The 144179-nt window shown below is 39.1% G+C and overlaps 3 protein-coding genes across 5 annotated transcripts; all 3 read right to left on the bottom strand.

Annotated features, from left to right (window-relative positions):
• Nucleotides 1-41476: 41476 nt before the first annotated feature.
• slc6a5 (solute carrier family 6 member 5) lies at nucleotides 41477-61333 on the bottom strand (the record flags this gene model as incomplete). Of its 2 annotated transcripts, none has more annotated exons than XM_083900391.1 (15): nucleotides 41477-41632; nucleotides 43666-43833; nucleotides 46360-46460; nucleotides 48294-48393; nucleotides 49456-49587; nucleotides 52111-52223; nucleotides 52378-52502; nucleotides 53423-53526; nucleotides 53608-53742; nucleotides 55422-55554; nucleotides 56769-56919; nucleotides 58512-58685; nucleotides 58796-58927; nucleotides 59338-59488; nucleotides 60812-61333. In XM_083900391.1, the coding sequence occupies 15 exons, from the start codon at nucleotides 61331-61333 to the stop codon at nucleotides 41477-41479; spliced, it is 2397 nt and encodes a 798-aa protein (XP_083756517.1). The 2 variants fall into 2 exon arrangements, with proteins under 2 accessions (XP_083756517.1, XP_083756518.1); XM_083900392.1 differs by having other exon boundaries at nucleotides 60815-61333.
• A 5024-nt stretch (nucleotides 61334-66357) lies between these two features.
• On the bottom strand, nucleotides 66358-124536 carry prmt3 (protein arginine methyltransferase 3). Its single transcript, XM_083900973.1, has 16 exons — nucleotides 124487-124536; nucleotides 124147-124276; nucleotides 122820-122902; nucleotides 122675-122724; nucleotides 121491-121596; nucleotides 120571-120736; nucleotides 119943-120084; nucleotides 117838-117903; nucleotides 114266-114387; nucleotides 110884-110983; nucleotides 101070-101148; nucleotides 94360-94547; nucleotides 90991-91077; nucleotides 80497-80547; nucleotides 79307-79394; nucleotides 66358-66496 (listed from the first exon to the last, which is right to left on the bottom strand). The coding sequence occupies exons 1-16, from the start codon at nucleotides 124506-124508 to the stop codon at nucleotides 66387-66389; spliced, it is 1590 nt and encodes a 529-aa protein (XP_083757099.1). The 5' UTR covers nucleotides 124509-124536; the 3' UTR covers nucleotides 66358-66386.
• Nucleotides 124537-126073: 1537 nt separating this feature from the next.
• htatip2 (HIV-1 Tat interactive protein 2) lies at nucleotides 126074-130836 on the bottom strand. 2 transcript variants are annotated; one of them, XM_083900845.1, is made up of 7 exons: nucleotides 130704-130836; nucleotides 129340-129529; nucleotides 129136-129243; nucleotides 127854-127991; nucleotides 127097-127158; nucleotides 126516-126735; nucleotides 126074-126151 (listed from the first exon to the last, which is right to left on the bottom strand). In XM_083900845.1, exons 1-6 carry the CDS (start codon nucleotides 130817-130819, stop codon nucleotides 126519-126521), a joined length of 831 nt encoding a protein of 276 aa, XP_083756971.1. In that variant the 5' UTR covers nucleotides 130820-130836; the 3' UTR covers nucleotides 126074-126151; nucleotides 126516-126518. The 2 variants fall into 2 exon arrangements, with proteins under 2 accessions (XP_083756971.1, XP_083756970.1); XM_083900844.1 differs by having other exon boundaries at nucleotides 129136-129529.
• Nucleotides 130837-144179: the final 13343 nt, after the last annotated feature.

The following is a 144179-nucleotide window of genomic DNA, read 5'->3' as shown; positions in this document are numbered from 1 at the left end:
TAGAAGGTTTGAGTTGGTTAGAAGGAATACAGCTGAATGTTATCCTTGAAAATTGTACCCTCTTTCTTCTCTGTTGTGGCTGAGCTGCCTTGGCAGAGGTCTGCGCTCTCCGAGTGCTTTTCTAGTTCTAAAAATGTGCCCACAAACCAGAGCTTGAAGAGTATGTATGGTGATGTTATTTAAAGATCCGTTTAACTGAATTAATGTATTGCAAGGTTTATGGGGTTTGGCATGGATTCAGCTGTCCGTGTTCATATTCATGTCACTCCATTAATCAGCAACCAAGTGTAACACTCTGGTCCCATTTTCTCTACAAAATGGAGCTGAAACAATATTTTCAGTCCGACTGTATGTAAGTGAATTAACAAAACATTAAAAGGCAATCTGTCACTCACAATATTATGTGTTCTTGCACTTATGTATAATTCAGAACACGTTCACTTGCATTGGTAGAAAAACACAGTTCAAGATCCCAAGTGTTCAAATCAATGTGTACAGAAACTTCAGACGAGCTGAAGTCCAGCCTTTGTTTTTACTCTGAATGTCCGCGCTGTTGCCATGCTGTTGCTAGGCTGCGACCGCAGAGTTGTAACCCACACTGTCAGAGGTCATTTGAGTTGCTGAAAGTTGACGAGACCAATCGATAGCAACTGCTGCCTTTCTGTTGTCCAAGTCTCTCTAAAGGCACAGTGTGTGGTGTCAGGTTGAACAAAAAAATATATATTGCCATTTTCTCAAGTAAAAAAACAGAAGAGAAACTGATGAGATGCCGGAAGCAGAAGTAATGTTGATTAAATACAGTGACATAGTACCAATTTACATATTTTCACCTATTTACTTCACCACACGGAGTGGGAGTATTGTTTTAGTGGCTCTGTGTGTCTGTTTGTTGGTGCTTCCGCACTTGCACTTGCACAATATGACCAACAGAGGTCGACAGAGGCTTGTTGCGTGAATGGGGTGAAGTCTGCCATCTCTGATTGCCTTGTTTTTACAAGTCTTGCAATACATAGGAATCATATAACACAACCTTCTTAAAAGGTGTGTTGCTCGGGCCCTGATGTAGTGCAGTGGTAATTTTGGTGCAATAAGACACCAATTTTGGAATAAACAGATTAATAGCATTCTGTAGTAAGAACTGAGACTCTTCCAAGTGAAAAATGTATATATCTTGATTAACAGAATGGAGGACATCACTTCCTACATTGGCCCGATACGCAACAGGCATCATTAAACACTGTAATGCAGTAGTTTCCTATTTTCTTTTTAGTTACACAGCATGCTGAGAAACCGGTTTAAACTGTTTAAGTGTATCTCACATTAATGCCCAAAAAAAAACATTCACCTTTTCTTTGCATTATTGTACCTGCAGAGAAAGTTTTAAATTAAAAGTGAATGGGATAATAGGCCAAATCTCTATTCAGGGTTCTGCAGACTGAATTAAGCTTCATCACACACTTAATAAAGACAGACAAGGCAAATGCAAATAGGAACACTGCTTTTGATTGCTCAAAAATTGTAATGTAATATATTGAACTTACGTCTGTTATGTGTAAAATCATTTGCTGTTATTTAAGGTTGTAGCTTGTGACTTCAAATAAACTTTTATGTAAGAATTAAGTATGATTATCACATGAGCTGTTGGCATCTTTTTTACTTTTTCATGGAGCAAATTCCATCTCTCATCCATCTCCTCCGTCTGAATAAGACAAAAATACTTCAGCATTCTCTGTGACAGCACCAACTTTCTGAACATGCACTTAGAATAGAGGGCGCTCTTAACATTCATAAATGTGCAGTCACGGTGGACAATCCATCATCATGAGGCGCATACTGTACATAGCTCAGTGGGCACAGCAGTCTCTTTCCATCTCAGCTGTTGACATTCAAACAAAGCGCTGAATCCTCCGCTCCTCTGCAGGATCCCAATGAAAAACAACAACAAATGAATCACAGCCAACGGCAGCCCACTTTGCTCCCTTCACAGCATATAAAATGTCAATGCGCACAGCAATCCCTTCAAGTGATGGATGGGTTTAAGTCACTGCTGTGTTCAGAACACAGAGCTTTGACTCCACCTCACACTCGCTACACACTTTACACGTTTTATTGTAAATGTGGCATACATGTTTCACAATTTAAAGGACGACCAGCGGCAAAGGTGATATCAGTGCAGCATGGTAGCCAACACTAACCGATAACTCTCGATAAAATAATATATTTTTACAGTACACATCCACAATGCTCTATGCAAATACCTTTTCCCTGTTTTCAATGTGCTATTAAACTTCATTTTTTTTGTAAAAGGGTAATTTTGTGCTCATTGATTACACTGGTCAACAGCAAATGTATTGTTTGATTTTTTTGTTTAGCTGATTTAGGATCATTTTGATGTGCTGAATCCAAAAATCACTCATTTTGCTCAATCAGGTCAACTTTCTGAACAAAGCTACATATTTGTTTTTTTTAACGTTTTTGTTTACATGTACGGGTATTTTCACGTCATTTATATTTCTTGCAATAAACAAATTCTGACGATTTTGCATGTGGCAACTAATGACCAATTGTTTTTTTTATATATATTACAAGTGAATGAAATGGCTTTGACTAGAAGATCTTGCAAAAATAAATCTGACTCATTCTGCAACATCTGCAGTGAATACACCACTGTTCCTAACAGGAATCTAGTCACAAATTTCATAAAGCATGCTTACCGTGCTTATTTTGGTATTACACTTGGTGACCAGGATAAAGCTTGGGCTGAATGTAATCAATTTAGTCAGAAGATTGGCTTTTTCTAAATCAAATTAGCATAAAAACCTGACCTGACTGAGAATAATGGATGTCATTTTTGGATTCAGCGGTGCAACATTTACAACTTACAATTTATTTATGTAATCAAATCAAGAATTTCATAATTTTCTGTTTCTGTATATTGTGTGTGATTTTATGATCACTGTGAACTTCTAAACTCTGAGTGCTCCCGACAACAATGTGACAAAGCTACACTAAAATTAATAAACAGTGAAAACTACATTTTTATTTTTGCTGATCAGTTAAAAATCAAACAGACGACTTATGAGATTTCAAAGATTTGAAGACTGTGTTTCACCTAAATCCAATCTGAATTTCATTATTGCCTTGTTAAGGATATTCAAGTCGATAACAGTTTAACTCTTAAGGGCAGATGGCAACAAGCTATGGGAAGATAAAAAGATAGACCACACCTCCACCTTTCTGTCACTTTCCCTCAAAATTGCTTTGTTAGACTCACTGCAGGGTGGTGTCAAGTATTTTCCTTGTTATTCAGTGAAGTTTTATGCTTTACTGTGACCCATGGAAACTGTTTATTGCTCTCAAAAGGCTGTGGTGGCTTTTGTGGCAGGATACTTCAGTAAACGTAATCTTCGTGAAAGTTTGCAAGAACTTCTTGTGAAGAGTGAAGTTTGTGATGAATTTGAAAGAAATTGGAAATTAGGCCTTTGGTGGAAAAAACATGCTTTCTTCTTTACAGTTGAAAGTTAGAGATCATAATAATGCATCTGATAGGCTGCTTTCTCCCGATTCAGGAGTGTGACTTTCACTGTGGAGGAGAAAGAATAACAGGCTGGGGACATGAAAAATTTAACTGAGACGTTTGCGTTTGTTTCTAATCCCCAGGATTCCAAATTAAGTACAGAAACACTGTGAAAATCTGTGGAACAGCAGTTAAACGCTGGAAAGTCTCTGCGCAAAAGCGAAACTTGGCTGCGTGTGGCACAGATTATGAACTCCGCGACATTCACTTCACACCAGAGAACATTCTCTCTCTTTGAGCAGTTAACTAAAGACATCAGATCATCTGATGCATCTGTTATTCCCGTAATTACAGCGTTAAAGCATCTTCTTTCACAAAGATTAAGACCACGGAGTGAAAACGATGAAAAGTGCGCTCTGCTCTTCAGAGTCTGTCACGTTTTACTCAGATCACCTTCACTTCATCGCGACTGTACTCCATCCTTGTCATAAAGATCATTATTTTTATGTGGGGATAAAACACGTAGAGAAATGATCCAGTCTGCTTTAGATATGAAATGAGCGCTTGGAGACGCAGAGGAGCGACGAACTGCGCAGGAGAGGGAGAAGAGAACAGCGCATGGGCGGTGCGCAGAAATAAAAGGGCCGTTTGTCTGCACCAGATGAGGCAGATGAGGGGGCACTACCACTTTTATATTTATGTTGCTTTATCTTACCTTTAAATGAGTAACAAAGTATTAGAGTAAAACATTGTTGCGTCGAGATGCATCGATAATCTGTTTAGAATCGAATCGTTGACCTCTGAATCGTAATCGAATCGAATCGTGAGGTGCCAAGAGATTCCCACCCCTACTTAAAATCATTAATTCACTATTTGAACAAAAGAGTCTCCGCTTTATTTGAGTTCAAGTTCAAAAAGTGTGTAAAATACGTCGAGGAAAGTGTCTAACAAGGTATTTTCACTGCTTTCCTTCCTCTTCCTTTCTCTTTATTACATTAACATGTTAGTACCTAATTTGTAAAAGCACTTGAATGACTGTTGCATTCAAACCATTGTCATATGATACAATGCTGATTTCCTTCCCGCTCCACACGATTTAAGTTCATTGTACTGCTCAAAAAACCGAGTCATTCAGCAGTTTGATGAGATAAATACCTGAACACACAAATGCTCCCTCAGTCAGCTCTGAGATTTTCAGCATACAAATAATGAATTGTATGTATTGGAGTATCTGTCCAAACTGAGGCAGAATAATATCAACAGCAACAGAAACCAATTCTAGAAAAAAATGGGTTGTTTCTCATAACCTTCCAAAAATGACCCATGGAGAATGTTCTGATTTTCATCCACCTGTCATGATGTCACCCATAAGAATCTGAACTCCCGTTTCCAAGCCTAGGACTATTATACTCCTCACAAAATCAACACCAAGAAGACACTGATGTCGTGATTGAGACCATTATCCTCAGAAAAATGTTCTGATGTTGGGAAGTAGGCTCATTTTTGAAACACATATTTTTGCATCCAGGAAAATAGAGGACTATGTCCATTTTTTATGATCTACAATCAAGACTGATATCTTACCTGACACCATCATCGTTAAACTGATAGTACAGGTTTTTTGAAGTGTGATTTCATGATGTACTGGCTCAGTGCCACTGTTGTCCAGGACCAGCCTGAGACATGAACATTTTCCCTCTCTAAACATGGCTGCCAGCATGGAGACTAGGGAAAAAAATCTTAAGCAGCATAACAAAAGACAGCAGGAAATTAGAACATATGGTGGGGCAACAAGGGCATCACCAAGCGTACTGTAGGAAATTAAAAGAAAGAAGAAAAAACACACACGCACACACACAGAAGCTTTTGAAAGTGTGCGAAACTCATTTGCACAAAACAAGCACCATCTGCAGATGGGTCACTGTCTTGTATTCCCCAGAGCTCTTGTAGCCTGGAATGAATGGTGACCTGAGTTGACTTTTGCACATTGAAAGTCTGCAGCATTGGTTCTTAGATACACATGATGCTGTGGGAACTTCCCTTTTTGAGAAATGCGGCAACAACATTTAAGAGGCAGTGGAGCCGATAGCTCAGCGTTGGAGGCGAGACCTCCACATTTGTGTGTAATGAGTGATGAATAAAAGCCAAGGGTGGCCGTGACCTTTACAAAATGTATGGACGAACAACTATTTATCATTTTCTAATTAAGTCATGTGGCGAAAGGCATTATCTTGTGTGCCTTAAGTCTGCAGCGTCTATCAGTAAGAAATCATATCAAAGCCACGTTTAATTAATGAGAATATGACCCAGGTGTCAGAGCTAATAAATAAAGAAGAGCATGCCTTAGCTTCAGACTGTTCTGTGGTAGGAGATGAGGGCCAATGGTACATTTTTTTATGGAGGGAAAAGATTCTTTAGCTGAGACTTTTCACAGTCTTTACAATTTACAACCTTGAGTGGTTTTTAGTTCTTTAAAGAAAACAATAATAGGCTGCAAATTAATATCTGGGGTCAACCATCCAAAGCAAAGGACGGTGCACAAGAGAGAGGAAGAGCCAAGGGCAGATTAGTTCTTAACCCCCTACAATAACCATGAATATAACCAGGATGCCTGGATTTATGGCTGTAAAATTGTCAAAAAATGTTCAGTGAGTGAGTGCTTCTGCCCAGAAAACTTCAACTTTCAATGGTAGTTATGGCAACAATATTATATTTTGACTGAGCAATAACAGTAATAAAAGACAAAAGTTGAGTTATTGATATAAACAAACTTGAACTTTGAATTATTTTACATATGTATAAAACAATAGTGTCAGTCCTGGACTTTTAGTTTTTAGGTTTCTGCCTGTTTTTTGGGGTACATGGCGTTTATATTTTGTGTGGTACTCCCTAAAGCAGTGTTTCTCAATCCCGATCCTGGGGACCCACTGCCCTCCATGTTTTATATGTTTCTCTGCTCCAACACACCTGATTCAAAAGCACAAACAAATGCAATGTGAGAAACACACTGCAAAAAGAAATGATCTGCAGAAAGCCAAAACATGCATCGACAGAAACATGCTGCAAAAACAAAAACGATGCAAAACCGAAAACGCACTCAAATTCCAAAACACCAGCAGCTTCGTAATATTACGACTTTGTTCTTGTACGACTTTATTCTCATAATATTACAACTTTATTCTGGGGGCCGTTTTAATGAGTCAACCTCTGTGTCATTGCCTGATTCACTTTGTGACACTATATAAGCGAGACACAGTTGCTCTCCGCCATTTTTGCTCATGCCCCTTCTCCACCTTTCCCCCTCTTTACATCAAAACTATCGCAAGGAATTCTGTCCATCGGTGAGCTGTCATAACATCCATAAAGATCTGGTTAACCGTGCTCCCAGTTAGTCAGACCTCGTCAGGTTCAGTGCACTCTTGCGAGGAGTATGGATTCTCTTTTTCCATGGAGTACCTCTTGCGTCTACGGTTGCAGCCGCAAGAGTACAAGACTTGGTGATTGTGTTAATCAAAAGGTCAGATCCTCCTCCACATGGAGAGCAACCAACCACAAGTGGCAGCCAATGAAGAACATAAAGTGCAATAGAATCGATGCATTTTCCCTTGAGCAATTTAAAATCATTGTAACATCTCACACAGCACATGAATTATTATGACGTTGGCGTGATCATTACAGAAATAGGAAACTGGGGAGGAGAAGATGTGCGAGATGTAACTGACAATAACCAACACAAAGACAGTTCCTGTGTCTCATGTTTAGGCCGAGTCCACAGAAAGGTTGGTATTTTTAAAAACAGTCCTGTCAAGACTTGGTTAAAAAAAAACATCTTTGTCCACATGAAAATAAATAAGCAACAAAATACCAACCAACAGATACCAAGAAAACCCTTAGTTTAAGTGTTGCGCCCCTGTAAAGGGGGTGATAGAATTGACACGCACACCATGTGACTCTGATCGATCCACTATCACAATGTATTTCTCCATCAACATGGTGAGTTTTACAAAATGCTCCACAAGAGCATCACTTTGGTTAGCGACAACATTTGCAAAATATATCAGATGCTGAATTCTACTCCTGAAGAAATGCCCAAAATGACTCTTAGAATTAAAACAGAGAGATAAGTAAACTCAGCCGTTAAATGATGTCATCAAAATACAACAGAATGTCTTTAAGCAAAAACTACGACTTTAAATTTCACATTAGACATTCTTAAAGTAATAAATGTAGACAGCATTTTTAACATAGCATAATAAACATTATCTGTTAACAATTACAATCCTTAACATAACATGCAACGCGCATGAAAAGAGTGACAATTATCTGCACCAGCACGATAGTGCTGCTAGCAACAAGCTATGTTAAGTAGAAGTTCACTTCCACAGCAACTTAATTCCAATGTCAAACTTATTGAAACAACAAATATATTTTACTCCGCAGGTTTGTATAACATTTAAAATGCAAATACGGGATTAACCACGCTTAAAACCTCTGTTCTTACCTTTAAAGGGGGTGATAGAAAAGAACGACACGCACACGATGTGACTCTGATCGATCCACCATCACGGGGTCGTACCTATGTTCCCCGGGTTCTATGTTCCCCACTTTGTATGTGACAGGGGAACATAGGACCCTTTTTTTGAAAAAGGGTAGGGTTAGGGTTAGGGTTAGAGAAAGGGTCCTGGGGAACATAGGACCCGGGGAACATAGGTACGGTCCCACTATGGCAAGGGAAGAGTAGACGCCACACGCTCCCCCACACAGGCTGAACCAGACATCTATAATCGAAAATTGATCTGTATTTTAACCATACTAGTTTCCAAAGCAAGGCTTACAGAAACAAAAGAAAGCACATAAAAATCACACAGTGCATTCTCCAAAACATTACAGAACACATTTTAACCCCAGATTATCTATTTGATAATTATCTTAACCTCTTCTTCCTGGCAGGCTAAAGCAATGGATCACTGATGATCTCAATCCGTAAATTATGACTCTTCATCTCATATTATGACTTCAAGCTACCTTGGTAATAATTTCAGTGTTTTAACTTAAATGTTTACATTTGTTTTAGCTCACATTTCCAATTAAGTATTTATTATACCCAATTTCTTATAACCCTTACATAAGCCTCGATCAGAAAGACGAAATGTGATGGCGTGTTCCATTAGACAAACAAACAGTGACAAACCGCAGGAAATGACATCATTTGTTGGGACTTAAAACAAAGTAAAGTCATTCGTCAAAATCACAGTTTAACAAAAAATTTTACAAAACACATGAAAACATTGACTCGTGGTCCTGCCAGTCTGAATACACAGACTATTAGGGAGGTGTTCACACTGCTTGGATCCAAACGCATGAGACTAGAATCAGGAAGAATGAATAAGGAGTTTCATATAAGGTTATAATAATAAGGTTTTATTTGTTCCTCAAAGAAAAAAGGAAACAAACAATGCTGCAGGAGTTCTGGGTCTTCAAAAATAAGAAAAGAACAAAACAAATACTAGCACTGAGTTACCAGCACAAACTTAGAGAGCCCGACTTGAAAGGTAGAGTTCTTCTTCAGGTGAACTGGGGTAGACTGGGGACACTATATAGAGGAGAGGGAATCAAGAGCAGGTGTGAGTGACGACTCACCAGGTGAACTGCGTGAGGGAACTAGCCTACAGCAACTGGCCGACAGCAAGGGGTATATATATATCCGCAAACTTGTCCAATCCTAAACTTTCCAATATACCCAAAGTATACGCACTCGCACCTGCCACTAACTGTTTTAATTAATTATTAATGAATTCAACAAAATAACTGTTAAATATTATGATATAATGCTGACTACACTTTATACATGTTCAAAGTATCCATATAAACTCGATATTGAACACAGAATACCTGAACTCGTAAATTTCTCTCTAGTTTTTAATAAAACTAGTTAACCTATTATACCTTGTTAAATATTATGAATATTAAAATGCTAACCATACCTGCCATATCTTCAAAGTGTCCAAATGTCATGAAAAAGCATACACTATGTTTATTAAATTTCATGAAAAAGCATACAATATGTTCAAACTTTCCATATAATGCATTAATAAAGAAATGGAGGCTTAACTATTTTTATATGGTAATTAATAAATGTATATTATAATGTAATAAATATTATGAATAAGTGCTAAATAAATCCATGATATCCTCAATGTGTCCAAATGAGCTCAAAAATAAAGAAAAAATGCCTTAACTATTTTTCCTGTGTTCACTAATAAGTTAACCAGTTACTTATTATGTAAATATTACCAATCATAGCCAAAGTAATAATGATTGTACTTGTAGATAGTTGTTACATGAATCATTGTACAAAATTTGAAGGCAATATCTCCATCAGTCTGGAAGATAAAGCCGAAAATGTGTTTTTGGCATAATAAATAAATTAATTTGCTAATTAATAATAATGGTAGACAGCTCAAAATCTACAGGGGGTATGTGACCCATAAAAAAACTAAGAAAATTCAATTTCAAACGCCTTTCCAGTTATCGCAATAACGGCTAATATCTGCGGACACGGACGACGATGCGGACGCGCGAGACCGATTCCATAATATCCGCGCGTGTTTCTCGCGGATATAATTAAGGGAGGTGTGTCAAGGGAGATGGAATAACAATGCGACAGGAAGACAGGAAGTTACCAAAATAAAAGGGGAAGTGAAAATCAAGCCCACAAACACCAAAGTGACATGCACTTAACGTGACTTCGTACAACATTTCCCGCCTCGTGACACAGACATCCACGAACTTTCTCATGTTATGTTCCATTGGTGTTTGAGGTCATTTGTTTACTTCCAGGAAAGGGATCATCGTTGGTCATCAGATGGCAAGAAGATTTTTTAAACTTCTAAATTTTAAGGACTCTATAACTGTTATGTACTTTGTTAGTTAGTATTTTAACGATTAATGAGGAAACTGGAGACCATGAAGAATTGCACATAGGCATGTATTGATCTTCAACTCAGGACAGATGTGGATGATGGAGCAGAATTTGTGTTTTTTTTTTGTTTTTTTTTAAAGGGAGTAGTGTGGATGAATCAATTTCCGTTTTGTAACAGAGAATGCTGTGTTCTCAGAATGCAACTCTGCTGAACACAGCCATGCAGACAAAAAAAAAAAACAACTACAGACAGCAACCAGAGAGTGCAATCATATCACAAGGCTTACTGATTTTAATAAAAATCCTAATAATTCAGATCAGTGTCTGAGTTACCACCAGAATCAAATGAATTCTACTTTGGGCCATCACCGAATCATCATTAATAAAATGTCATTCTTTCAACAGATAATAAATATAATATGAAGTAAAGCTTGAATCAATGTCATTACACTGTACTGGTAATATATCTGGATTATAATGAAATCAAGGCAGTATTTCATGTTAGTAAATGGCATTAAAAAGATACATTTGCTGAAGGAACTTAAAAGTTTGTCGAGTATACCCAGCTGTCACTGGCTGTCAAAATGGATTGTTTGAGGAATACATACTTTGTGAAATGAATAGTCCAGACATGCACAGGAGGATTGTGTTCCTACCAAGCAGAGGTGGAAAGAGTACTGAACAACCACATGAGGGAAGAGAGGGTATCCAAGCTTAGAAGCTGTATCAGGTTAAATTCATTTTATAATGTCGTGGGATGATGATTGTGAGAACCCCATTCTGATTGTCTGTTGTCCTGTGTAGTATATTCTGTGTTGACACCATTTTGGGAGACATACGTTTTAGAAATGGTTTGACCATGGGAGGTAGTTTTAAGTCCAATTTGTTTTAAACTTCACACCAAAATGCCTTCACGGAGCTGATTTACTAATCTTTCTGTTCCTGAGACCCAAGGCCATATTTCTCTTTTCACGGCTGCCTTTTGTATGCTACACAGATGAGTTCATGACTTGAGAACGGCTATTTTGGCTCTCTCTTTGCAAATGAATAAACAGCGCTTCAACAATCCATTTGATACTCAAGCTTTAATATCCTCAAAAGACATCTGATGAAGTTCTGAAATGGGATGAATTTGTTATTTTGGATAATTGTTTCCAAGTGCCTGATTCCTTTTACACATATCTGACAAATCTAATTGTTTATCACAGTCTGATGTCACAAAAAAGAAAAATCTTTTGAAACTTTGCTGACAAATCATTGTTACTGCCCTTGATTTTTCAATAAAAAGATTTATTAAAAACATAGTCTGATATCAGACTATGTTCAAATGACAAAACATGTCAAATGAACCGCATAGCAGCTGCTATTAAACGTAAAGGTCCCATATTATGCAAAATCACTTTTTAATCATTTTAACACTTATATTTGGAACTCTGGAGGCCCTACCAGTCGCCAAAACGTGAAAAAATTACTTCTGAGCTCCTTCGGATGACACAAGAAGCTAAATTCCTGGAATTGTTGTCTCACGGAGCTCCGCTTTGTCCGAAAAACATGCGAGAGTGCTGGCGAGGGCAACGGTATCCAAAAACTGAAAAGTCCACGAAGTCCGCAAAAAGTTCTATTCTTGGCTCCACAGTGCAGCACAGAGTCCTACACAAACTTCCAGCCTCAGAGGATTTATCAGAGGTTTTTTTTTCAGTTAAAAGTAAAAGTTCACATTTTCAACATTTGTGTGTGTGCACAACCTATGAAGTCCACTTCTTCACAAATACTGTATAATGTGACATTTTTAACTCAAATGTAAATTTAAATAAATAATTTGATCAAATCACTGCAAATGCTATAAATCACATTTTTGCTACATGGATGGTGAAAAATTACCCAACAACTTCAGCAATGTATCGACACATCCAGCAAACCTGGAGCAAGATGATTATTCAGAATTGGGTTTCTGTGCCACTGATATATGCCAAGTCCAATATTCACTGTGTTTCTCACAGCTGCACATTAGCCCTCTGAGGGCTAACGCCCAGCCAATTAGGACTGTAATCTGACTCATATTTGTGTCCCCTGCTCTGGCAATGGCACGGCTCTGAGAGTTCAATTTGGTGGGTTTTGATCTGGTAATGATGCTTTCACATTATCACTGTATGAGCCGGGGAAGGTCGCTGGCCAATAATTGTCCCTCTCCTCTGAGTTATTTGCATTGATGACTCGAGAGAACAGCTGAACAACACGAGCTGATTTCTTCTTTCGCTTTCTTCTTTCTGCCTAATGAAGAAGGTTAAGACAAAGGTTTAGAAGTAAAGCCTGAAATGATTACTACTTTTTTGGGAAATAAGAAAGCCTCACTTGGAATTTGATGAATTATCTTCTGTATCTTCCACAATATGTAAGGGCCAATTCCAATTCCTAAATTAACCCTCAATCTTAACCCTCAATCTCAACCCTTATCTTAACTGGCCCTCAAAACCAAGTGTTGAGTGTTATTTTGTCACTTAGAAATGGGACACCTCTTAAATGCAGATAAGTCTTCAGACTGTAGGGGGCAGAATAACGTGAACGCTGCGTCCAGTCTGTCAACTCCAAAAAAGAAGAAGAACACATTTACGTCACGATTATTTAATTATTATTTTATTTCAGTCAAGTTATTAGGTTGTCAGTTAGTTATAAGATGATACTCATACAAATACCACAACCACGGATATTCAGCTGACAGTTACCACACACCACAGCTTATTGAAGGGTAAACAATAGCAAACGATCGATTGTCCGCACCGGCCGGCTATTGACAAAAGATAGTAAAATAAACATAAATGTTACGCAACAATGACGTCAGTAATCCATAATAAAAACAAAAAAAGTCAAACATAAGTCAACTATCAGAAACAAGTGATAAGCAAAAAAGAAAATTAAGCTCTGTACAGAAGCAAAGCCACAACACTTTTAGTTTAAAACGTGGCAAAAAACATTGGCAGTGATCAACCTCTGACAGGAAAAAACACCATATTAATTCACATCTCCACCCATGGCTGATAAAGTATCAGCAGATCTCATGTATAAAATAATAAGTCCAAGAATGATATTCAGAGGATTATCATGGATAAAGAATGTAATTAAGAATGTTGCCCTGCACACAGCACATTCAGATACTGTAAATATGACAACAGATTATGTTGATAATGACTTTCTTTGACAGGATCATTTACTGTACACGGAGAGAAGATTGAAATTTCGGTTTGATGATGAAGCTGCCTGCACTCATAAGAAATTAATTTTAGATGGCAACATGTTCTCACTTTCCTAAGGCAGCAGAATGCCTCCCATTATTATGCTAAATTTAATCTTGTACACAATATGACATTAATGAAATTGCTTTTCCATTTTACAACAGGGCAGCTTGTGTAATTAAAACAATATACACGTTTATCAGGTGGTCTCTCTTGCATGAACATGTGCATCATTACCAAACAGAGGATTCAGACTCTGAATTTCAGAGTCTCCATCCTGACATACTCCTCCATGCTTTATACTGCTTCCATTAAGCTAGGACTGCATAGTCACTGGTGGGCTAATAATGAACACAGCATTGGGCCTGGAAGGGTGTACAACAGGGCTATTCAACTAACATTTCCAGAGGGCCAGCTTTTCAAAAGGCTGTCTACCCAGTGGGCCGGTCAACCCCGATACTACTATTTTATGTTGCATGTACAGTAAACGGATACAAATAGATACAACATGTTTTCAATTATTTTGCACTTATTTATTGAAATAGCTGCTAGTTTTGTGCTAAAAAGTTAAGTAATAAACCCACCAACATTCAGGTACAATACAATTTGTGTATAGTGCAAAAAGGTTACAGTTACAGCAGCACCAACATTTGCAGTCACAATTGGCTCTTACAAAATTAGAGGTAACAATAAAAACAACATTAAGCTGCAATGGCCACAATAGGCTATTTTTGCAGAAATATAAGTAACAGTACCAATAATATTCAGATACAACTGCTACAGTTGGCTCTTAGTGCAAAATATTCTGGTACATACATAGGCTGCCTACAATTACAGCTGTACTAGTATTTGCAAAAAAGGGATGCAAAGTGTCCCAAAGTGTCGCAGAGTGCCAGAAATAGGCGAAACTATGCTTTTATTGGCTTTTTAATAATACATTCATTATTTATGGGTTAATGGGCCGCGAGCCGGTCCAAATTGCTTGAAAGGCCTGATCTGGCCCCCGGGCCTTAAGTTGAATAGCCTTGGTGTACAACAACCCACTCTATAGGACTATATGGCTATTATACAACCATCATTTCATACTGTACTGTACACACAACAAGTGTTGAGTTGGACTACAAGGATTCAATTCAATTTTATTTGTATAGCGGCAAATCATAACATACATTATCTCAAGACTCTGTACATAGAGAACATCATGGAGAGCACAGAAATCCAACAATTCACACAATGAGCAAACTATAGGCATCAGTGGGGAGAAAAACAAAATAATCGTAAAAGACTTGAGACTAAATCGTTGACCTTGGGTCAAGTTTTTGTTGGTAACTAACATGACCATGGATGCTCACACCGACAAAAGTGCATTTGTTATTGAAACATGTATGCACACAAAACAAATGATTTTCCCCAGGCGTAAGACAGGCCTCTATTTGTACAAGGAGGACACATTTTTACATGTGATACACACTCAGAGACGATTGGACCTCACTTAAAACATACTCAGCCTCAGTGTTCAAGGTGGAACTACATCTTTCACAAAATTAGTTTTCACACGACACTTTTAGGACCGAAATGGGTTTCCTCCGCAGGGTGTCTGGGCTCTCCCTTAGAGATAGGGTGAGAACCTCGGTCACCCGGGAGAGGCTCAGTGCAGAACCGCTGCTCCTCCACATTGAGAGAAGTCAGATGAGGTGGCTCGGGCACCTGGTTAGGAGGCCTCCTGGAGGCCTCCTGGATGCCTCCCTGGTGAGGTGTTCCGGGCACGTCCCACTGGGAGAAGGCCCCGGGGAAGACCCAGGGCTCGCTGGAGAGACTGCATCTCAGGTGGCCTGGGAACGCCTCGGGATTCCCCCGGAAGAGCTGAACAAAGTGGCCAGGAGGAGGGAAGTCTGGGATTCTCTGCTCAAGCTACTACCCCCTCGACCCGACCTTGGATAAGCGGTAGAAGATGGATGGATGGATGGACTCTTTTAGGAACTCCATTATTGGGATCTGCATAACATAACAATAGGCATGACTTATACCCTTTAGCCCTATACCCTCTAATTTAACAACCATGTCTTCAGCAGCTACAGCATCATTATGAAAAAGTCTTTCAAGAGAGTCACAAGAGGTAGCCACAACATGTCATCTTACTTACTTTGATAATTACATTTTGAGAAAAAGTCAGCTAGCATTGTCTTTGTGTCTCATGTCCTTTCACCAACGTAAAAGAAAAGGAAATCTGCTGCAGTGACACAGCATCCATAGACGGCCATTCATCTGGCCATTTGTTTGTCCTGGTGGAAGTCCCCGTCATTGGATCACAGCCCCAGTCACTTGTTACTGTAGCGTTTGCCGTGTGAAACCGTGCAGCATGACAGCCCATCTGGACCAGGCTCATATCAAACAGCCCATAATGCAAAAGACAGATGTTGTCCTCTGTCTGCCCACATGTCATTATATGCTGATGCTGACAAATAAATATTTGATTCCATTCACAAATTCAGTCTGTGGTGGCAAGAAATAATGCTTCCAGACAAGGTTACGAATTACAATGTAATTAGCACATTCCACACAGTACACTCAGCAACCATAATGTTGATTTCTACAATTTTTCCTTCTGGGATACAACAATCAAGTTGCCAGCTGGCTAGCAGCGACAGCCTGTCTGTTGACTTAGCTTAGCACAAAGACTGGAAGCAAGTGGAAACGTCTAGATCTTTCCAGACTTAGTAAAATCCACCAACCAGCACCTCTTTATCCAACATGCTGTAACACATTTGTTTTTATCCACAATACCAAGTGTTTCAATTCACTGTTTTATGCAGAGATATGTACCAAATGTGTCAGGGCCTGTAACTTCCTGGACTCACAGCGGTACCACTTGAATAGGAAATTGACATTCATTATGAAAATGATTTTCCAAACTGTAAAATGTCGTTTAATTCTCATTCTAAGTTCAGTACATGCCAGCACACAGTCAACTACTTTGCTCTCAAATCTGTAAAAACTATAATAATCACGATATAAATGGAGAGCCATCGCAGTCAAAATCAATTAAATAAATAAATAAATAAAAAGAGAAATAAGTAAATAAAAACAGGATTAAATATAAACAAACAGAAATAAATACAAACAAAAATAAATAAATATGGCCATGTAATAAATAAATAAAATTATTCTTTTCAGGGAACTTTTATTTCCAAATTACACTTTTATTTATTTCAGGAGACTTTTGCTGCTTGAGTCTGGAGCTAGGATTAACCACGCCCCCTTATTTGCATACAAGGATTGGAAAATGAAAAAGAGCCTGGGAATAAATGTGTCCTGAAATAAATAAATGTGGGGTTTGGAAATAAAAGTCCCCTGAAAATATATACTTTTTCAATGTATTTATTCATTTATTTATTTCATTTTGAAATGGCTCTCCATAGATTCTATTTAAAGGGACACTGTGTAGTATTTATGGGTTTATATGATCCAAAATCCACTTTTTATACACATTATGTGCTCCTGCATTGTCTAGTCGCTGTATAATAGTTTTTGTTTCAGTTTCGTAGTGTTTCAAAAAGTCATGTAAAATAACATGGTCGCGGGCCATGGTTGCATAGCCACTGTTAGCAGCGAGACGCCATGTTTCTAAGGGAGCCTGTAAGGACAAACGTGAGAGAACAGATCAAGCGTTGCTTTACTTGTAGCGGAAGTCCCGCCTCCACCTCCACTCTCTCCGCTTCGTCTGCTACGGCCGCGGTAGCTCGCCCTCTCCCTCGCCTCACGAACCTCATCTGCTGACACGGAGAAAGACGACGAGGACGACATATGACCGGCTGCGGATACCGTAGCGCTCAGGGAAGGGAGGGGGTGAGCAGAGGAGCAGTTCTTTGTTGTAAATTTCAGCCTCTCCTCTAGATGGCACTATAAACTACTTACTTCACCTTTCATCAAAAGAAAATTTTGGAAAAATGTTTCCCAAAGTTTTTATTTGCGAACCCACATTCGAAACTTTTTTTACTGCAATTTCTGTAACACCCTGTATTATATTAAATATGTAAAACAGACATTCCCAAAACATATACACTATATTTAACAAATTCATCCCAATATTAATTTTATGTGCAGTATTTGTCATTGAAAACATGGACAGTACAGTATCATAAAAGTCTTAGGCCACCATTATATGTGTTGTTTTAGTAATGCTATAATGAAGAACTTGGAGTTAGGATTTGCACAACTATTTCATGTCAAGAAATATCTCCTGGGAAAAAAGTCTGTTATGCCAGGTGTCAGTTCAAGATGTGCTTGAGCATTAGCTCGAGTGTAACTCATTGGCAGATTGCTGATATATCACATCAACTTTCAGTCAAATCATTTCAATCCAAATGCCAATGCTCACAGAAATTGACAAAGATGAAAACAAGGCTGATGGTTGATACACTGAGAACAAAGATCCACAAATATATTTGGCCCTCAGACAAATAAATATATCACTCACAGATGTGGGAAGGACTGATTTAGAATATAATGAATAGGAGTATTTTTATTTTATTTTTAAAAAATCTTGTAATGGTCCTGAAAAAAGAGAATCTCTGTTCTAAAGCACAGACCCAGGGAGTATGTTCTCCTGACTACAGATTTACCAGTGTTTCTTTCCTATAATTCTACTTAAATACCATATGGAACCAAGGGATATATCACTTTGTAGTGGCATTGTCTCAGAGAAAATTGTGACTTTTATTTCTACACGAGCTGACCTGTGGAACTTTACACCAAGCAGCATTGATGAAGGCCACCATGTGACCCTGGGTCTGTTGTATTCCAACTACATCTCCAATAAACATCCAGGTTTTGGAGCCCCAACGATAATACCACCTGATCCACCTCTAATCTGATGAATGCCCTCGCTCCCCCACTTCTCTCATGAGGGCCAGGTCATCGATTTTTCCTGGTCTCTTGTTGCTGCTGAGCACTGCGCCATAACACATGAGAACAAATTCAAAAGGAAAGGTGCACACACACTCTTGTAAAGCCACAGGCCTGAGGGAAATGGATGTCGGCTGTTATCTCCCTCAGTCACAGAGCCCTCTGTGACAGTTGGACTTGTAGACAAGACCACCTAAAACGAGAACAAGACATTACCAAGACCACAGGGTATCGAGACCAAGACCAAGACAGACCAAGTCAAGACAAAACTGAGACCCAGACCAGAAAAAAACAGACTTGTGTTGAAGTTACAGCAATGGCGCTGTTCTTCAATCCATGGTGTTCAGCCGCGTGTTTACATTTAATACATATTAGTAGTAGGGATGGGAATTTCACACATTTTTAGAGTCGATTGTCGAGGTCCACGTGTCAAATTTTTTGTCGACAGCAGCAATGCGGGGGTGTAAACTATTCTACACTGTACTACTTCATTTTAGGTTCAAAAACATGGCTGTAATGTCCATTATTGACCATCAGAACAGCCATAAGAAAAATGAGACATAAGAAAAAAAAGCGGACTCTCCGCTGGAATGTGTTATTGTTATTATTATTATTATTAAGGTTTATTTAGATAGGGACAGATACAAAAACATAGACAATTTTGAACAGTCATCTGATGCATGCATCATAGTGTTTTTAGCTAAAGCTAATTCACAACACTTGTCCCTAGTAGGGCTTTTGAATAAAATAAACTACAGGTTGACATTATTAAAAAAATAATAATAATAATAAAAATAAATGCAATAAAATAGAGTAAAAGGAGAGTAGTATACACTGTATTCACACAGTATACACAGTAATATACACAAGAGAACACAGTATACAAGCTAAAAATGAGTACAATATTGCTCCTGAATTAGCCAAAATTTGGTGTTTCTTTTGAAGGTGGCTAATGTTGGAATTGCTTTCAGGTGGTCTGGCAGAGAATTCCATAATTGTGCCCCTTTCACTGAGAAGGCGCGTGTCGCCACTCGCCAGACGGCTCAGGTTTTTGAACCTGCGCTCGTTATGTGTCCACCAGAGTGAAGTACAGTGATCCTGACTGGGTGAGATGCCGTCTTCCTTTGTGTAGCGCTTGTGTCATGTCCCCCACCCCCGTCCTAAACTTAAGCGCAACCTCGTTCACACTGCACGCACGCATACACTCTTGGACGCGCACAGCCACTCGAGAGAACGAGCCGGTGACATCATCTGAGAGCGCAGCGAGCCTGGACAGCAGGATCACCTTTTCGTGCACGGCTTCTTTAACCTCCATGGTCATGAACTTTACGCGTTTGTGACACTTCGACTTTCTTTACTATAAATTTTTTTGTCGAGGTGCGCACATGTCGATTGTCGATCGATTTGTCAACAAAAAAGTCCCATCCCTAATTAGTAGGGCTGTAAAGTCCAAGTCAACTGGTCAATTAATTAGTCGATAAGTTCCAGCTCGACCAAAATTGTGATTGGTCGACTAATTTTTTTTTTTTAATTATTATTATTTTTTATGGTGAATTTCATAAGGAGGAAAATACCAAGTGCTAATGGGGGTGTTTTAGAGCACCCGTGTTTCACAGGTAACTGCATGTCTTCAGAGAACATCCCCTTGTTTTCCACTATTTTCTTTTAGTCCAGCCTAGTGGGTTGTTGTCGCTCTGTGGCTAACGAGAAACAGACAGATTAGTGTTGCCATTAATTAGACATGAATTTTGAGCTTTTCATTTTCTTGTTGACATAGTATATTATTTTAAGATATCACGGGCTATAGTATTGCGCAGATGCACGTAATGCAAAACGCTGTCAGAGCCGGCTCTTAATTTTTAAAGAGCCTAACGCTTTTAAATTTAAAAAGAGCCCCCCGATTAGGCGATTTTTAGTCGAAATTTCAGGGTTTTAGTCGACCAAGAGTTTCTTTGGTTGATTACAGCCCTACACATTAGAAGGTATTATTTCAACTACAGGCAGAACAATACAGAGACAGAGTATGTCATGCTCACTCACTGTAAATGAGTGACAGCTAACACCTCCAACACAATCTTTCACCTCCAATTCTAAAGAATGAGAAACATGTACTTGATTTAAATCATACTTAATTTTTAGATGAAATTGTAACATCATATTGAAGATACACAATTATAAACCTGATATCAACTTCCCTGAAATGGATTAGGCCTAATCAAGTCAACACAACGGTGATATGCAGATGTTATTTAAAAGTCAGTGATCCCATTTATTGAGTCAAACAACACCATTTTAAGTACAATACTGTAATCCAACAATACAAAGACAAGACCGCTTAAACCGAGACCAAAGACCGGCGAGGCGGTGACAAGACCGAGACCTCGTAAAAGTGGTCTCGAGACATACAACTAGTGACAGTCAGGTTTTTATTCTGCTGTAACCATAAAGAGTGATAGTATAGCTCCAATCAAGTCTTACTGCTTTAAGACAAGTCACTAACTATTTCATTAATATGTGTAACTATTCTCCTAATAATCAACTGCAGTAAAATAAGTACAATAATACAAACAGAAGTCAACTAGTGATTTTCTACCATGAAGTTAATGATGTATGGCACCAAGTGAAGTAATGATCTCATCTGGGCTAATTAGTCTCCTTGTGCTTTCCTAACAGTTAGTCAGTGAATCCTCCCATTGATTGCTGCAGAGACGACCACAGATGTTCACATGCAGGGTGTGCATTGTACTGTACATCCGTCAACACTGGAATTTGCATTCAGGGCTCATCTTTGGATTATTAAAGTGAACATAAAGACATTTACTTAGACTTGAAGATTTAATGAGATTTCTGACACCGTCATCCGACTTGTTTAGGGTGTAATCACAAAGGCCTTTCCTCTGTTGCCTCATATCAGATGAAGAAAACTTTGCTTTCTGAACTTCAATACCAAAGCCGAGAGTGAATTAGAATCAGAAACATAAATGGAATGTTTGAAGCAAGGTATGGGCAAATCATTCAATAACAATAATTAATAGTTACTTTGACTTTAAATTCAGATCAAAAATTGGCATAAATATCTGACATTTATCACACCAAACAGCTTTTTTTAACAGTCAAAATACATGTCTTTTGCCAAAAACATGATTCCACACTGGCCTCCCACCACCTCCAACCCGTTGTCCTTCGACATAACTATTAAATGGAAATGATGGAGCCTTATCTGCCGTCTAGGAGCTCCACAGAAACCTCCTACCCAAAGCCGATCATCTGTCACACCCAACCAAGTTGCATCCCATCATCTGTCTATCGCAAAAGCAACTCAAGACAAACAGACCAGGAGAACAGTCACAGCTTGGAGAGGAAACAAACCCTGAGCCTTTTGAGGTTGCTGAACTGGAGAAAGTCCTGCAGGACCTAAAATGTGGAAAGGCAGCAGGATACGACAACATCTCCCCAGAGTTCATGAAACATCTGGGACCCTGAGCACTAACCTGGTTGACCCAATGCTACACCAGGGTCCTACAGATAAACCTGATCTCAAAGAAATGGTGAAGAGCAAAAGTTATTGCCATATTAAAACCTGGCAAAGACCATAAACTACCACCCAATCTCTCTAATCTGCTAACCTTAGAAAATCCTGGAACAGCTTATACTTCAGCGTATATCCCCAGGAGTAGAGGATATTCTCTGTAGTATTGACCCTAACCAGCTTCATCAAAAATGGTTTAGAGAGCAGACTAAAGTTGGGATCTGTGTTTCTCGACCTCACAGATATGGTCTGGCACAAAGGCCGCATGGAGAACGCAGACATATGGGCTCCCACAAGGCTCAGTTCTAGTTCGGACGCTCTTTAACCTCTATACCAACGACCTACCCATCACCAAATCCTGAAATCCTGTAAATGATGACATCTGTCTGGCATTCCAAGCACCAGACTTCGATTAACTGGAACGGGTGCTCACTGAAGACCTTACAAAACTGGACCAGTACTGCAAAACTTGCCGTCTAAACCAAGTCCAGCAAAAGCTGTTTCCAGTGTATTCCATCTCCACAATGCGGAAGCTACCAGGGAATTATACATCAATCTTAGCGGGCATAAACTTAAGTATGTCCCTAATCCAATACTACCTTGGAGTGACCCTTGACAGGACCCTATCCTTCAAATAACATATAAAAGGGACAGCAGCTAAAGTGAAGTCCAGAGCCTGCTCTGCAGGCTTGCTGGTGCAAAATGGGGTGCGTCAAACACCACACTACGCACCTTATCTGTAGCCCTTGCATATTCTGCAGCATGTATGGTTTCACCACTGATAAAGTCTGATTCATGACCCGCAGGAATTAAGTTGAGTTTAAATAATTTCTCTGCATCAACCCTTTATTTCTTCTGCGGGCCAAAAATAGTCAGGCAGTATCCTGGTTGTGTCATATCCCATCAACAATACAGACCACTGTGTATTAATTATCTGTTGTTTACTCTGAAATACAACCACTCAGCAGCATGCTGCCAGAGCTTTTCAAGTACTGACAAATTGTCAGTACTAGAGAAGGAGCATCCTTGTATTGTCAAGGCAATTTATTCTCAAAGACTCATGAAAGAGTAACGTTGTTATTTTCCCTTCATATTTTTACCTCACGCCTGTTATACAACTACAAATCAGGATTTCTTTGCAACGAGTGCATACATTTTCAGCATTAAACCTGTTATTTGATTGTCAACATTGTAAGTCACCAGTGTTTTGTTGTATGTTTCTGATTAGTAGTAGTTTATTTGCAAATGCGGTTTTAGTAGGGCTGTCAAAATTAACGTGTTAACGTAGGATGATTAATTTGTGGAATTAACGCGTTAATTTTTTTTAACGCACTTTCTCACTTTCATCGCGCTACGAGTAGATGTGCAGTTTATGAACAGGCAAGGCAGGCAACTGCTTGGGGCCCCGAGCCGATAGGGGGGCTCCCGACACTCGGAGACTAAATTCCCCAGTGAGCAGCTGCATCCCCGTCCCCCTTAAACAAAAATGACATCTCGGTCGGAAACCCCCCTAACGGGGCCCCACCTCACGTTAACCTGTGTGAAGTTATCGTTCTGCAAGTTGTAAATGAAGCTGAAGGAGAATGAAGAGGAGTTATCAATAAGGAAGTTAGAAGAGGAAGAAAAAAACAGAATGAAGAAAAAAGAAAGAAAGACACCCAGTTGTAAGTGGCGCAGATAATGATATAATCATAACCTTAACAGTCATTGTCTAAATAACGGGGACACAGACAGCAGCTAACATTAGCGTCAGAATGCTAGCTGACGCTAACGCTAGCTAGTAGAAGCAGTGCATCAAAGGTGCTGATGAGGAATTTCCTGCTGTGGGTTTAGTAAGAAAACTATTTACCTTCTATACTTTGTATTTTGTTTATAATGTGAGTTATTTACAGTGCAATGGTTAGTTTTTTTTAAAGTTTTTTCAAAGTTATTTACAGTATCTTATTTTTGCTATTTATTTATATTTTCTTATAATGTGGGTTCTTTACAATGTAATGTTTATTTTTTACTAAGTTTGTATAGGTTTTTACAAATTATTTACAGTATTTTATTGTTCTTTACATTTATATTTTCACATACTTTATCTATCTTTCCCTTTCTACAACAATATAAAGAGAAAATTAGAATTTTTCAGGCATATTTACGAATGGTAATTAATCGTGATTAATCGTGATTAATCACAACCCTGTGATTAATCTGATTAAAAATGTTAATCTTTTGACAGCCTTAGTTTTTAGGCTTTTAAAGGTATGGTTAGTGAAAACGGTATGTTGAACGTCACTTCAACGGCAACTAGTACAATGACAATATAGCTTTATATTTAAAGTAATGAGGGATGGTGCGATAAAGTGTTCCTGCCACAGGAAAAGCTTACTTTTCATCAAAGTGACACTAAATATGGAGCTAGATCATTCTAATAGAGTCTTTTATATGTAATGATAGCCCAGTTTCACCTGCCTATTCTCAACCTGTACAAACTACACTGCAGGCTTATCACTTTATAAAGAAAGTACACCATACTAATAATCTGGGCAGATAAGTGTATCTTAGTGCAACAAATACTAAGTGTTTCTCAGCGTATCAAATGTATTTTGCGGTTAGTGGTAGGTTATAAAAGCACATTTGAGTGCAGAGTCTCGTCCTGATGTTGAGATCCCACAAAACCTGACGGAAAGAGTTTACAGAAATGAAATTTACAGCAGCTGGGTGAGAGTGTGCATGGACTGTCATTCACACTGTACATGACTGTAAACTGTTTGTTAGGAACAGGTTAAAGGTGCCATAGAATGTGGCCAAAAACGGTTACTACATTCAAATTCAAAATACCGACGTCTTTTAGGTTTCGTTTTCTGACGTAACTGCTCGGCAGCTGAGACTCTACTGACTGCAATGATTGGTAGACGGCGGTAGGTGGCCTCACATGCCAAAAGATGATTTTAAAACATAAACATGATTTGCAGTCTGCAAAATATTTTTTTTTGTACTGTTGTACTACATATTAGGAGGATTTTATGGCCAGTTGCTTTCATTTATTACATAATGCACCTTTAACAAAAAATAAATACAAATCAGTGCATCCCTCATGGAGACACCACCCTCCAGGAAAAGAAAGCAGGACATCGGTGAAATCAGGAAATCCTTGTGGTGAAAATCCTCTTAGCATGTCTTCTTGGCCTGCGTCTGCATCTTACTGAGATAACTGCTGCCAGTCTTCATCACCAGGACTCCACAAATGGTTTTTCTTTTGTGTTCTCCATTTTTAGATAATTTGTCAACTCATAATTCATGCAACAAATCTACCACATAGGTGATTTCACAGGATTCAGAGCCATTAACTGGCAAGGCTGACAGGTACTCTCTCATAAATCCACTTGTGGATTTGTGCCTCTTTGCACATTTAAATCAAGATGGAGCAAATGTACATAAAGAGTGGAGCCAGAAAGTCTAATTAGGTATCGAGTACACTATAATGTTTGGGCTGTTCCCCCTGATGGCAAACCACCAAACCAGTCAGAGTTTTTTGTAAGCAGGATTAAGCTCTGTGCCAGAGCCAGAGGTGTGCCAAAAAGAAATACTATAGCATGCAATTCAAGGATTAAGCCTCTATAGAAAAATAACCCTAAAAGCAAAGGGCATGCATGCAACACAAACTAAAAAAAAAAAAACATAATTCCCTATAAGTCAACTTTAAATTAAAGAAACTAGTGCAGTGCCCGTAGGAAGTATATATTCCTACAGTGGAAGCTAAAGAAGATGTTTAAGTTATGTTTAATGCGTGATAAGAAACGTAAAGGCTAACATAATACAAACACTGTGCAACCTCATTAGGCACAACGCCACTGGCGTGGCTGACAGTCACAACAGCTAGCTACGCTAATGCTAATCGAAAAATTAAAACATTTGTGCTGTGCCTAATGAGGTTGCACAGTGTTTGTATTATGTTAGCCCTACGCTAATGCTAATCGTAGCCTCGCTAGCTTACTTTGGAAACAGGTTTTCGCCAAGTTAGCCGCAAAGTATTAGCATGCTAATGCAAAATGAGTATGTGCTCACGTATTGGTGAATGGACACTAACTTCGTTGTTTCAGTATAACACCATGTTCTGCTGTGAACCATGTGAAAATATCTCACCCACCGTGAGGACACCCTCTTCACTCCCACCTCCCCTGCTCCAGACAGCGCAGCTGCTGCTGATGAGCCGCTGCCTCCCTGGTGTAGTGTGATAAATCAGCGAAAGTGCAGCATGATAAATCAGCAAAAATTTAAATTCCTCCACAAAATGTGAAAATCAAGGATGCACACCATCGGGTCATGCTCAACCCATATCCAAAGTCTTAGGACGATCTGACTAACGGTCAGCAAGATATGCCTGTCACAGACAGACATTGCTTTATAGATAGATATATGCTCCCTTTGCTCTTAGAAATGACCACAGGCTCTTTGTTGACTGGTAAATTCACCTTATGTGCCAATTGCTTTGGACAAAAATCAATCACACTTTCACACAAATGTGTGTTCACAGTTCCAGATATGATACCACCATGACTAATGTTACAGATATCTTCTTTGTGTGGCCATTTACCATATAAACACCCATATTACACCCAAACATTCAAAACCTACCCTTTAGAGTTTATTTTTTATCAGAAAGCCCCTCAGGTACGTACTGCATCCGTACTTCCTCAGAAATAATTAGTGTTTACTTCTATGAAACCGAAGAGGCAAAGGCTAATTTAAACCAGAGTAAATCAAACTTGCCATTCACATTACTGTCAAACACTGGAGCATTGCCAGTCAATTTCAAGAGTGGAGGATGCCTCAGACCATATAATTTGGTTTTGCTTGGCAGAGTATGCTTTGCTTTGATAATTTGCATTTGGATGAAGGACAACTTCTTCAATTTTTAAGATACTGCAATAAAAAAAATATATATATAGTTGACATAGTAAGACAGTGTGGACCTCCGAGTACAGTTCAGAAAACTCTGAACATCACCGCATGCCAAAATGGGCAGATCTCCACCCACTGTTCCTGTTACTAAAATGTGACTCTTTGAAATTTAATATCCTCTTGTGAGCAGGTGCAGTCTGTTCAAGGGCAATGTTACAGAGGCAGACCCTGTTACAGTTGAATCAATAGCAAAGACGTATTTTTAGACATCTCAGGTGCTCTTATCTTTTTAGGTGCAACAAACCACAGCTGATGGAAGTCAGCCATTAAAGAATTGTGTAAGGTCGACTCAGGTCCCTGCTCTTTCCAATCCAACAGTAATTAAATGCAACTTTAATGCTAATTTTAGTCTTTACAGCTCACAGTCTGCACAATGTTCCATTTCTGTAGCTGTCACATTGCATGGTCCTGTCAATAATGAACAAAGAACTGAATCATCATCTCATGAATTTCATCAGACTGAAATGTGTGACACATTACAGTTGAAAAAGGACGTTTAAGATTGGGTGCACAGGCATGAAAGATTATGAACCAATGGAATGTGATAAACTAAATCACAAACCGTTAACCAGAGTGAAATTTCATCAAAATCAGTGACTAAAGTGAACAAAATGACAAGTGTGTCTGTGTGCCACAGCAGTGTCTCAAGAGGATATTTTCAAATTAATATTAAAATCGAACTGAAAATAATTTGTTAATTTCAGCCATGTTATTTAAATTATTTGATTGGATTTTAATGCTTACTTTTTTCTTGTTTTGTACTTTTAATAATATTTAAATCCCAAAACAATCTTTCGGGAATATAAATCAAGAACGCCATGTTACTTTTAATAAGTTTCCAGTCAAATGTTGCTTGCCTCTCTGTTGATGTGGGTTCATGTACCTTTGTGTTGAGTTTACCATACAAGGATTTGGATGAATTTCGAAAATATAGAATATGGACAATAAACATGAAGAAATATTAAAGTAATTTTAGCAACAAGGAAACCGAGGGGATATAAGTCCAAACAATAGCAGTGCCTTCTCGAGACAATGTCTTAACAACTCAACGCAGCGCGTGGAAACTGAATGTTTTCTTTTATAAAACCATGAAGTGGCTTTGCATAACCTTGCGTTTTGAAGCTAATTATCTATTTACTGAGCGACCCAAGGTTTAAATTTACTCTGATGTGAGACTATTCACATGTGACACATATTCAAGATGTCCTTGTTACATCAGTCACACAGAAGACAGGCATAAATAGGTCTTTCGTTCCTTTCAGACTGAGTAGAAACAGCTGGTTTATCCATCTTGAATCAAACTGGGTGAAGGTACACTCTCAGAAATAAGGGTTCCAAAAGGGAACAAGGGCTGAGGTTCTACCTGGAACCATTTGCTTCTGAAAAACCCTTTCCCGAAGAAAGGTTTTTTTTACAAGGGTTCTTGGTAACACTAATGGTTCCAGTAAGAACCATTTTGATCCAGAGAACCCTTTAAAATCCCTTTCCTGAATAAAGGGTTTTAAAAGGGTTCTTGGTGCAACCCTCCAAAAGGGTTCCAAGTGGAACCTTTTTCAAAAGGTTCTACCTGGAGCCAAAAAGGGTTCTCCTAAGAGGACAAGCCGAAGAACCTTATATGGTTCTACTTAGCACTTTTATTTGTGTAACCTGTGTAACCTGTAAGCCACAATTGAAGCTTCTTCTTCCTCAACTCCACATCTCAGCTGGTACTGACGCATCTAAACCACTTTTAACTAAACCCCTTCTTCAGCTTCACAGAAAAATAACTAAAAGCATAACACATTACCTCTGAACGGTGAAGCCGATTACAGGTCAGACGCAACCAGTTGTTGAAACATGTCCTAGAAAAGCGTCAGACAACCTGCAGAAAAAAGAAAGTGTGTTCTCTCACAACTTCTCCAAATAAACGAAAACATGAGTGTAAAAGATAACTGCGACTCCACCTGAATTATTAGAAGAGTCTGCACACGTCAAAGTGCTCTCCAGAATACGTGAGGACACCTGCTACAACACAAGATGGCTCACTCCTAATTAACTTAAATGACGTTCCATTCAACCCCACACAGAGATTTCAAAAAAAATGAATCAAATATTAAATAAAAAAATGACAAAGACAAAACATTCTAAATTAGTTTGAGGACGTGTCCACATTACTGAGCTGCATGAACACAATCTGCCCTCAGGACAGATAAGAGCCAATATCCTTAATCTGAATAGCACAGCATATCATCTCTATTCAGATATATGTTTCAAACCTTTTGGCACCATTTCGGAACACAAGAGTTTGGTGCAGAGGAACTTCAACCTCAATCTAGTCAAAGATATTTAGCTGGAACACCAAACCAGGGTTTATCATGTAATGTCAGTGCCCAACGTTATGAAGTGTTACGACAAATCTTTGCAGCCAGATTCATTCATCCTGTGATAAAGACTTCCCACAAGAGAGGGGGCTGTTATAGGAGCATATCTAAAGTCAGTGTCTAATATCTATCTATATATAATGGCAATAGAGACATTTTTTACTTTGGCATTGATAACGATCAGCTCTTGTTTCTAATGTTTCCTTTAGCTTAAGAATGGAATACGACTACATTTTCATTGTAACCAAAGGCCTTTTACCTCTTTGCCGGATAATCACAGGTCAGGATACATACAGTAGGTTATCATTCCTATAAGCAACACATGAGATGATGTGATCATACAATAGAATAGATGGTTGCTCGAGGCTACCGTGAAAAAATAAAATTGCCTTAGAAAAATACCTGTGACCGAATTAAAATGGAATCTATTGTTAAGAGCAGATTTCAGAATTGACCGACCGATAGATAGCAGACCTCAGGCATGGAATCAATTCATTGATTTCTCAAAAAAGCTTTCAGTAAAACAGTCCAAGGCAACAAACAAATTCAAACTCAGCAGGCAAAAAGGCGAAAAAACACGAGGGAAACCCTGGATGTTTCAGCACCAAACAAAGACGTTTTGTCAAAGAAAGAGGAAGCATCACAGACTATGTACATACACAGGAAGGAGGGAAGACAACAAGGCACTGTGAAACACATTAGAGAAGAGCAGATAACCACAGAATCAGGAAACTTACTAAAGTAGGACTTTTTTGTCAAATTTTGGACAACTTACTGTATCATTACTTTTTGTCAAATTTTGGCAAATTTAAGATTTATATTTAGCATTTATATTAAGATTTAGCATTTCAATTTAAGATTTTGATTTATCATTTAGATTTCACATTTAGATTTGGCTTTAGCATTTAGATTTGGCTTTAGCATTTAGATTTAGCTTTAGCATCTAGATTTGGCTTTAGCATTTAGATTTAAGATTTAGATTTAGCATTTGGATTTAACATTTAGATTTAGCATTTAGATTTAAGATTAAGATATAGCATTTAGATTTAGCATTTTGTTTTAAGATTTAGATATAACATTTAGATTTCACATTTAGATTTAGTATTTAGATTTAGCTGTAGCATTTAGATTTGGATTTAACATTTAGATTTAGCATTTATATTTAACATGTAGGTGTAACATTTAATATTTAGATTTTTTTAGAAGTTACTAACTGAACAAATATTGTTGTAAATGTGCTGGAAAGTGACTTTTAGAAATTCACACCACTTTTTCAAACATTGTTTGAAGCTAAATGTGACAAAATGCTGCAGTTATTTTCAGAATGTGCTGATTTACAAACGGCAGCTCAAAGGTCTCGTACGCGTGTTGTTATGTTTTGTTGAAATAGTGAAGGTTATGGTCAAGCAGAAATGCAGCTATTATGCACTGGCCAGATGCACATATGTAGAACTTTATATGATAAAATAAAATATCACTGCATATATGTTGTATATTTTCAATTGTATACTTGTATGTTATTGTCTGGTACTCACAGTATGTTGTGTGCCTTTATTCCTTACATCTTAGGTCCACACCACTAAGCAGCTGAGCTATATAAACTGTTTACATGCCTGTCACTGAATCTGACAGTGATGCACATTAGAGTGTTCCCACAGCATCTCTTGTGAATGCTGCCCTCGAGTCAAAGAGAAACAATTAACAGATTTTTGAGCATTTAGACAGGGCAGCCACTCATTGTGATTTAATAACTGAACTCACGGTAAATAGCAGAGTCAAATAAAAATGTGGCATTCCATTATCCACAACCGGGTGGTGGATGTGGCTTTAATAACCAACATTCCATTTTGTTGTTGTTGTTGTCAAATGGTGTTTAACAGTTAGCCTAAATTAAATACTTAGTGTTGATGAAAACAAACAGGTCGTCCTTAGTCGTGCCATCACTCATATTTGTTGTCGTAACATTGATGAATGAAAAAAACAAACATTTAAATGTATTTTAATGCTGTCATTGCGAGATTATTGGTTTATTTGGATTGTGAAGTTAATCTCAATTCCTGCCTTATTTAATCAGCTGATGACAGCTTGTTAACTGATTTCTTGTTAACTGAAACCGAGCCAAAAGACGGCAAAACTGTTGTCTTCAAGCTGCAGGCTGTGCAACGTGGAACAGATGGTGAAGTAAACAAACCTGCTTGAGCAGAGAGCAGACCAAATTGCCACTATCAGAGTGATAAATGTCTAAATGTCACTACCTGCAAAAAGGAGACAAGATGTTCTCGCATGAAACGCATAACGTTTTATTTTCCTTTCCTTGCAGAGATTTTGATATAGCAGAAGGACAGAGCTGACAGCAGCAAGTATCCTCACACTTTTTAGGTCAAGGTATTTTCAAGATAGTAAAGAATGATCTTGAAACAGAAAACTAAATTATAACAGCTAGAGAGCACCTCTCTCCTCTCTGAATCTCTTCTTGGAAAAGCCAATAATGTCAAAGTTGGACAACAATTTACTATCTGACCATTTCCCCCCCAATGTGAGAACTGTGCCAATTATAGAAATCTGTGTGATTTTATTTTTAGAGATTTCTTTTTTCCTTTCAGGCCAAAAGAAAATTAACCTTCCACTCTGTGTTAGTAGATTAGGCCTTTAGGGTGTGAATGAGGAAGGCTTATCAAGCTCCCAGAATGGGCCAGTCCTCTAATCTAATCAATAGAAAGGCCCACATTATGAGCAGATAAAAATGAAATTAATAAAATGACTATGCAGCAAAATAAAAGAAGAAAAGAAAAATAAGAAATAAATAAATGCACAGTGACTGAAAAGACCAACATTTCCCTCTTTAATTGGTCGGGTTTCTTTGCTCATGCTCCACTCACCCTTCAGTGCACTGAGGGGCGTCTGCACCTGCAGGGTCATGGCTGGGGGTTTCTGAAAGAACGCAATATAATGAGACAAACATTAACATTTTCTTACATCCAGCATGAAAGATGCATCTGATGGATGGTTTGTGCCATTTATGGGCTTTAAGGGTGAATTCCAATTCCAGCTTTACCCTCAATCTTAACCCTCAATCTCAAAAATGTGCGCTCCCTCTAGTGCAAGTGCTGTCCTGATTCTCAGAAAAATTAAGTTGAGGGGCAAGTTTAAGGGCTGAATCGCCCTCTATATTGAGATTTTCCGAGACCACCCTTGGGAGCAAGGGCTACCCAGAATGCATTGCATGTTTTCTCATAACAAAGATGGCGTTGAAAGCAGCGAAGCGAGTACTCTACAAATTAAGTATTTTCTTTTTTAATAGAGATATAAAAATTATGAAAACCATTGTATTATCTTAGTTTAGGCCCATATTATGGATTACTGATGTCATTGTTGCGTAACATTTATTTTTATTTTACGATCTTTTGTCAATAGCCGGCCGGTGCGGACACGCAATCGTTTGCTATTGTTTACCCTTCAATAAGCCGTGGTGTGTGGTAACTGTCAGCTGAATATGTCCGTGGTTGTGGTATTTGTATGAGTATCATCTTATAACTAACTGACAACCTAATAACTTGACTAAAAAATAAATAATCGTGAGGTAAATGTGTTCTTCTTCTTTTTTGGAGTTGACAGACTGGACGCAGCTTTCGCGTTATTCTGCCGCCTAGAGTCTGAAGACGTATCTGCATTAAAGGGGTGTCCCCTTAGTCATAAAATAACCCGCAACACTTGGTTTTGAACCCTAACCCGCCAGTTAAGATTAAGGGTTAAGATAGGAATTGGAATTGGCCCTAAATATGAAAAAGAGAGGGCAGTGACACTGTGATAGCCATAGAGATTCAAGAGCTAGTTCCTTTTTAGTTATGAGTTCTAACTGACTGAGGCCGTGTTTAGACTGCAGCCCAAATCAGATTTTTAATCATATTCAGATTGTATTTATAGCTTAATTGTTTTGTCTGGACAGCTAAAAAACACATGAGATCCAAACACATGTGGAGATGGTTTTGTTTCAAATGCAACATTCCAACAACAATAATGATGTAGATCCAGAGAGACGGAAGTTAAATTGAGGCAATAGTTAAAAAAGAAAGAAAAATGGGATAAAAGCATGGAAGACAGACCTTAGGCTGACAATGAGATTTGTGCTTGGTATCTTTTGGGGGGATTTGAAAGAAATTGTAATTTTAAGAAGTTAGAAAAGAAATACCTAAATAAATCCAGGTCAGGACATAGCATGTGTGAAAGTACAAAGACATCAAGGAAGGATTTTTAGACTACTTTTTTCCCAGGGCGTAGCCTGTAATTATAGAAATCCATGTGAAAGACTAGACTAGAATATGTCAATATGTCAATGTGAACAGTTGATTTTGTTCCCCAAAACACAAGATTCAAATAAATGGGTCATTATCAGGCTCCTGCAGAACTTGCTGATGAGCTGAATTTGAATCAGGTGTGTTGGAGCAGGTAAACGTCTAAAACGTGCAGGATCAGGATTTAGAAAACCTGAATTAGTCCACCGCTAACATTGCTATTTGGTTTGCTGAAGCGAAATTGTTTTGCAAAATGATTTTTCATGTCTGTCCAAATCGTCTTTGTTCGTTTTGAATGGAGTTATCTGATGGAGAGTCGATCTTATATATTAGATCGACTTCAAGCTTCCAATGAGTTGAAAACTCATACTAATTCTATGTAATGCTGACGTTTGTCTTGAATAAACCTTGTGTAATGGACTTTTAAAATAGTCTGACAAACACAGCGTTTACCAGTTCCACTCCACTTTTAAAAGAACCAGGCTCATGTTCAAGTGTAATTTGAGGTAAGGACACAATCTAGGTCAGGTTTGTTTTTTCCTGAATAACATCTGTTATTTCAGTGCTGCATGCAGATGTCCTGTGTTTTTCTGGACATATTCCAACAAAGAGATTGAAAAACTAATTATATAGTAATTTTGGCAACGCTACAACAACTTTTGCACAGTACTCTACATTCAAAAACTACTGGATGGATGGACATGACATTGTGTACAGGTATTCAAGAGGAAAACATCTGAAGACTTTCATTGTCACTGTCAGACCTGAGAAGCTAACGACACGCAGTGAACACTGGCTTGTTCTTCATGTTTGTTGCAAATTAGCAAATGTTAGCATGCTTATCATAGTTCCACCTAAACATAGCATGTTAGTATTAATTTTAGGATACATCTGTACCCAACAACAGTACACCTTCAAAGTCCGCTAACGGTAACTGATTATGTATATCCTTGTGCATGCTTAGCATAGTTCCAGCTAAACGTTAGCATGTTAGCATTGAGGATCCATATGTACCCAACAACATTTCCCCCGCCCCCAAGTCTCACAAAATACAGCACCAAAACAAACATCAAAAGTCCAAAAACACCAAAAAAGTATTCCACCAAAAAACATGCAAAAAATAGTCCTTAGCAATGCATTGCTCAAAAAGTACAAATAAAAATTGAGAGATCTCTCTTTATTAAAGGTGTCCTGTTGCACATATATGTTAGTTATGGAGGTCTACTTACATACATTAACTTGTTTATATGGTCAAAGCCTATAGAAATCCTCTTTTCTGATGGTGTTTCCCAGCCGCGAGACTTGAGACTCAAGTGGAAGTGACATATCAGCACACCAGCTCTCAGAAGCGCAGCTCCCCCCTGTGGAACGGTGGCTGCACTGCTCCTCATTATCAAAACATTGTTTTAACAGTGTTTAAAAATAGCTTCTTCACGACTCCCCACCGCAGTCCCTTTTATGACTTTGACCCAGAGTCAGAAGACACTGTCGCTCGTGAAACACCTCCACAACGGACGTTATTCTTCTTCTGCGGTTCAATGTACGCAACCGGATGTGCCCGGACTAGTGCCTGGAGCAGGACGATCTGCTGTTCATGAGTACCGCTTTTTACGTAACTATAACGGGATTTTCAGAGATCTCGCTGAGCCTGAGATTACAATAAAACACAGCACTCAGCAATGGCTGAACTGTTTGTTTTGAAACTTCAGGGTTTCATAAACGAGGTAATGACACAGATACACACCAACAAACAGCGTTAATTGGAACTTCCGGTCTAGTTCCGCTTTAAGTGATGATGCATTTAAGTCCCAGGTTAACTCTTTCGTTGTGTGTCCTTCTCAGGATTTTAGTTAGGCTTTAAGACTCCAGGATTTACTCCAATCTCAAACACATCTCTCTTCCCCACACAAAACATTTCTCCCTTTTTTCAGTACTTGCTTCCTGGTACCTGGCCATAGCTCCTCCCCTTGTCCTCTGAGGTCACGAGGTATAAGTCCTAGTCACCTTTTGAAAATCGCAGTAGCCTTATGAAAAACTTTTTAAAAACATTATGTTCATTGGGCACTTTCATATTCATATACTTAGTACATGTAGATCGCACTTGAAACGTCATGTGTCTGTGTCACACAGAAGCTGATTATTTATGTCCTTGTGCATGCTTAGCATAGTTCCAGCTAAACATTAGCATGTTAGCATTGAGGATACATCTGTTCCCAAGAACAGTACACCTTCAAAGACCTCTTACAGTAACTGATTAGGTATATCCTTGTGCATGCTTAGCATAGTTCCAGCTAAACGTTACCATGCACTGAGGATCCATATGTACCCAACAACATTTCCCCCTCCCCCAAGTCTCACAAAATACAGAACCAAAACAAATACCAAAAGTCCAAAAACACCAAAAAAGTATTCCACCAAAAAACACGCAAAAATAGTCCTTAGTAATGCATTGCTCAAAAAGTACAAATAAAAATTGAGAGATCTCACCGGTAAGGCTGGCTCCGACACAGATTTTCCATCAGGATTTCTTTATTAAGTGATGATGCCTTTTAGTCCCAGGTTAATTCTTAAGGTTTTCCTCCGTTGTGTGTCCTTCTCAGGATTTTAGTTAGGCTTTAAGACTCCAGGATTTACTCCAATCTCAAACACATTTCTCTTGCCCACACCAAACATTTCTCCCTTTTTTCAGTACTTGCTTCCTGGTACCTGTCTATAGCTCCTCCCCTAGTCCTCTGAGGTCACTAGGTTTATAGTCCTAGTCACCTTTTGAAAATCGCAGTAGCCTTATGAAATGCTTTTAGCATCAGCAAAACCCACAAAAACATTATTAACTTTGCAAGGATTTAAAACATTATGTTAATTGGGCACATTCACATGTCCTTAGTACATTTAGATCACACTTGAAACATCATGTGGCTGGATACATCTGTACCCATCAACAGTACACCTTCAAAGACCTCTTACAGACACTGATTATTTATGTCCTTGTGCATGCTTAGCATAGTTCCAGCTAAACATTAGCATGTTAGCATTGAGGATACATCTGTACCCAACAACAGTACACCTGCAAAGACCTCTTACAGACACTGATTATTTATGCCCTTGTGCATGCTTAGCATAGTTCCAGCTAAACATTAGCATGTTAGCATTGAGGATACATCTTTACCCAACAACAGTACACCTTTAAAGAGCTCTTACATAAATTGATTATTTATGTCCTTGTGTATATTTTGCATGTTTTAGTCCACAATTAAAGTTTATTTCCACAACCCAATGTGCCTTTTGCACATAAATAATTCTGAAAGATCATAGTAGGAATTATATTATAAAAATGTATAACACTATAGCCAGTGTGTTGCATGCAAATTAATTTAAATTACAAATTAGTTTGATGTGAAATATGCAAGCTTGTCTGTCAGAGAGAATACTGTACATATCTTACAAGTATATGACACACCGGCAGTAGCATGTAATTGTCTTTCTCGTTCTAATCTCTTCCTCTTGGATCATGATTACCCAGTAAACAACAAACAGGATGTAATGTTTAAACACAGTCGCGATGCCGTCAGTTATTTAGCGCCTGAATCAAAAAATTGATTGACAGGTTGGGTCGCAGAGGGGCAATTATTGTCTTAACCTAATTTCCTTGTTATTGTTTGTAGTCGCTCTGCAATCACAGAAGGGTGCCTGTCTGAAAGAAGCCATGTGACAACCAAGAAAACAATAACATTTATTTATTGATTCATAGGTTATACATTTCATGATATAATAGCGATGTATTATTATTGGCAAAGATACTATAATCCAATTGCATTTCTATACATAAATACAAAATCTGAGGTAGGGCCTCAAAGATTGATGACATTGAAAATAAATAGATGCATATGATATATATATATATATATATATCTTTTTCTTCCTTTCTTTTTTTTTACATCACAGGTATTTTTTAAAACATATTTTTTATATACAATATCTACTCTCTATTTTCAAATCAAAGGATGTCATGAGCTGTTAGAGGCACATATCTATATCCATAGGCAGCAGTACCTCACATTGAACACAGAAATATGACATTACTCAAGTAATTAGAAATTTAACCTATGCAGGCATAGGTCACACAATAAAGTGCCCAAAAGACACAACTGACATAACAATAGGAATACTGGTACCATATGAGACAGACAATAAGCTATTGTGTCGTTTTATTTTGGAAGTACATATATTATTCTACCATTAGAGGACATCTATAAGGCCAATGGTTACCTGAAGATGTTTTGTAACATATTGGCAAACATCAAGGAACACTACATGGACATGAATGGCAGTATCTCAACCTCCTATACGAAGATCACACATTCCTTTTTTTCTGTTTTCACTAAGACCCTAATTTAAATCATCTTTCTTTGGTTACCTAATACTGCCCAAAGTTGACTTGCAGGCAAAGCGAATTGACAGTTACTTTGTTTTTCTCCCCCCCCCCCCCACCCCCTCTTTTGAAAGAAGGGCAACAGCAACCCTCGGTTTCTTCTTATTATGTCGAACAAAAATCTCCCTAAAGCAAAACATGCATGGAATTATACTATCGAGAGAGAGAAAGGACAAGGTACTATACATGGACATTGAGTAACAGCAACACAAACTGCACATGCAAGCTTGTCAGTGTTATATTTTTGAAGCGATGGTGGTTTTAACTGAACCCTAATTCATTTTTCCTCAAAACAAAAGCAGAGAAGCCTCGTAGAAATAGTAACAAAGGGATAGAAAACACAAACTCATTGCTATTTAGTTGAAGCCCTAAAGGTTACCATGAAATTCAATCCCAGGGCATAAAAGGATTTATCATCCAACATCCAACACATGATTTAAAACCTGCCCCTTTGACCAATGCTGCTCTCACACGAGCAGTGTTAAAAGTTTGTTTTGCCCCCAGTTCATATTCACAAATGATGTCCATCAGAATAAAGAGGAGCATCAGGCAGAGGCATCCTGGGGAAAAGAAAAGTCCTTGGAAATCTCATCTGCTTCTTTCAGCAATCTACTCTGAAACTGTGCCATGCAAACATCTGATTGACGGTTATGTGGAGTTCAAGTTAAACTAATACAGAGACGACGCGCACACGCACACAAGCACACACAAACACACATTAGTATCATATTTGAACGAATAGAGCTAAACCCACTAAGACGAAACGAAAGCAATGCGGTGGAGCAAGCAAGCTTTTCAATAACAGGGCATTTGTGCTCATCAATTGATTATGCTTTTTTTTTTCTGAATCGTACCTCTAAAAATCACATCTCTGCTACCTGTTTCATTTCGAGAATATGAAAGAACATGGCTTAGAGAAATTGCATTTTTATTGCGTCCATACCTGCAGCCTGCGTAAAAAAGCTTACGCCCCCTCAGTTAAATGCCTGTGGTGTTAAAAGCACAATAAAGACTTTTTGTCAAGATGAAAATGAACAGATTGCCAAAAAATTCTAAAGGACTAATTGCCTCTGAGTGGAAACATGGTGTTAGTCTGAAGACGACTGGTTGACAGTCCACAGAGTAAAGGGTGGCTGCCTGTTATGTCACATTTAAAAAGACTGCACACTCGCCCATCGGGACACCTGCAGAGCTGCAGAGAGCTGTTCCTTCAGGCTACTGTGGTGTTACATCTGGAGATTACTCGTTATGCCCCCAAGACTCTTAAGAGTAGCTCATGTGTGCTGATGTTGACTTAACAGCACAACTTAAAGGGAAATATGTTCTATTGACCCCCTGGCACCTCCAAATCCAGTCCATTGTTAGTGTGCAGATAAATAGAAGCGTTGCCTCAGGAGCCACATCCAGCATAAACCTTCACCAAATCTAATATGTGGATGGTGATTCCACTGTGACGGCCTCCAAGGAGCAGTCCAAAGAAGGGCAACATTACAAGTATTTGACTGATTCAGGCAACCAGGAAGTTGTTCTGAATATGCAAATCAGGCTGATCTATCTACTGATGGTTAGGGATGATTACAAGGAATTCCATTTTTATATATAAGCATGGTGGAAAACATACTTGATTTATCACTGCACACAGTTGTCAGAATAAGTCACTCACGCACCCGAGCAACAGCAAGCAAAAGTCAAGAGATGTTGCACTGAGGTGATCAGAAAATAGTTTTTTTGAATTCTGATCTTTTGCAACAAACCTCAAAGCTGTGTCCTTTATATTTTTAGCATTAAGATGGCTCTTCTCTCTGTTTCCTATGCACTGAATACTTTTTATTCCAGCAACTACTGCGGTAGTTGGAATCAAATATACCTGAGACCGTTTTTTTTTTGTTTTTGTTTTTTTTATGAGGAACACACTGAGAAGCGAGAGGCATATATTATATGTCATAAATGGCAAAGAGGTCTCCGGAGCTCTACCACAAACAACAAGAGACAAAGTACACTTCCAGGAAAGGAGCCGGACATTTTCTATACGCTAATCTTCAACTATACTCACACACGTACCAGCTGCTCCACACGACACGACAACACACACGTGTACTAACTGTGATCTTTTTCGGAGTGCTTCACACTTTAGTACAAGATATTACACTGCTAGCAAGACATACATGGGGTTTATAGCACACACACACACACACATACACTCTCTCGTTATCTATCTCGCTAACTATGTCCTCTGCTGGAAGCAATAGGCTATATATTATTTATTCATCTTACATAATATATGTATACTGTATATATACTGTATATAACTGAAAGAGATTAAATGTCTACTAAAGGAAAGATAGGCTACTCTACATTTCCTACATTAGGAATGTGCTTCGTTTATATTCAAGGATAATAAAGTGGGAATACACCGAGAGAAAAAACAATAATTCTCAGGTTTAAGGGGAAAATAGACACAAGCTATTATATGTATTGAAAGTAGTAATAATGAGGATGTTTTTGCAGCTTGACTGCGACATAGGCGGCACAAGATTGCAGACTTTTAGTATTTTGTCGAACGAGTTGCAGTTATAATGCGAATGTTTGTACTGCGTGTGCTACTGCAAGATAGGAACAGAATGTGATACAGTGCACAGTGCTTTTTTTCACGGCAGTTGATGTTATTTTTCTATTGTCGATGGATCTGTACACAGATGGAACAAAATTCAAATCCTTGCCAAGCTTGTTCCAACTATTTCGCTCTCTCTCTCTCTCTCTCTCTCTCTCTCTCTCTCTCTCTCTCTCTCTCTCTCTCTCTCTCAATTTTCTTAGTTTTCCTGTCAGCGCTCAGCAAAAATCATTCATTAACTCTACACACAAATATGATGACAAACACACACACACACACACACACACAAACAAACAAACACACATAAACTCCATCGGGAGCAGCTATGTTGAGTCTAATATTGCAAGTGCAGTCTGAGCTGTGTCATTTTATGACACAATTTTTCTCTTGGAAGAAAGATCCCTGGAAAGGGCTCTAGAGTAATCAGTGGTCATGTGTGGGAGGAAATGATAGCCCATTAAGTACGAAGCAGCAGCGGAGGAGTAGACTCCGCCTTGGCAGCCACTCCTCCCACAGAGAAGAGAGGGAGTGGAGAGGAGGCTGAGAAAAGAGGATAAATCTCCACAACCACAATACAGGGAGGAAGACAAGAAGAAAAAAGAAAAAAGGGGTTGAAGAATGGATGGGAGAAAGAAAGAGAGAAAGAGGGAGGAGAAGAAGAGCAGTTGGCTCCCTCACGACATCCCCTGCAGGGGTTGAAAGTTGTCGGTGTTACAGTGGTGGGGCAGCTGCTACTGGTAAGCGCCGAGCTGGAAGTCCTTTGGGGGCAGTTTGAGCCCCAGGGAGCTGGTTCCCAGAGGGTCAATCATGTTCTTGTAGCGTTCTCCGCGGTGCTTCATCAGGAAAGGACCCCAGTCCGGCTGAGGGGAGCAGACGAGCTTCAGACGCTGTAAAAAGATAGAGGCGACACGCAGCGGGGTTTACACAGGCAGAGTGGATACAGCGAGTGAAAACTGTGAGGGATAGGCCACAGGTATAAAGTCACTTTATAGTATGTAGCCAAAGTATGTATGTTTAGATTTTGTAGTGGTAACTATATATTTTTTCCAAAATGCCACCAGGAATTGTTTAACACTTTAACACCTAAAGTGCTTTAGCCCATTTTTCCAGAATAACTTTCAATATCTGGCATTATTTACATTTTACTGCATATTAAAATACTGTTTTAACAATCTAAAACACTGCAGTTGGACATGAACAACAGATTTTGACTGTTCAATTTGAAACTTGCCAAACATATGTAAACTATGTGCAGGTGTTCTTCCCACTCACTCCTCTCTGGCAACAAAGACGCTGATACTTCCTGTGAAATTACCGTAATAACCACACCTTGGCTTTAAAGGACTCATATTATACCCTATTTCTCCAAGTTAACCTAGTTCCCTGGTCTCCTAATGAACATGTCTGTGACATGCTTTGGTCAAAATACCACAAGGATGAAGCACCACAGCAGTTTAATCACCCTGCCAAAACAGCCCTGTTCAGAACGCTCAGTTTAGTAGTATCTCTACTAAAAAAAAGTAAAACAAAACTTAAGGGACAGGAAATGACATCAGCCACAGAGGCTACTGGGAGCTAACAGCTGTTAGCATTTGGAAAAGTGATCATTTGCACATTGTCATCATATATAACATATGTATATACTGGACAGATATATCCTCTGAGGCTGGAAGTTTGTGTAGAACTCTGTACTGCACTGTGGAGCCAAGAATAGAAAGCTTTGCGGACTTCTGGTTTTCGGATACAGTTGCCCTCGCCAGCACTCTTGCGTGTTTTACGGACAAAGTGGAGCTCCACGAGACAACAATTCCAGGAATTTAGCGCATTGTGACGTCACAATGAGCGCGGAAGTTAACATTGCATGTTTTATCTCCTGTACTTAGACTGAGGAGGACCACAAAAACATGAGTGAGTCATCTTTTTTCACACTTTGCTTGACTGATAGGGCCTCCAGAGTCCCAAATATAAGGATTTGAATTATTAAAAAGTTGATTTTGCATAATATGTCCCCCTTTAACCTGAAACCTCAGCTTTCAGAAACCAAATTTGTATTTATTTATTTTTGTTTACGATAGCACAAACCGTCACCGTAACTACGGTAATGCAAAGTGTGCTTGTGCAAACGTGTCTTCAGCGATACGCTCTGTGTTAAAGGGTTAATCCACACATTTGAGGAAGTGAACTAACCGTCCTCTGGTATATTGGAATCAGGGGTCGCGTTAACCGAATATTTTCCGTCATTTTATGACCCTGTCAGTCAAAATGACAGACAACAAAAAAGTCTAGCGCAACCTCTGATTGGAATATATTTGTTTTCTCACATTTGAAAGCAAAACTCTTCCGAACCATTGTGCAATCATTTAAATCTAACATTAACCAGTAAATTTGAGCCTTTTCACTTTTTTCATCTTGCTTGTGTGCCTGTGAAAATATATTTTCTAGTTTGCTCCATGTCTTCTACTCCATATGATGTAAAATACCTTTTCTGTGTTACATTCTCCATATATTTCCCATATGTAAAAGTAAACTCTATTATAATTGTGCATTTATTGCATCACAATTGAGAATATAAAGTTGTAAAATAGTCTGTGACTGAGGCTGTTGTGGGACATTAGGACAAAAAAAGCCACAATCCTCATCATCCATTAATCTGTGCAGGCTCTTTAAAAATCACCCGTCGCACTTGCAGAAAAATGTCCAAATTAATACTCACCCAGCAGCCTGCCTTTCCCTGCTAATGAGTGAAGGAGGATGAGACTATTGATTTCTCAGCTACCGTGTGTGTGTGTGTGTGTGTGTGTGTGTGTGTGTGTGTGTGTGTGTGTGTGTGTGTGTGTGTGTGTGTGTGTGTGTGTGTGTGTGTGTGTGTGTGCGCACAGGCACAAACAAAACATACGTGACAATTCGTCTCAATTATTACCTCAGAGAAGGAGCCAGGGGCGAGGTACATTTTAACGGCGAACATGATGGGGATCCAGATGACGGAGCAGATCACCATGAGCCAGCCCATGACCATGGACCAGGTGGGGTAGGTGTAGTCCTCATATGTCATCCCCTTCCACTGGTACAGACTCAGTCCCAGGATGCCCTGCATATGCCACATGAATAAATGTTCTTGAAATGAAATGCTGGAGTGTGAAGGATTAAGAGTGACAGTGTCGTGTTTGCAGATTTTCACGAGATATTTTCGGGAACACATTTATTACTTGTAAAAGTGATATTTCAAGTGAACCGTGTTCTCTCAAGGTCTTTGGAATAATGACTTCTAATGTGTGAAACAAAACATTTGCCTGTCATGTTGTAACAGAACAAGCACATTTGAGGAATTAATTTGAAATAAATCAGTATTTTCCTTTCACGAGGCTCTGCAATATTCAAACAATCACATTGTGTGTGATTTCTGTGACAGAAAATAACCACAACAAGCAATTTTACAATTCTAAAAATCATGTGTCATGTGTCATTTCTTTAAATTTTCTTTAAAAGGAACTGCTCCTGACTGGTATTAAACCAAGAGGGAAAATCCAGTGCTTAAAGGTGCATTATGTAATAAATCTAAAGCAACTGGCCATAAGATCCTCCTAATATGTCACAAAGACTGAGGAATAATGTTCATATAACAAACTGAACTCACCAACAACAACATTACAGACAAAATATTTGCATTAAAAAAATATTTTGCAGACTGCAAATCATGTTTATGTTTTGAAATCATGTTTTGGCATGTGGCGCCACCTACCGCCGTCTACCAATCATTGCAGTCAGTAGAGTCTCATAGAGTCTTGCATATCATTTCAATAATCAAAGTACAAACTGAAAATAAATGATGTAATGTGAATAAAGATGATATACGAGGAAACAAAAAAAAAGACGTCAGACGATCCCACGGACCACTCTATCCATGAAGCTGCATCTCCATCAGCCACAGCCTCATTCATGCTCTGAAGTAGAGCTAATGCCTCGTGGACATTCATTATTCTTCTTGATGACATCATTAGTTGTTTTATTTATGCTAGTTTACAACCAAGATAGCTGTAGACAAGGTGACGTCTTCAAGTTACATGATTTATAACACATACCATCATATTGACGGCTATGTTAGTTAAAAGTAGACATAACCAGAATTTTTTTGCCTTTTGTTGTTTTAATGATCTAACATTGTTAAAACAATAAATGCACATATTTAGGAAAAGTCACCGACATATGGTCTCATATGTTTAATTTCAACAAAGTTATCACCCTACAAAAATCAAAAGCAGGTCAAAATGACAGCCCTAAGTAGTTCTAGTGTTAAAGCTGAACGTTTTATTATTAATTAATCATTTCAAACTTAAAATTGACTCAATTGTTGTACAGTATATTTCTGATCCTGGTCTCTTTCTTCTGTGTCTACCTCATCTCCCTCTTGTCCTTTCTCTGCCCTCTTTCAGTCCCCCATTGTTCCTTTCATCCCAACCTGTCTAGGCAGATGGCCGCACATCTTTGAGTCTGCTTCTGTCAGAGATTTCTTCTTCTGTTAAAAGGGAGTTTTTTTCTCTCCAGTGATGCCGAGTGTTTGCTCATGTTGTCTCACGTGCAGTGCCTTTAGATAACCTATGTTATGATGTGGCGCTATACAAATAAAATGTTATTTTATTTTATTGAAAGAATGAACTAGAACTGCATCCATGTTTCCCATCGTTTCAGAAAACTTGCATGTATCTCTTAAGTGTCTTGCCCAAGAACACATTGGCTCACAAACAAGGGAAGCCAGGTATCAAACTGCCGACCTTCATATTAGAAACCACTCATTTTACATTCTGAACTACAGATGCTGCCAATGTGACCTTCAGGAAAATCACTCCAGAGTAAATGCAAAATATGTCATTTTTACTAAATGATCAGTGTGAATATAAGCAAAATCTTTTATTTTTTTAATGGCCAGAATTTCCATCTTCAGTGCACTGCAGCTGGACTCTAATGATTTTCTGTACAGCACATTTATTCCCAGCGCAGATTCCAGGACATGTAGATGAAGCTGGTGAAGAGATGGATGACGGCAATAAGACCTTTCTTCCGAATTAAAAACTCTCAGCTTCCCCTTTTACTCTAAATCAAACAAAAGAAAAGGAAAACACAGAGGAAGGCGAGGACAGACAGAAACAGATTAGCTCGGCGTTGTGCCTCAATGAGCTCTGAATGAGGAAATCTGATGTCCCTCGAGAGCAGCAGGAGTTTCCATTTGTCATCGTCACCTCTGCTCTGGAGCTACAGTGGCTTTTCCATTACAAATACTAACATTAATGCCCAGCAGTGACATGCTGATAAACACTGTGCTTAAGGTCTTACAGCTTGTGTTGCAAAACAAGTGAGTGTGTGTGTGTGTGTGTGTGTGTGTATGTAACACAACAGTATATGGCACAACCATACTTGAGACTTGGTGACATGATAAGGATTGGAAGGAAGAAATCATTTTCTCTTTCAGTGTAACAGGAGCAATTTCGTCCCTGTTTCTTTCCAATGGCAAATCAATGAACTTTTTAGGCTGCGTCTGTCTGCGCGGGTGCATGTGTACGTGTGTGTACGTGTGTGTGTACGTGTGTGTACGTGTGTGTGTAAGTAAAAACAAACTCACCGTCAGAATAGTTGGCGTCACAAAGGCCCAGCAGATTCTCCAGAATCGGTTTGGCTGGAAACCAATCATCATTTCAATGTCCTCACAAAATCGCTGTAGACCTAAAAAGAAAAAGAAAAACAAAACAAGAGGAGAAATAAAATAAAGGGTGAGGAATGGGAGAAAGCTAGAAAGAAAGACCTGGGTTTAATATGGTCCCTTTAAAAAAGGCGTGGGGGAATTCGCTTCATCCATATATATATATGAGAATGTGTGTGAGAAATAGAGTGAGAGAGGGAGAGAGAGAATATCACTTTCTGTTGTCTCTCAGAGAAGGCGAGGAGAGCAGATGGCTTCATTCCTCTGCCTTTATTGATGGATAACAGTGAGTGACATGAGGAGGCAAAGTCACCAAATCATTTCAATATGTCACCTGTACTGATGCTGTGACAAACTGGAGGAGAGCCACTGACCGTTCCCCTCGGTAACAGCCTCCAAACACTCAACACCTGAGCTCTGTGTCTGTGTGTCTGTGTGACACTTACACGTTACAACAGAGACACCTAGTGGTCACGGCTGGATCAGCATTTTCTCATTGTCATTGTGTGTGGTCACAGGTTTAGGTATCAGATAGATTGTGTGCTGAAACATGTCACATGTTCCCTGCGCTAAGTGGTGTAGATTTTTTCTTTTTAAGTTGGCATGTTGTCCACATAACGCGTCAAAAGGTTCCCTGGCATCCAACAAAGTATCGAGCAATAGAAAGCTGCTATAGGCAGAATATTTCCGAAAATGCAGCCTTCGTGATTCGCTAAAATGTGTTATATTGTGATTTCAGTTGGGAAAATTATCATTATGCTCATTATGATAATTGCATTAAATTATGCAATTATCCCTACTTTAAATGCAATTCTGACTTCACCCGATGATAGGAAAGCTCTTAAAAGTTTAAAACTATCGCTGCGCACGTTAATGGCGTCAAAACATTAACACATGCCGCGTTTCAACGTTTCGCGTTTCATGACGACTGACCCGGAAAAAGACGCATGTGACGTCATGTTTTACGTGACTCCCGATTGTTAAAATGAGTCTCTAAAGTAACGCTTAACTTTAATAAACAGAGGCACACATACGCAGTACACAGGTACACTGGTTATTTGTAGCACTGCTCTTTTCGTTTAATAAACAGGCCTCTCCAGTTCGACTGTAGCACGCGCTAAAGGTGCTAAAGGAGCTAACACAGCTAACGGAGGTAACTGATAAACGGTGCCTGGGCTCAGGTGCTGCGCCACGAAAAACTGTGTTACTTAAAATGCAATTCTGACTTCCCCAGGTGAAAGGAAAGCTCTTAAAAGTTTAAAACTAGCGTCAAAACGTTAACGCATGCCGCATTTCCATGACGACTGACCTGGAAAAAGACACACATGACGTCATGTTTTACCTAACGCTCGATTGTTAAAATGAGTCTCTGAAGTAACGCAGTTTTTCGTGGCTCGGCACCGGAGTCAAGGCACCATTTATCAGTTAGCTCCGTTAGCTCCTTTAGCGCCGTTAGCGCGTGCCTACAGTCGAACTGGAGCAGCCTGTTTATTAAATGAAAATAGCAGCGCTAAGAATAACCAGCATACCTGTGTATTGCGTATGTGTGCCTCTGTTTTTAAAGTTTAGCGCTACTTTAGAGACTAATTTTAACGACCGGGAGTCACGTATTCCGGGTCAGTTGTCATGGAAACGCAGCATGCGCTAACTTTAACGCCGATAACTTTGAAGTTATCGGCGGATTTGAAGTTTGAAGTTGCCCAGTTACTTGTTTATTTTAATGACCTCATGACCTTCCCTTACGTCACCTTGAGTTCTCCTGCGTTTTTCATATTATGGGATGTAAATACATACATGTCGTTACATTACAATGTGATTTTCAGCCGCTAGAAGCTCACTACGAGAGCTGCACTCACCATAAAGGTAGGAAATCCCCACCAGCTCGAAAATAGCAATGATGACCAAAGAGTAGGAGGCAGCGAATGTGTCCACCAACTGCAGCATGTACATCCCACTCTGTCATGGACGGACACACAAAACAAAACACAAACAATTACACAAATGCTTTCACTGCCTTATGTTACACTGGTGCTCCTCTCCTCGCTCACTTTTTTTCAGCACGGTTGTTACTTGTACACTTGTGCTTCGTACCGGACAGGGGCGGCCAGTGTATAGGGGCGATTTGGGCGACGCCCTCCCAACTAGGAGGAGAAAGATAATTTTTTTCCTCAGCAATTCCTAAGATCTTTAGTACTAATATTCCTTTCAGTCGTCTTTGACAGCTGGGTAGTTATTATCAGTGTTCTGGACATATTATCTGTCATCGTCCAATCAGAATCATCAGCTTCAAGTCACGTTTTATGGTTCCGCCTCTTCTGGGGCGATTTGACGAGGCGGGTATGGCTGCAGCCCAGAGCCTCCCGTTGCTAGCCCTCCAGTCTCAGGCCTGGGCGTGTACAACCATAGACATATAACAGTAGACGCGGCATTGGCTGCTGGGGCGCGAGAAATATGTTTGTTGTATGTATCTGGTAAAAGTTGTGAAAGCTCTTGATCCTTGGTCAGTTAATAAATACTTGACATAATATGCTGCTCTTGTCTTTATGTGGTTGCTGGACACATCTTGTGTCCTGTTTAGCTATTTTACATCATACATTAGATTCATGTAAATAATATTTGTTTATCAAGTTGCCATCTAGTGGACACAAGAAGGACTGTTTATCATCTAACAAGAAATTGATACTGTCTTGCTTTATGCACTTATTGAATGGGTCACCTTATCATTATCAGAAAAAATTGCCCCCACTGAAATTTTCTTCAGGAGCCGCCACTGAGTACCGGATAATAAGAAACGACGTGTAACTCCCACTTTAGGTGGAATGTTGCTGTCTGGAGGCTGAGCTTCTCTTACTTCACTCAGCAAGTCTGTCAACTCAAGGCCGCGACTTCACTTCACGCGCAGATATCTGTCAGCTTATTCACAGAGCATGGAGAAAATGCTCGAGCGTCCTCTCTGCAGTGTGACATCTCTGCATGTCACACTGCAGAGGACGTTGGATGTTTTTGTCCATGTCCTACCTCTGTAATCATGGGAAATCCCAGGATGAAGAAGCAGGCGCAGCAGATCAGGGTGAAGACTGGCTTATGTTTCCTCAAGTACTTGGGGTACTCGTCTGACACGGAGGTGACGATGGTCTCGATCGTGGCAAACTGAGAAAGAGAAACGCAAGAGAAGAAATAAGGTCATTTAAAAAGTTAATTCAGTGAATGCACTACATATTTGCTTTTGCCTATAAACCATCATTTAAGGTTTATAATGCACTACAACTCCCAGTTGTTTTACAGGCTAACTGTAGATCCTAATTGCCTATCTCCACCACAGAAACACATAGAATTGTCCGTGCAGCTGCATTACAACTGCATAGCCTCCAGTCAGCAAGTTTAGCTCATTTGAATCAGAGCGGCTGCTGCTGTCAGCACCTCTGCCTCCAGTGTTATTGTGGTATCTACGTTCAAATCTATCCAATGAATTTTATGTATTTCCAAAAGCTAATACAGAAAGTTACTCTAAAGGTGCACAAGATTACAATTAGGGCTCATGGATGAACATACAGACAACGTGATGCTGAGGCTGGTATAGCAAAAGAAATCCACTGACACCAAGCTATCTGCTCCTCTCCTTCCTCCTCCTTGCTCTCGCCAAAACTAATTTCCTGTCAACATCCCAAGCCTATTACCGCCCAAGCTGATTTCCACGACAAAGCCACCAAACGAACTCCTCGGAGCGGAAGCTGCCAAAGTGAAGTCACATTTTCATGTACTGTTACTGTTGACTTGTGTCTTCATGTGCCACTTTGCCATCTGCTCTGCTCTGCAGCAGTGCTCAACATGGAATGGTTTCTTTTTTAACCTGGAGGTGCTCTTGCCTTTAAAAAGCATCTGAGATAGAAAAAGTATGTGTTTTCTGGAGTCACATCAGGACTTAGTCTGTAAAAGTAAGTGTTACAATTAAGAGTTTTATCACTTTGAGTTGTAGCGGTGGAAGTCTGTTTATCACACCGATCGCTGATAACGCTAGACTTTCTCCCAGGAACCTTGGACAGAACTTTCAAATGTTGGACAGCGAAGGGAATCGCTTTCAATCAAGTTATGGAAAAATATGACATATCGAAAAAAAATTACAAAGAAAGTAAACGAGTACTTCTTTCTCAGGGCAATGCTTCCATTAGAAGCTTTTAGGTCAGTCTGAGGGATTGCTCAAATCTGGGTGTTCAGACACTTGGAGAGGTCTGGGAGAGTGTGAGGAGATGTGGAATGACATCTGGGATGATGCAAGGAAAATAACTGTAACTGGACAAGAGCGATGCAATTTAAGAATGCAAATACAGAAAGGATGTCTCTCCATTTTGACTTTTTAACAAAAAAAGTAACGTTTACACTGTCTTGTGTCGTGCAAAAAGGACAACGGGACACAATTCTCACATTAATTGTTTTTCCGGTAGCACTTTATATTAGGGAACACATATTCACCATTAACTGGGTGCTATAAGTAACATACTATCCCTTTATTAGTAATTATTAAGCACGTATTAACACCTTAGCCTACATAACCTTATTCTACCTCTATTGCAACATGAATTAAGATTTTTCCTACACAAGTTGTTAATACATGCTTATTGCATGTATACATGCTATACATGCATATTTACAAATAAAGGGCTAGTATGCGACTTATATGCATGTTAGTAAGCACCTAGTTAATGGTAAATATGTAGCAGGGCACATAGGTAGACCCTGAGGTCTCGCTAATTTCAGATTTTTTTGAATATATCATACAGGCTTAAAGCTCACATAGAGTGGTCCTGTTGCACATATATGTGAGTGAGCTTCTTCATGACTCCCTGCTGCAGTCCCTTTTATGACTTTGACCCGGAGTCAGACCCAGAGTCAGAAGACACTGTTGCTCGTGAAACACCTCTACAACAGACGTTATTCTTCTTCTGTGGTTCAATGTACGCAACCAGATGTACCCGGACTAGTGCCCGGAGCAGGACGATCTGCTGTTCCGGAGAAATACTGTTTACGTAACCAGAAGGGAGATCTCGCCAAGATTAGAATAAAACACAGCGTTCTCAGCAGTGGCTGAACTGTTTGTTTCAAAACTTCAGGGCTAAGTAATGACGCAGATACACACGAAAAAACAGCGTTAATTGGAACTTCCAGTCTAGGTCTGCTTTAATTCCTGAACGTCTGATTAGGTTTTACACAATGTAATAGAGCTGAAACGATTAATCGATGAATCGATTATTAATCGATTACTCAATTAATCCGCAACTATTTTGATAATCGATAATCGGTTTGAAGCTTTTTTCATGATTAAAACAAGATTTCTGATTGTTTTAGCTTCTTATATGTGAACGTTTTCTTCGTTTCTTTGCTCCACATAAACAAAGAAATCATTCAAATGAATCATTTTGGTTTGTGGACAAAACAAGACATTCAAGAACATCGTCATTTCCAGGTTTGACGAACACTGATCAACGTTTTTTAACATTTTCTGACATTTTATGGACCAAACGTCAATACTCATCGATTACTCGAGAAAATAATTGACAGATTAATCGATTACAAAAATAATCGTTAGTTGCAGCTCTACAATGTAATATGATGAAATAGAGTAAATAACGTTCTTTAACGTCAAGACGGAAGAGGAAATGAAGAAGCATACATTACCATAGTGTCCAGGCCGAGAGTGAGGAGCATGAGGAAAAAGATAATCGCCCAAAATGGAGACAGGGGAAGTCGGGTCAGAGCCTCTGGATATACCACGAAAGCTATGCCAGGACCTGAAACACGTGTGCAAAACACATACACACAGAAAGACATTTATGGATGGATTAAAGTGCACACAAACACACACACAGATGAAAAGACTGTTTCAGTAAGAAGTGATGCCCAGCTGCTGCTGCTGACGACGATGATGTCAGTTTGGTATCTCACCTTCATCTGCGACCTTCTCTATCGGCACCTTCAACTCGTGTGCCATAAACCCAATGACTGAGAAGATGACAAACCCAGCAAATACACTGGTAGCACTGTTTGTGCATGTGACAATGATCGTGTCCCTGCAGGGGAAAAGAGATAAAAGAGAAGAAAAGAGAGAAAGAGTCTAAATAACATATACATGCTTTAGTTGCTGCTGCATACGCGCTGTACTTATTTACTGTTAAAAAGTGACTTGATAGGGGACACACACATATAACAGGTCCAAAAGCGCCCTCCAGTGTTGAGATTATAAAGTGCAAATAGAGGGCTCTAAAAGTCTTCTGCATTTGCAGAAAAAGTACACTAGGAGGTGCACTACTTCACAAACACACACACACACACACACATTCTTGTACTTGCTGCATACTGAGGACCGGGTAAAAGTGCTGACAAAATGAGGACCAGCATTTCCACTTTATAAATCAACACAATTACAAATATCTACTTCATGAATGACATCTTTAAGGAACCACTGGGTGCAGTTCCATAACATGTCTGCAGGTGGAGCCCCAGAGCAAAAAGTGTGTGAAACACCAGGGCTGGAAAATGGGTTTTTGTACCAAATTGTGGAGTTCTGTTAAAAACAGAGTATAGCATGTTTACAACCTAAGGAAGTGACTTCAATGAAAACAAAGTGAGGACCGGCCAAAATGTCCTCACTTTGCTGGAAAAAAAACATAACTGGTCCTCAGTATGCCGCCAGTACAAGAACACACACACACACACACACACACACACACACAGGACTCTTCATTGACTTTATTCATTTGGACAACCAAACCAAACCTTAAACTCAATGCCTTACCCAAACAAACACATTTAAGCCCAGACTGAGCCCAGTATCTGCCTTGTATACACTTAAGAGTGAGAAAAATAAGGAAACACTGAATTGCCGACTGCAGAGAGACTCATTTATTATGGATGAAAACATGTCACATGTCTGCATTGACAGTTTGAATTTGTCTGGCAAAAAAGCATCGTTTACCTTTTGAGTGTTTACCTGTAGCAGTTATTGTGGAACTTATTATAAGACGAGAGCGTGATGAGGCCTCCCCAAGCAGCTGAGAGTGAGAAAAAGATCTGCGTGGCTGCATCTTTCCACACCTGATGACAAGAAGGAGAGAGGGTGAGGAGCAAGGAAACAGCCAAGAACACAACGCTGTGACACCAGCAAAAATCGTTTACCTTGGCGTCGTTGAGTTTCTCCCATTTCGGTGTGATAAAATAGAGGATGCCGTCTGCGGCACCAGGGAGAGTCACTCCTCTGATCAGAAGGATGACCAGCACCACGTAGGGAAATGTGGCCGTGAAATAAACAACCTGAGCACAGAGGAGACAAGAGATGGCAAAAATAAGAAGGACGGGAGGAAATTAAAATTAAGCTTATAATGTAAAACAACAAAGAAGGTCACATCATGTGCAATATACTGTCTTTTTACAAAAGTCTAAACATATAATATCCCATTCTCAATCTCTGTTTATAATGTAAATATCTTGTCCATACTGTATATATCCTAGAAATTGTCTATTGTGTACACTACCAGTCAAAAGTTATACAATGTTTTTGTGTTTTCCATTAAAAGTCACACTTTTGTTCATCAAAAGAGTTGCAAAATGAATAGAAATTATAGTCAAGACATTGACAAGATTAGAAATAATAATTTTTATTCCAAATACTAATTTTACCCTTTCGTCAAAGAACCAGCAGAACTGTTTTCAGCTGTGCTAACATCATTGCACAAGGGTTTTCAAGAGTTTTCTAATCATTCAATAGCCTTCCAACGCCATTAACACAATGTAGCATCATAACACTGGAAATGGAAATGGGCCTCTATACACCTATGTACATATTCCATTAAAAACAGACGTTTGCAGCTAGAATAGTCATTTACCACATTAACAATGTATAGAGTGTATTTATGATTCATTTATTTAGTGTTAGAGTCATTGAAAAAAAGGGCCTTTCCTTCAAAAATAAGGACGTTTCTAAGTGACCCCAGACTTTTCTATTCTATTTAACTCTATTTAGCTTTTTCATATAGTCTCAGTGTTTATATCTTTTTATATTGTGCTTTTCTTGTTAATGCATGTTTATTCTTCATTATCCTTATCTTAACAGTCTTGCTGCTTATCTTTTTAACCAGACCATTTAAATTATACTCCTTTTTTACTGAACCTTAATTAAATAACAAAATGTATGCACATAAAAATGTGACAATATGTGTTTCCTTCAATTTCTACAAGCTGTTTGTTGTCCTACATTCTGCAATAGATGGAGCTGAGTACATTTCAGGTTCAGGTGTGTCACACATCTATCTGTCCAGCAGGGGGCAGCATGATACAAGAATATAATCTGAATTGTCCCTTTGGTTCAGTTCCATCAGAAACAATCTCTGTGCACAGTATTACATACTAAATCCTTGATGTGACAGTTATTTGTTATCTGTTATTCTTATTTTTTATTTTGTTAAGTTGCCTGTAAACGTTTAAGTGTAATAATGATCTGCTTTGATGGCCCTTTAAGTCATAAAATCTACAATTTATGTTTGTCTGCATGTTATCTTGTAAACTCTTAGAAATAAAAGTGTAGAAAAGTAGAACCATATAAGGTTCTTCGGCTTGTCCTCATAGGAGAACCCTTTTTGGCTCCAGGTAGAATCTTTTTATAAAAGTTCCACCAAGAACCCTTTTGGAGGGTTCCACCGAGAACCCTTTTAAAACCCTTTATTCCGGGTTTTAAATGGTTCTCTGGATCAAAATGGTTCTTACTGGAACCATTAGTGTTACCAAGAACCCTCAGAAGCAAATGGTTCCAGGTAGAACCTCAGCCCTTGTAGAAGGACCCTTTTGGAACCCTTATTTCTAAGAGTGTAGAAGAGAATGTGTAACTTAAAACCAAATCTGTTCATTTCTTGCTGAGGAGCAGAGCTTCTTCCAGAAAGAGATGAACAGAGATCTAAGTCGGAGTTTGTCTTTGGTGTTTCCGTGTTTTCCGTTACCTTCCCAGACGACTTGATTCCTTTGGCTAAAGAAGCGTAGACGATGAGCCAGGCCAGAAAGAGGCAGCCTGCCAGAGGCCAGCGAAGGTCTCCTGGAAATTCAATCCCTTTAGAGATGTGTAAGACATTGTACCTGCAGGTGAGATTCAAAACAGCAAAACTCAGCCAACACAGATCATCTTTTTTAAATAACAATAACAATAATAATAATAATAATAATAATAATAATAATAATAATAATGTGAATCTGTATGATTAAGTTATTTTATTCTGGTTTTATTAATTATTTGTATTTCTCTCTAGAAGTGACAGCATCTGTTAGTACAATAAAATCCTTAGTTTGGAAAATGCAGCGATTCCCAACTATTGTTTTAAACTTTTCTTTATCATCATTATCATTATCAATATTATTATTATTACTATTATCATTGGCTATTTTCACTGTGTATGACGGAAATATTTAAAAAAGTAGTGATTGTCATATGCACATGAAAGAAACACGTTAATTTTACGATGAGGTGAGCCAGTGAAAATAGAAAAGTATGAATTAAATATATGGTCTATATGGTCTATTTATCTGGGGGTTTTTTTAGATACTAACACTTATATCTAGAATGTAACTGAAACTGGTTGCATGGTCATTTTGTACATGGCTTTCCCTATTTGTCCTTTTCAATGAAAATAAAGATTTTTACACTCGTTTAAAGGACAATTTTGGGAAGAGTTTAGTAAAATATTAGTGTTGGACATTTGTTTTTTTAGTAGATGATCTATGAAACCCTTTCAAAGAAAAGTGTCATCATAAGCAAAACCTGTTTTAACATCTGTAAATCTTTTGCCACAGCCAGGTGTTGTAAAACGTCTATAGTGACAATAATCTCTGTTAAATAAATCTTATTTTAGCAAATTTAACAGAGATTATTGTCACTATAGACCTTTTACAAAAGATTTACACATTCCTTATGATGACACTTTTCTTTTTCTAAAAAAACAAATGCCCAACACTATTATTTTACAACTCTTCCCAAAATTGTTCTTTAAATGAGTGTAAAACTTGTTCTATTGAAATCCAATTGTTTCCATTAAAAAGGAAAATTGTTAGTATCTAAAAAACAAAAAATCAAACAGATAAATAGACCATATAGAGCATATATTTAATTCATAATTTTCTTGTCTAAATTTATTACAAAAAAATCTGAAAATTCAAATACAAATACAAATGTTCACAATTTATATTTATGTATTTCCTGATGTTCATAATGATTTATTCTATTGGTGATATTTGGCATATCACTCTGTTGTGGTACAATTACAGAATAATCTTAAACAGGTGAACGTTTGACTCACTTAAAGTACTCCTCGCTGGGGCTGACGTAGGTCTTGTTGCTGTCCATTGTCATGTTTAACATTTTGGTGAGATTTCCCATGGTGCTCGGGGACAGACAGAACGTGGAGTTCTTGATGGCGGTGATGTTTCTGTCCCTCAGGATGCACGAGTCTGTTCCAATCACAAAACAGCACACGTCAACTGTGTGTGGGGGGGGAGACTGACAGAGGGGAGTGTGCAGCCACAGTTTACTGTGCACTCAGCGTTTCACAATCAAAGTAAAGTGGGAGCGAACACATGGATCGGATTAAGAGAAATGAGGATTGATACTCGGGGCTGCTGCAAACTGTAATGTGTGCAGAGCCTCAGTGTCCTGCAGCTGCATTACACAAATGTTTGTTTTTATTCTCCTTTTATATTCACAGCCAGATATGAAAAAAAAATCAAATTCTGGATACACTCTTAGAAATAAGGGTTCCGAAAGGGTTCTCTTACAAGGGCTGAGGTTCTACCTGGAACCATTTCCAGAAGAAAGGGTTTTTCAAGGGTTCTTAGTAACACTAATGGTTCCAGTAAGAACCATTTTGATCCAGAGAACCCTTTAAAACCCCTTTCCTGAATAAAGGGTTTTGAAAGGGTTCCAAGTGGAACCTTTATAAAAAGGTTCTACCTGGAGCCAGAAAGGGTTCTATGAGGACAAGCCAAAGAACCTTATATGGTTCTACTCAGCACTTTTATTTCTCATTTCTCGAGTGTATGGAGAAGAACCAGTTTTTGTTATTTTTACTGCACACGTCATGCAGAAAAGGAAAAAAGGCACCTTTTTTAGTATCACTTAGATGTGTTAACCTGTTTGTTTTACATAATGTGTATACTAAATATATATAAAATACTTAAAATCACTCTATATTTTTGTATTTTATGTAAATGCAAAAATAATCCCGTCACTCAGAGACAGAGAAAGAAACAAGTGACAAAACATGGCCTTTTGACATAAAAAACCATTGAAATAAATAAAACTGTGACTATATATGTACACATAATAATATTTATAATATTTATATTTTTCATATAATCAAAGCTTCTGTCTCATTTCACTCCCTATTCATAAAAACGAAAGAGAGAGAGAGAGAGTGGGAGAGAGACAGTGTTGAACGGGCAGTCTGCAATTCGCGTGGCTGCCAGCAGGGGTCAGTCTCGGGCTCACTGCAGCACTGCAGCAGCTCTGTAGTCTGTACAGTAAATTTGTCAAGCAAGCACTTTTTGTGCTGAAGTCGCAAAATGGCAAAAGGCAAATTTGACAATAAATGAACAGACATTTCGATATTTAATCGACGCAGGTCGATAATAAAACTGCGATTATTTACTTTAATCCATAATAATTTAATGAACACCATCACACTGCTGCAGCTGCAAACTGCTGATTTAGGTGGTTTTTTTGGGGGGGGTTTTTAAATAAAGACTAATTATCAGATCAAAAATGGCTCTAAATGGCTCTATAAATGTGTGTTATTAAATGTGAGGCCCTTCTTCCTCGTCTTTGTGAACAAACGGATAAAGAAGAGTTGTGAAAGTGAAGGTGCAGAGAGTGAAAAACACCGCAGAGATCACAGGTCAGGATTCATTATACTGCAGGACACCTCCGCTGAGGCGCTCATGACGCATTGCGCATTGTGAAGAGAGAGGTGCTTTTGGTGCATGTGTGTGTGTGTCACTGAGTGTGTGAGTGTGTGTGTGCAGGTGTGTGTGAGTGTGTGTCTTACCTAACAGCAGCATGTCTTTGTCCTTACATTCCATCGTGTTCCACTCATTCCTACAGTTAGCCCATGGCAGTGAGCCCTTCAACGAAGCGAACAGGTAGTACAGTGTCCAGCACATTATAATATTATAGTATATGGCTATCAAGACAGATATTATCAACATGGCAATCCCGCAACCTAAAATAAATAAATGAGACGGAAATATATAAATTACTCTTAAGAAAAGATAAGAAATAGATAAGAAATATAGTAACATTATTATTTTTTTTAATTTCCCTTCAGTTTACCTTGTAGAGCCGGGATGCATTTCCACACTGACACGGGGCCCTGGCTGGCAAACTGGCCCAGGGAAACCTCCAGTAAAAAGATTGGGATCCCGGCAATTCCCAGCATTGTCAGGTAGGGAATCAAAAAAGCTCCTGGAAGGATATGAAACACTGAGCTATACGGTGCGCACAATTAAGCAGGAAAAAAGCCTGAAAACTAACATGAAGAGAGAAAATGAATTGTTCATGAATTGACATAGATGATAGTGTGGATCATTGCGCTGATTAATGACTAATAATCAATAATCTGTAAATGGCAACCAACTGGCAACCAATAACGATCATAATAATAATAATAATACACACTTTCCTTTTATTTCCCCCTCGTCTTATTGTTCAGTTCAAAATAATCTCTCTTTTTAAAATAAAACATATTTTATTGAAGTAAACGCCAACACGGATAAGAAGAAAACATGTGAAATAATTCAAAATCCTTAAAAAAATCCGTAAAAAGGATACATATTTTTTGTTGGGGGGGGTTGTTTCTCGGTCAGAACTCTTACCTCCACCATTTTGAAAGGCAAGATAAGGGAACCTCCACACGTTCCCCAGTCCCACCGCATATCCAACCATCGACAGAATAAAGTCCAGTTTATTGGACCAGTTTCCTCTGGCCTTATTCTCATCTCCACCATCATCATCCTCGTCGACAGCCTGAGATGGATTAAACAAAAACGAATTTAATTCTCAAAAATGAAAAATCACAGTCTGGTCACAATTAAAAGCAAAAGTTGATTTATTGGGGGAAAACAACAGGCTGATAGTTAATAGTCATTACGGTTGAAAAAGCTCATTGTATGAAATTCCTGAGTGGATTTATCCCCCTTTATATTCATTTTACATCAGGTTACATAAAAGTTGTCTGACTCTAAATTCCACAATTACAGTTTAACAGCTCTTCATTTAAAAGCCTGCGCCATTTAAAGGCCCGTTATCACCACAGCGTTTCATTACAGCTGAAATATTAATAAACACAAAGACTAAAAACAATATAATAATAGGAATAGCTGCTGACAGATGTGTAATTACATTTAACAGCATGTGTGTGTGTGTGCGCGTGTCGCAGTCTCGTGTAACACCTGGGATTATGGGCCATACCAAGTGCGTCTGCTGAGAGTGGGGAACACACCGAAAGTCCCGCGAGAGTATGGTTCAATCCTCTATCAATGAGCGTGTTGTAACTGAGCTCCCTTCAAAATAAAAATTAATGAATAGATTTAAGAAAAAAAACAAGAAAAACTAAACTGGTTTAACCTACAGCTAAAAAATAAATAATATAGAGAGAAAATCAGGACTCGGGGCAGTCTGATCACTCTGTCACAGACTGTGCTTCCTCGCACATGTCGCTGACATAAGCAGATTTAAAGTTTTGATGGCATACTGCAGAGGTTTGAAGACAAAGAGGCTTCGCAGCGCAGGGACAGACCAAGTCTGCAGAAGTCTGCAGAAGTCTGCTCTGATAAAACACACACCAGCCGCTTTTTACGCATGTTCTTTAGCAATGTATTCCTGGAGAAAACATGGGCCACTGACATGTGTCTGTGTCAGCACAGATTATCTGTGTCGACGTCACTCCGTTCAGATTGTGAGTCATGTTTTTTTTGGTTCTGCCTTTATATCTGTGCCACATTAGAAACGTTTACCATGCCATTGTTCATACAACACAACACAATCTACACGACTAGAGTATAGATGTTATTACTATTGCAAAATCTTATAATAATAATTTAAAAAAAGACTGCAAAAAAACCATCGCAGACATAAAGAACCGCTTTGCGTAAATTCATCCTCTCACCTTTTACGCACAGACAAACCCCACAGAGAAGAAGCGTGAGGAAAAACAATCTCATTTAACATTTAAGTGAATGGAACTGCCACTCTGTGCCTGTGTGGAGGCATCACCAGCAGGTCAAATCCACTCAGCGACACATTAACACATTAACCATCCCCACCCATGCTTCACTCAGCTGCACTTACCCCCGCCACGGTGCCGGGCTGAACAGACGTGTTCCCATCTGTTCCCAGAATGATTGTGGTTTGGCTCATCGCCGGCCAGTTTCCCGCGGTGTTGTTCTGCTCTGCGGTGGCCCGCAGCGGGTCACCGTACTGTGCGGACCCGCCACCGCCGCCGCCGCGAGCCGAACCGGCGGAATCCTTCATTAAGGCCGAGTTGGCGGCCACGGATCCGGGGACAGGTGGCGGCGGGGTGCTTTTAAACGTCCCGTACGCTTTATTGCTGTCCACATCTCCCGGTTTGTTTTCCGTGGGACAAAAAGTTTTGCTCTCGTTGCAGGGAGGCTGCGGCGCCGGGTGATGGTGCGGGGCTGGCGGCGCGCACGCAGCAGCAGCGGCGGCGGCGGCGGCGGCAGCAGCGTTGTTGTCCGGTTTGTTTGTTGTAATTCCCGCAGCTGCGTCAGGCTGCTGCGCCGGGATGTAGCTGACAGGCGCGTTGGCCGGTTGTTTGGTCATGTCTCTGTGATCAGAGAAATCCTGGGACATGAGGAGTGAGAGATCAATGGAAGAGGAGGCAGAGGAGGGATAGAAGGGGTGAGGAGGAGGAGGAGGAGGAGGAGGAGGAGGCTGCAGCAGCTGATTATCCCCACTTCAACACTGAAAATGATCTTTCTGTAACGTTTTTCTGCAGCATCTTCAGGCTCTGGCTGCTCTATAGTTTCAGCTCAGTCTAGCGGGTGAAGTGATGTGTGTGTGTGTGTGTGACTGTGTGTGTGTGTGTTTGAGGGAGGGGGTTGTTTTGCTTCTCCAGTTCTCGCTTTCTGCAAGATTCTTTAATTTTACGCCCCATTTCCCCTCATGTCATTCAGCCACACACATCCACTGATTTTTATGGGCAATAGACAAGCTGCTGCGGGTCTCGGTGGCTCTGCACTGCTCTCCCCGGCAGGCATGAACGAGATCACCGGCGTTTCAGCAGTGAGCGGACCCGCGGCTGCGTGATTAGACGCGTGGTATCTAAAAAAATGTGGCTTTGAATGGGGGCGGGTAAAAAAAGATAAAAAGATAAAAAAATAAAAAACAGACTCGAACTAGATTGTAAAAGAATAAAGTGGTTATTTAAGCAGGGAAAAAAATACAGAAGAAGAAACAGTCTTGGTTGATTAATGCTTAATTCTATTCCTAGTGAGAAAATAACTAGGTTCGTGTAAACAGCCTCATTGCACCGACTCTAATTGTTCTGTTTACATAGAAAACGGCTCAATTAAATCCAACTGAGTAAAAACTACATTTAAATGATTAAAAAAACTGATTCAATTGTTTTATAGAAGGAGTAAATAAGTGGACAATATTATATCAAGAAGGTTAAAGTATCGAGGCACACCTGCATTAAGTTCCATGCACAGAAACTATAACCAACATGAACTGATTAAAAAAAAGAAAGAAAGAAAAGTTGACAATAAACTGACAGAAAACAAGTTTTCAATAGATGATTCTGCAGGTGGAAAAGCAAAGAAAGAGTTTGCAGACACTCACCATGTTCCCAAAGCTCTGCAGGCAGACTTGAAACAGCTGTTTTAAAAAAAGACGAAGAGTGGACTGACTGTAGGCGGACTGAGTGCTGTATCCGCGCAAAGCACTAAGTGCAAAGCTTTTCTATAGGTCCGTGCATGGGGAAAGAGTTTGCGTCAGTGCAGAGGAAGGTGCCCTTCGCGTGACATTTTCTTGATAATAGGAGTTTGATAAATCATTGGCCTTGGAGTCGGATTTTTTTTTTAAAGGGACAACCCGAGCCAACAAAACGATATGTGCGCATGAACTACTGTGTGCGTTCGTTCCGGTTGCGCAAAGTGCATGCGTGAGCTCTGGACTGACTCTTTCAAGCTGATTAATACACTTGTCTCCAGGGACACACACACACACACACACACACACACACACACACACACACACACACACACACACACACACACACACACACACACAACATGCAGCTCCTATGGGATGAAGATTGTCCACGTTGGAGTTGTTATTGGTGCGAAACCTAACAAGCAAACATCAAGAGTCCATTCAGGTGTGAATAATATTTGCTCCTGTGCTGAGTCTGTGGCACAGTCACAGTCACGGTTACAGCTCCTGGGCATGAGACTTGAGGAAAGATTTTGTACAGGAAGAATAAGCAAAAATTGCAATAATCAAACGAAAGCGTTTATTCGAATTGTTCCAAGTCAAATACTATGATGATGTAGTTACAGATTAGTAATATAAATGTTATTACAGATCCATCCAGACTACGCCTATGCGGACTTTGGATTCCAGGAAGTTGTAGACTATAAGTAAAAGTGACGGTCAAAGATTTTGTGCTAAAAATGGCCTCAACTATAAATAGTTTTTTCCCCACTTGACTGGTTTTACGCACGGCGCACTCCAAGATCCATAGGTTACGTTCCTTTGTGCGTCATCGATAGCAGCAATGATGGAGTTGGGAAGAAAAAAAGTAGGCGAGGTCTTTGTATAGCTACGAGTTTGTTCAAGTCTTAGGAGGAGGTATAGTTTTTTTTTATTATTACTTAACTCACGTGTGTCAGGAGGAATCGGAGCCAATAACCACTGGAGCCTGGACTGAAAGCTGTGACAACGGAGGGTGGAGAAAGAAAAGGGTGACATATACTGGAGATGGTGAAACACTGCATTGCGCACACACACACACGCACGCACACACTGTCCAATCCAAGTTAACCCAGTTTAATCCGATCATTCACAAATTCCCGAGGATGTAAACGCGTAAAGAGACAGAGCAGAAAAACAAGTGTCTCAGCACATGAAAGGAACATTTGCTTTTATCTTTTTAAAGGCCTTAAATTCCCGAGATGAGCGCGAGCGACAAACGCGCGCGGATTTACACGAGACACAGACTCAAGGAAATTGACATGTGTCAGTAACAATACATACATATAATATTATAAATGTTGAACAAAAACAACGGGTTTATTTTCCCTAAAACATGATATAAATTATATTAATAATCGTCCCAATGTATAGAAGCATGTAACTCTCTTTTTTATATATACATTGGCCTTTTTTAAGTGATTCATTTTAAGCCAATGAAGGCTATGAAGAAACAGGCAACATTATGAGTTAAATACATTGTTAAGCAATTATATCTGGACCCTGAACTAAATTAAATAAAAGCAGTAAATGACATATATTTCTAATCTGAACACACTAATCTGAGCATGTACAGCTTTGACACCGTCTCTGGGCCACACAGTGACAGGAGGAGTCCCCACTCCCGTGAAAACATGCACGTGTGGACGTGCGTCCGCTCCAGATAAGAGCGTGCAGGGAGGGGCGTGGCCTTCACTTTAATTACATTGTCAAGGGAGAATAATTGTAATTGATTTCTGCTCCCAGACACACACACACAGGATCATAGCAAATCTAGATTTTTTCTGAATTAAAAAAATAGGACAAGGACACGGTTTACGCACGGGTTTACGCAGCCTCACAAAGCTCTGTCTGTCATTTGGTGGACTAAAGCTGACTGTCAGTCTCAGGCCCAGACAAAAAAAAAAAGCTGTGCTCCACTAACTGCATATAGCGGTGGTGGTGGAGGAGGAGAAAGAGGAGGAGGAGGGTGTGAGTCTCTGGGTGTCTACTCCTCGTGCTCGTTAATTACGCGCGCTCGTGTAATTAATTGATCACTCCCACTGTCGCCTGAGTGATAAGAAGCTGCATCCATCTGAGCCGCCTGGAAAGCAGTGATTCAGCGGAGGAGGTCAACCAGAGGCCCAAGGCTCCCATCATCATCATCATCATCAGACCTATTTACACACCCAAAAGGAGAACTGTGATACCTCAGAGTTTCTGCACACTTTGTGCATTTCAAATTTCAAAGTTAAATAAAAACAAACAAATAAAAACTGTTTTCTTAAAGTGATATAAGGAGGTTTTAGAAGTCAAGAGATATGTATAACCAAAGTATCCTAAACAAGGACATCTCTTCATCTGCTAATTCTTCATATATTAATTTTAAGTGTACAAAAAAATTGTACATCATTGTCCTTTATTTGTTTGAGAACTGGTCCAGCAGAAAATATCAATTGATTCATGTTCGGCTTCAGTCAGCTTCAGTCAGATCAGGCAGAAAATGAAACTTTAAAAAATGGACCGTGGTTAAAGAGTTGAGAAGACAGTCTGGTGAATTGTTTCCTTTCAGACTGAACACACACACAAGTTTGCGCTTCATTCAAAGTGAGGACCCTCAATAAGTGAGAATAATGCATTCCAGGCCAATACCTTAACTGCAACAATCACAACTAGAAGCCTAACCCCAACCCCCCCCCAAAAAACCCTTTAAAGAAGTGAGGACCAGACTAAATGTCGTCACTTACATGGTTTTGGTCCTTCGAACATGCACTTTTTAAATATCACATAACCTACATGACAGGCTGCAATGGCCTGCGTTATAGTCCGCTTGCTGCATACACTCTTATAAATAAGGTGTTCCAAAAGGGTCCTTGTACAAGGGCTGAGGTTCTCCCTGGAACCATTTGCTTCTGAAAAACTCTTGGTAGCACTAAATGGTCTAGTAAGTACCATTGTGATCCAGAGAACCTTTAAAGGGACACTGTGTAGTATTTATGGGTTATAAAATAACATGGTCGCGGGCCGCTGTTGCATTGCCACGACGCCATGTTTCTATGGGAGCCTGTATAGACAAACACGAGAGAACAAATCGAGCGCCGAGACGAGGCTGAGGACCACACGTATTTTACAGCGGATAAAGGAACACCAGTACCTGACCGTACGCCCGCACCACGGAGAAAGACGACGAGGACGACATTTGACCTGCTGAGGATACCGTAGCGCTCAGGGAAGGGAGGGGGTGAGCAGAGGAGCAGTTTGTTGTTGTAAATTTCAGCCCTTCCTCTGGATGTCACTATAAACTACTTACTTCACCCTTAAAACCCCTTTCCTGAATAAAGGGGTTTAAAAGGGTTCCAGGTAGAGGACAAGCCGAAGAACCTTATATGGTTCTACTTAGCACTTTTATTTCTAAGAGTGTAGGGACCTATTGTTTTAGGCGGACCAGAGTTCACTTCTTTGGTGTGGATCCGAGTCCGCTTCCTGCATTCACACCTCTCCAAATGAACCGGCCTTTCTGAGCAAACAAACTCGGATTGGAATTAGAAAGGCTGGTGTGAACACGACATAAATTAATTCCATTTTGTCCCACTAAACTCATGCAAGATGGATGATGTCCCAAACTCAAATTAGGACAATTAGGAAGAGAATGTGGATGGAAATTAAGGAAAATACTTGGATCTTGTGTCTTTTTTAATTTAATTGGACATCTTAATGGGAACACATGGTAATAGATGATCACATGATGAGATGCAGCTGACTGGACTAAACTGGATTCACATTTTTTTGTCACCTGCAAATCACTAAAATAAGTTGACTACAGTTTGGTCATGCGATGTTAAATCAAATGCACTGAAACGTCATTCATTCTATTTTTTATTACAAGGCACAGACACAAATTATAACATTGGAGACTACGTTTTGCTGAACCTTGTATCATGTGACGAGGACGTTACTGCAGGCTGTACGTTTGCTTCCTGTCTCGGAGTTCAAAGGTGACCAGCAGTGAGCGAGGATCTTTCTTGTTTTTACGCACAGTGATCTTTCCACGGAGCTCCTCCCCTAATGAAAACAAACAAGGAGAGAAACACAAATATCAACGTCGCTGCACGTTAGTTCTGTTGTTTTACATGGGAAACACGACAGCCAGTCACCTACCTGGGCACTTCCTCTTCCTGGGTGTCAAGATGTGCCAAAAGCTGAGATTTTGCACTATTTTGAGCCAATGTTTTAGACCACGTGTCAAACTCAAGGCCCGGGGGCCAGATGTGGCCCGCCACGTTATTTTATGTGGCCCGCGAGTGATTAATTGGTCTTAAAAATCTGTGTTAAGATAGGTCTATGCTTTAAGGCGTGCGTTGACCATAAACTGACGGCATAACCAATCGCAGACTGGGTTACATCTATATTGCATCATATTTGTAACTTGAATAAGTAATAGATACAGAAAGTTATTTAGCAATATGTTACAGAGTAGTTACCTTTATTTACATTATATTTGGTTACACATTTATTCTCTATGACATTTATATCTGCCCCTTTGAGGATAACCATTATGCTGATGTGGCCCTCAGTGAAAATGAGTTTGACACCCCTGTTTTAGACAATGACAATACAATATTTACAATTACTGTATTACTGTCAAAAATCAGATTAATTTAGACAATAAAATACAAGAATGTATTTGCAGCTTGCAAATAAGACCACGGTGAAGAACAGGGCTCGAATCAACGTCGTCTTTGATGAAAGAACATGTTGAGCACAATAGTGTAATGACAAATTACAGAACTAAAAAGTTGTAGGTTATCTGCCTCTGCCACACACTTCTTCCTCTATATGGTTTCTTCTTTTGGTTCTCCTTGGAGAAAAGTAAAGAAAATAAAACTCTTCTTTATTTGATTAAGCCACACTACATTGTTACCATAATCCCTATGCATCCATATCAGACTTCAAAAAACATCAAAAAGGCAGAAAACAATTTCACTGAGTCAGACATTGATTAGTGTGTTCATAAAAAAAAAAACAGGGAAATGAATAAGTGCACATAAAAAAGAAATCTTTGTGCTGCCCTGCAGCAGTACAGTGCTGCTGAGCTCAGGCCTCTGCAGTATGAACGCAGATGCACTGGTGCTTATAGAAATGATGATGTGTGGAAAAGCAATGTGGTTTAATGCATGTTAAGAAGCAAGATCGTGAGTGCGTGTGTGCATGTGCGTGAACACACCCGCTGAAATCTCCAGATGGCAGCAGCGAGGAGGCGCGTTTACAGTACGATGCACTAGTGAGATTGGGAGGTCGGGCAAAGATGCTGATGATTATGATGCATAATCACTCTGATTATCTTTATGTTTGACTGCTGGAGGTAAATGAATGTTTATTCAAATGGCAAATAAGCCCCACCCCCTCCCACTCCCCCTCCCCCTCTCCGCATGCCACGCACTCGTCGTTGCTGGAGGTGAGAGGAGGACAAGGAGGGGAAAAATGCTGACTAGCGCTTTTCTTTGGTTAACCTTCCACCATTACTACTGCTGTCACATTTCACTTGCTACCATGGCAACGGCTGGCGCTACATACTCCGGGTCTGTCACTCCACTGCAGACAGGACGGGCACGGCCACAGCCTTTATGCCGTGTGTGCACAGAGCAGAAGAAATAACAGGAGCTCAACATGAGAATTCTTTTTAGATTTAGATGCTGAATGACCCTCCTAGAAAAAAAGAGTCAACTTAAAATCATTTAAATCCTTATATTTGGGACTGGAGGCCCTATCAATCGGCAAAGTGTGAACAAAGATGACTCACTGACTTCACTACCTCAGTCCTTATTCTGAGGCTCTGTCCACACGGAAACACAACCAAACGGAAACAATCTTTACTTGGTGATTTTGAAAAAGTTTCCCGTAAACACGTTATCATTTCAGCAAATGTCTCCATCAACGACTCAAAACGATGTAGTACATACAGTGTGCAAGTGGCTCTGTAACGCTGCTACACCAAAAACAGAGAAGACAACGTACTTGTTGTTGTGCACAATGTATACAATCACAGAAACAGACAGATTAAAACCAGGGGAAAGGAAGGAAAATAAAAGAAAGAAAATATAGTTATAAGTTATCATAAAGTGAAAAGACTTAAAGGACTCATAATATATCCTATTTCTCCATGTTAACCTAGTTCCCAGGTATCCTAATGTGACATGATTTGGTCAAAATACCTTAAGGATGAAGCACCACAGCAGTTCAATCACTCTGCCAAAACAGCCCTGTTCAGAACACTCGCTTTTGAGTGCCTGTCTCTTTAAATGCAAATGAGATACAGGAAACTACGGCAGCGTCACTGAGGCTCCGGCAGCTAACAGCAGTTAGCATTTGCCGACTCTAGCCGGCACATTGCCGTCATATATAAAATATATCCACTGGACACGTAAATCCTAAAGTTTGTGTAGAACTCTGTGCTGCACTGTGCAGACAAGAATAGAACACTTCGCAGGATTTCCGCTCTTCCAGATACTATTGCCCTCGCCTGCACTCTCGTGTTCTTTAGGGACAAAGTGGAGCTCCATGAGACAACAATTCCAGGAATTACTAATTGTGACGTAGCAGTGAGCGTAGAAGTCGCATGTTTTATCTCCTGTACTTTCACACTTTGCCTACTCATAGGGCCTCCAGAGTCCCAAATATAAGTATTAAAATGATTAAAAAGTTGACTTTGCATAATATGTCCCCTTTAAGGACAGTGTTGCCAACTTAGTGACCTCATCACTATATTTATCCACTTTCCAGACCCCTAGCAAGTTTTTTTTTCTAAAAAAGCAAGAAGCGACTAATTCCGCAACTTTCTGGCATAACCTTAACTACTTCCTGAAATGGGAATTGCCAGTTCTGCCACACGAGTGAGCTTCATCTAGCTCTATTGACTGCAGGCGAAGATTCAGCCTGACTGTAGACACACACACACAGAAAGAGAGAGAGAAACATTGTGAACACACCGTGCAGAGTCACAGTCACAAGAGCGAGCTGCAAACGTGCAGTGAAGCTGAACCTTGTGCAGAACAATTTGTATTGTTCATTCAAGTAAAAATAGTGATCGAGTAATATCTGGCGCCTTTTCAGGCTGCCTTTAGTTTAGAGACAGTGAATGCCAGTGCAAGAGAGGTGGAGCTACGTCGTCATCGTTTTCCTAAAGTAGTGCATTCATTGTGGGGTAATTTTCCCACACTGGGACACTGAAGTAGTTCTCTGGCTCTACAGACTCAGGACCTGTCCACGCAGAAACAAGTGTAGGTGAATCTGTGGTGAAGTGTCACCTTCAGGCCTCCCTACTCTTTCTCTTTTCTAATTCTCTTTTTATTTAGATCCCCATTAGCTTTTGCAAAGCAGCAGCTATTCTTCCTGGGTCTATCATATTCAGTGTGACAAATACAATGTAGAAATACAGACATGACATACATTGCATGACATACATAACATAAAACCCCCAAAAAACAAATACAAAACTAAACTTAACAAAAAGACAGCTGCCTCAATTAAAATTGATATTTAGATAATGTCTTTTAAGTTGTTTTTTAAAACTATATAGATTTAATTGAGTAATATGATGAGGGAGTGTATTCCACTGTTGCATTGCCCTATATATAACTGTACGTTCAATCATAGTCTTGGATTTTAGTAAAGTGAAACAACCTCCGACTGCATGCCTTGTTGAATAATTATGTGCTGCCGAACTGAAAGACAAACTTCTATAAATAATAAAAGGTGATTTTGTCATTATGACATTCTTGATAAAACACATCAATAATGACAAAAATCTAGTTTTAACATCCAACCAACCTAATGATTCATGCATTTTAATACGTTAGGTCTCCATCCACAAGAAAGTGCTACTCTTGCTGCTTTATTTAACTGTAACTTCCTTATATAACTGGATGAGCAGTAGTATAAGTTAGACAAAACCAAAGCCTGTATCACTTGCCTGACCAGTTGGTGCGTTTATTATTTACCACATCTTTTGATTATTGATATGGCATTTCCCATTTTAGTTACAACCTTTTTATATGTTCATCCCATGATACTTTATTGTCTACTGACTCTATTCTATGAGGTTTGATGTAAGCTTAGCTAACAGTCACATAACTTTTACTGAAACTGGTCCACTGTTGTCATGGCTGCTTTATGGCTTAGTTTTTGGTCTGACATATAGCAATAACACACATAACCACCAATTTTTACAGTTTTTCAGTGATGGGCATAATTATATTCTCGCCCTGCATAATTTGTGGATATCAAGTGTTTCTTTCAATGTCCATAAAGATACAGACCAAAAGGGCAATGATTTGTCGGAAAAGACACACACTTTAGCTGTAATCTAGTAACTGCAACAGAGCCTGGTGCTCATGAGAGGCAGCAGATGATTGCAGTCAAACTCAAGTTGGCAAAAAAAGGTCAAAGGAATAATTGCTTGACCTTTTGGAACATTTTCTTAAAACATAACTGTCAGAGAGAAAGAGAGACAGACAGAGGTCTCGGTAAAAAGAGGAAAACAACTTTGTAGCCGACTAATCCCTAATCTTTCAGATTAAAGTATTGTAACCTACACACAACCAGAGAGATGCTCTGGTTGTAATCAGTCAAGACCAGACCTCCCCAAGGAAGAGGGCCTTTCTGCGCCTTCAGTAAACCGGCCACTCAGATTCGGGTAGAAAGAGTTAACCATGTGTGGAAATGAGCCGAGGAATGGAGCAAGGCTTTCACGACAGTGTCGTACATCAACATGCCAGTGTCATTAAGCACAACCAAGCCCACAGAAACAGCCCAACACAGCCTCGCTCCATGAAATTGTGGTGGATATGCTCGGCTCGCGTTAGTGATTCATTTAAACTGTTGTCATTTACATTTTAACCACACAGTCTCTTCAGCAGTTCCAAAAGCTGCAGTACTTTGGTACAAATATTTACAGAATATATCCACTTTGGAAAGACTGGTGAAAACACACCAAATCATTTTCTCCTGAGTGGCACATGTACACAGACTCCACAGTCCTCCTATAACGGCTGACTTCCACATTATTTTGACCACTTCCTGATGCTGCAGTGATTCTAACAGCCAGATTTCAGGCCCCATGACTTTGACATCCTTCTTATTGTCCCAATCTTAGCTTATTAAAGGTGTTTTTGCTCCACGGGCCCTGAGAGCACAATTAAGAAATAGAGGTGATGGGGGTTTGGATATTGCACGCACCATCAGGCCGCTAGCACAAATCTAAGCCACTGTTTGAGTTACAGCCCCGGATAACTCAAAGCTGCTGCTGCTGCTGGACAGTTCAAGGACCTTCAGAGTTCAAATGGGGAGGAGGCAGTGAGAGGAGGTGGTGTTTCAACTGAGCCTGGACGGATGACAGCAGGAGAAAGATTTAGAAGAGGTTCAGCATCTGAGCAGAGGAGATGGGTCATGAAAGTGGGCTGGAACAAAGACCCGCGGTCCAATGGCGGCCCACAGAAACATTTCTGGCGGCCCGCAATGAATTACAGTTGATAGTTTTAATCCAGGACCCACTAAGCTTGTTAAATGTTTATTGGACATTACTGGATACAGACCAATAAGTGTAAACTGTAGAACTGCAATCTGGTCATGAAAATTATTACAAATGGGATTTCTTTCTGTTTTTTTCCTTTGGCTGCCCTCAGTCCAATGTTGGGTTCCTAAATTGGCCCTCAGGTATCAAAACTTTGAGAACCCCTGATCTACACTCTTAAAAATAAAAGTGCTCAGTAGAACCAGATAAGGTTTGTCCTCATAGGAGAACCCTTTTTGGCCCCAGGTAGAACCTTTTTATAAAGGTTCAACCTGGAACCCTTTTGGAGGGTTCCACCAAGAACCCTTTTAAAACCCTTTATTTACTAAAGGGTTTTAAAGGGTTCTGGATCAAAATGGTTCCTACTGGAACCATTAGTGTTACCAAGAACCCTTTCCCGAATAAAGGGTTTTTCAGAAGCAAATGGTTCTAGGTAGAACCTGTAGAAGGACCCTTTTGGAACCCTTATTTTTAAGAGTGTAATGAAAGTCCAAACACGAACTAGCCTACACTGTCGGGGGCCGACAGCAAGGGGTATATCCGCAATCTTGTCCAATCCTCAACTTTCCAATATACCCAAAGTATACGCACTCGCACCTGCCACTAACTGTTTTAATTAATTATTAATAAATTCAACAAAATAACTGTTAAATATTATGATATAATGCTGACTACACTTTATACATGTTCAATGTATCCATATAAATTCGATATTGAACACAGAATACCTGAACTCGTAAATTTCTCTCTAGTTTTTAATAAAACTAGTTAACCTATTATACCTTGTTAAATATTATGAATATTAAAATGCTAACCACACCTGCCATATCTTCAAAGTGTCCAAATTTCATTAAAAAGCATACACTATGTTTATTAAATTTCATGAAAAAGCATACAATATGTTCAAACTTTCCATTCAATGCATTGATAAAGAAATCGAGGCTTAACTATTTTTTATATGATAATTAATACATTTATATTATAATGTAATAAATATTATGAATAAGTGCTAAATAAACCCGTGATATCCTCAATGTGTCCAAATGAGCTCAATAATAAAGAAAAAATGCCTTAACTATTTTTTCTGTGTTCACTAATAAGTTAACCAGTTAACTTATTATGTAACTATTACCAATCATAGCCAAAGTAATAATGATTGTACTTGTAGATAGTTGTTACATGAATCATTGTACACAATTTGAAGGCAATATCTCCATCAGTCTGGATGATAAAGCCGAAAATGTGTTTTTAGCATAATAAATTAATTAATTTGCTAATTAATAATAAAGCTACAAAGATAGGGATAATTCTCAGGTGGTATGTGATGCCCATGCAAAATTTGAAGCCAATACCTGCAATACTTTGGAAGATACAGGCGAAAATATGGTTTTTATATCATTAATTAATTAATGAACTGATTAATAATAATGGTAGAAAGCTCAAAATCAATAGGGATCATCTACAGGGGGTATGTGACCCATAAAAAAAATAAGAAAATTTAATCTCAAACGCCTTTCCAGTTATCGCGTTAACGGCTAAAATCTGCAGACGCGGACGCAGACGACCCAGACCGATTACATAATATCCGCACGCGTTTATCGCGGATATAATGAACACCCATGTTTTTGTCTGCTTTAAGAGACTTTACCGCCTCACTTTGAGGACCACAGGACAAAAAGTGTGACCTCCTTTTTCCCCCCAGTGAACATTAAATAGGTAAAATTGTGGGAAAAAAGGACCCTCCTCTACAATACATGAGCTACACAAACAAAGCAGAGCATGACAAATGATTCGCTGTTTAATTTATTATGCTGCCATGCAGGAGGATGTTTTGTTCCAGCTTGCTGCATACGTTTTCTCTCTCATCCCTGGGCACCTCCCCCCAGAAGTGAAGCCACAGAGTTAATTACTGCTGCACTCATACAAACACATCAAATAGGTATTTGTCACAATAAATCACCTCAGATAGAGCCAGTATTAAAACAAACCACTGGATGTTGATGCCAGGCCCTTTCTACGGCTAATCAGAGCAGCAGGTGCTTCACAGTGAACGCCCAGAAGGAAAGTCCTCTGCGTGAGACAGAGTTTGGTCTTCTCCAAGGTGACTTTAGGACATTTTCTCTTAATACAAGAGGGGGAGTATAGAAGTTAAGCATGCAAGAACACTTGTGAATTTGAGTGTGTGGAGTGGTGTGTGTTGTAAAGTGTACCACAGGAGCATAGCATGCAGCCGCTGGATGTTGTTAAAAAGTCAGTTTTTGCTTTACAGCCACTGGAAGAGGCTGAGGACAATAAGGGTGCCAGAGTACAGTGAGCACATTAATAACCTGCATCTCTCTCTCACTCTCACTTACTCTTGCATCTTTTCTTCTTACTTTTTGAACTTTCTGTTCAAAACGTTCAACAAGACACAGCTGCAATAGCAGACATTTATGCATATCTTTTATTTTATCAGTTTAAGTATGGATGCAGAATGTTATAATTGATAAATCGGTTTGAAGCTTTTTTCATGAAAACAAGATTTCTGATTGTTTTAGCTTATTAAATGTGAATATTTTCTTTGTTTCTTTGCTCCACATAACAAAGAAATCATTCAAACTGAATCATTTTGGTTTGAGGACAAAACAAGACATTTGAGAACATTTCCAGCTTTGACTAACACTGATTAACATTTTTTTTTTACATTTTCTGACATTTTATGGACCAAATGATTAATCGAGAAAATAATCTACATCGGGGCCGGCATGGGTTAGCTACCTGTGTTCGGCAGGAGCCTTTCACTACACAGTGTATAGGTCCCTCACAAATAGGGCTACGAAAAATCAAAAAGGAAAAACACCCCTAGAGTCTGCGAGAGCGGGGGCAGAAGATAACTCATTGGCGGACCACACTGTAACTGACCCTGGAACGGAAAGGACAACAAGTCAAATGATCAGCACAGGAGTTGACGGAGTGACAGCACTGACAGGACATAAGCTACAAAGCTGCATCTGTGGCTGGAAAAAAAACAGATCCACCAGGGCAGGAAAAAGTGCTTGAGAGAGCTTAGCGAGGGACCTCGCATGGACCACTACTTCCTCAGAGGTAGGGCAAATCAGTCGACTGAAGCCCAGCGGCAGGTTAGGCACCACAGTCCACAGGGTATCAGAACCCCAGACGAAGCTCAACCAAGCACAGATCCACCAATGGCCATGAGTCAAGAGCCCATCCAGCCACAGACAGCAGTGGAGAGGAAGATGAATGGACGGAAGCCTTAAATCTTGTGGCCTAAATCCTGCCAGAAAAAGGAGTGGGAAAACACTGACACAGACCTCGTCCATCTTCTAGAAGGTCTGAAAGTGTGCATGGAAAGAAAGCTGGACAAGATCGGAGAGATCATCTACAGTTATGGAGCAGAGAAATTTGGAGTGAAAAGTGAGAACTTCAGGACCCAGAGGGAAACATCAGCACATCGCAAGTCCAGGAGACAACAAGAGAATGAGAGACTGGTGAAAGAACGAAGGTGCCTGAGAAAACGGTGGAAGAGGGCCACAGAAGTGGAAAGGAAAGGACTTGAGGCACTGCAAGGCGACATCAAGCAGCTACTTGCATCACTGCGAAGAGCAGAATACTTGAGAAAGCAACACAAGAAGAAAGAGCGAACAAGGACTGCCTTCTACAGAGATCCCTACAAGTTCGTCAAAGACCTCTTTGTCAAGGAGAAAAATGGGACCCTCAAAGTACCTATACAGGAGCTAGAGAAACACCTAAAGAAGACCTACTCCGACAATCAGAGGCATGTGCCAGCCTGCATTCCGGATGACATGCCACCAATCCATCCACCTGAGCACCGGCTGGAAACAAGGCCCCCGACATGGAGCGAGGTTGAGAGCACAGTAAGGCGGGCAAGGACAGCGTCAGCCCCTGGGCCCAACGGCGTTCCATATAGGCTCTATAAGAATTGCCCGGGTGTCTTGAAGTATCTCTGGAAGCTAATGAAAGTGGCATGGGAAAAGGGAATCATACCAAGGGCATGGCGACGGGCAGGGGGGATCCTGATTCCCAAAGAGAAGAATTCCTCAACCATCGACCAGTTCCGCCAGATTAGTCTGCTGAATGTGGAAGGAAAGCTCTTCTTCAGTGTCGTGGCCCAGAGGCTCTCAGTATTCCTGCAGAAGAACAACTTTGTTGACACCTCAGTGCAGAAGGCAGGGATTAGCGGATTCAGGATGCCTGGAACACACAAATGTCATCTGGCACCAGGTACAGACGGCCAAGAAGGAGAAGAAAGATCTACATGTGGTTTTCTTAGATCTTGCCAATGCCTTCAGATCAGTGCCTCATTTGATTTTGTGGACAACATTCGACTTCTTCCAAGTCCCAGAGGGCCTCAGTTTGGCCTGCTGCCCCGTCTCATGTGGCCATGAGGTCGCCCTCAGACACCGGGATATTGTGGGGCATGTCCAAAACGGCAGAGGGGGCCTTGGTTTGGAAGCATCAACACCCACATGGCAAAAGGCTACTTCAACCGAACAGCAGCACATGGTGGTGGAGGCGGTGCGCCACCAGGAGGAAGCAGCCAGATATGCCAAGGCCGTCTCCCAGGCCCAGCAAGGCCGCTGGATGAGGTGGGATGGCGTGGAGAGGAGGAAAATCACATGGAACGAGCTGTGGAGCATGGAGTCTAGTAGGCTAAGTTTCATCATCAGAGCCACATATGATGTCCTACCCTCTCCAACCAACCTACATCTTTGGTATGGAGAGGACCCAGCCTGTCTCCAGTGCGCAGCCCCAGCAAACCTCAAACACATCTTGGTGGGTTGTAAGACCAGTCTTACTCAAGGAAGATACACCTGGCGCCACAATCAGGTGCTAGTGTTTGGCTGCCGTAATTGAGAACAATTCTGGATGCCCGGGGAGCTCCACCACAAGGCTCCTGAAGGCAGTAGGGATCAGAGGTCAGGCCCAACGAAAAAGACAGTCAAACAACTTTCCAATGCGGCAGAAGAGAGCAGTCACTGGCTGTGGCTGAAATGTAAGGACGTAACATGTGCTTCCAGATGAGCACGTGGTGCCACCATGCGTCACACACCTAGGTCTGATCAGCCTGCGGGGGGCCAACCCGGACGGAGGGTGTCTTGTGATAAGTGGCCGAAACACCCAATGAGGTCGGGGCACACAACTGAAGATGTGTCGTACTGGTGACACCACGGGGCTCATTGGCAATTCCACCCCACCCAAGAGGATATCTCCAATTCAATTGCTGTGCTGAAAATTTAGGGATCTTTAAAAACCAGTCCTAATAAGAATCTACAGATTAATCGATTGCGGAAATAATCATTAGTTGCTGCTCCAATCGGCACTATATCGGTATCGCCGACATTGGCTTCAAAATCCATTATTGGATATAGGCAAACACCAATATCTTACATGCTGGTACCCTCACCAACTATTTCTTTTATGTTTATTCATTAGTACAATGAAGGAAAAAAATACATCTGAGGCAACATGAGCATGCAAAATGCAAATATATAGTATAGTATATACTGTATAATTCACCTTTGTTGTCATGGTGATAACAGTGAAAAAGCACTAATAGAAAATCAGCTACAGGTATTTGACTGGGCTTCAGTGCTTTGAGATAATGATAACACAAAGGGATTTTCATCACACTCCTGAGCTCTATCCTGCAGCTGCATTCATCATGTTCCTCTGCTCTCTCTCATTGTGCCGTTTAATTTAATTTGCCACTTGTCACACAAACACGAATGTTAGGTGTCCTGGACCGGATCGTCAAAAGAAATCTGTCTGTTTTTCTCGGCTCTGCAGTTTCCTATACCTGTGTGCGCTGTTAGCATAACGTCGCCCTTAGCTCTTAGTTTCTGCTGCGTTTATCTGACTCAGTGGAGCACAAATCCTGAGATAGGATTTGGGCAGTGTCAGAGGTTTTGACATTCTTATCATCTTGACTGTTGCCGGGGCAGCGAGAGCATGGCTCTGGGTTTACCAGACATCAAGCTCCTCTGGTCCTCTGCAGGCCATTTATTACAGTAGCCTCTATCTGATATGCAGTCAGCAAGAGGACAGCCAGCACCAAGGCTCATCCATCCCCACATCAGCAGGCAGAGCCATGATTTCCATTATGATAATTCAAACAACGGGTTGTGTTTGAGGCAGGAATAGGATCATTCCCATAACATACAGCCTATACTTACTGATCACCATAAGACGCAAGTACAGGGTTGTTTTTTTTATTTGGGTTGCTGTATGAACATGGTGGTGCTTGAAATAGAAATTGCTTATCCAAAGCTACAAAAATAAAATTATTTTTATTTTAATGTATCTACACATTTATACCGACATATACTTTAGATTAGGGAACACATATTCCCCATTAACTAGGTTCTTACCAACATATAAGCAGTATACTAGCCCTTTATTAGTTAATATGTGCTTAATATTTACCAATAAAGGGCTAGTATGCTACTTGTATGTTAGCAAGGACCTATTTAATGGTGAATATGTGTTCCCTAATCTAAAGTGTTACCTAACATACTTCATACATTTTGCCCTTTCGTCAAAGAACCAGCAAAACTGTTTTCAGCTGTGCTAACATCATTGCACAAGGGTTTTCTAATCATCCAATAGCTTTCTAATACCATTAGCAAACACAATGAACCATTGGAACACTGGAAATGGGCCTCTATATGTACATATTCCATTAAAAACCAGACGATTGCAGCTTGAATAGTCGTTTACCACATTAACAATGTATAGAGTGTATTTGTGATTCATTTAATGTTAGATTCATTGAAAAAAGTAATTTTCCTTCAAAAATAAGGACATTTCTAAGTGACCCCAAACTTTTGAACGGTACTATACAGCTGTGGACGTTAAAAACACTTGTATCTGCCAATACAGTGATTCTATAAATATTTCCCTGGTCATTTACAAAATACTCCTGGTATAACGTTTCATGATTCAGAGGCCTGTGACTCCCTATCAGATGAAGTTTTACATGTTGTCTCTGATGGCTAAATGTGATTTGTTTTGATCCCTTGCTGTCTCTGTAGGTGACAGATAACGAGTGTCAGTGAGCCTGACTACATCTCCACCACAGACAGATCATCTGCCACAGCTCACTATAAAGTACCGCAGCAGTCTGCAGGAGGAAAATAAAACTAATGTGCAAATGTGAAGCTGAATGAAACTCAAAAACTGAACTTATCTACACATGTTAATGGCAGTTGGCATGAGAATGTGTAAAAGAAAGCCAGACGGACTAAATATCCAATCTACAGTGAGTGTTCTGTGTGACCACTGACCTGCTTCGACAGAAATGGGCTTCTCCAGCAGGAAAACTGTCTGTTTCCAATGCGTCTTTGTGACTTGGGGACCTGTGGAGAACATCACCTGGTGCGATAATAATATAACAAAAGGAAGAAAAACAAGAGTAAGACGGTCAGGAAAAACAACTGCTGGGTGATTAAGGGCGTATTAAAGCTTGTTTATAATCAGTTTAAACTACTAAAAACCATACAAAACAGCTAAGGGTACAGTCCAGTGTTACAAAATTATTATCATTAGCTTTGTGTGTGTTATATATACATATACATACACATATATGTATATACATATGCATACATACATATACATACATAGATATATGTATATACATACACGTATATACATACACATATATACACACACGTATATACACACACGTATATACACACACGTATATACATACACGTATATACATACACGTACACATACATGTATGTATATACATACACGTACACATACATGTATGTATATACATACATGTATATACATACACGTATATACATACACGTATATACATACACGTATATACATACACGTATATACATACACGTATATACATACACATGTACATACATACATATAAATACATACACATACATACATACACATACATATAAATACATACATACGTATACATATATACACATGTATATATATATACATATACATATATATACATACACATATGTGTATATACATATATACACATATATATATAAATACATAAATATTATATACACATATACATACATATACACATATAAATACATACATATATACACATATATATACATACATACATACATACATATACATATATACACATGTATATACACATGTATACATACATATACACACCACTTTTCTTGAGTGTTACATTGTTACAGCCTTAGCTCCCAGCAGAGCTGGTAATTTTCTGGACAATTCATAGCATGCACTGTGAATCTCAGGTACAATAGGAAGTGCAATCAAAAGGTGTCTGCGTTGCTCATAGAGCCTGGCATCGGCTTTTCCAACTGGCTGGCTCTGCTGGCTAAGTGCTTATATCAGCAGTTGACTAGGACGCCTGTCGATTGCCAGCGAACGCCTCAGGGAGGAGGAACATGGTAAAAACGCAAACATAATTGAGTTTCCGTTAAATGGCTTGGCTGTTGCCGCCGCTGCTTACCTTGTTGCTGCAGCCTTTGTCAAAGAAAATGTCAAAGTAGCCGACAACTGCCTGAAATGAAATATGAGGGGTGTGTTAGAATGTGACAGTACAATAAACCCCTGGATTTGTTTGACTACACTGCAACTCTGACATGCAGTGCTGAGAGGGAAGCAGGAGGCAGAACAAGGCGCAGGGTTTTAATGAGCAAAATAAACTCAATGAGCTGCTGTGGTCAGGAATACAGTAGAAAACATTACTGTGTTGTTTGGCTGAGATGTTACCTTTTTTTCTAGCCATGCTCAGAATGCTCATATAAGACCTGAACTCCGCTTCATTCAAACCTCCTCCCTCTCAAAAACCAACTTGTGTCTCGTTTAGGCTGAGTCAACAAGACGTCACATGTGCTCGCTCCCACCTCATCGGGGAAACTTGTCACCGGACAAAAAAAATAAATTATGAGGCAGCCGCCTACAACATGGAGGCAATTAAGCTGACAATCAGAAAAGAAATACAGCTTGCACATGAAATTAGCAAAGGTGGCTTTTTGGTGACTGTGTTGCAGCAGTGTCAAAATCCCCAACAAGAAAGACAAATCGAGGAATCGGAGGACGAGAGAGACTACACCGATATTAATTTCTCAGCTCTATCGATTAAAATAATATTCAATTGAATCGTGACCCAAGAAATCAAATCAAATCGTGAACTTCTGAAAGATTCACACCTCTGATAGACCGTATGTAAAAAAAAAAAGAAAAAAGAATAAATGTAGTCTTCTGGGTTTCCACTATAAAGTCAATTGGGAAATACTAATATAATGAATGGCCTCAAGAAAATGTTTCCAGTGGTTGCAAAATAAAACAACCCAGATGGGGAAAATAAGCCTACTTTTGACTTTTCCGGAGAAGTTTCCGGATAGTTTCCCAGAGAAGTTAATGACCTTTTCAAGTCCTCTTCAAGAGAACATGGTGACAATTTTGTAAATTATGTTCCCATTTAAAGGACTCATATTATATCCTATTTCTCCAAGTTAACCTAGTTCCCTGGTGTCCTAATGAACATGTCTGTGACTTGCTTTGGTCAAAATACCTTAAGGATGAAGCACCACAGCAGTTTAATCACCCTGCCAAAACAGCCCTGTTCAGAATGCTCGCTTTTGAGTGTCTGTCTCTTTAAATGCAAATGAGACACAGGAAACTACATCAGAGTCACAGAGGCTCCGGCAGCTCAACCAACACATTGTATATAAAATGTATCCACTGGACACGTAAATCCTCTGAGACTGGAAGTTTGAACTCTGTGCTGCACTGTGCATAAAATAATAGAACACTTCAGACTTCCGCTCTTCCAGATACTATTGCCGTCACCTGCACTCTCACGTTTTTTTAGGGACAAAGCGGACAATTCCAACTCTAACGTCAGAAGTCAACATTGCGTGCTTTATCTCTTGTACTTAGACTGTGAGGTGGACCACAAATTATATGATAATATGTCCCCTTTAAAGGAAAAAAGACCATAAAGCATAGCACATAGTAAAAGCTGGCATCATCCAATAGCAGCTTGGTTGCAGATGATACGTCTGAACGTCCGGTTGCAAAACATCAACATGCTACCAGCCAACTTGTGATTCTGGTGTCTCAAAATGGGAGTTCAGATTTGTATGGGTGATGTCACGACCTGTTACCACTTTGAAACCAATCCAATTCACATTATCTAAAACAAACTGAGGGAAAGTCAAGGAAAGTCTGAGCGCCTGTAGGTGACTTTTGTCAGACATGTGAGGTAAAAACCACCCCCCAGGCTTGTTTTCCTCCAATCCAATACCCACCCCCACTAGAGGAAAAGAGGCACTCTATCAATCTCAGGAGCGCACTTGTAGTGGCAATGATGCAGAACTAATAGCTTTTAATCCTGACGCAGCTGACAACTTGGAGGCCAGCTCTCCGAGACAAAGAAGAGCACAATCAATGGAAGAGGAAAACAGAGGAATAGATGAAAGGAGGGGAAGAAACAAAAGAGGTAAAAACATGTAAACACACACGGTTGAAAGACAGGAAAGAAGGTTAGTGGGTCTAAGCTGGGGAGGAAGTGATACCTTTTATTCTCTTGTTTTTATTTGTTCAAATCTTGTGTAAATGCCTCTCAAACTTTATTTAAGTCAAATGACTGAAAAAAACGACTGAAGTTATGAGCCCTGCGCACACAAAGATACACACCTGCAAGCTTAGTAATCATTACAGCATCAAAATCTGTGTTCAACACACTTCCTTAACAGGGGCTTCAATCAGACTTCATTGACTTAGACAGGCAGGGGCAGAACCGCTCACTCACAGCTAAAGTACCAGAAAAGAACCCAAAGAGGATAAAAGAGCATGTCACCCCAATGCAATTATGCCTTTTAATGAAAGTTACAGAGACACTCAGTGGCGAGGTAATTAGGAAATTACTCGTAATTACTCGTCAGGAAGAGAGGATTCACCTCTCGCAGCTATGGAGGCAGAGATCATCCTCGTAGTGCGCCACTGAAGACAACAAGCAAGATTGATTGTCACTTCAAGTTCTGCACTGTGCCACTTTCACACTGAAATGAGATGGAGCAATTAAATTAAAATTCAGGCCTACTGGAAAAAACAAAAACAAAAAGAAAACAGCGGAGAAACTCTCCCTGTCCCTTTAAAACACACCTGAAAGTAAATAAAAAAAGAGAAAGTAATGAAATGTATAAATAAAACACAAAAGTGTGAATGTGAAAGTTTTCAGCAATAAAGAACTTGATGATTCACACTTATATATATAAACTACTCAGGAACCTGCAAATGATGTGACAATAAGACACTCTTTATGATGTCCAATAAAATGACAGAGCATGATCTGAACTGCAACTCCACAAGGAGAATAACAATTTTCTTTGTTCGTAAAGAAGGATGATTATTTCAAAAATTATACCCAATTAAAGGGTATGTTGATGTACTTTAAGACAACTTTATTTATTGATCGCTGTATGGTTATTAAGTGTTTCAGAAACAAATTACAGGCCTCAACATTAAGTCTAAAATAAGATATAGCTTAGCATCTTGGTCCTCATGCATATCTTTAGCTGCTAAACGTTCTACATCCTTTCCCCCTTTTTACTTACTTTACTTTATTTACTTTACTTGGTCTGTGGTTTACTGTTAAGCAGGTAGTGTACACTCCAACCTCTGATTACCAACGCCAATGAGAAGATTTTTATTACTTTAATGGTGATATGAGAAATATTATGTGATGCAATCTCGAGTGTAATCTCAGCCCCTTATAAAAAAAAGGATAAATCTGAAAAAAAAAAAAAGTCCAAGAGATTAGTGCCTCTGTATCCCAGCAGATGGAGGACAAAATGAGTGACAATGAACAGAAATGGAAACTTAAAGATCAGACACATATATAAACACACACACACACACCAAAAAAGGACAAATGAGAATGAGAGCTTTTCATTTTCATCAGCGTTTAGCCTTGGGCCTCAACTCTGTCTGCGATAAGTGATGACAGTGGGCTTCTTGACGGCCCACGGAGGAGGCTACGCAACACTGCAGCTCTCTGGCCCCCATTCTCCAGGAAGAGTGGTGGGAAAATTAATAATTATCATCATGGATAACACCAACAGGGAGCAATTCATCATCGCTTCCCTTTCGCCTGGCTGTGTGTCAGCAAGCCGCGTGTCCGGGGCAGATACTATTATACGACCGGGGGGGGGGGGGCGTTGTTTAGGGGAGGGAATGGGAGGGGCAGGGAGGGGGAGAAAGGGTGTGGGTGGGAGGGAAGAGCGTCTAATGCACTTTTGATGGGGTTTATCCAGGCGTAGAAGCTTCAAGCACGACCACATCACTGGCGTGTTGGTGTGAATGCCCCCCTCTTCTTCCACCTCCTGCGTCCCTCCTCCCTGCCTATTCACTCGACCGGCTACTTCTCTGGTGAGGTGGAGCATGCATCAGCCTCAGCTGCAACACACCTCCCATCAGTGTTCCTCATTCATTCATAACATAAGCATCTCAAAGACAAACAACTGTACTGAAACAGACGGAGACGGTCCGGAACAAAGCTGTGCAAAAGTAATCCGTGTATCATTCGTTTTTCCAAAAAAAAATTGGAAATAAAAACGTCTTCTTTTCTAAATATTAGTTTACAAAATCAAAATGTAAAAAACGGATAACGACTCGTATTTACAATTTCCGATTTTGTGCTGAAATGAAAAAAATGGATAGGAGCGTTTCCCGTTTAATCCAATTTTGATAAAAATTGCGGTCAAGTTGCGTGACCCGGAATTGACCTGGACTAGAACGCTAGACTAGACTAGACTAGAACTAGAAGAAGAAAGAGTATGGCCAGATGGAGGATTATTCTGGCATGATTTGGCATCTTTTTATGACACCGTATTAGGGCCAAGTATGAAAAAAAAAAAAAAAAACTGTGGACCGGGGAAGGGGGGTACTATTCCGAGAAAAAAGTTGTAGCTTTACGAGATTAATAGTGGCAATTATACGAGAAAATAAAGTCGCAGATTTATTAGATTAAAAGTACATTTCAATTTTATTAAATATATCGACTTATACCCACAATTTCTCCTGCTGTTTATGTGTTTTAAAAATTGTAAGTGGCTGTATGAGGTATTGACACACCGAATTTGCTAGCATGCTGCAACGCACACCACCGTTGATTATTTTCGCGATTATGGAGCAAAGAAACAAAGAAAATGTTCACATTTAAGAGGCTAAAACAATCAGAAATCTTGTTTAAATAATGAAAAAAGCTTCAAACCATTAATTGATTGTCAAATAGTTGACGATTTAGCCTACTAATTGTTTCAGCTCTATTGGGGCATGAACACTGTTGTTAACATGGCTGCCAGCAAAAAGATTAATCTGCAGTTTGTAAACTGCTCACTCTGCTGCACTAAAACCACCTAATACTAACAAGCTGAAGGGATAGAGGCGGACACAGTTCATTCAATAAATGGATTTTCCACCTGTAACTGTACACTGGGATGAGGGCAGTGGTCCAATTAAACAATGTCGTCGAGCGCAACCATAGCTCAGCTTAAATGTGCATGGAGTGGGAGCAAGTATCTGTTTCTCAGGCTAATGACATGGCTGTTAGAAAAGGGCCTTGCTTCAGGGAGGCTGCCATCTTCCGTCACAATGTTTCTACAGCAGCTTAAACCAGACAGGTTTTCAAACGAAAATGAAAAAAAACTTCAGCAAATAAAAAGTACAAATGCAAAAAGTACTGTCTAAAATCTGTGAACACACTTTGATGTGTAAAATCACTTCCCCCCTTTCACGTCTCTGCAAATATGAATCAGTGTCAAACTTTTGTTAACACTAAGCCTGACAAACAGCTGTACTGATATGATACACTATTGAAAGTGGAATTTTCCATTAACAATTGGCTTCTTCACACGCTCAAAAATCATCCTTGAAGTTGACGAGTGTCTGCCCTGACAGCTCAGAAGGCCACTCTCACCTCCAACCCCCCCAACATCATTTAAATTTGATGGAAAGTAGAGGTAGAGATGGATTGCAGAGACGTTTTCCTCTGCAGCGGTACAGTAGCAATGTCAGCAGCAGTGAGACAGAGCTGTTAAAATTAATTACAGACAGAAACTTATTCTCTCCTGCCATGTCATCAGCATATATCATTTCCAGCCTTCAGGAGTGGCTGAGGCACATTTGCAACCTATTTTACAGTTCAGGTAAATGGATCATAGAACTGTGATGAGTAAAAAGGCAAGGATGTGGATGCCACGATAGAAGCTCTGATCCAAGTTTGAAAGAAAGTTTCAGCATAATGCTTTCAGGAAGACCCCATTCACTGACTTTCTTCTAATTGTGTTATTTTGCAGTCGTATGCAGCACAAATCAGAACCTCATCACAAAAAAGTGAAACGTTTATATAAAAAGGAAAAACTAAAATGTCACATTGACATTACCATTCAGACCTTTTACTGTGACATTTTAAGATTAAGCATAGGTGCCTTTTCTCTTGCTCATTATTGAGATATTTCTACATCTTGATGAGGTTTGGAAAAGCCCACTCCTTTAATGTCTCAAGGTTGTCAAAATTGTGTAAAAATAAAACCCAAGCCAGAATCTGTGGAGCTTAGCCAACTGACCGTTACCGAGGCCCGTCTCCTCTGAACACTGTTTGGCCAGACTGTTTAACGCTGACTGAACCTGAAACGCAGCAGACTTTGTTAGCCTTCTTCTGATCTGTCTTCACACAATCTGTTCTCTGAGCTCTGCCAGTAGATCCTTCAGCCTTCATGGCCTGATTCTTGCTCTGTCAACTTTTGAGACAAACAAGAGTGCCCTTCCTAATCATGTATAATGATTTTATATAATGAATTTACCACAGGTAGACTCAAGGTACAGAAACATCTCAAAGATGATGAAGAGATCTGGAAGTGTCTGAACACTTATTTAGTTATCCTTTCCTCTCTCTCGCTCTCTCTCTGTCCTCATTTTCCAGGTTGCAGGATCCAGATCCAGTTTCGAAGCAACTACTACTAATATTCAGAGTTCCTACACATTTTACATTTCAAAATGTCATACTTTTCCACACTTCTGTGAGGATTTTTCAGTCAATATTAAACATCTGAATACCAATTGTTAGATGCTTATTATGGAAATACATGTTTTTTAAAATCCTTCACTCATTTTTAATGAAGGCAGCCCACAGAAAACTTGCACTTGGACCCATGACACTGTTACGGCCGGCTCAATGACAAGTATGGAAAATAATAAATAAATGAGAATTGCAGTCAGTAACAGTAACCATGGTAACTCAACACCATTCTACAGCAAGCTTGATTAGTTTCATATCACGTACAGGTAGGCTATGTTGCGTAAGAAACTTGTTTTGATTTGTATATATTAAAGTGGACCTAGACCGGAAGTTCAAATTAACGCTGTTTTTAGTGTATATCTGCGTCATTACCTTGTTTATGAAGCCCTGAAAGTTCAAAACAAACAGTTCAGTCACTGCTGAGAATGCTGTGTTGTATTGTAATCTCGGGCTCAGCGAGAGCTCTGAAAAAACCCGGTCCGGTTACATAAACACCGGTTCTCCTGAACAGCAGATCCTCCTGCTCCGGGCACTAGTCCGGGCACATCTGGTTGCGTACATTGAACCGCAGAAGAAGAATAACATCCGTTGTGGAGGTGTTTCACGAGCGACAGTGTCTTCTGGCTCTGGGTCGGACTCCGGGTCAAAATCATAAAAGGGACTGTGGCGGGAAGAAGCTATTTTTAAACATTGTTAAAACAATGTAAAAACAATGTTTTGATAATGAGGAGCAGTGCATCCACCGTTCCAGAAGGGGGAGCTGCACTTCTGAGAGCGGATGTGCTGAAAAGTATTGGCCAATCACAAGACTCTGGGGGTGAAAGTTCACTCTGAAATATCGTGACTCAGGAACAGCGTCAGAAAAGAGGATTTCAATCGGCTCTTTTACAGCAACTAGGAGGTTTTTGACCATAAAAACAAGTTAATGTATGTAAGTAGACCTCCATAACTAACATAAACAGTATGTGCAACAGGATCACTCTAGGTCCGCTTTAATATATTTAATTTTAGAAAGTGAGATAATGGTCTGGAAACAACACTTACATTTTTCCATACTTATCCAGACCTGGAAATTACTCAAATTAAATTCCATATTTATCCATGATGCATAGGAACCCTGACTATTATTATTATAATATTATTATTCTGTTAAAAGGGAGTTTTTTTTCACTCCACTGACATCGAGTGTTTGCTCATAGTGTGAATTGTTGGGTTTCTCTGCTCTCCATGATGTTGTACAGTGCCTTGAGATAATGTATGTTATGATTTGGCGCTATACAAATAAAATAGAATTTAATTGAACACTTATTTCAAAATGATGATTGTAATGCTTTTGCGAACATTTCCAAAAATCTTCATACATGTCATTCTGAATGTACAGTATACATATGTTCTACAGTACATTCTGCATGCGACTTCACAGTTTGCAGAGGCAGACATGACATATACAAGGCACAGTGCATGTGAAATGGAAAAGGGAGGCGAGGGGAGGAGGGATAAAATAAAGCAAGAGGATTTGTCTTGTGCGTGAGCGGCACAGACGCAGGGGTTGTGCTGTTCATTTAATGCAAGGTTAGGCAAGCTGAGCTGATGAATGGACTGTCGACAAGAGAACAAAAGCAGGCGCTCCATCACTGGACTAGAGAAGCAGCAGCTCTTTCCCACCAATCCCCAAGCACTGGTCCAGTAGCAGTTCACCCTTCACACGTGCTAATCTTAACTACTACTGAGGAGCTGCCTGCAGCTGACTTCAGATTAGTATCTTAATAGTAACTTAATAGAACCTACTCCTGCACGTCAATAACACATAGGTAAATCCCAAGAGAAACAGGCATCATGCTAAATACTTTACACAAAAAAGATAGCAGACCTGAATATTTAAAGACAAATCCAGCATGAGATGCAGAGATACACATATGTGCTCTTGCATAAATATGAGGTTGATCAAAGGCATAAAACAACAAGAAAGAAGTCATATTCATAAAAAGCAAACACGCACGACTGGACTCACATCCTAGGAATAGAAAACGGAGCTGGTTACTTTCAATTACAGAACAGAAAAGACAGGAAAAATGAGAGGATGTTTACAAATCCCATTAAATGAATCCACCGGCCTTACCCAGGGAGCACAGGCCAGATAATAACCACCTATTGATTATCCATTAAACCAATACACCAGACAGTGCAGTAACACTGCAGCAAAGCACAGAGCCGCCACAATGGCCCCATGTACAGATCACATCACTTCTCGAAGAGCAGTGAGTTAGTGCTTACAGTTGTGTGGCCATTCTGGCATTGGCAGCTCGCTGCTGGTCCAGAGAAATGTGGCAGACTTTCTAGAGAGGGGGGAAGGGTTGGAGCAATTCTGACTGTGGCTCTCAGCACCTCACCAAATAAACTCATAAACCATGCACCATGCTTTAGTGCCTTCAGCTGAGCCTGAGTGAGGACACACTTCAGTTCTGTGCTGAGAAATACTGTGTTGAGCTACACAGCAGCAGTCAAAGGTACAGACCAGATTCCAGATGAGTCATGATCAGTCTTACATAGCACAAAACTTATTTTTAACGGTATGTTTAACTGATTGAGATTGCTCTAGTCTTGTTGTGGACAAGGAGACAATGTTTTTGAAAGTAATAAACATACAGTGTATTGAAATACTTTTAAGGGTCTAGCTTTGTGACATCAAATGGCGAGACTGCAATTTGCGTACAGTCGCCTTTGCATATCAGAAAGAACACCATTCTACAACATCTTCATTTATGTAATAAGCTTCTGCTTTGAAATGCAAAACGCATGCTCTGCCCAGCACTTTTTTTTCAAAGAATATAACATTAAATGAATCGGAAATACACTCTCTATATTGTTAATGTGGTAAACGACTATTCTAGCGGCAAACGTCTGGTTTTTAATGGAATATGTACATAGGTGTATAGACGCCCATTTCCAGTGTCCTAATGGTACATTGTGTTAGCTAATCACGTTAGAAGGCTGTGGATGATTGGATGATTAGAAAACCCTTGAAAACCATTGTGCAATGTTAGCACAGCTGAAAACAGTTTTGCTGGGCAAAATTATTATTTTGAATAAAAATTCCTTATTTCTAATCTTGTCAAAGTCTATATTTTTTTATTAAAAATAAATGTATTATTTACAAAAAATTGTATAGGTGAACCCAAATGACCTATAGTGTATTCAATTTCGGCAAACTAACCCTCCTGAAAGTTGGAATATTTTGATATGCATTGTTAACTACTGGAGAGCAAATATTTGTTTTTTAAAGGGCAGTGGCTTAATCAGCCATTATGGCCATTTATTCATGAAAAAAAGTATGATTTTGTACTTCCACTGCTTTAGTGTGAAAGGTTAGTTGTTACAGGTTAGGCTTGTGTGTGTTTTGGTGTGTGAGAGAACGACAGGGCAAACAGGCTGTGAACATTCACCATGTTTGACATGTAATTTAAAGTCACAGTATCCCCAATGCTCTGGTATTCGATTTGAGACTATTATTAAATACTTAACTGTGAGCCATTTTCTCAAATACAGAAATATAATCCATCAACATGACCTGACTGATGTCTTTGCTGTTTGCTCTTTCTTGTTTTCTTGGCACATTATCTCTGATAAATGACTGATGAGAACGGTGGATGTTTAGACTTCAGTTTTAGATCAGTTTAGCTGTAGCCTTAAATACGCTGAAACTTTGCAACACGCATAATAACATAATATTCCAAAATCGTATACACGCAGTGCAGAGTTAGTGTCACAAAGGTATGAAATACTCTAAAGGTACAAATACTTTTTATTTTTAATATCATTAATGCTTAAACTAAATCAATACGTATGGTTCTTGTGTGTGTGTGTGTGTGTGTGTGTGTGTGTGTGTGTGTGTGTGTGTGTGTGTGTGTTACTTACAGTGCAATCTGTAGTCTTTGTTATCCTCAAGCAGAAATCAGACGCAAACTCCAGCTCAGACAGGCAAACGCTGTTACAGTCAATTGTCTGTTGAGATTCAAACACACACAAATCACATCATCTACAAGCTAAATAAATAAATATGACAATATAAACTCTGATTAAAGACAAAAGGACAATCAATAAACTGTGATGTGTTCATCATTCCTGACCAATGCATATAACATCCAGTTAGAAAATACAAATCCTCAATAGAAAAAGAAAATTGTGTTGTAAAATAAGTACGTCATGGCCAAGTGTTACTAAGGCGTAGGAACGAGTTACTTATGTCGTGGCCATGCATTACTCAGACGTGGGAACAAGTTATAATTATTTGACAATTAGACAAAAAAAAATAGACAATGATTTCAAAAAGGTACGAACTGTAAATGCATGCACTAAAGTGTAAGCGATCCAAGAAATGGCAGATTCCCTATTATTTTCCCAAAATGTTTCTTCAAGTCACTGAAACTAAAGGATCATGTTCGTTACATTGATGACTTTTCAGAATAAGAAATTGACCGAGCAGTGAATGAGCTGTATGTCAAAAACAAAGTAAAAAATACTGAGATTGTACCTATACACAAAGAGACTTGTTCAAGTACAACACGATGATACTTCCCAAGCAACAACCTCAGAGGTTACAGAAAATGTCACACAGGATTTTAGCCAAGTTCAAGCATTAGAACCAGAGGTAATAACTATTGGTTTATCTTTTCTAAAGGAATGAGATGTCGTAGCATTGGTTGTAAACATACCAAATGCATGTCAGTATGTCACTGTCATTCATTCACAGATTAAAATAAAACAGAATTCACATTTTGTCCATGTTTGCAAGCAGCTGAAGCAACAAATGAACAGTCTCTTATTAACATGCGGCCACAACATAAATAACATAATGAAATCTCATTCAGAAGTAAAACTTGTGAAGGAGCCTTGATGATGCTATTAGAGCTGAAACAATTACTCGATGAATCAATTATTAATCAATTACTAAAGGGATCGTCAACTATTTTGATAATCAATTAATCGGTTTGAAGCTTTGTTCACGATTAAAACAAGACTTCTGATTGTTACATTTTCTTTTACTTTAAAAGGTGAATCAGTTTTGGTTTGTGGACAAAACAAGAATCCAAATTTCCAGGTTTGACAAACACTGATCAACATTTTTTAGAGTTATGTTATGGACCAAATGATTACTCAGTTTATCGTGAAAATAATCAACAGATTAAGCCATTAGTTGTAGCTCTAGATGCTACATAGCTGCCTGAAATTAATTTTTAAAAAGTGTCTCAGACAACTGTCACAGAACCCCTGAGAAGATGTCTCAGAACTGGGGATCAAAGTCAAATATTGGTTACGGTAACTGCAAAAAGTTTCCATACCCCCCAAAAGTACTTTTCTAAAGTGTTAAACTTAACAAGGCAGGTTTAAAGCTGCATTAATTGGTTGCATTGCTCATGTTCAACATCTGTTCAAGCCTATCTGTTTTCACTAAGAATAAAAGCTCATCTGTTTTGCAGGAAAGTATAATTCCAAGAATGGGCTCTCAATTTTACGGAATAGCAGCTAGCCTTAATGGAATGTTATTGGATCGTATCAGCAGGAGGCAATAGATGAGAGTCCATGTAATTCGGGAAGAGGGGCTGTCAATTTGTCACTGGAGGGGAGAAACTATCGATTAGAAGATTCAAATTCCATTATGTGAAATTCTCCCCTCATTCATCACATCCACAGATGAGTGGAGGACACGCTACTTAGCAAACACATGATAGAATGGGAAACAAGAGAGGAGAGTGCTCCTATACACAAAGATTCACAGGAGGTAGTTATGTTTTTAGACGTGAGACTGTGTGTGTGTGTGTGTGTGTGTGTGTGTGTGTGTGTGTGTGTGTGTGTGTGTGTTTGCTTTATCTTTGGGCAATGTGTGACTGCTCTATCCACAGGAGGCTGAGAGTAATGAAGTTTCCTTAAGAGGAACTTAAACAAGGATTAGATAGATCAATCACCCAGTGCGTGCATGCATGCGCTCTCACACACACACACACACACACAGACACAAACCCTCAGGCCTATCTCACTCTCTCTCTACAACTCATTCTCTTCCTTTCCGTCTGTGCATTAGCAGTAAACTCGACTTTTTGAGGTGGGCAAAAATGATTTGGCTAACGTCACGGTTTTCCATTCTGCTGGATATATCCATTATCCACTATGCAATTGATCAAATATCACATTTATGTCATTATGTCTAACTGTCAATAATTTTATTTTCCAACATTATATATTACCAATCCTGTGTGAGCAACAAGTGTGGTGGTTCTAGATCGGACTTGACCCTTTCAATTAATGCTGGGAACATTAGCGCATTAACATCGTTAATGGCATCAACGTTAATGCACATTAGCGCATTTCCATGACGACTGACCGGAAAAAAGACACGAGTGACGTCATGGTTATGTGACTCCCGGTTGTTCAAATGAGTCTCTAAAGTAACGCTAAACTTTAAAAACAGAGGCACACATACGCAGTACACAGGTACGCTGGTTATTCTTAGCGCTGCTCTTTTCTTTTTTTTTAAATGTATTTTTTGGGCCTTTTTGCCTTTAATGAAAGCATAGTATACAGAGACAGGAAACGGGAGGCAGAGAGATGGGGAATGACACGCAGGAAAGACTGCTTGGTGCGGGAATCGTACCAGGGTCGCCTGCAGCGAAGACTACAGCCTCAGCATATGGGGCAGGTGCTCTACCAACTGAGCCACCGCTGCCCAAGCGCTGCCCTTTTCTTTCAATAAACAGGCCGCTCCAGTTCGACTGTAGGTGCGCTAACAGTGCTAAAAGTAGCTAACGCAGTTAACTCGTTAACAGAGCCTGGACTCTGGTGCCAATAAAATGACGTCACTCACTTCTTTGCCTTTATATGTATATATATATATATATATACATACATACATTTATGTGTGTGTATATACACATATACATATATATACATACATATATGTGTGTGTATATACACACATATATATATATATTTATGAAGACTAAATGATAAAATGTGTCCTTATGTCATGATCTTGTAACTTCAGGATGAGAAATGTATCTCAGTGAGGATACATTTTCCAAATATACACATACAATACTATATTATATTACTCAACAAAACCAGGCTAAATTCATTCAAATTGAGCCTGAAAATAACAGTATAACATACAGTATAATTTATTATAGTATAGTATAAATATATTGGCCAATGGGATGTTAAATTACTACATGACTTTAAAGTAATAACACTTGCGGTTGAATGTTAAATTAACGTATAAGGCATGTTTACCTGAATGACTGCTGGTTCAGAGATGAGGCTTTCTGCTTTCACCACTTCCACCACAGCCTCGGGCACCACAGCCTTCTTCATACACGCCATGTTGAAGCCGTATACGTCGTCCCAGAATGCAATGTGATCTTGGTGCTTCTGTGCATCACCCACTGCTGCCAGACTTATATTACACAGGTCTGGATAAACTGTGGAGAAACAAGAGGAGCAGGGAGTCAACATTTCAACTTCTTTTGTCTTTAGTAAGCAAGATTAAAACCAAAAAAGTGAAAACAAAAATCTTCTGACAATGCACTGAACCTGTATGTAGCTCAAAGTTGAATGCAAGCAGAATTCAAACAACCAATCAATTGTTTTGTAAAGCTGCCTGGTGACCTGCGTGTGATACTGCAAAGGAATTTATTTTTTGCAAAAGTAAATAACATTAATCATAATCAAAGGAACATGCTTCATGTCCACAAATGTAATGAAAAGGCATTGTGGGTGTGGAGCTTCATATCAATTTCAGGAGGCTGCTGTAATGACTGTATCCATCACATGCACAAAAACCATGGCTTTATGACCACGTTGTCCTACTTTGATATTTCATCATTTCAACATCATATGGCAACAACTGTGAATACTTGGACAAACTATGTGTACACGCTTTACATTATTATATGTGATCATTCAAACCAATGGAGGTTGCCACAAAATTAGAACCACACCAGTGTCCAAAGCCGTTAGTATTTTAAACTTGTGTATGACATAGTGGCAATGACAATGAGTTTGTCTGTGTGCATATCTGTGTCCGTGTGCCTGCATGAGTGACGGTTTGAGGAAAAAAAGATTTAATTAATCATTAGAAAATAAATCTTGTGGGGATCAGAGTAAAATATTGTAATGGTGGCTACAACTAAATAACAGTTATGGGTGTTCACTGTTCAGAAGTGTAAAAAACGTCCATGTCTGTCGTCATGGAAACGTGACGCGCGTTAACGTTAACGGCATCTATGTGCCCAGCACTAGTAAAACTAGAAAAGCATTTGGAGAGAGCAGACCTCCACCAAGGCAGCTCAGCTGACTGTCTGTTGAATAAACATTATCCATGTCTTAAGATGAGCATTAAACATGAGCTTTAATGTCTTGTCATTGTGTTTTCATTTCTTTGTATGGTTAATATGCTTGGTGATTAAGCCAGAGCCAAGACGCTTGCAGCCATTGTTATCCCTGCTGCGAAGACACATTAGCCAGCACAGAGGCCTAAGGCCGAAACTACACTTTACGGACATTCATATTCTAAAAGTGTATGTTTTAAAATCTCAAGGGATATTCACGGTTCATGACAGAGGAATCAGAAAGGAAAAACTGCAGTTTGCTGTCAAACCTTCTTAAAGTGACACCCTGAAAAAATCCACTACATAAGTCATGGAACATTACTGCCCATTCACATGGCAAAATCTAAAAACATTTTTTTTTTTCTTTTAAGCATAAATTATAAATAATATAAGTCAGAAACCCATAAAACAAAGCCACATTTTTTCCATGTACTGTACATGTGTATATATATATATATATATATATATATATATATATATACACACACCATACATACATATTATATATATATATACATATATATATATATATACATACACATATACGTATATATATATACATACACACATATATATATATACGGAAAAAATGTGGCTTTATGTCACAGGTTTCTGACTTTTTATTTGATACCATTTCGTTTTTGTGAACTACAGAGAAGATTTAAAATGAATTTACTATTTTGGTGCTTAAAATACTGTTATTATACTTTATTTAACCTCTGATTAAGTGAAAACTCTCAGGGTGGCTCATTCTATCCCTTTTTTTAATACTGCTGTCATAGGTTGCCAATTGGTGTGTTTCCTTTGAACAGAAACTTTTGGAAAAGGGCCATACATTTCTTGGCTGTGAGAGGGCGCTCACACCTCTGACAATTTGACAGTGGGACAGTCCTAAACCCTCAGTGACTTATCGTGAATGTGCCTCAGGCTGAGTTGGTGAGGGTGAACATTGGGACCGGGCCAAACTCTACACAAAACTGACACGTGAAGCAAGAGCCCTCTTGCTGTGAGGCGACAGTTGTACTCCACCACTGTGCCAAGCAGACCTCACACATAGTCAGCAAAGCACGTTTGACAGGAAAAACAGCCTATTTAAATTCTATAAAAATAAAAGCCTTCCAATGAGCACATTCTATTGATTTTGCCCAGTATGCATTTTAACACAGTCTCAAGTAACCTTCGACTTGTCAGATCATAAAATATGTGAATGGATGGTGATAGCTCAGTGATGGGCAACTCATGGCCTCTCATGATTAGCTGAAGCCTGCTTGTGACCCTGTGAGTGTCACGATACCTAATGACTGCGCCCACACACACATTTACACACGCAAACAGCAGATTTGTCACTTCATTTTACTCTGATTACAGAAGCGAGTGAGTAATTATGAGGGCCAGTTGAGAAGAGGGGGGGGGGCTGCTGATTGGGCAGAATTGGGACAGGCTCGCCTGGGAAACTGAAAACGAAACCGAGAGACGAATGGGTGGAAAAAAAGGGGAGTGGATGGAGAGGGAGAAGAAAAAAGGGAAAAGGTGGGGGGTGTACACGGGCGTCCCCAGATTCATGGCTTTGACATCTGCGTCCTTCTCGAATCGCTGGTCACAGCCTGTTTGTCATGCCACCACCCCTCCCCTTCTCCACCTACACCCTCTTCTCTTGCGCTCTCTATCTCCCTATTGGTCGGCCGTGAAAGAGGAAAAGACGGTGTGGGAGGGGGCATGGGACAAAACAGATCCCTTTTCCCCTGAATGCTGCGACGTGCCAGGCAGTGCAGGGACACATTTGAGGATGAAGGGGAGGTTAATGTAGTGGGGAGAATGAGGGAGCTGCTGTAACTCTCTTTAAATGTAGCTTAAACACACATACAGAAGCACTGCTGCAGGGCCGATGCACTAATAATTCAGTCAGCACAGCCATGTGCACACACATTTAAAATCCTGAAATACAATAAAAATGGAAAGTGACTGATTCCTGTGTTAGGATCAACACTACGTACACAAAAAAGTTACCTGGTGTGTGCTTAAATGTGGCTGTAGTGAAAGTCAACTTCACATTAACACTGCCTGGAGGACTTTACCTCTGAACAGCAACAACAATATGGAGGACGCTCCACTCACACTACACTCTTAGAAATAAGGGTTCCAAAAGGGTTCTTCTACAAGGGCTGAGGTTCTACCTGGAACCATTTGCTTCTGAAAAACCCTTTCCTGAAGAAAGGGTTTTTCAAGGATTCTTGGTAACACTAATGGTTCCAGTAAGAACCATTTTGATCCAGAGAACCCTTTAAAACCCCTTACCTGAATAAAGGGTTTTAAAAGGGTTCTTAATTGAAACATCAAAAGGGTTCCAGGTGGAACCTTCTCCTTTAAGGACAAGCCGAAGAACCTTATATGTTTATACTGAGCACTTTTATTTCTAAGAGTGTACCATAAAATTTCAGAAAATGTTAAAGAACCTTGATCAGTGTTTGTCAAACCTGACAATGATGATGTTCTCTAATGTCTTCCAAAATAACTATTTTAATGATTTCTTTGTTATGTGGAGGAAAGAAACTAGAAAATATTCAAATTTAAGAAGCTAAAACAATCAGAAACCTTGTTTTAATCATGAAAAAAAGCTTCAAACTGATTATCGATTATCATAATATTTTATTAATAATAGATTCATTGTTTCAGCTCTAAACAAAACTACAAATTAAAATAAAGAATTTTAGAGAATTTTTTTACAATATAACAGAAAATTGCTACAACAAACAATGTTATGAAAACCAGAAATCCATTGAAAAAATCCGGACAAAAAGAGATAAAACACTGTTTTATTACATTAAGAGTTTTCATAACTTTTATCAACACTAACAGCACATACTGTAATTTCTTTAATTTAAAGGTGAAGTAAGTAGTTTATAGTGCCACCTAGAGGAGAGGCTGAAATTTACAAAATCTGCTCACCCCCTCCCTTCCCTGAGAGCTACAGTATCCGCAGCCGGTCAAATGTCGTCCTCGTTGTCTTTCTCCGTGTCAGCTGATGAGGTTCGTGAGGCGAGGGAGAGGGCGAGCTACCGCGGCCGTAGCAGACGAAGCAGAGAGAGTGGAGGCGGGACTTCCGCTACAAGTAAAGCGACGCTTGATTTGTTCTCTCGCGTTTGTCCTTACAGGCTCCGGTAGAAACATGGCGTCTCGCTGCTAACAGTGGCAATGCAACCGCGGCCCGCGACCATGTTATTTTACATGACTTTTTGAAACACTACGAAAATGAAACAAAAACTATTATACAGCGACTAGACAATGCAGGAGCACATAATATGTATAAAAAAGTGGATTTTGGGTTATATAAACCCATAAATATTACAGTGTCCCTTTAAAGGTGGGTTAATTTAAATACTAATTGTGTTGGTAAAACTAAAAAATAAACATTATTGTACTACTATTAGTGTGTAACACAATTAAACTGCTGAATGCAGAGGTTTGTGGTTGAATGAATATTAAAAATGATGTGACATCATTTCAAAAATATCAATCATATCAATTCAAGAAAGCAATCATACAGAGACGTATCATTCGTACGGAGAAAAATGCCGTATGTGTTCCCGGTCAGAGCCTGTGTCGTGAGCGTCGGGCTTAAAGGCTTGTGACGAAACATATGGCTTTTCCTGTGACCTGTCACTTTCCCACTGACTCAGGTCGCACCTCCCTCGCTAACAGACCATTCTCTCTATATGTGAATGTGACCTTTCTCTCATGTCCCGAGGAGCCACTAAAAGCAGCGTGGTGGAACTGTTCTGTAGTTGGCTCGCATTTGGCACAAGTCATTAAGTATGGTCAGTGGCAGGAATGGGATGACCCCGAAGACTAAAATCCACACACAGAGTTACTCAGAGGCACACAGCCAAAACCCTCAAGACAATTCTTAGATGTCTCAGTGCACCACAGTGTTTCTGTATTTTGACTCAAATATCTAACTTGAAATATCAAGATTTTTATTTCCCTCTCTCCCCTGTAGCATTTTGATTCATTATTGTTATTACATTTTTTAATCTTGCTATTTAAATTTCTTAATCCGTTTAATAATATTTACAACTCTAAATTGTTATTTCATTCAGTTGAGGTCAAGTAAAGTTGAGTGATTTATTTTCCTTGGAGAAGTGACAGTTCTAATTATGTTTTATGTTCCAAAAAGCAAATTAGTGTAAAAAAATAGCGAAAGCGAAAAATATATCGATTTGTGATCTTGAACGTGTGATCTTTTCTGGTTATGTGACACATTGAATGGGCCATATTATACAAAATCCACTTATTAATATTTTTTGGGACTCTGGAGGCCCTATGAGTAGGCAAAGCCTCCAGTCTAAGTACAGGAGATACTGCAGGCTCATTTCTACGTCACAATGAGACATTCCTTGAATTGTTGTCTTGTGGCGCTCCGCTTTGTTCCTAAAAAACGAGAGAGTGCAGGCGAGGGCAACAGTATCCGGAGGATCAGAAGTCCGCGAAGTGTTCTATTCTTGGCTGCACAGTGCAGCACAGAGTGCACAAACTCAGTGACGCTGACGTAGTTTCCCGTGTCTCATTTGCATTTAAAGAGACAGGCAATCAAAAGCGAGAGTTCTGAACAGGGCTGTTTTGGAAGAGTGATTGAACTGCTGTGGTGCTTCATCCTTAAGGTATTTTGGCCAAAGCATGTCACAGACATTAGGACACCAGGGAACTAGGTGAACTTGTAGAAATAGGGTGTAATATGAGTCCTTTAAATTAAATTAAATTAAATTAAATTAAATTAAATTAAATTTAATTAAATTAAATTAAATTAAATTAAATTAAATTAAATTAAATTAAATAAGGTGAGTGAGGCATACGACAACATGTCAAGCATTGCTCCGTTGCTCCTGTACTATATGCATGTCTCTCCGCTTCGCCTGTCATTCAGAGCAGCCATACATGAGAATTGTTGTCTTACAAGAGTGTCAGTTTGAGACGAGCTGTTGAGTCTTTTTTCCATTATTAAAACAAGATTTCTGATTGTTTTATCTTCTTAAATGTGAATATATTTATATTATAATAGTTTCTTTGCTCCACATAACAAAAAAATAATTCAAACTGATTCATTTTGGTCAAGAAAATCGTCAAAAAAAGTTGATCACGGGAATGTTGGTGGGAGAGAAAGTCTTTCAGCTTAATTTTGAACAAATTGAAGTCTTTTTAACATATGTGAGGATGAACCTCGGAGGAAGGAGTTCTAATAGTCCAGGAAGGATGTAATGAAAGCATGTATTATGTGTTCCAGCAACACAGTGGACAAGACAATGGGTCTTTAAGGGTTGTTATCCATGTGGTTGTGCCAGAACTGCCACTTGATTTGAACAAAGCAGAGAAGGAATAATAGTTGCAGCAAATGATTTGAGTGTGAGGTTGAATCGCTATCAGCCGTTCAGTAAAACAGCACGGCTTCTAATGTTTGCAACGAAAGTACAGTACTTTACGAATAACCTGTGGTGGGGTGGAGTAGCTCAGAGGTTAAGACCGGTACCCCGTGTGCAAGAGACATCACGTTGCATTGGATAAAAGTGTGCATTGTTCATGATGCTTTTATGCCTTAAAATTAGAATGAAGGTGACATACCTGAGCCTCCATCAGCCAAGTACAGATCTCTGGCATACAGGACAGAGTCCAACATAGACTCAAAGAGCAAGAAGTAACCCTGGAAGAGAGGAAATACTCAGTCATTACTATGACAAAACAGTAAAGAAAGGGTTTACTGAACAAAAACAAAAGTACACTTTTGTTCAGTACCATTTGGTATCTCAGACAGGTCAATGTGAGTAACAAATAGATGCCAACAGAAGGCGACGGAGCAGCTCGTGAATTGAATTACGTTTAAATCCCAACATCACCAAGGTGAAAATCTGAATTAGCCACGACTGTGAATGGAGTGATGAGTCTGCGCGCATCCAAAGGTTTGACCCTGGGCTGACCTCGTGTTCCGCTCCAGCAGACAACACATTAACCGTGGTATTATTTAATTAATGCTGAAATTGAGTTTTGTCCACATCTTGTTGGCTTCGACCTGAGTGGCAGATACTGCTGACAAATGACTTTGTCTACCTGTCACCACTTTAACCAATCCGGTAAGCTTCATACGTTATTTGTGAGCACGTTATTTGGGTCACTTTATCGGCTTCTCCTGAAAATAAACATCAATGCTTTTGAGTATAAGAAACAACACATTTGAGATCTAAAAGTGCATAAAAACAACTAAAATGAACCATGAGTGATATTGTAAGGTGTTTTATACTTTGGTAAGGTTTTGGGACATGGCTCACCATCTCTGTTAATGTAACTGGACCCATTGAAGCAAGATTTCTGCAGCTCTACTGTGACACAACAGATACATGTATGCAAGACAAACTAATTAGTGAAATAGAAAAGCAAAATGGTCTGGTTTACGTTTAATTATCTGTTTCAAAGGAGGAGGCCAGGACAAGAGATAAAGAGTGAATGAGGGGAGTGTGTGTGTGTTTTGTCTGCATGTTTGTATGATGAAGAGAAAGTGGAAAAGAAGAGATATGTGAAGTTGGATGGATGTAGACAGAAAGCAATGGATGGCTGAATTGTAATTCAGTGAGATAAGAGCCTTATTCAAATACAGGCAACATTTTATCAGCGCGAGGACAAGAGAGCCAGCGGCAGACAAACAGGAGAACAGTGCTGATTTATAACTATGACTCCAAAATCATTACCATCTCTGTCATATGCCCGAGCTGATAATGACAACAGCGATGATGAAGCTGATATCGCCAACTCATCCTCCGCAAAAGGGAAACATTCTCTCCGTTTATCGACGATGAACTGGTCCCGAACAAAAGTCAGACTCTGCTGCCGTTGACTGCCTTGGTCAGTCGATGTCCTTCGCTGCAGAGAAGGTCGTTTTTAAAACCCTCACACGGAGTACGCCGACCTCGTAATTTAGAGCCCAATTTCACAGGACACTGACTCACTTGTAGGAAGGAGGATATGGGAGTGAATGAGATGCTCCATAGCAGAGTCACGCCTAACTTTTATCATCAACAACGCTCCAGGATTACTGTCTTCTGTATAGAACCAGTACCATGAGCCAGATTTCATGGAAGAAAACTACATATTTTCTATCTATCTATAAATTCCAGGAACTTCTGTCTGTGAGTGTGTGTGTATTATTTGCATATCTCTCGAACCTATGGTCCGATTGATGTCAAACTTGAAAGGTGTCTTGCTACGGACACGAGTAAGTGTAGTGCCACAGTTTGACGTTGTTTGGATAAGTAATGCAAAAGATATTGTTAAATATATCGGTAACACATTATCTTTCACCGCTCTACTGTAGCCACTCCCACTTAGAGTTGTAAAACTAAAAAGGCAACAGCATCAGGTCAAGGTCAGTTCATCAATGAAACTAGTGGTCAAGCTAATTTTTCAAAATCGTAGGCTTTGTTGCGAGGCAAACTATATCAGCTCCATTAAGTACTTTTCCTCGCTAACAATGTCTTCCTGTTTATATTACTTTCCAGACTATTTGTCTGCCCTGCATCAAAATCTCATGTTGGTGCATCGTCTATCACTGAAATGTTACTGATCAATACAAAAAAAAAAAAAAAAAAAATTTTTTTTAAATTCAAAGTTGAAAACGATACGATGTAAACAAGGACTTTATCTACCTCACTTATTTCTTATCTGACTTAAACACAAATCAATAAAGATAAGCTAAAGAAGCCTGAATCCTAAAAAAAGTCTTCTTTGTATCCTTTTTGTACCATTTCTGCCAATCGATCGTTCCGTCTGCAGGCTCAGTGACACAGACAGGTGGAGGCGTTACCGTGAGGAAACGGCTTCGTTTACTGTCAGGCAGCCGGGGCTCGAGCGGGCGATGCTCTGCAGTATAGTCACTGTGCATTTCCATAAAAAGAGACTAATGAAAACCTAATGAGAATGGGTTGGAGCAGCTTATACACATTAACAAAATTTGCATATAAAACACATTCCCCTGAGTGAGCTCCCACAGATACTCAGCTACATATACAACCATACGCAGACAAATGCACACAAAAGAAGAAAAAAAAAAAGGCAAATATCCTTTTACAGCTGTGTTACTTTTGACAAGAACTTGACCCGTTTCATTGAGCTATCATATAAGCTTCTTTTTTTCAATCATCTCTACACAAAGACAGCCCCTCGGGGACCATGTGGCTGTCAGTTATCAATATCATGAAGCCTTTTGGTAAAAAAAATCTTCATCAGCACTTTACACTTTCCTCCATCCTCCAGTACATCCTCCCTCATTCTGCAGTTAACACACGTCTTCATCAATTACTGCAGATCATCATCACTTCCAGTCCTGCGAGGGCCAAGGCAAAATAAAGGAGATGGTGGTCTACCATGTTTCGCTTCGCTGAATACTGAAGGAAGCAGAGCTACGTCAACAAGACTCCTGTATATTTAGTCCACAGCTACATTACACCAAATTAGCATAAACACATCACACACGTCCCTGTAATAGATTTTCGAGCATTAATGCTTGGTGAGTGTATATTGTGCAGATTTCAATATCAACCTCATTTACATTGAAACGCAAAGGAGAGATAATTTGCAGCAGAGCTACAAGGCTATTAGAAACAGTGGCTCCTCTGATATCAAGTACAAGATAAGCTGCAGCGGCACTTTACAATGATTTGCATGACCTGAAAATACAATTTCATTAATGTAGGTGTACAGTATATGCATGCATGCATAAATGGATGTAAATGCTTGTGAGACATGGACGATTTTAATGAAAGTAGCACATTTTCACTTGAGTAAAGTCTATTAATAAGTCACACAAGATTCAACCAATATGGGGTTTTTGCAAGATGTACATGTATACATTATCTTCCTTTATTTTAATTTCACGGTTCCAAACAGACTATGCAGACATCATAGATGTGCATACATTAGCTGCAAAAAATGGTTGGGTGCAGAAATCGAACCAGGCTACAGATCGATGGGTGGCAACAGCCAGTGAAATGCAAAGAAGGGACTAACATAAATGCACAGTGACTCAGAGCAGTGGTTAGAATAAACTATTTTAAAGTAGACATATTATACCCTATTTCTCCAAGTGAACCTCGTTCCCTGGTGTCCTAATGAACAAAACAGCCCTGTTCAGAACGCTCACTTTTGAGTGCCAGTCTCTTTAAATGCAAATGAGACAAAGGAAACTACATCAGCGTCACTGAGGCTCTGGCAGCTAACAGCAGTTAGCATTTGGAAAAGCCAACATATGAGTGCGGAAGTCAACATCGCGTGTTTCATCTCCTGTACTGTACCACAAAAACATGACTGAGTCATCTTTTTTCACAGTTTGCCTAATTTGTATTAAAATTACTAAAAAGTTGATTTAGCATAATGTCTCCTTTAAGCTCAGTTTAACTTTACAAAAGTTGATACCAACATCTCTCCTTGATATATATATTTCACTGGAAATACAAAACTGTCCAGGACGCAAGGACATACACGGTATGGACGATTAAATGCTGCTGCAAACCAAATACAGCAGCCACAACATAACCAGTAGTAGTATAGATTACAGTGCAGAGAAGTACTGAGAATTACAGATCTGACAAACTAACGCTGGAAGTCTGTAGTCACTAATTTTAGCACATTGTTTTTGATCTGCCTCAGTTTGAACCATCCAAGACTTTGCTAACATCTACTCCTGTCTTACAAACATGATTCATCGAAAAATTCACTTTATGTTCTGAACACTCCTTTGTATCAGAAGCTCACAGCTGGTAGGTGTAACAAGGAAATTAGCTCCATCATGTCAACAGAAGATGTCACGATCAGATAAGCTGATGTTTAATTTGGTCACAGATCTTTTCCTGCCACACAGGTTTACAGTTTGGATTTTGAGAAAGGCACCTTTCCTTGAAAACTCATTTAGTTTTGAGGTCAAAGTCAACGACAGCAGCATAAAACCAAAACAATGTTTTCCTTTGTGGAATAAAAAGTTACAGCTGTGAATTCACGTAAACCATAAATATTCAAAAACACACTCCGCAGTGTACTTGTCCAGGCATTCACGGGCATTCAATTATTAAATTCATCATTTTGAGGGAACAAGGAATGAGACAATTCCTCTCCACAAACACAAAGTGAACTGTGTGATTTAGGATTATGGGTCTGGGTTTTTATGAGGAGGGTCTGTTTGAGGACACATTGGGTTGTCGGCTCACTCTATTAGGATTGTTTTGGCCACATTGGACCAATGTAACATTGCATTTTGAACATATACATTATATCAGTTATAGGGCTACAACGATTATTCAATGAATAAATTATTAATTGATTACTAAATTAATCATAAACCATTATATTTCCAGCTTTTTAAATTTGTGGACAAATCAAGACACTTTGAGAACATCATCATGTTGAGGTTTGGGAAACACCAATCAACACTTCATCATCATTTTCTGACATATTATGGACCAAGCAAGCACTCAAAAAAAATTAATCACTTACGAAAATAATCGTTAGTAGCAGCCCTAACAATATATTACTATAAGTTTATGCGTCACAAGTCACAAGTTTACACATGTAACTAACAATTATCTTTGTATCTTTGTATTACATTAATGTTAACACAGCACATGTTTCCATGACGACTGAAAAAGACACGTGTGACGTCATGTTTACGTGACTCCCGATTCTTAAAATTAGTCTATTAGTAACGTTAAACTTTAAAAAACAGAGACACACATAAGTAGTTCACAGGTACGCTGGTTATTTGTAGCGCTGCTCTTTTTGTTTAATAAACAGACCGCTCAAGTTCGACTGTAGGTGTGCTAACGGCGCTACAGAAGCTAACACAGCTAACTGGGAAACGGTGCCTGGATTCTGGTGCCACGGCACGAAAAACTGCTTTAGACTTACATTAGAGATTAATTACAACAAATTGGGAGTCACGTAAACATGCCGTCACGTGCGTCTTTTTCCAGTCAGTCGTCATGGAAACGCGTCATTGACGCCGTTAACGTGTCCAGCACTAAAAAAATAAATAAATTCAAATCACCATTCAAATCGAAAGTTTACACTTGATTTAGTAATCGATGAAACATTGCAGCCCTAAAATGCTGAACTAACATGCAACACAGATGTGTTATTTGACAGATTATGTAAAATCACACACACACAAATATGAGCCTCTGTAATATGACCCAACACACCCTCGATTCACTCTTGAACTCACTGGGCCTGATTATGACAATTTATGTAGTGCAACTCGGGGTTCAAGGTTTGGCCATCAAAGAGGCAACATCTCCGTACAACAAGACACTGACTCTGTAAAAATGATTTGAAGCCGTTATCGCAACATTAAAAAGTTGCATAGTGTAGCTTTAAATGAAAACCTGTAAAAATGGAAACAATGAAGACATCGATGAGGCTAATTTGCAATTTATTCCCACTTGTGTGAGCATTTTGAGGGTCTGAGTGAAGTGTGTTCAGCCAATGAATCCTCATTAGAACACGGACACACCTGTGCTTTTGGGTTTGTGTTACGTGTGTGTGCACATTCATCAATTTTCCTTCACTAATGCTTCATTCAGTGTCTGTGAGTGTGTATGTAAGAGGGAGGAGAAGGAGAGAGTGACAGTCTGTCAAACTGAAGGACAGGATGACTGATGACTACCACTGTCTCCTGAGGCAGGTGAAGCTCCCAGCACTGATAATGAGGCTAAAGAGGAAAGGATGTTACTGCTACTTTGACTTCGAAACTACCGCAAACAACTATTTTTCTTGTGCGTGAAGGTGTGCACTGTGTTGTACACATGTTTTGTCGTTGAACTGTCCACCTCAGTGTGACTTAAGTTTGTAAAATCCAACTCTCCCCTGACGGTCTACTCTCATGTCTGGGTATTTCTAGGACTGTGCCATTAAACACTATCCAGCTAGCAGGCCCATAACCTGTGATTGATCTTGGAGTGACAATCTTTATTTAGTCTTTGGGGAACTTGGCTCTCCTCCTTCTGTCTGCCTGCAAGACTCTTATCTGCTCTGGACTGTTTGTTTTTCAATGTGCTGAAAGAGACGACCGATCAATGTTGTGAGTTATGAAATGACAGGGGTTCTGCTAAAGGCAGTCTCTCAAACACATAGCAGACAATCATTTGCCCCCTTCTCCTCCTCCACTAACACCACAGATGCACCGCATTCATTACCCGTTTCTGTGTACTCGGCCTGTACCCACATCTGTCTGCTCGATCCAGCAACTCTGACAGCTGAACATCAGCGATATGATCCTGTGTTTCCCATTCATAACGGCCTTTAATTGTCAAATAAATGACCGATTACTTTAGATGCATTACTTTTAAGGTTATCTCTATAAAGATGCATTATGGATGCTTACAGCTCTTTCTAAAACGTCACAACCTTTTATCATCATTTGTGACATCTGTTGTTTAGGATGCCATTTCATTTGGTTATACAGACATTCAAAATTGCATCATGTAAAATATTTCAAACTATAAAGCGAAAGTGGGAAAACTGCATCAGTAAAGATGCCTGTTAGATTGAGGAAACTGTAATTACAGAAATACTTCATCTACTTTATTTCCTGTGTTACAGAGTGGTGGATCAGTTAATGTGTAAGACAGTTATGCCTTCATTAGCTCAGCAAGTGTCTTTCAAATTAAGTAGAACTGCAACTTCCAGCAATAGACATTATCAAGGAGTCGATTATTTTCTTGAATAATAGATGTACGGTTTGGTCCATAAAATGCAAAAACTTATGTAAAATGTGCAATAGTGTTCTCCAAATGTCTGCAAATGTTTTGTTTTGCCCACAGACTAAAAGCATTAAGTTTACTGTCACAGAGAAGCAAAGAAACGAGAAAATATTTATTATAAATTTAAGAAATTGAAAAAATTCAAGATTTAGATCTTGCAACTTTTCAATGACGGCATACTCAATGGTCTATTATTCAATACTTAATAATTAACTATGTGAAAAGTACAGTTTCAGCTCTTGCTTTCCTATTGACTTTATTTAATCAATCATATATTATAAAAAAATATAAGAAATTCAGCTTCTTCTGCATAAAATGAATGTTGATTGTAAATCTATTCTTAATTCAGAATTCCATCTGTGTATTCCCTACCACTGCTTTGACCCACTTAAGCCGCTCTCTAGTGGTCTCGCTCAGCAAGCCTCCTCCTGTGAGCATTGGAGTGTATTTTAGGTAGGGTCAGACAAGAACATCAAAGACCTTGATCAATGTCACATGATACAGCATTATGATGTTATTTTGCTTCAGATTTACACTCACACTGTGAATTCTTCTGGTTTCATTCCTCCTCATCTGTTCTATGGGCCCATATTGGATGAACAGCCACTGTCATTGCTGTCACCAAAGTGACAAATACTTTTTGTTTCCTGTGTCTGAGCACTTTAAATCTGAACTATGATGCTGCAGTGGGAAATGATACTGTTACTTGATAAGTTTTCATGCACTTGTAGCATCAGCTGTGGTAGAAATGTAAGAGACACCCGTGAACAGTGAGACCTAAAAGTGAAATAATGTTCTTTAAAATGCATTCAAACTGGATTATGGGTCTTTATTATATGTTATTTACCATTTTTTTTACAAACTTGGTGGTTAATGTGCCCTCATACACTAATTTCAATAAGCAATCAAATATCACTTTATGATTTCAGGAAGAATATGAAATATTTTATTTATTTATTTATTAAATAAATGAATAAATATTGAAAATTCACAACAACAAAAAAAAATACTTAAAACACTGACTAAGCTCTAACAGCATTATGTACAATAGACAATGCATGCTACGTTACAGTCACATATCCCCTGTTAATTAATGCTGACCACTGGACTGTAACTGTACAGTAAATATTGATTTAATTAAATATTGTATTTTAAATTGTTTAATTTAGTTAATATAGTGTGTCATTTATATTTTTTGTCCTATTGTATTTTGACAACAAATTTCACCACAGCAGATTCCCTGTATCAATTCTAGCATACATGGCAATAAACCCGATTCTGAAATTGAATAGATGCACACCAGAGTCATGACAGTTCCATCTTTTCTTGTGACTGTTATTTTTTCCATTTTGTACAGGCAGTTCAGAGGGCAGTGTTTGAAGCCCTGTTGAGAAATGCCTGCCATCTCTGCCATGATGAGATGTGACTGGAGGATTCTTAGATTTATTAGTGGCCTGTGAGCCGGTGCCATCAGAGATTACGCCTCCTATCCTTCACCATTCCACTGGCACGTCACCCACCGAATTTCAATTTCCCTGGTGAGAGGACGGGAAGGCTGTGACTGGCGACCCCTGTTCATGACCCTGGGGTTTCACAATGGATTGGGGAGGTGGAGGGGGGACAGATACGGGATGCTCATGAATTAAGGATGACTTCAGCAGTGCGTTCAACTTTGGCCGTCCTGCCTGTATCGCCACAGAGAATCTCCCTGATAAATGGGCATCAAGGGGAAAGAAGACTGCTCTTCCTGGTTTGTTATTCACAGGAGCTCATGGTCGACTCTAGCCATGTTTAAAACATGCATCACTGCTGCTGGCACCTTGGACTCTGCACACTCATTGGCTGGTAGGGAACCAATCTGAGCCTCTACATTTTGAATATACAGTATGCATATTCAGTATGTTATCCACTCTTAGAAAAAATAAGCTTCCAAGAAATGCTCACATCACGCATCTATAATCAAGGCTAGGAGTGATTAACTAAAGAATCAGGCACACGGATGTCTAATTCAGTCTCAATCAATAAGTTAACTTGCTATTGCACCTCTCTGTGAACGGATAACCCAGTATAGTACTCGCACTGGATTTTTGGTTCAGTTTAGTTCACTGTAGGCCTGTACCCATTTAATACATTTGTCAAAGTGAGGCAGCCCTTGCATACATAGGCACTGACCTACACACAGTATGCAAGTAGTATGCTTCCTGGTTTTTAAATGATGCGTTCACGGCCGCAGGTTTTTACACCTTCACACAATAGGACGTGCTATAACATATCACGCCAACACAGCAAGGGAGAAAATACACATTCTTGATCAAGGGCCCGGGTCCGGCTCGGGCAGAGAATCTAAACTCTAGAGCAAGGTGACCAAACCCCATTGCGTCCCCATGGCTGCTTGACTGGCAGTCTGCAGTCCAGTTCTATCTCCTTGTGACTTATTGAAAATGTATGTTCCAAGATGAGAAACAGCCAATGACAACCATGTACTATTGAAAAGTAATGGAAAATACCTAGGGAGCATTTTGGAATAAGAAACAAATCCTCAGCTCAAACATTTCGCATTGAAGATGCCATTTTTAAGATGCTTCAACCTGATAAGGATTCCCACAAACTGTTGCTATAAGTTCTGTATATGTACTGACCATCCATTCTGAGATGATGATGTCCACCGTCTCCACAGGGAGGTTGATGTCTTCAATGCGACCTTTAATCAGAGTGATCTTGTCCTCCAACTGGTTGGATCTGTGGGAAATATAAAAGTGTATGTGGATTACCATGTCACATGTGTTTTCAGGTGTGATAGTATGGATTGAGTTCACTGATAAGGAGCTCAAATGGCTCATTTGGAAAGACATTGTTTTGTGTTAAAATTCTGGATAACAGAAGAAATGTTGCATTAATTTCAAGGCTGGTCACCTGCTGATTTCAGGTCTCAAACTATTATTGCAGCAGGTAGACAGCTTGGTCTCTCTGCTGTGTAAGGCTGTTTAGATAACATACTGGGGTTTGCGAGAGCTTTTGAAAACTGAAAACTGCTGCCTACTGCTTTACAAAGGGTTCACAATTACAGTAACAGCGAACCTAAACAGGTACAAGCAGCAAAATGAAAAACAACAAGTTGAATACAGTCCCTAGAGTTGCAGTGTCAGGTGATGGTGTTCTATGGCTCTATCACAATGAGGTGGACTTATTTGACCATAATACAGATCAAAACAATGACATATGCAGCTTTAAGTCACTTAAGATGACAAGACATGTGAACTGACAAGAAATGCATTTATTAAAAACACTATGTTGAGTTTCCCTGTAATTTCAGGCATTTTATAAATGTGTCAAGATCTGTTAATCAGCATATTCACTGCTCCATAAATGTAGTCTTTTCTGAGCCATGCAGAGAGCGTAGCCTCGAAAGCCTAACTTCAGGGCTGCTGCAGGGTTGTCCGTCCCAGGTAGGGACTGAGATCAGTGCCTGCTGTTAAAATGATCCTTCCTTCCTTTCCAACTGGCCACTGTGGGTATCAATCTCTGTGAATATTCCATTATCATGACAGCTAATGTTACTGAGGACAGAACAATTACTCACAGCGACCCAGAGAGCATTTCTGTCGCAGCGATTCTTATCTTGAACTGTCTTTCCCCTCACTGGTGCACCACTACAGCTGCTATCACCCTCTGCCAGTGTCCAACACCCCCCACACTCACAACCCCTCCACCTTTCACAGGAGGGAAACACTGTAATCTCATTATTGGGGTAATTTAGAGGACAATGTCAAGACTCTGGGGAGAGTCAGTATCTGTGTGGCTTTGTATGGCTCAGTGAGTGTGTGTGTGTGTGTGTGTGTGTGTGTGAGAAATTCCTTATAGGAAACAAGTCTTTAGCCCCTTTTACACCTACTAGTGCAGTGAAGAATGCAGGAAGAATGTATTTCCTATAGTGGGAGCAGAAGAAGATTTTTCAGTTATGGTAAAGCATGAGGAACGTGAAGGCTAACATTTAATGAATTTCAAAAATTCATTTAAATTATTCCTTAAGAGGTTTGCAAATATTTTTAACGGATCCTTGTTCAGGGTGATGCCGACTATTATGATGGTAAATTTAAAGTCATTCTGAGATACTTTTTGTTTTTGAGATGAAAGTCAGCTCACTGTCAAAGTGCATCAGGGCAAATGGATCATTTCCTGAATTTCAAAAATTCATTAAAATTATGTCTTAAGATGTTTGCAAATATTTTAAATGCGTCATGTTCAGGACGATGCCGACTATTATGATGGTAAATTTCAAGTCATTCCGACATACTTTTTGTTTTTTTGAAGAAAGTCAGCTCATTGTCAAAGTGCACCAGGGCAAATGGATAATTTCTTCAATTTCAAAAATTCATTAAAATTATTCCTTAATATACTCATGGGATCCTTGTTCAGGACAATGCCAACTAATATGATGGTAAATTTCAAGTCATTCCGAGATACTTTTTGTTTTTTTGAAGAAAGTCAGTTCACTGTCAAAGTGCATCAGGGCAAATGGATCATTTCCTGAATTTCAAAAATTCATTCAAATTATTCCTTAAGAGGTTTGCAAATATTTTCAAGGGATCCTTGTTCAGGACGATGCCGACTTTTATGATGGTAAATTTCAAGTCATTCTGAAATACGTTTTGTTTTTGAGACAATTTCATCCAAATCTGTCCGCGACTTTTCGAGTTATGTTGCTAACAGACCGACAAAAAACAAACAGACTCTGGCGAAAACATATACCTCCTGGCGGAGGTCAATAAGAACATTAAAAGATACTTTAACTTGACCATTCGGGATTGTACTATAAGTTCCATTTCATTCCACAACATTTAGTGAGCATGCACAAACCTAACATTTGTCTATTTTTACCACTTAAATTTCAAATGAAATATCATTTTTGTTTGACTTTGTTGTCAACATTCAGTGCATTCTACTGGATAATCCATCAATTGCAGGCAGAGAAAAAAAAACTATTAGACACTATCCATTAAGGAAGCGACTGTGAAGGGGGGGGGAAAAAAGTCACGTCCAGCTTTTCATTTCAACTTTGGCAACGGCTTGGAGACAGGAGATGGATGCTCCTGCCCAACCAACAGGAGTCAGTTTAATTACAGTCCTGATATTAAAATCGCTCACAGCCACAGCCACACACACACACAAACTCAAGAGATGTAAGAGCTATAAAATAGTAATCCAAAACAACATGAGATTTGGACTTAAAAGTGGAGTTTCTCTGTGCATGTCTGTGTTTGTGTTTGTGCTAGTGTGCAGTGCAGAGGAGGAGGAGGTGGGTGTTACAACACTTCTCTTTAGCTGTATCTTTACCGCTGGCGAACCTGCGATGCAGCCTGCATGCCAACACACACTCCAACAGGGAGTCAGTGGGCTGTAAAATTAAAATGTCCTTTTCCTTCAGCAAACCCTGTTGTTTTGCTTATAAGACACTCTGTTACATAACGGTAATAATAGCAGTCATAATGGCCCCTAACTCAAAAATACATTACAGAGGCGGGGGAGGGACGGAGGACATGGCTGCAGGTGAATGTGGAGACAGCAGAGGCTCTGGTGGAGGTAAATGGACTCCACTGTGAAGAAACAGCTACTGGAAAACTGGAAAAACACAGGACCTGAAACTGTGCTGATGATTTTAATAAAAAGTACCAATGGGGGGAGGTGGGCATCTATGTGTTAATCAGTAAATCAGTGAGTGAGTGAGTGAGTGAGTGAGTCCTCAGACAGTAAAGGAAGAGAAGAGAAGGCGAGGGGGTGAATGAGTCGGTCGGACTGCAGGTGTAAATTATGTGCATTATGGCCATGCAGCTGACAGCAGCTCTATTGAAGTCAACCAGCTGCAACAAATAAAAGGTGCCTCGAGGTCACACAGACCTCTACTCCCAGAATCTCTGCTGCACACAAAGGGAAGAAGAGCCGTCGCTGAAGTTAACGGCCAATGGACATCTTTCCAAGCTGAGGAGTCACAAAACCTGTAGGATTTACAAGTGTCTGTCTCACCTGACTATGTCCATGGCTTGATAGATGATTTCTGATTGGTCCACAGCAATAACCATCTTGGCCCCAGCTCTGGCAGCAAACATGGACAGAACACCAGTCCCACAGCCCACATCCAGCACCACCTTCAGGACAGGAGGGGATAAGATAGTTAGAGGGTTTCTGCAGGTTTCAACAAGTCAAATTTAAGACTTTTTAAGACCTTTTTAATTCCACCTTGAATTAAATTTAAGACTGAAAACACTATATATATAGGCGATAGTTGGGGGATCGTCGTCCAGCCAACTCTCAATAAATGTGCACTTACCCATAGTCGCAGACTAGCTAGCAGGCATGCAGATAACCATTTATATCAGCACCTCTACATCTCCTTCTCGAAGTCTGAGTTAGGGAAACCAAAACTTGGTTTAGTGTGTAGTGTGTCCAGCATGAGTGCATGCATGTCAAAAAATGTTGATCATCAAAGCCTGCATATCAGGCACTTGGTCTAACACCTATTTGTTGAGTTTTTGTGCCTATGTGCCCTCTGTGCACACAATGATTGCATTTGAGGCAAGACTGATCAAGAAGATTTGGCTTTAAAAGCAGCTATCGAAGTACAGAGAGACCAGAGTTTCTAGATTCTTGGAGTGGAGTTTTAATAGAGTAATTAACAAAGAAACACAGGGTATAAGTTGTTCAGTATTTTACTTCGGAACAACTGTTGCTCAGTGGTAGAGCCACTGTCTTTCAACTCGAAGGTTGTGGGTTCAATTCCCTAGTCTACATGCCTAGTCTTCGTGGCGTGTCTGTGCAATACGATAAGGAGAAAGTGCCAACTAAACTATGAACCTAAAAAAAATGTGCCATCGAAAAATTCTGCCTGTTACTCATTGTCAGCAAGTATTTTATAACTAAATTATTTAAAGGTCTATGGAAAAAAACATATTATCCATAAACCATCGTCAAACCAGTTCACACAGTGCTGATCAAGCCGATCAGCTCCACATGACTCGGGTGTTGAGATCTCATGTCATCCACAGAAATTCCCACGCTCTGCAGGAAGTGATTTATTTTATGTCAAGACAGATGGAGGCTGGAGTTTGACTGAAAACACAAATAAGGGCCCACGAAACATGAATTTGACTGCTCAAAAAGCCCAGGCTTTCAGCATTTTTGACAGGATAAACACTTGTCCCCTCCTGCACTGATGCAGCAACAAAATAATGTGACATTATTAATTTTATAATAATTTATAATTTGTTTAAATATTATTAATTTGTGTTCATGAAGACCAAACGGCACACAGCAGCTTTAAAGAATATTAATTAAGAATAAAACGTGTCAGTGTTGTGTTTGATTGTACAGTGTGGTGAGATGTTGTCTTCACATTGCATTTAAATGTCAGTGTAAGAAAATCACAATACAGACACAAACTAGACAGATAAATCCTCTGAGGCTGGAAGTTTGTGTAGGACTCTGTGCAACACTGTGGAGCCAAGAATAGAATGTTTTGCAGACTTCTGATTTTCTCATACTGTTGAGCTTCGCCAGCACTCGTGTGTTTTAAGGACAAAGCGGAGCTCCGCCAGACAACACTTACAGGAATTTAGCGCATTGTGGCGTCCCAATGAGTGCGGAAGTCAACATCGCGAGTTTCATCTCCTGTCCTTAGACTGAGGAGGACCACAAAAACATGACTGAGTCATCTTTTTTCACACTTTGCCCACACTTTGCCCACTGATAGGGCCTCCAGAGTCCCAAATATAAGGATTTCAATGATTAAAAAGTTGATTTTGCACAATGTGCCCTTTCTGTTTTCGAGTCTGATGCGGCATTAACTTGCGCATTACATTTCAGTGCATTGTCTTCCACAAGGTTTAAGATGTATAAATTAATGGTGTGTTTGATCTGCATACCGACCTTGTGTTTTTAAGACCGCAACACCTTCAAGTGCTTCAAAACTGTCATGTTGTCTCCACTTTTCACTCTAACCACTGTTACTGTCGACTAACTTTTTAATCACTTCTATTCCAGGTTCCTACAGGTCACAGTATGCTCCTCTTCGCCACGGCACAGTCGCAGTGACTGTAAACCCATCTATATCTAACAATGTATTTGTGCTGTGTCTTATTTAGGAAAACTTCAGTGAGCCCCCTACTGTCTTTATGGGCTTCACAGAGGTTTATCAACACGCTGCTGACAAAAAACAACACACACACCTCTCTTTGCTCTTTTCTCCATCTTTCTCGTTCTGCTCAGGCACATTGTCTTCCTCCTCCTCCTCCTCATCCACCTCAACAGCACTGAAACAAGAATATCCTGTTTTGCTCTTCATCGACTCCTGTAGTTTCACACTTCCCTCTCTGGCGAATGCTTCTCTCTGACAGGGATAATGTACGTTCCCATCAACACAACCTGCCTCCCTCCTCTACAGCCTTATCCCCGCACTAAGCAGCAGCCACCCATATAATGGATGGCCATGATACAGGCCACTGCTTCCTGCAACTAACACCAATGGAGAAGAGAGGGGTGGTGGCATGGGGGGAGGGGGGGTTAGAAGAGGTGTTATGGCTTTGGTGGATTGCGTGTGTCTGTTATCAGTTCTCTGCAGCTGACATTAGAGGTGCTAATAAACTCAAGTGTCTTAAATCAGACACCACTCTGCAATTCCATGTTCATGAGCTTTGCAGTATAATCTACTCGCTAATCTGCCATCGCCGGAAGACCTTTTTTAATAATTGACCTTAGCCGTTTATTAATCGGCCAATTATTACAAATTACTGCATTTTTGTTCGAAGAAATTGGATAAATGTTCCCTAGTCACAACATGTTGGGTAACAGTGATTTACCATTAACTAGGTGCTTACTAACATGCATACACTCTTAGAAATAAGGGTTTCAAAGGGTCCTTCCTTTCCCAAAGAAAGGGTTTTTCAAGGGTTCTTGGTAACACCAATGGTTCCAGTAAGAACCATTTTGATCCAGAGAACCCTTTAAAACCCCTTTCCTGAATAAAGGGTTTTAAAAGGGTTCCTGGTGGAACCTACAGTGTATAAGTTGCGTACTAGCCCTTCATTAGTAAATATTAAGCATGTATTAACACATAAGGTGTTGGAAAAATCTTAATTCATGTCATAATAGAGGTAGAATAAGGTTATGTAGAATAAGGTGTTAATACGTGCTTAATGATTACTAATAAAGGGCTAGTATGCTACTTATATATATTTTAGTAAGCACCTAGTTAATGGTGAATGTGTGATCTTAATTGTTACCCAACTTTATATTTTCAGCCAAATAGTTTTTTTTTTGATGATTAATTTCATGTATTTAATAGTTACACATTATTTCTATTGAAAATACTGTATATTGGTCCACTGCAGTTCAGACATAAAATGTAGATTTGGAGAGACCGACCATTAGTGTTGGCCAAGAACTGGTTGAAGTGAAGCAATTTTGTATTATTTATAGGCCAAAAACACAAACAGAAGCAGTTGTTGTCCTGATTTCTAAAAATCAGCATTGGCATCAGCCATAGAAAAATCCAGATCGGTCAAACTCTAATTAATACACACATGCATGTTTGTTTGGCTCACCTTGTCTTTGAACACTTCAGGGTTGCCGTACATGAAGTCCCGGTAACTTTCTGTGCGCACTTTATCCTGTTGAGAGAACATTCAGGAATAAGGACATTGCACACAAATAACTCTCCTGAAATAAAAGGAAGGACTATCATTTTAACATTTTACAAGATCATTTAGGTTGTACAGCTGCTTGTTATGAGGAAACTCGTGTAGTAATGTAAATGTGTGGCTACACTTAACATTCTATGAAATATAAGTTTGAACTGCTTTTCAATTATTATTATTATTTCTTGTTTTTTCTGCCTTTAGAATTGTCACAAAAGTCAATGTCATTGTGCACAATGACAATTAAATGCTTTAATTAAATGATTAAATCTTATGAGGGAAATTTAAGAGAAAATGTATTGGGTGAATCCAAATATAGGGTATTTTCCTGGTGGAGGTAAGGTCAGGACTCACAAATTAACCTGCCACTCAAAACAACAGGACCTCCCCTCTGGTGGAAGTGCAACAGATTCAATTAATTTGACAGGGGCATGCCTTAGTGCAAGAACTGAGGGATTGAGGGAACTTTATTCCACACATGAATTCCACAAATGTGGGCTGAGTATAGCTGGATTTGAATCGTATAGAAACATTTAAATTGTATATTAAATAATATAAGGAAAACATCAAAAATAATTGGTTAACACTGCTTTTGTAAGTTAAAGCTGTAAACATTTACTACATTCAAACCATTGTTAAATAGTTCACAGGATGGCTCACACAAGACTCCCTGTGTTTTTGTCAGTATAGCAGTGTTTTGCTCTTGTGATGCTGGTGTGATTCCTGCGTGAGGAGAGAAACCTTTTACGTCATGACTGATGGAGGCAAAGTGGAAGCACAAAAGCTGCAGAGCACTAGTAACGCTAGACAGCTGCGAGCAGTTGGACAAGGGTTGAAATCACCAAGAACAACCAATGAAAAGCTTTAGTAATGGATTCTACTGTTGAAAAAATGTAAACCTGGACTGTCACAAGGGCTGCACAATCTCATTTTAATCCCAACTATGAGTGACTATCTCATAGTCGGGATTATGAACGTTAAAGTCGTTAAATGAACCCAATTGTCCAATCCAATGATTGATACTAGGCTAAATAAATCTAGCACTGCCTTAAATTACAGCCCGACTACATGCATGCATGTGCCAATCACAGCTGCTGCGGTTTCTGCACACAGCAGCTCCAAGTTTCCTGGATGTAGTCTGGATGAGTTTTGTTATATTACAGAGATATACAGATATATAACTGATTTAGAATGATCAATTACTAAAATTAATGAATAATATTGAGAAATAATCTTAATCTCAATATTGATAAATAAAAAATAAAAAAACACACATAATAGCCATGATGACAGGATAAATGCTTATTGCACCAGGGTAGAGGCAATAGAGGTTCCGCTCTGGAGCTTCAAGGGCCGAAACCATTTTTATTACCTTCAAATAGAAAAATGCCATCAAAAAAAATGGAGGGACCAGCAATAAAATGTCACTCTATAATACGATCTCTGAAACACGACATTTTCACATCAACTTGGAAGAGTTTTACTGCAAAGCTTCCTTCCCGTTACATGCTCTTGATCCCTCCTGAGGTGATGATGGAACTCACAGACTGACGCACACACACATCCACGACGCAAAACAGTGCTTCGAACCAATCAGGATAGCCTACAGGAAAGTGTCAAAGCACTGCAGTAAGTAGATACGCACAAACACACACACACATCTAATGGTCTCAGCTTGCTGTGCTGACACTTTCGGGTTTCAGGGCTTAAGCAGGGTACAAATTAATTTCCTCATTTCGAGTACTCCTTTGGAACAGCGATGCCAGTGTTTCACATGAGAGCTTGAGAGCTCAGCACTTATTGCTGATGTGTTGCTTTTGAGTGAATGTTCTATACTCGGTATCAGCGAGTGAATAAAGACAGTAATTTTGATTTTTGTGTGCAACATTGAAATATTTGAGTAGACGTATGCTGATGAGCCCACTTTTGCTCTACAAACTAAACTGACTGACTGAAAACTGAATTGCATGCTCGGTCATTTTGTGTGTTTTATACGTGTGCTGAACTCAAACCTTCAGCATCTCCTCGTGGATGCCGTAATGGCCGTAAGAGCTGAAGTAGGCCTCGTCTTCGTCTTCTCGGAGCTCGGCCACAGTGCCCAGGTTACCAGGTTTTCTGGTCTCTGTATTCAGCACCAAACCTTGAGCCAGCAGCCTAAAAGAGCAAAGGAAAGAGCTGCATGTAACATCTCGTATTAGGACGTGGCACAAAAACTGTGGGCAGAGTGCGGAAAGCACACACAACCTTCATGCAGGACATAGCAGTAAATGGAGGAGATGGGAAGCATTCATCTTTCTAACTGCCTTCCAAACCTCCTACCCCCCCAACCTCACTCTGTAATTTTCCCTTATTGCCCCCACCTTCCTACCTCCCCTCCTCACTCTCACCTCCATGCTGCAGTGGAATTTTCCCTTACCCTTTTATATTTTTTTTTTATCTTTCCCCTTCCTCCAAACTTCTTCCACAGGGTATTTGAGCTGATGATTCTACAATACTGAGTCCACTGTGGCCCCCTGCTGGCCAACAGATCATGGTGCATGATGAGGAAACTGAGTTCTCAAGAATCTAAAACGAAAATAAATTACCCAAGACTTTTCACTTTCACACAGTAGTTATGAAAATGAAAAAAGTCTCACTCACTTAAGTTTGTGCAGGTCGTCCATGGCTCTGGACAGCGCCTCCTCTGAGTGACGGGCTCTCTCCTCGGCGGCCTGTGCCCTCTGCAGCAGTGCATTATGGGACCCATCACCAGACAGTGGACACAGAGACACACTTGACACCTCAGTGCCACAGAGCTCGTCAGGATCTGGTGAAAACAAAAAAAAAATCCAGGTAAAATTTTAAAGAAATGGTCCGTGGTCCAAAATATCCACTACACACTTGTGTTCTCTGCATCTACACAAAAGCAAATCCTGCTCCTTCGCTGAATATATCAAAAACATGTTCTTAGTTCTTCTGCAGTTGGAAGCAGCACTATTATTTGGCTTGACATCAATATGATGAACATTAATGATGAGAACTAGAGGATTTCAATAGTAAATGTTGTCAATTCATAGCACTTGCAGCTCAAATCAACTTTCAGAGATGATATGACCACAATAAAATGCCACGCACACCATAACATTTGTTTTATGTTAAATGTTGCATTCCATACAGTGATCTCGTGCTAAATCCATTTGTGGAAAAGTTCTATTTTATGCAGATATAATCAGCGGTGGTATGGATGCACACAGGCATATCACATGGGTGTATGTGTCATGCAAGCACTCATGATACATCAAATATATTACATGAGACTCAAAAGTCTCCTGAAAAAGTCCCAGTGATGACCAGGACCCCATTCAAAGTCCGATAAAGGAATTAAACTGCTCTATCAAGCTATAGCTTGCTCTACTTACCCCTTCGAACACATGCCATATTAATGTATACATGTATGTATAGATTGAATGAAAATAATAACTATAAGATATAGATAGATAGATAGATAGATAGATAGATAGATAGATAGATAGATAGATAGATAGATAGATAGATAGATAGATAGATAGATAGATAGATACCTATCTGTAGCAGGGGGTCGTCCTGTAGGACTGGCCGCAGGAAGTCTTCACTCTCCCATGGTAAGGGAGTGTCTAACAGCCCCGTCAGACAAGATGCATCACATTTCTGGAAAAGCAGATTTGTCAAGTAAAAGAGTTCTGTATGAAAATATTAGGGCTGTAACGATACACAAACCCACGATTCGATTCGTATCACGATTTTTGACCCACGATTCGATACATTCCACAATTTTTTTTAAATTTAAAAAACATTTTATTTGAACAACATTTAATTATATAGCAACTTAATGTAACATTTAATACCAATATTTTGTGAACAGATTTGAACATAAATAAATAAATAACCAAAGATTTCTCTCTTTTCTGTAACAAAATAATACTGTTGAAAAATACAAAGTAATGATCAATCAGACTGGGATTTGTCCCCAAAGCATGCTGGGAAGTGTAGTTCTTCATTAGAAGCAGTTTTGTTCCAGTGGAAATAACTTGTTTTGATAAACAGCAAAGGTAAGACAACATTTCCGCTTGTATTTCTTGAAAGTCAGTTGTTGTTTTGCTCTTATTTTGGGGCTGGATCCGTGAATCTTGGTCATAGAGTGATAAAAATGTGAATTCTCCGCTGTTTACATAATCACGATGACGCTCCGGTGCCGCTTTTCAATGTGTGTGCTGGAACGGGTTTTTTTCCGCTCCTGCGGGTTCGATCTGTCGGTGTTTTAACTGTGTTTGGTGAACATAAGAATGGTTTATATGAGCTTTTAGCTGAGTTTCTGACCTTTCTGTGGGTATGCAGCATATCTGTGTTTGTTAAAGTTAGACATGGTTTTATGACGCTTTTGTCGCTGCGTCTGACGCTGCCCACGGTAGCGGGGACATCAGTGAAGAGGAGGTTAACGCGATTAAAAAACACAACGCGTTAATGATGACTGTAATTAATTAATCACAATTAAAGCGATAATTTGACACCCCTAATAAAAATAAGTTTGGTAGCACTAACAGCTCATATCATGTGGCTGACTGGAAAAATAACTGGGAGTTAGAAAGGGCGTGTCATGATTCTGCCTTCTCACATCGCGACACAGGTTCGTGGCTCTGAGTATCGCGATTTCGATTTCGATACACATATCGTTACAGCCCTAGAAAATATCATATCTGAGACCAAGCGGAAAGATGACTTTACTTACTGTCGATCGTATGAAGTTGATCATTTTTAAGTATCCATAGTCATCTAAACCTAAGAACACACAAAGCGAGGGGTGTCTTTTCAACAAACACCAAACCAACACAGGATAGTATTGTGTGAGGCAGAGAAGGTTAACGTCTACTTACAGTGTTTTCTCATCACATCGACAAGACTGATCTGATGTTCAGTTATACAGTGCTGCAAGGTGGCAGGAACAGAGCTCAGCATTCTGAAAAACAAAAACAGGGTGGAAAAAAAGTTGTGATATGACACACAAATTCATGCAGCAGTTATTGTGGTTCAACTGGAAATTAGATTTTGGGGTGAAGTGAAAATGTATGATACCATGTTTTAGATTTACTTTAGAAGACTTTCAATAATTTTACAAGCTGACTAGAGTCATCTTCAACATACTACTTTACTTAAATGAATGAAGTGGACAACAAGGCTGGAAACAAATTATTTAATATAAGTACTTGATATGGGTATTTACAATTCAGACAACTGCAGTGCATCTAAAATTGCACATTGTTGATTTATAAAGTTTTGGATTGTCACTCACTGTGCGCAGCACAGCCAGAATTATCAGGATTTGAAGTGATTTGCAGCAGGAGTGACTAAAATGTCATTACTCAACTCAACATTAAAATGTTAATTAGCTACTACAAAATGTATTTACAGGCAGTTATTGTGTTAAAACAAGGAGAGTTTCTGAGTAATGAGTATTTTATTTTTTTAAAGTTTAGATTTCTATTCTTAAATTCATGATACAGGAAGTAACAGCACATTAAAAAATGAAGTTAGGTTTATTACCTATGACTGATTATTGCAGAGGTTAGTGATCTACGATATTGGACTTTGTGCTTTGTGCTTAGGCCTTAAACTGGTGCCAATACATATATATATTCGTCATTGAGCAAAATAAATAAACATAAAAAATAATAATAGTTGCTAGATGGTAAATAGTTGCTATAAAAGTCAAGGCGGTAGCAGGCTATTAAGCCTACTGTTGTAGTCATTATTCATATCTTTGTGTTTGCTGATGTGAGATAATACATTTTAAAGCCAATATATGCCAATAGTGATAATATTGTGCATCCCTCATAGAGGTTGTTTACAACAAAACATGTAATTAATCTAGATATGCCCAGACTTAGAGATACAGAGTACTTCTGAGCAAAGTAGTACAAAGCGCTTTCTAAGGTAGAAAAAAAAAAGCTAAGGTGTGTTTGCCATTTGTCTAGGGCTGCCTAAACTGCTTCTTCTTAGCAAATTAGTACTTTCTATTAGTGCTTTCTAAGGTAAAACAAAATAAATAAATAAATACTACGTCTCAGGAGGTGTATCTCATGCATAAAACACACACATACATAGATATATTACCAAACATTTACATGATACACACACGAGAATACACTCCCAATGAAAGCAACAGTTGACGCAAGAGAAATAAAGTTTGCCTCCACATCTCACCGGTCACAGAACAGACAGCTAACTGACTGACTGTCGTCCTCCGTCCACTGCCACTGTCCCTCGTCCCCGTCAATATCATCATCATCACCGTCAGAGAGCTCAGGCATCTCCTCCGAAGCTCCGTCACCGACTGTCAAAATAAAACGTCATTACAGCCACCGTGTTACAGCCACAGTGTTGCACTAAGCTAACTAACGGCTCGGTAGCAACAAAGGAAGGCGACAAAACACCAAATAATGTACGACTACATTCGAGACTCTGCAAAAAAACAATATCACCATACAAAATAAGTGCTAATGCGACACTTTTAGGTTCTATATTTGATATTAACAACACTCACATGGATCTGTGTACTGTGCCATGATGCCGCTTCACATAGTCAACTTCCTGGTGACGTTTAGTGACGTAAAGTTGGGCGGGGCTTCGTGCAGACTGGATGAGGAATAAGAATACAAGCGGGACGTTCCTCATGTTCACCACAAGATGGCGCAGTTGGTTTAGTTTCTGCTGTTTGTAGTATTAGAGCTGAAAATAAATTAATTGTTTTGTTCAGAACTGTTTTTTTTTTACATGGCATCTGTTTTTATATTTATAATTCAGTTTTGTATCTTGCCAACATTACCGTGGATGTATTGACTGTATTGTATTGACTTGAGAGGATGTATAATAATAAAACAATTAAATAATAAATTAATAAGCTGAGATGTACACTTACATATCTCTACAAAAAAAACACCTTTGTGCCTTAATATAGGCCCATCATAAGTCAAACTGGAGCATAATATTTGGAAACTAGTATTTCATTATGTATAGTGTCAACATCAGCCTTCTTGTGTTTATCATTATTGTTATAATAAGGTTCAGTTCAATCTTTGCCAAAACCAGTTAAGGCAGTATTATTATTATATTAACATTTAATAACAATAAATGAAGTCGAAGTAAATGAAGGTCTATTATCTCTATTTGTATTATGACATTTTATGTCTTGAAACAAACATTAATGAAATGTATTAGAGTATTATTAAGAGTATTATTTTTCTTGCAGTGGAAGACATTTGTTGCCGATATTCTTTTGAGAAAATGTGATGTTTGACTTCAATCAAATGTGTACAACCATAATTAGTCACAAGGGGGGGCTGTAAGTTCACGTAGAGACGAGGCACATTTATTTCAATAATAATCTCTTCAACACAAAGGCAATATTAAGGGCTAAGTGATTCATATTTGTTTATCGCTGGTGGTCTGTGAGCTTCCAAACTAAGGTTTGTTTTTCTAAGTATCTTATCCTATTGGCACTATTACCAATAATATGGAAAAAAGAAATAAAATAAAGCACAATTTATGTTTTCATTCAAACCATTATTTATCACTGAAGTTTATTGTGCGGTCACAATAATTACATAAAAAGTCAAATCAAAAAATACAGCATATCAAAAAACAATCCCCTGAAACAGAAGTTGATTAATATCATTAGGTTTCAAGATGAAGAACCCAGATAAAACAATAAGGAATAAATTAATAATTTAAATAAAAAAGTAAAAATAAAAAATAAAATTATGATGCTGCTGCTGTGTTGTGTTTCACTCACATTCTATTACAGATTAAAGGATTACATTTGATCAATTTATTTTACTCATAAAATTGGTCAACTGACAGAAACAGTGAAGAGCAATGTGGGGCTTTTATTTTCTTTGAAGGAAGGGACTTTGACAGATTTTTTTTGGCAATTTTATTCATGTTTTTCAATCCCAACTTCCTATGTTGTTGTGGGAATGAGACACGTATCTCAGATCCACTGGCTTGATGATCAAATAACATAAAAAATAGCTTCACTGATGAAAATATTAAAATATTACACCAAGACAAACACAAAAAAGGCACACAACAGTGATGTAGGTTCACAGAGACACATTTTTGAATACATTCATTTATATTTTCAAGAACTGGGAAGATCCTGTATATGATGATTGAGCATTTGTAGTCTCTGTATATTTGCTGAAATTACCTGAAAAGAGAAAATACAGTTCATTGTTTAGTACCATAGGTCATACATAAAGAACTAGAAAAGCACTCGGAGCGCAGACCTCCGCCAAGGTAGCTCCGGCGAAAACATATACCTCCTTGGCAGAGGTCAAAAAAACTTGAGCATGAATGTGGATCATGAATTCCCATCTTGAGATGAAAGCTAAAAGCCTTGGATGAGCTTTGTTATGGAAACTAATTAGACATACTTGTTGAAAATAGTTCTTATTAGTTGTTCCGTTTGTGTGTTATCTACAAGCTGACAATCACCTGTTGTGTCTTGCGTATAACGTGAATAGTTTAACATACATAGTGTTTAGATTTGGTATGAAGAATATTCTTTGCACCTCTTATTTCTCCGCGATCTTTCCCAGAGTGGAGATGTCTTTATTCTCCAGGATCTCCGTCTTCTGCTCAGGTTGACGCAGAGTGTTTGACACCATTGCCTTTGCCACTGTTTGTATTGGAATTGACATGGAAGTCGTGGACACAGCAGAAAGAGCACCAAAGAACTTCCTGGTCAACCACTCAGCAGGCCGACTCTCCTTCCTGTCCACCAACAGAACCCTGTTGCGGAAAAACACAAAGCGTTTGATTCTTCTCTGATTATATCAGGTTGCAATTTCATAGACGGATCAGCTTTGATGCTTCGTTGCACTCGGGTAATTTCCAATGATTCCTATTAAGTAATACTAGAACCAGGAACTTGTGTATAGCCGCGCAATCAGTACAATCAACACTTTGTGTTATGTAAAAGGGTATGATCACATGTTGATCAAATGTAGACTTTGTTATAATTTTGAATTCGGAACATCGAAATTTCATACCACACTATTAAATAGTGCACTATTTAAATGTGTTAATAAGTAGCGGGGGGCAAACTTGTGCTTTCATAAATGCACTGAATGAGGTAAATGAGATCACTCACCCTGGTCTGTAAATGGCGTATCTCTCAAAAGCCAGAGCTTCAATATCTGCTTCCACTTGGCCCTGAAAGAAAAATCCATTCTTGTTGACCTTTAAATGACTGTCTTATGTCACTGTTACATTTCAAATCAACATTTTACTTGAGGAAAAAAAATTGTGTAAAGCTGTGCGTGTATTCTTGTTATTGCTGGGCGCGGTTAACGGCGTCAACGTTAACGCATGTTAACGCATTTCCATGAAAACTGACCGGAAAAAGATGCGCGTGACGCCATGTTTACGTGACTCCCAATTGTTAAAATGAGTCTCTAAATTAACGCTAAACTTTAAAAACAGAGGCACACATACGCAGTACACAGGCACGCTGTTTATTTGTAGCGCTCCTCTTTTCGTTTAATAAACAGACCGCTCCAGTTCGACTGTAGGATAACGGAACTAAACGAGCTAATGCAGCTAAAGGAGCTAACTGGTAAACGGTGCCTGGACTCCGGTGTTGCGGTACGTAAACATGACGTCCCGCAAGTCTTTTTCCGGTCGGTCGTCATGAAAACGCGTCAGCAAAACCTACCCCAAATGAGGCAGAACCTCATTTTTGAGAAACTGGTTACATTTACGGCTAGGATATGTATTATGGTCAAGATTATGCATGAACTGGTTATGGTTAAGATTAGTGAAGGCTTCGTCAGTGTGAGTCCTTACAATAAAAGCTGTGTGCTCTTCTGTGTGTGTGTGTAACACGGTATTGAGAGGAAACAAATTACCTTGACTTTCAGGTAGAGAAAGTTGCTATTTTTATCAGCTCCTCTGGAGGACTCCAGGTGAAACTGCGTGCAGCCTCCAGCCTTGGAAAGTTCGGCTGATTTTAGAACGTAATCATGATCGACCCGGACAAATCCATCCTATAATCAGAAAGAGAACATAATAGAATTTCTCACTTTGACAACACTTTGGCAACAGCTCACCTGTTGTGGTAAAAGTGAATTAGCTTACATTTAGCAAAGGTAGCATGTTTGAATGACTACATTGTGATTATTACATATGTTGAATAACAACAGCCTTGAAATATAATTTATCAATATTGTTGTGGGTTCAATTCCCTAATGTGTCCTTGGGCAAGTCACTTAACCCCAAGCGTGAAAATGGGCATGTGGGACAGAAGATGCGCCGCACATATGTTGAATATATATGTATATATATATATATATATATATGTACCAATACGAGTGTGAATCTGTGAATGTCAAAACTGTAATGTAAAGCAGCTTTGAGTGGTCATCAAGGGCAGGAAAGCACTGTAGAAAACCCATTTACAATATCAACAGTTTGTAATTAGGGACTGAGAATAAAATCTGCAGTAAAAATAAGAGATGCACCGAAAGAAATTATTATGCCAACTCTGTACCATTGTTTTTTTTATGGCTGGGACTGCGTGTACTTACCTCACTGAAATCAAGGCAATGTAATTGTATATATTAATATTCATACTTCAAAGAATAAATCAAGTAATAATCTATGATATGAATATATATATATATATATATGAATAACTATATTTTTTTTACTGTGCACCACTCCTGCACTGCCAAAATAGGTTTTCGCACCTTAAGCAAACACTTTTAGGAATTTCTTTGTCACTTAAGTTGTTTTAAATTCAACCTCATAACAGGACAATTTGATTACTGTATGATCATAATTCTATAACATATTCAAACTAAGTCTTCCATTTCCTTGGTAATCACCTGTCCCTTGTGTAAAATAACTTATTGTAAGTATATTTTATTCTAAATAATAATAATTTGACGGTCAAATAGGATATGGCAATATGTGCAAGCGGTCTTCATAAATCATGAAAATATACTTTAACATAAACATTAGATTAGGCTCTCGTACATTTTCTACTTGTCCTCTTAACTTTGCATACAGTTTAACAAACATTTAATAATATGTGTTATTATGATCAAACAACCCTGTAAAAAGTGTTTTTTGTACGGGGTTGCCTGTCTTTACAGTGTGAGCGGGAAAATATTGAGTGATGTCACTCACAGCCCCTGCTTTTGCACGTGTTGTTCCCAGACAGCAGTAGCCAACATTGTGGCCCTGGAAGGTTGCAGCATAGTCATCAAGCTTCTCAAAGTCAACCACCTCTTGTACCTGGAGGAACAAAGACAACACAGTGTCAACATGAAAATGACAAAGAAGTATTTTCTTAAAGATGTTAGCAGGAGGCCAGAGGATCAGCTCACTTACCAAGTTTTCATATCCTTTCTCCTCAAACGTGAGCTGTCTCCTTCCAATGAGCGTGATCTTGGAGAATATGTTGCGCTGCAGCAGCTCTTTGAGCAACATTTGTCCCGTTTCCCCTGAAGCACCGAGAATGAAGCAGCTTTTGTTCTGCTGCCTGAAGTCTTCTTCCAAGGTCTTCATGTCCTCAGCCATACTGTGTGCAACAACAACAACATTGACTGCAATGTTCAAACTGTACACAAGTTAAGTCAACTGTTACATCTGTTTCTGATTGAGGGGTGATTGAGGGGGACTTCATTAGGTCCAATGGTGGAAGAAGTTTCCCCATGATTTCACAACACAATAACGTTAAAAAAAAGAAACACAGATCATCATTAGCATCAGCTTTATTGATTCCATTCAGCATGGTCCCATTAGCAATTAACATCTCATGAAAATACTTCACACCGGAGTCAAAAACATAAAAAGTCAAAATATCACAATTAAACCCAAACAGGAGACTACTGTACTGATGAGTACATTATTTACTTCCTATCCACATTTTCATTCCCCTCTTATAAATACCATTCTCTCCTGGTCAAGGATAGTGCCGAACACAATCTTAAACTTTTAAAATTTGTAGTAAGAAACCATTAAGATACATTCTAATGGTTTCTTCTACCAGAAAAAGTCTTGGCTTCAATGGTGTTACTAATTCCACCCAGTTATACCATAAATACTTACATTTATCTGATGAAGTAAACTTTTCTGGAGCTGAAACAATTAATCGATTATTATTAAATTAATCGTCAACTATTTTGATAATCGATTTTAAGCTATTTTCATGATTAAAACAAGATTTCTGGTTGGTTTAGCTTCTTAAATGTAAACATTTTCTTCCGTTTCTTTGCTCCAAATAACAAAGAAATAATTCAAATTGAATCATTTTGGTTTGTGGGGGAAACAAGACATTCGAGAACATGGTCATTTCCAGGTTTGACAAACACTGATCAACGTTTTTAACATTTTATGGACCAACCGATTTATCGATTGCGAAAATAATCGTTAGATGCAGCTTTAAACTTTTTCATAATAAAGATATCATATGCATCACTTCAACCTAATCCTCCACTTTAGGTACTGTAAATGGAAGTTCCACCATCAACATTGTCTCCATGCTTGTCTTTAATTCTTACCAATAAAGTATGATAGAGGGCCATTCATTTATTCATTCATTCATGACCAAAATATACGGAAATGATTGGCTATATTATCTCGGAGTGCACCGTTTCTGATGAATTATGGCAGATATCATACTAAGTGAAGAAACGAGAAAACAAGACCAAACTGGGTTTTACATCGTGATTACGTTTCGTTTGTGCTTTTACCTGATGTACGCGACCGAACCAGAGTCGTCGAAATAATTCAGAACCGCTGCAATGACAACAACCAGGAGAGTGAAGATCCCAGTGGCTTTTCCCAGGGCGGTGAGTAGCTGTGTCATAATAATAACACACACTGCTAACAGCAACCACTACACTGCTGGACCACTTCCTGGTTGCTTCATGATTCCGGACTAGATAAGACGCTTCCTACTTCTGATACAGAAGACATTTCACCGTCGCATGTGGAGCTCGACACACGGCAAATGTTCACCGCATGACGGTTTATACTAGTATATATAGTATATTGTTTTCTGTGCGATACGTTTTCAAAACGAACATAAAATAGGGAGATGCTTCCGCGCTGTACTAGACCCCTGCAACGTTTACAGTCCGACTCCGCGCATGCGCACTTTATTTTCAAGGTTCCACACACACTGGCCACTTCTTTCAGTTTCATTTCTCAGCGGTATAAAAAAATGTTTTTATGTCATATCTGTATAGTTTAAGTATTTTGTTATAGATACACATGTTCAAATTCGTTTGGCTGATTTTGGTGAAATTTGATTGGTAATGATTGCCTAACATCCAACTCATAACAACTAAGAATTACAAGTTGCCTGCAACAAATAATATTTGGGTGGAATAAACCAAAGTATTGGATTGAAATTGTTATAATCCGATTCAGCAGCATCGTAGAACTGCCGGCCTCAAACTGCTGCAATTGCACCGCCTAGTCATCAAGTGACTCTGTCGTGAAATAATGGAGGGGGCCTAATTCTGCGAGTTTGAAACTGGTGCAATTGCTCCGCTCAGGCACAAAGTGGCGCTGTCGTGGAAAAAATTGAGGAGCTTAATTCTGCGGGCGTAAAACTGCCGGCCAAAAACGAAGGGGCTTAATTCTGCGGGCATAAACCTACTGCATGTGGGCTTGCAGTTCCATGCTATTGACTTTATTAGGTACATTCACTGAAGGTCATCTGTGTACCTTGGGAAATAGGAAAACACAACAACATTACCTAAAACATACGTTAAGTAAAACACAACAACATCAACAGACCACGGGTTCTTAAAAATAATTAAAAGTTGATCAATCAATTTTAGGAAAATTAAGGTAAAAAGTATTAAAAAGTCTTAAACGCGATTTCATGAGGTACTACATTTTGTACATGTGACGTTGCGCATCTTGCGACAGGAATCGCGCTTCTTCTGGTGCAAAATAATATCTGAAATTGCCCAAAATGTGCTCTATAGATTAAATTTTAAGTTAAATATGTCTTGCTGATTACAGCTTGAAGTGGCGATAATGTCTTCAAATATTCTGATAAGGTCTTGAAAAAGTCTTAAAAAGGTATTGAAATTAACTACAGGATTCCTGCATATACAAACACAACAACATTAACTGAAACACAACAACATTAACGACCAGAGCCGTGAGGTTGAGACCTCCTGCATGAAAATCCCCGGAGATCAGCAGTTTAGCTTAGCACATAAAAACTAAGTAATACAATAATAATCTGTCATAATTTGTAATAAAGTGCCAGACCAGAAGCTGGGGTAGAATGACTGTGTTTATGTTTACATGCCTGAATGCACTCATATGTATGTTAATGAGCAGAACAGGTGTGCCTAATAAAGTGGCTGCTTAGTGTACACCATAGAGGCTGTATTTACTCTCAGTATGTTGTGTTTGGGGCTGCATTTATCTGTCTGATATTGAGCAGCAACTTGAAAAGTAAAGGACTGAGTGAGAAATTATTTGAATGTTGTAGTGATACAGATCTGATTGAGATTGGGATTGTACTAACAGTATGGGAAACTGCAAACTGCTTGACAGATGTTTGCACTAAGCAAACTGCTTTTGTCATTTGCTGTGACCCAGCCCAATCTTATTTCCTTACTGCTTGATTATAATTCATTCATTCATTCATTCATTCATCTTCTACCACTTTATCCTCCAAATAAGGGTCAAGGGGGCCACTGGTGCCTGCTTGATTATCCATATGAATTGTGGATAATCTGCTATTACTGGTATAATTTACGTACTTTTAGAATTGTTTGTTGTTGGTGTTTAGTTCAGTTCAGTTTAGTTCAGTGTTTCCTTGCAATTATGTAAACTGTTAACATATTAGACAGTGAATCATTAAAAGCTTTAACTCATTTTAAAATTCATTGGCTCTTTTCTTTCAAAAATAAGTTGAAAAGTTGTCCTGGAAGGCCCTTACAGTGAAAAAAGTGTAACATGCAGTTGTTCATTCAAGCTAATAACTGCCATTAAAAACAGGATAAAATGATTGATTTAAGTGTAAAACTCATTTTTTTTGCATTTAGAGACATCAAGTTTGATTTATACTGAACTAAATATATGTCCAAAGGACCCAAAACAAAGTTTTTGATTTCTTATGACCTGCAGGTAATATTTTCGGTGGATTTCGTCCAAAAATAAACATAAGTAGCAAAGCAGTTGCTGATAATTAATGTTTTAGTGTTTTGTGTTGTTAAAATAGCAAAGAATAGCCCAATTTAAGTATTTAAATGGGGCGATAGCTGGCATGATTGTAACGTTAGTTGGCAGTAGCAGCTATAGCTAGCTAGCATTTACCGGAAACATTGTGACCGTGAATAATAATAAATATATTTTCCTAATGTCTAAAGTTAATATGTTGCATATGGTTCATATGCTTAAGATTAATAAATACATTTAATGTAACTGTTGGCCAAGTGTCTTTTTGTAGAGTTTATAAGGTGGGAAACAAATTTATTTGGGATCAAATAAAATGTGAAAAATATAGTTTGGATATATGTAAATGAATCAACTGGTGTCAATGCAACCAATTCAAGTTAAATCATTAAAAGTGAATACATTAGGTTGGTTCAATTTCAATGTATTAGTTTGGTTCAATAACTAAATGTTAAGAAAATAATTTGGATCAAGGAAAAAAATGAAGGTTGAGTCAAGTGCAGTATTATTGTGCATATGAAGTTACTCAATTTAGATTCTGTGAAGTCAAATATTTTACATGTGATATCTGGACATGACTCTTTTTTTTAGTTTGAGCATGGTTATACTTTTTTCAGTATATTGTGCAATTCTGTCAGGAAATCCAGCACGGACCCGGAGTGCAAACCCAAATGTCTCTCGCATTTGTCAGACCTTCAGGGGTTTTCATTAGCCCAAATCTCCACACAAAGAAATCAAGTCCAGTCACATGCAATGAATTCATCAACGCCCCATGTTTTTAACACCCTGACCACTTCCAAGACAAGGCATCGACCCAATCTAATAGAATACGATGGAGCCAGGGATGATCCTTTAAAGATGTCAGCAGTAAAAGACAGGAAGAAAAGAGGCCGAGGTTGAGAGAAGAGGCCTTAAACTGGCACTCTCCTGAAATGAAATGTCGCCTCTTTGTTCTGTAGCCGCAGGTGCTAATTGGGCCTAGCGGCGGGGAGGAAAGCTGCCGCTGGGCTCCTGTCTGTCGCACCTGTTGAGTCATTGTCTCTCACATTGATCAGGCAGGAAGTTGCAGTAAGAAGACTTATGCCTCGGTGGGTGCGTGGCAGAAACGTGGTTCAATTTCCTTTTAGAGCTCCGCCGCTGGAGGTGGAAATGCCAATGGTGGTCAGTGGTCAATTACATTTGACCATCGATTACCTTGTACTAAAGGACAGATGGATCATAAAGAGCTGTTTTTATTGGTTTGTTCATATTCTTTACAGTTTTTATAATCTTCCTACATTTGAGGTCGGCGACTGTTGTCCTAAATCTAAGTCAAACAGGATTAGCTTTTAAATCAGTAGATTAGGAAATAATTCCTCATTGACTCTGAATGTAATATGAACTAATAATGGACTTATGTTGTTCTTTGAAGGTGATACCGACTGTCAGTGCGCTCCTAACTGTACTTGTAAAAAGTGAGGCTGTTTTTAAAACAGTGAAACGTAATTCTGTGGATTATGCCATATTTATAATACACTTACACAGGAGTATAATATACAAACAAATAAATACATATATATATACTTAGTATATATATATATGTACACACACACACATATGTATACAAATTTATACATACATATATGTATGTGTACATATATATATATACACACACATATATGTATACAAATATATACATACATATATGTATGTGTACATATATATATATATATATATATATATATATATATATATATAAATACATACATAACTGGAACAGGTCTCTCTTGTAAATAAGACCCATGGGTCTCAATGAGATTTTACCTGTATAAATAAAGGTTAATAAAAAATAAAAAGAACCACTATATGTATATATATATATATATATATATATATATATATACATATATATATATGTACATAAAATAAAATTAACCTTTATATGTATATGTATATATAAAACTAAAATTGGTAATGCCTTTCAGTAAATCTGTGTATTATGCCATAAATATAATACACTTACAGAGGAGTATCATTACATGTAGTGTGTCACATGTTTGTGAAACGTGCAGATGACAAAGTTTTTTTTAATATATATATATACATACAAATATATACATATATATATACTTAGTGTATATATATATATACATTTACATATATATGTATATATATACACATATACGTATATATATATATATATACCTGGAGCAGGTCTCTCTTGTAAATACCCTGGGTCTTTTACCTGTATAAATAAAGGTTAAAAATAAATTATATATATATATATATATACATATATATATATATATATGTATATATAGTATAATTAACCTTTATTTCATTTTTTTTAAATGCCAAAATTATATTGACGTGGCAAATAAGGATCAAATACACACACGCATACATACAGGTTTGTGCAGCTACTCCTCTTAGGACGCTGCATTAGCTTCTGTTCATTTGACTAAACAAAACACTATTCGTAACAACCATAACCAGAGAATGTCTAAACCTAACCTTAATCTAATTACAATTCAAATCTTGGCCCTAAGGTTCTGCCATATTTAACATCAGGTTTGGTTCCCATAAGATTCACTGGTCATGACAACGTAGAAGTAAACACACACACACACACACACGCTCACACAGCTTAAGGTTTAGGACCCCGGACCCTCAGACTATTGAATGTGATGCTAATGATTGTAATTAATGGAGCCTGACAGCACAATCTGCTGCCCATTGTCTCCCAATAAACAGCTTTACAGTCCACATGAGCCGCTGAGGGAGCGGGAGGTTTAAGCCCGAGACAGTGAGAGCAGCAGAGACAGGCTGGACAGGGTGGAGGGTCAGACCTCAGGGGACAACACTGATCATGAAGTGGGGATTAGCTCAATTAGGGAGGCACTGTCTGATCAACATGCAGGGTTTGATACCTATGATGTATGTGTATCTCACCCTCTCTCTTTCTCTACATCCTACATCATTAGAGCAGACTGTTGCCATTGTTGGTGGTGAGGTCTTCTGATGCAGCTGGTGTGAACAATGAGGCAAGACGATGGCCTTTGCCTCACCGTGACCTTCTGCTCCAATATCCATTTGCTGTCATATGTTTCAATGGTTATTAAAACCAAATGCGTTTTATCATCCAAATAATACAAAAACATGAATTTTTCAGGATGACATAACAGCCATTTTCGCGAGTGTTACTTTTACAAAGTGTACATATCTATTTTTCTGTCTATATACACTGTTTTATTGTTTTGGGGAAGTTGTTGAAGTTACACACAGGACTTCATGTCATTATTTTTTTTCCTTTAATATGGCACCAACTGCTGTATCTTAATATCAAATGGAAGAAAAGGAGATTTACAATTACAGTTTAACCCTTTAAAGTACTACTCAACCATTTGGTCGACCACACTTTAAGTCACTATATCTCATTGAAAAATGCATCCAGCTGAACTCACTAACACTAAATTAATGTGACTTGTTCTGAATGTTGTACTTTATGAATTATGCAAACCAGGTTTATTATGAACAGACATCTCAACCATTTGGTAGAGGCTGTATCTAAAATACTGTACGGCCTAATTTAAAAAAAAAAATATATATATATATATATATATATATTGATTGTCATTATTGTTATCATAAGTAAATAAAATAAAATGATGAAAAATGCTAAGAAATAATTAGCTTTTTTCTTGGTGCGTACCTTAAAGGGTTAAAATGTTTATTAAGTGTTAATTACAGCATAACATATGGAATATGATGAATCTATATTTAATGTAGAGTCCTAAAGAGAAAATCAAAGGTCCGAGGAATAAAAAAATATGCCAAATCAGACACCAGATCCTCTTATGAGCTGTGAAAAAAGCAGTAGAATACAGTTACTCTGCAGGAAACAGAAGTCCACAGTCTTTGGCTTTGTTCTGGGCTCAGACTCCAGGCTCAGACTTTGACAATATGTTTGCGGCAAAAGCAGAGAGTCATTTGTGCTCAGAGGAGCTTTCCTGCTCAAAGAGCTGCTGCTAAGCAGCTATGCGACCTGCTCTTCCTCCTCTGAAGAACAATGTGCTCATTAAAGGAGCAAACAGATTATCATTGTTTTCCCAATAGATGGTGTTTAAAAAGAGTCTGGAAGAGCTGGCAGCTCATGCAAGTTATTTTTTTTGTACAGTAAGTAAGTTTTTATTTGTTTCGAATGAATAAATGTTAACTTTTGTCTCAAGTTTGCCTTTGTGTGATCACATGATCACATTATCTTACACAAACTGTATTGTTTTGATGCCATAATTTGCCTTAACACACTATGCATTGTATCAATTTTTGAATTGAGAATCAATTTTTAATCGAATCGTGATGGTAAGAATCGGAATAGAATCGAATCGTGAGCCACCCAAAGACTCACATCCCTACTTGTCCCTAAATGTCCTAAATTTTAAGGAAAATCACTTCTTTTTTTCAATGAATATAACATTTAATGAATCATAAATACACTCTCTACATTGTTAATGTGGTAAACGACTATTCTAGCTGCAAACGTCTGGTTTTTAATGGAACATGTACATAGGTGTATAGAGGCCCATTTCTGTGTTCTAATGGTACATTGTGTTTGCTAATCACGTTAAAAGGCTATTGGGTGATTAGAAAACCCTTGAAAACTCTTGTGCAATGATGTTAGCACAGCTGAAAACAGTTTTGCTGGTTCTTTGACGAAAGGGCTAAATTATTATTTGGAATAAAAATCATTATTTCTAATCTTGTCAATGTCTTGGCTATATTTTCTATTCATTTTGCAACTCTTTTGATGAATAAAAGTGTGACTTTTAATGGAAAACACAAAAACATCTTATAGGTGAGCCCAAACTTTTGAACGATCGTGTATTTACCCAAGGCAGCAAACACGCTTCTTTTTGTTTTATCCAGCTAAGGTCAATGCTCTAAAGCAGATGTGCTATGTTTCGTACATCATTGATTACTTTGCCATAACGGTGACATCATTTTGAGGTGCTTTTAACGATTGTTGTAATAACACAATTTTTAATGAGATTGATATAGAGCACGTGTGTCAAACTCAAGGCCCGGGGCCCAGATGTGGCCCGCTATGTCATTTTATGTGGCCTGCGAGTGATTAATTGGTCTTGAAAATCTGTGTTAACATAGTTCTATGCTGCTTTAAGACGTGCGTTGACCTTAAACTACATTTCCCACCACTAAATCGCAGTGTATCGTTGTACATGCATCACGCGACGAGTGAAATTGAGATTGAGACTGTGATCGCAGCAGAATGTGTTCACAAAAGCCACAACCAAAAACGATGAGGCAGAGAAAGCAAGCTTTATTGTCGCTGAAGAAATCACCTGTGCTTCAAAGTCTTTTTCTGAGGGTGTGTTTTTGAAGCAGTGCATGCTGAAGGTGTGATAGCAGGTCTGACCTGAACAGATACAAGACTTTTAAAACTGTTAGTCTGTCAAGAAACACCATCGCGGACCGGGTTACATATATAATGCATAATATTTGTAACCTGAATAAGTAATAAATACAGAAAGTTATTTAGAAATATGTTACAGAGTAGTTACCTTTATTTTACATTATATTTGGTTACATTTGGCCCCTTTGAGGGTAACCATTATGCTGATGTGGCCTGAAAAATGAGTTTGACACCCCTGACATATGGTGTATTGTTTGCTTTTCATTTACTTGTTTTTATTGCTTTGTTTTGAGAGCATTATTATGCACAGCGAACTGTTTTCATATGCCATCTGGCTGAAGCATTCGTCAGATAGTTGAACATTTCAAACAAGTTCCTAAATCAAAGGAAGTCAGTGTTTGACGATTTATGTAACTTTATAAAAACCTTACAATCACACCCAATCTACATTATGAAATCATCCATCAAGAAAGTCATTTAAAATGTCTGCTCTTATTCTTGCATTTAAACCAGAATGTACCTTTGCGATGGACAGTTTTTCATGTTTCGATCTATCAACAAAACTGGTGTCGTATTATTCAAAGTTTAAGGTTATGGTATTAGTTTGGTATTGGTCTTTTTTTTTTAAAAGAAAAAGAAAATCATGAAACAAAGTCTGTATAATTTGCTTCAAAACCATGATCAATTGCCACTATTTTCTAGCACAGAGACAATGTTGTTCTTTATCTTGTAATAAGAAAGCCATATACAAAGAAACACAAATTGTAGATTTGACCAAGAAGTCTGAAACTAAACCGAGGCTTCTTTTATTTTATTTAGAATGATGTAGTTGTGTCTGTTTGTCACTGTGTCTGGACGCATCTGCTGACTCTTATTACAGACTACGCCATCGTGCACTTTGATCAGCAACTCTGAAACCAAAGTCATGCTTTTTTTCCCCTTCACAAATATGTCCTTGTGTCACATCGACTCAAAGTTGTTTTCCCCTCACCAAGTGAACCTTTGTCCAAACGCAGAGCTGAAAATCTTTTTCAAAAGGATGCACAGTGGCCCCTGATTTCTTTTTTATTTTTGTTTACCATGAACACAGCTTTGTTAAAGTCAGTCACTGTGGTGGTTAGAAGTTATGGTAACATTTGGTCCAAGTTTATAAGACTTTTTGGTTAAAACCCATATTAAATAATAAAGGCTATATTTAGTTAAGATCCTTACTGTGAATTAAAGGTATTCTCATCATTTGTTTTTATCAGTATTAAGTTTAACTTAGAAACGAAAAGAACCGATGATTGGTTACAAGAAGATTTTCCCAGGAGAAAATCAAACTTGAGACAGTTAAATCTGTATGGTCTTGTATCGGCCAATAAAAGCATAATACACCAAAGCCTCTTAGTAGATATTTGTATTTGGCTTTGAGTTTTCACTATTAAATCTATTTGCTGTTTTAAATCTCCCCTTTGTGGTCGGATGATTGAAGCTTAATGACTCCTTTGAACCGCTGTCATCCCCGGCAGAATGGCTTGAGGAATGTCAGCCAACTAACCTTTAGTCTCTTTCCCACATCCAGCAACAGTAAAGGGCATGTAATACCCAACTTTCAATTCCTGCCCACGTCCATTACTCATAATCAGTTAATCGCTTTATTCATCACACATGCAAACATGGAACACTTGTTGTAATGCCATTTTTTTTTTTACTTATTTTGCAGAAATTTAAATAAGAAAATGGCTACATCTTTAACCAACATTTATCATTTAGGCTTCTGAAAATGGATTCACCTTAAAAATGACTCAAAATGTATAATATAATAATAATAATCTATATATAATGTTTTTTTGTCATGTCTAAAATGTTACTGCGTGGTTTACTGTTCAATAGTAAGTAACTGAACTTGCGACCACACGACTACATTTGGTTATCTGTAAAATGCATCTTCTCTTGATGCAAAAATACTCTCTGCCACTTTATTTAAATTCCTAAAAAATGAGGGGTTTACAAACTGTTTCATTATCTAACCAATTACTCAGTTGTGTAGTGTGAGGACTGCAATTATATGGTGAAGTATCATCATAGAAAATGATGTCCAAAACCACAAGGATCCCTACTGTAATAAAACACAAGTGTCCTTTTGATGACAACAACTGTTTGTTGTCATCGACTCCAGTGAAACACAAAATTGATTGAATCCTGGAGGTTGCCCAGGGAGTGAAATATGCCTTTTGAAAGTTTTATCACATGATAATCATATGCACAACTGCTTTGTAAATGTTTGCTAAGTGTGAGTGGAAGGCCACAGCTCAAAAATGTATTTTCATGTACTTTAAGTACTTTCACTCAGTATATTAACAGTACGTGCACAGTTGAATCGAGCTAAGGCTGTAGTCCAACCAAGACAGGCAACCGGACAACTTGCAGCCTATTCTCATGATTCGTAGCTACGAAAAGTAATGCACTGTTTCGTATGACCTTTCTCTAACCCTACCCGTCACTATAACCATATACTGTAAGGTTCTTCGGCTTGTCCTCATAGGAGAACTCTTTTTGGCTCCAGTTAGAACGTTTTTATAAAGGTTGCACCTGGAACCCTTTTAAAACCCTTTATTCAGAAAAGGGGTTTTAAAGGGTCCTCTGGATCAAAACGGTTCTTACTGGAACCATTAGTGTTACCAACAACCCTTGAAAAACCCTTTCTTCGTGGAAAGGGTTCTTCAGAAGCAAATGGAAACAAGTAGAAGGACACTTTTGGAACCCTTATTTCTAAGAGGGTAGAGACCTGAAAAATCTCCCTAATAACTGAGAAACGGAAGATAATCCGCTCATCGAACACATGCACACTCGCGCTTCACTCGCACTTCAGATTTTTTTTCACCGAAGCTCGAGTGCACATGCGCATGCGCACTCGCACTCGTGTCAAAAACGGGGTACATACTTTTTCCCTTCATGAGAATACGTTGCAGCAGGTATTGGAGTCTGACTCCTCCTCTGTTGCTGCTGCTGTATCTCTAGCTATCAGGAATCGGTTTCCTGTTGACCGTTACATCACAGAAAAACAAGCAGTGCGATGGATGTTGAGATGTGTCGTGCTGTGGCTCTCTTTCGTAGCTGCTGTACATGCTAATCGTGATACAAATTAGATCGAGCATGGCTCTTGTGGTTGCTGTGTTGTCCCTTGATTGATGATTTCCGGCAACAGTACTGCAGTTTATACGTCATCTCCTCCTTCTGTGCTGTGTGTATTAAGATGTGACGTATTTATAGTTTGGCAGCAACGTTGTTGCGGTGATCAGCTCTGCCTCAGTGGACGCTCGGTGCGCACAGCCTCTCCAGCGTCGTAGAGGGGTCTCCGTAACCTACGTAGAGCACTAAATTGGGCTTAAGCATATACATGCAGGAGTAATCGGACTATGAATCACATTATCTAGGTATGTTAGTCCAACTAAGACGACCTCAATTTTAGTCAAATGTGTTGACATGACATTAAGAAAACCAAATGACTGTCTTCGTCCGACTAAAATCTTTCAATATGAATGTAAACGCACCGTTTCAGTGGAGATATCGCTCTTCTTTTCTTCTGTCTTGACTGCTGAGTCTGTTGTCTGGGAGCTGCTGTCTAGTGGCCTACAGGGAGAGTGAAAGAAGGAAGAGGGGAGATCATGTCGAATCATGACGGACCCACCACAGCACAGAGACCTCCCTGCCGATAAGCAAACACCACTACAAATGGCAGAGCTGGATAGACAATCACTCTGTGAATGGAAGCTAATTAGCTGGAGTCTAATGCCAGTTTACTAACACCTGTATTAGCGTGCTCGCTCAGTAGGGAATCGGGGTTGGCCAACAAGTGCTAATCCCTCATAAGCCTGAAGTACTCCTCCCAAGAAATGACATTAGCATATTCTGCTTTAGCCAGCTGTTGCCAAACTAAAACCAAAAGAGACGGGCCTCCACGGAGATGAGTTGACAGAGAGGAGAAGGATTTAAAAGCTTTTGCTTCGGGTCACCTGTATGTTCCCCAATAGACTGACTCACAGAAAAGAACTTCAAAGTAGAACTCAGTTGATGAAAATGGCACACTTCCAGGAAATTGTCAAAGAACAAGTGCAATGGGAGCTCGGGATGTAATGATACACTCAGCTCACGACTCGATACGGTTCACGATTTTTTGTTCACGATACGATTTTCTCACGATTTTTTAAAATCAAAATGAGCTACAGACAAATTATGACCAAATAAAATGATATTTTATTTGTAGGAAAAAAATCTTAGAGGTGCTTTCTTTACAGAAACTCTGTAAAACAGTTTGTGTCCTCTTATAAAAAGTAAAGGCCACATTATACAGTGGTATGCAAAAGTTTGGGCACCCCTGTAAATGTTCATGATTTTCCTTTATCAATCATTGGTTGTTTGGATAAGAAATTTCAGTTAAATATATCATATTGGAGACAAACATAGTGATATTTGAGAAGTGAAATAAAGTGTATATGATTTACAGAAATTATTTAAACACAATTAGGCATGTGCATAAGTTTAGGAACCACAAAAGAAACATTTTGTGCATCCTCCTTTTGCAGAAATAACAGCCTCTAAACGCTTCCTATAGCTTCCAATTAGAGTCTGGATTCTGGAGGAAGGAATTTTGGACCATTCTTCTTTACAAAACATCTCCAGTTCAGTCAGGTTTGATGGTTTCCGAGCATGGACAGTCCGCTTTAAATCACACCACAAATGTTCAATAATATTCAGGTCTGGGGACTGAGATGGTCATTCCAGAACATTGTATTTGTTCCTCTGCATGAATGCCTTAGTAGATTTTGAGCAGTGTTTAGGGTCGTTGTCTTGTTGAAAGATCCAGCCCCTGCACAACTTCAACTTTGTCACTGATTCCTGGACATTGTTCTCCAGAATCTGCTGATATTGAGTGGAATCCATGCGACCCTCAACTTTAACAAGATTCCCAGTCCCTGCACTGGCCTCACAGCCCCACAGCATTATGGAACCACCACCAAATTTTACTGTAGGTAGCAAGTGTTTTTCTTGGAATGCTGTGTTCTTTTTCTGCCATCCATAACACCCCTTGTTTGCCCAAATAACTCTATTCTAGTTTCATCAGTCCACAGCACCTTAATCCAAATGTGCTTTATCATACCTCAATTGACTCTGTTTGTAGCAGGTGCAGAGAAAAGGCTTTTTCTGCATTACTCTTCCATTCAGCAACTCCTTGTGTAAAGTGCGCTGAATAGTTGAACGATGCACAGTGACACCATCTGCAGCAAGATGATGTTGTAGGTCTTTGGAGCTGGTCTGTGGGTTGACTGTGACTGTTCTCACCATCCTTCACCTCTGCTTATCTGAGATTTTTCTTGGTCTGCCACTCCGGGCCTTAACTAGAACTGTGCCTGTGGTCTTCCAATTCCTCACAATGTTCCTGACAGTTGAAACTGAGAGCTTAAATCTTTGAGATAGCTTTCTGTATCTAAACCATGATGTTGAACAATCATTGTTTTCAGGTCATTTGAGAGTTGTTTTGAGGCTCCCATGTTGCCACTCTTCAGAGAAGATGCAAAGAGGAGAAACATTTACAATTGACCTCCTTAAATACCCTTTCTCATGATTC

This window comes from Microchirus variegatus (assembly GCF_963457635.1).
Source record: "Microchirus variegatus genome assembly, chromosome: 14".
Lineage (NCBI taxonomy): Eukaryota > Metazoa > Chordata > Actinopteri > Pleuronectiformes > Soleidae > Microchirus > Microchirus variegatus.
Note: the sequence above shows the minus strand (reverse complement) of the source record. Positions and strands in the feature narration are given on the sequence as shown.

Excerpts from the sequence above, each read along its gene's own strand:
- prmt3 (XM_083900973.1), bottom strand. The coding sequence starts at position 124,508 with ATGGCACAGTACACAGATCCAT. Across the intron at positions 122,903-124,146 it reads AGCTGTCTGTTCTGTGACCG|AATGCTGAGCTCTGTTCCTG; the intron begins GTGAGATGTGGA and ends TTTGTTTTTCAG. Across the intron at positions 79,395-80,496 it reads ACAAAGGCTGCAGCAACAAG|GTGATGTTCTCCACAGGTCC; the intron begins GTAAGCAGCGGC and ends TTATCGCACCAG.
- htatip2 (XM_083900844.1), bottom strand. The coding sequence starts at position 130,819 with ATGACACAGCTACTCACCGCCCTGGGAAAAGCCACTGGGATCTTCACT. Across the intron at positions 127,159-127,853 it reads TTCTCTACCTGAAAGTCAAG|GGCCAAGTGGAAGCAGATAT; the intron begins GTAATTTGTTTC and ends TTTTTCTTTCAG. Across the intron at positions 126,736-127,096 it reads TACGCCATTTACAGACCAGG|GGTTCTGTTGGTGGACAGGA; the intron begins GTGAGTGATCTC and ends TTTCCGCAACAG.